We start from the raw sequence: 144,179 nt of genomic DNA on the forward strand, positions 1-144,179 counted from the left end.
TTTTAGATGTCTCAGAAGACATATATTATCTGCAAAAGGTTGACAGACTGACAAAGGACATTCATGCATTCTTCAGCAGCCATTGAAGATGAAATAACCAAGAGTCTTTAAAAGGAATCTAGCTGCCTGTGTTTAGGCAACTGCAAATGCAGTTTGCATATGTTTGCATATATGTGTCTGTGAAGGAGGTAACTCCTCATAAACTCTGGGAACTAAATTCTCCTGCTTTCTGCCCTCCAGCTGTTTCTCTAAAAATGATTGGGTCTCCCAGATAGATGTTATCTGAGATCTAGAAGTCTACCAGAGTGTACAGACATGCTGCCATACACAACTAAAACTTGCTCAAATTTGATACAGTGGCCAGAATATAGGGATCAGCATCTCGAGGTAATACTCACTTGTCTAAACATAAACATCAACAGTTTGATTGGCTTCTGATGACTTAGGGTATCTGAGACATCTGCATGAGTCTGGCAGGTATGACACAAAATCTGCATAATAGTTGTACTCTTCCGGACTGACATCAGTGAGATCACAGAATCACAGAGTCGTTCAGGTGGGAGTAGACCTCAGGAGGTCTCTAGTCCAACCAGGTTGCTTAGTCCAATGGCATCTTGAAAACTTAGAGACTGATTTACAGCATCTCAAAAGCCAGTAGATATGTACATATAAGCAAGTGTATGCAATACTTAACATTTACAACTTGTAGCCTTCTTCCTTGAGAGTGAGCATCTGTTTTGGTAAGTACTGATTACAGCTTTTATGCAAATTGCAAAGATAGTTACATTTTCTGGATCCTTAATGTTGCCTTAAAAATCCTTAACAAGCAATAGATTCAAAACTTGCATAAATAAGTTCTGTTGGTTTTGTTTGGGTTTTTTTTGTTCCTGTTGTTGGGATTTTTTTGTTTTGTTTCAGATTTAGAAATAAGAGATGTTCCTGGAAAGTATAACATGAAATACTGTAGAATCTTGTTATGTTATGTGACTGTGCCTTCAAGATTCTTGCAAAGAGGTGTCTTCTGGATCCTTTCACTGTTACGTTGGAAACTTATTAAACTTATTAAAGTTAAGTCATCCTGTAGCCTACGAGAGAATACTTAATTTTCTTGAATGTCTTCAGTAGTGCAATCATAGTCTTTAGGGATGGTGAAACAGTGAATCTAATTTTAAAAATCAACTAATTATTTACTTTCCTGTCCCTCCTCCATCAAAAATAGTCCTACAAATCCCTGTATTCTACAATGAAGTGATATAGTTATGACATCCGTTTCGTGATCTCTCATTGCATGGTATTGTTTTTCTAGGAATTTCTAGGATTTTTGATTCATGATCATGTCATTCACAGATATTGGCTGACCTAGAAAACCATGTGCTTTTTAAGGATGACCTAGAATGCCAGAAGCTTATTCTGGAAGCCATGAAATACCATCTTTTACCAGAGAGAAGAACTCTCATGCAAAGTCCGAGAACTAAGCCTAGAAAATCTACAGTTGGGACACTTTATGCTGTTGGAGGAATGGATAACAACAAAGGTATGAAAGGATATTTATTACTTTATAAATAAAGTTTTATTTTGCATTTGCTTTATTAGAAAATAGTGAAAATTTCTATTCCAAGACTGCCATGAGGGTGTCTAAATCAATCAAGAAACGCTGCCAAGACTTTTGGTCAAATGAAAATCTACTGTATTTAAGGAAGAATACAACACTGTTAGAGGAAAGAAACTGATTTTTGAGTTCATCCTTTGTTCAAAATTATTTCCAGAAAGAATTTTAACAGAAAATCTAGAGTGAGATTAATTTACCTTGTTTTTAGCTTTCTAGAAATTATGTTTCATTTATAATTCAGTAAAATATTCACACACCTTTTCTATCAATGTAAAATGGCAGTTTAATATGCAGTGTATTCCATCCTTAAGTAGTTGTCTGAAATATTATGGTTGATTCATGTTCTTCCAATGCAAAAAAATTATCAATCATCTAGAGAAAAAAACTAGACAATGAGTATAAACTACTTTGTTGGCAGTTAAAGGAAGGTGAAATTATCCCCATCCTCCTGTGAAGATAAGAAGGAAAATTAAAAAAAAAAAATTTAGTTGTTATTTATTGGGAATAAGGATTATGATGATGTGCTTTTATTTCTGATAAATCTAATCCACTGATTTCTTGAATGGAGTGAAATAAACTATTTGAACTAAGAGCTAGCGGTGTTATAAGCCTATATACTCAGAAAGTTTTATATTATTATTTTTTCTTGAAATTCACTAACAATTCCACAGTATCTTACATTTTCATGTCAATATTTAGAGTGAAGAATATGTCTTCAGAAACATTAGTTCTAGTATAAAATAAACTGTACTTATAAAAAGGTATAATATAAAACTAGCCCTTCAGTATTTTACAACTCTTTTTCTAGGTGTAGCCATTGCAGTTGTTTTACTAAACAGCTGTGGCAATATCATCTGTAAAAGAACGTTGCATGTTTCTCCCATAAAGTTACACCAATGAGAAAGATGTATGACATCCGTGCTTGTGTAAAAAAAATGTTGAGAGAATAGAAAAATGTTGAGGAAAGAACCAATACATATATTTTCTTATTACAGCTGCAGATGATTTTTGTCCTTTTAACATTTATAGATGTTTGTGTAGCTAAATGTTAAGGATGGATTTGCATAGAACATTGCCTTTGGATCATAAAATACCTGAAATACAAATTTTCTCTTACTTAGAACAAGTGGTGAGAACACTTTAAGTATTCAGGTAGTGGAAATGACCATAAACTCAGTTTAGGTGCAGCTATATTTGTTCCAGGTTACTATACAGATCTGTTCCTGGTTCATATAGCAAATAAAATACAGAAATATTTATGAAGACAGCACAGAGTGTAGCACCACTTGCAGCATCAACACGCAGCCTATTTTCCAGACTCAAGTCAGGCAGAAGCAGTTTATTTCTGTAGCAGCAGGAGAGGATGCAGCATGACAGAGGTTCAGCCCTCTGTCTATACAAACTCTGACCGAAAACAAAAGTACCAGGGCTTATATACATTTACAGCACATAAAAACTGCTTTGAGAGGGGACCTGGTACGGTAGTACAGCATCTGCATAGGAGACTTTGTTACAGCCAAGGTAACATGTGTTCCTGATAACTCGGGATCTGCAGCCATGCACGAAATATGAAACAATTGCATATAAGAACTAGATGAGCTAAGCAAATTAGTAGTTTATTAGCCAGCATATATAACAGTGGGTAAGTGGTAGTATTGTGAAAGTATTTAAAGGTTATGTGGCCCATCACATAAAAAGTAGCCTAGCATGCTAAATCAAATTTGTTTTGAAATCTCTTCTACAGTTATATTCTTTTTCATAAAAAAGAGGTGATAATTAAACTCCAGCAACAGGTGATTGGAATTATGCCTGTCATGAAAAGTTAATGCATCACAGTACTAACTGTATAGAATTAAAAGGAACAAAGTTAGATAATTTTGTACTTTTAATTTCCTAAATGTACAAAACCTCATTTAAAACTCTCTTTCTACACATCTTTGCTTATTTATTCATTTAATTTGAAAGGTACATATAAGAAACAGATTTTCTCTATAAGTTTACATTAATAGAATGAGATGTATTAATAGATTAGAGTTATATGCTTCTGACAATGTTCCATTCACCTTACCCGTCTATATTGTCACACTGACTTCCATATTCTGATTAGCAGGATTTAATCATCTAGTAGTATAGAAAGCTGTCTAGGTGCACATATAAAGGAGGATGCTATACTGAAATAAATGAGTAAATACAAGAAGTGGACATACACCAATTTGTAAGAACGGTAAAACACTGACTTCTTGCAGCCTTCTCGGAATCCCAAATGCAGAACAAAAGCCATGTGATAGAACATGATATATATGGTCTATGTTAGATAGTGCTATAAATAATTATGATGAGGAAACTATGCTTGCACAGCAAGAGCAGATTGGTATAAATAATGGAGCAGTGCTATATTGATGGCAGAATACCGATTGATCTCTCATGAGGTGTTCTAACTTGTCTCACTACCTAACAGGTAGGATAATAAGGAATAAAGAGAATCAGCAGAAAAAGAAAACTAAAGAAAACACTGTCAGGGTAACCATGATGCAAAAACACTGGTATATATCGTTTGTGGAGTAGCCCTAGATTAGTTCATCAAAGTCCTAGATTAGTTCATTATTTACTGAATCACAGTCTTTAAGTAAATACAAGGGAAAAAACAATGAAAATTACATGAGCAAGAAACTCTTCCATAAAAATATGACAGGTCATTAACAAAAAAAGGGAACAGTTGATTTACTGAAACACTGATATTAAATATCTGGTTTTCATTAATCTACTGATTAGATATAAAACCTATCACAAAAATTGCTCTGATGGTAAATAGGTGAGGTGCATCAGCAGTCTATATCAAGCAATATTAAAAGTCCTTTCATTGTTATTTAGATATTTTTAGAAAGATATTTGATATCACCACAGATATATTAAAAAATTAATCTTTTGAAATTTGAAATTGTGAGGTCTCCAGAAATTGTTCCTTAAACTCCATATTTTGCCTTTTCTTTAATGGTTTTCAATCATTTGTAATAATCCTTTTTTCTTTAAAAATATTGTTTGTTAAATGTGGTTAATTACTTATGTATCATTATTTCATAGGAATGACATCTAACGTGACTACATGAATTTAATCTTTTGCGCTAGTGAACTTCAAAGTCTTTGTTTTTCTGGGCCTTTTTTTAGTTTCTAGCAAGATATTTCTTAAAGCACACTTCACTTAAACCTTACTTATTTTAATTTTTTATTTTTCATTCACATATAAGCATATTTTTTAAATACAAGAAGAAATATTGGGCAACTTACTATAAATACTGTAAATCAAGGCAGAAATAGGGAAAAAAAAAGATAATGTTTTTCCTCTTAGGTAATTCTTACTTTCTAAGATATATGTCTGAGATGTCTATAACTTAAAAATCTATCTACCTATCTCCTCCATCTTCAGTTTAATGGGAATTTGTTAAAAAAAAAAACCAAAAACAAAATCCATCAAGATTCTTTCGTGGCATTTTGCAAGTTGTAGAAATTACTACAAACCACTTTGTCTTCATATATATAAAACATTTTACAACATTCATTAGGTATTCATTTGATATACATAACTATCTTGAGAAAACATCTTCATCTTACTTGCATTTTTAATTCAAAATGTACAATGTACAGTAACAGTTTAATTTTCAGAATGTGAGTGCTTGTAGTCCTTGTATTTGTATAATACACAAACAGCAAAACCTACTTAAGAAGGCAAAGTATATTCTTTTTAAAAAAAAGAAAAAAATTCTAATGTGTTTATTACAGAATATTTCTCCCTGGTATGCCTTTTGAAAACATTTATATAAATATGTATGTTTTGTAAGTAGACATAGATGTATGTGTATATATACTCATGTATATAAGTAATGTGAATTGCTGAGGTGTTCTCTTGAAAGTTTGAGGCTGTAGGATGGTAAAATACCCCACCCTATCTGTTGTGCTTAAGCCATTCCTTAATCCAACATGCAAATTAATTCATGTCAGAGTTTCCTGCATTTAATGATAGATTGTCTTCATAATATATTTTTGTTATGACTTTTTTTTTTAAATAACGACTTGGTACATTTTCTTATTCCTATTTAGGTATTAGAATACAAGTAAAATAATCTATTGCTTACAAAATGTTAAGGACAGTTAGGAATGGCCACTGGATCCAGCTGTCCCAGCCCAGGACCCTCTTGCCCTGCTACTGGAGCCCAGCATGGTGCCCCCGGCGACCTGGGGTGTCTGCTCAGGTTGAGGGATGCATTTGCCATTTTCCCATTAGCAGGTTCAACCAGTAGCAAAATTAAGCTTGGGCTGGCACAGGCAGAAGGTCACAAGTACAGCACACACACCACACTCCCCAGGTTCACAAGCACACACACATTTGCAGATCCCCCAAACACCGGCACAACCCTTCTGCCTTCCTCACTCACACTGGTCCCCCCCATAGCTGGTTTTTGGGATGCAGCCCCAGTGGCTGGAGGTTAATGACCCACTGGTTCCAGTAGCTGATATCACAGACCAGGGACATCCACAGCTGTGGTCTGACTCCAAGGAGCAGCTGGTGCAAAGCAGGAACATAAACATGCTGTTATTACTCATGAAATAAGTAGATGTTCACAAAAGATGAACTGCGAAGTGAGAAATGGACTGTCCCTTTTGCAATCCTACTCTTTTTATTGATGTCGTATAGCTGTCCTCACCAGTCCTCTGTATGAGTTTCTTCTGTCTTCAGTGCTAGATTTTTTTTTAACCTATATGTTTTCCATGAGGACATTTGTTATATTAAATTAAAGAATCATGTAGTCATAGCCTTAAAATACCTCAGGAGGATGATAAACCAAAATAAATTATGCCTCTGACATTCCAAGCAGCTGTCTGCCTACCACTTTTATTCAGATATCTGCAGCTGTTCTCCGAAATCTTGCCTGCTCTATTTAAGTAACAGTTCTGTCTCAGCCATGCAATTCCAGTGTTTTCAAATATCATGAGTGACTTTACTGAGACAGATGATTGTAATGTGATGTTTACTTGGCTCCATGTAATATATTTTAGTATTCTTTCTTATACATTCCGGAGTCCATTTTTTCAGAAAGAATAAACATTTTTTTAAAAAAAATACACATAAAAATATGTTGATATAATTCAGTGTTTTCCCACCCATTCTCTAGATAGCAATAGGAAACAATTATAGCACAATTTACCTTAATTGTAAAGTCCACTAATAAAAAAGTAATATTCCATTAGCTTTAGATCAACACTGTGTACCAATGATCACTTACTCTTTTCCTTTTTTTACCCTTTTTGGAAGATCCAACAGGAAAAGAATAATGGAATATATAAACAAGAACAACAACAACAAAGTATCTCTCATCAGAGTCATCAAACTAGAATAGTAATAAGGTTGTCATCATGGTGAATTTTCTTGAGAAAATTAGAATACTAAAGTAAGAGGTAGGCAGGCTGTGCAGTATGAATAACTGAATTTTTCAGTCTCTATATTGCAAATGTGCATCAAAACTTACTTTTCTTTTCCCTTTGGATTTCTTAAATGTAACAGAAGTTACCTGTTTGTAAAAAAAAAAAAATAAATCCACTACTTACTCCTTAAAACAAAAACAAGACAACAAGACAACAAGACAACTGGTTTTAGGAGACTTAGTTTATCTATTGCAGAAATTAATATTTTCAGTCAGTTTAATATATTCCAAGAGTTTATCATTAGATATATGTTTGAAAAACTGCAAAGAAAGTATAGTTATTTTGATTCACACAATAATAAACTGCAACAGAAATGTACTGTTTAAATTCCTAAGAAATATATACATGTTATATTTAGCTGGCAACACAACATTCTGGAGAGAGAAATCATAATTTATTAAATAACATTAAATAACCTCATGAAGTTGTACATGGGGAAGTGCAAAGTCCTGCACCTGGAGAGGAACGGCCCCACGCACCAGTATGTGCTGAGGGTCAACCAGCTGGAAAGCAGCATGGCAGAAAAGGACCTGGGGTCCTTTTGCCCCCTATACCAAAAATCTGCATAACAATTGTTCAGATATATGGAAATGCCCAAACTGCACATGCAGATGTGGTCCCTGGTAGCAGGCCAACAAGAGGAAGAGAGGAAGGAAGTTGTAGAGAGCAGCCACCCTCTCCGTCCCACTGTCTGCTACATGGCAGACCTTGCCTGGTGAATTTTAAAGCATCTACTGCATTTGCAGAGGGAGACATGAGGGGATTATTTTTCTCTGTTTTCATTTGCTTTTGGTTTCTCTTGAAGGCACTGAAAAGCATTTGCCTCGATACTCACTGTAGAGGTATTCCCAGTGGATTTTCCCCACGGTATGTGGAAGCCTGTGAGGTGACTACCTCCCTGTTAACACAATTCAATGCATCTCTTTGGTGGCTGGGGCTAAATCAAGACTAAATAAATTATCTTTTCCTGTGTAGTTTTCAGGAGAAATGTTGGGCAAGATACCTCTATTTGCAGAGCCATTGGGTGATGTTTGGCCTGTTCTACTGAGTGAAGTACATATTGGACATGTATTTGCATATTCTTGGAATTACTGACTTAAATTCTGCTATCAGAGAGTCAAAATAATAATGATGCATTCTGGCTTGAAACACCACGCTCAGGACCCATAGCTCGTGGACATTAGAGATGTAAGATCACAGAATATTCTCTGTGCAAGGCTTTTAAGATCATTCTTTATCACAGAATCATTAAGGTTGGAAAAGACCTTTAAGATCAAGTCCAACCATCAATTCAACAGCACCATGCCCACTAAACCATGTCCCAAAGTGCCATGTCTACATGTTTTTTGAACACCACCAGGGATGGGGACTCCAGTACGGCCCTGGGCAACCTGTTCCAATGTTTGGCCACTCTCTCAGTAAAGAAATTTTTCTTAGTATCTAGTCTTAACCTCCCCTGTTGCAACTTGAGGCCATTTCCTCTCATTCTGTCACTAGTTACTTGGCAGAAGAGACCAACACCCATTTCACCACAACCCCCTTTCAGGTAGTTGTAGACAGTGATAATGTGACCCCTCAGCCTCCTCTTATCCAGGCTAAACAATCCCAGGTCCCTCAGCCACTCCTCATAAGACTTGTGCTCTAGACCCTTCACCAGCTTCGTTGCCCTTCTCTGGACACGCTTGAGCACCTCAGCATCCTTCTTGTAGTGAGGGGTCCAAAACTGAACACAGTATTCAAGGTGCAGCCTCACCGAGTACGGGGGCACAATCCCTTCCCTACTCCTGCTGGCCACATTATTTCTGATACAGAAATACATTCTTTGTGTGGTTTTGCATCTTTATTCCGATTAAGTTGAAACGATCCCTCTATGCCTTCTCTTTTCAGTCACCAAAACACTTAAATCTTTTCCAGTCTGGTCAGATCTCACTAGAAATTCTTGTCAGTCCTTTAACAGATCTGACTTAATTTCAAGTCTTTAAGAAACCCCGCAAAGATGGTCATGGCCTTAGCTATCTTGCATGCATTTCATTACCTATTATGGAGAGGTTTGCGAGGGTCATTAGATACCTTTAGGATGAGCATTAGTACTGATTCAGGCATGCAGTTCTCATGGGATATTTAGAGGTATTTAACTGCATTTTTGGAGAACTGTTTATGTGTATCCCATATACTTCAAACCAAAGCAGGGTTCACCAGCTCTGGCCAACCTTTTTGCCCCTCTGAATTGTGTTCATGTGCTAAGAGCTGCAAGCCATCCACTGTATCAGACAGTTCAGGTGAATAGAAACTACAAAGGTGATTAAGCCCTTAAAGATGGAAGAGTCAGGACCTTCCCAAGGATCCCTGTGCACTGGTAAATTAAGGGCATGGGTTTGAGCACTGACAAGTAAGTGACTCTGCTTGAGTTGATAATTGGACAAGATGACCTCTGGGGGTCCCTTCCAAACTCAATCATTCTGTGATTTCTGTGGTTCCTGGTGGACAGCAGGATGAAGAGGAGACAGCAGTGTGCCCTTGCAACAAAGACAGCAAATTGTATCCTGGGCTGCATTAGACAAAGTATTGCCAGCAGGTCAAGGGATGTGATCCTTTCCCTCTGCTCAGCACTGATGAGGCCAAACCTGGAGTAATGTGTGGAGTTCTGGGCTTACCAGTATAAGAGAGATAGGGAGCTGTTAGAAACTCCAATGGGGCTGCAAATGTGATGAAGGGACTGGAGCAACTCTACTATGAGGAAAGGCTGAGATAGCTGGGACTGTTTGGCCCAGAGAAGAGAAGGCTCAGGGGACATCTCATCAATGTATATAAATACCTAAAAGGAGGATGCATAGAGAACAGAAACACATTCTTTTAGTGGTGCTCAGTGACAAGACCAGAGACAATGAGCACAAATTGAAAGAGAAGGTTTTTCCTCTGAACATCAGGAAACATTTTTGTACTCTGAGGGTGACTGGGCCAGTGACCCTGCACAGAGACATTGTTGAGTCTTTGTCCTTGGAGATATTAAAAAACTCTCTAGACAAGATCCTGGGCAACCGGCTGTAGGTGGGTGTTTGAGCAGGGGGTTGAACCAGGTGACGTCCAGAGGTCCCTTCGAACCTCAACTGTTCTGTGTTTCTGTAACATGATAGCATAATTGTAGAATAAAGGTGGAGCTTGGTTAATTATTTCACCAGAGGAATTTGAAATAAACTGACTAATGACTAATGAGATAATTAAATGTATAAAACACACTAGAAATCTCTTCTCATCCAGCTCTTATAAGTAATAACATTATTATTTACTTCTTTTCACTCCCGTGCGTTTCAATACGTTCCAGAACATTCAGTCTCATAGTCCAATTTGCAGTTACAGTACTTTGATTTACCTGTGCATTTCTGAATAGAAAAAAAATCCAGATTGTAATATCATCTGGCAGCTTTTCAGTACTTATTTTACATCACTTAATATCTGGCATTTTTTCAGCGTAGTTACCTTCTAAAATTGCTGATTCAGATACAGTTTGAAATGAAGAGAAAAACCTGAAGTGATATATTCTGAAACCTCCATGGTTTCAAATATAAGGGAAGAGCCAAAATCATCACAAAGAAGATAAATTTCATCATCCCATAAACACCTCAGTTTCCTAATCTGTTGCCCTGGTATTCACATCTGTTGGTACAATCTATGGGGTCAATAAGACAGCGCAAGAGGCTGCTGCCTTCATGGGAATATTTGAAGGATTATTCTCCCAAGAACACCCCTGTGTCCCTCCTCATTACTTTCCTGCGTCTCACTCTATTTTCTGACATTTTCAGTGCAGATATTTTATCAGTAATTAAAGTACATGGGAAACAAAGGAAATGTAGTATATGATCTAGAGAAGACATATGCGTGACAACTGGGCGATTTAGAGAATCTTTATACTGTCAGAAAGCTTAGCCTTTTCCATATACTAACCAATTTATGTTCCCTAATCACCCAAGTTCCATTAATGGTTGTAACTACTGGGACTGGCTTTGGAGTAAACCAAATAGCTTCTTTCAGCACAAATCCTGGATGTTCTGGAGACAGTTCACTGCTGGAACCACACTCAATAGTCAGTGTGGATAAGACTTCAAAAATGTTGGCATGTCCTGCCCTGTGCAGTCCTCCAGCTCTATCTTGCACCTTCTGCCACCTCATAAATCTTCATGCCAAATTCTAGGAAATGCTCCAAAAGGCTGTAATTTCAGGCATAAAGACATCCAAGTAAACTTCAGTACAGCTCTCACCTTATTTTTAGCACTCTGAATGGGAAACCCAAATAAACAAAAACATTGATCTCTTTGGACTACAGAAGGCACCATACAGTGCCCAGTGGATACTGGGGATTAGCTGGCTCCTATCCATGAAAGTCAGGGATAGCACTGTTTACAACAGGTTTACCTTAGAGGGAAGCAATTGCAGCAAAACAGAATCTCCCAGGAACTGGGCCAACAGCTAAGCAGTGTGGGTGAGCATCTGTACAGCTATAATGATAAATAATAAAAGAACATTTGGGATAATGGGAAATTGGTGCTATTGCAGCACCAAACTTCTCAGTTCACACCGTTTAAACCAAATCATGATCCAAGCAGCTTACTGGTTTACTTATGATACATAATTAACTGGCAATCAGACGAACTATGTGTTTAAGATCAGTATCGGTCATGCCGTAGATAAAATGCAATACTCCATGCTCCACTGCATGCACACTGCTCCTGCAGGAGGCAGTTGCCCCAACATTTGCTGCTGTACACACGTAGAACTTTTATTTTTAATGTTAACACCATATTTGCACAATTTTCAGTAGGAACAGAACTTTTAAAGAGGCATGTTTTGTTGATGAGCAAAGGTAGACTAGCATACTGCATGATATAAATTGTTAATAAAAGGGACTTTTGTAAGTTTTAGACTAGATAAAAACATAAAATAAAATTTAAATGTTTTATGTTATAAAACATAACACTACGTTATAAAACAAAATACTCAACACTAAAGGATTCACCTAAAATCACTGTCAAAAAGCTGTAATTTCTGATACTCTAAAATATAAACATTAGTGGAAAAAAACTTGTACTAGTTTTAGAGAATGCTGATCATGTTGAATAATCAAATACTCCCAAAGGTTTTCTGATATTTGTTCATGTCATTTTATGTCAAATCCTTATGAGATTTTAAATTTTTTTCATTCAAAAATGTAAGAATTATTGTGTACAAGTTGCAGATTTTTTGAATGCTTAAAGGAATTTCTAACAGTGTAACTAAAGAGAAGAGTAGTTAACTGCTACCCTGTTTTCTGTAAAGCTCTTTCTTTAGCAAGAGATTCTCCCTGAAGTATGCGTCAGTAACCTATTTAGGTCACATTCGTTCCACTTAAGTAACCATCTTTTCAGTTCAAAATATAATGTTGCAGATCACTAGATCAAGGTCATCATTTTGCACCTACTCATAGCAGCATCTCTAAATCTTGAACAAAATGGTGACAGTACCCCTCAGCAACAGCTTTATTAATAGTAGAAACAGCAGAAAACCTTACAGGGAAAAAAAAAAGTAGAAATTTTGTTACAATAAATGTAAAACTCCTACCCTTTCTCATGGGTTTAAATACTAAATCATCTAGCTATGAGAAAAAAAAAGTACCTTTACAGTGGAAATGCCTACATTGAATACAAAGGTGGGGTCTGGAGCAAGGGTTAAATTTTTAGGCATTTGTATCTGCTTCTGAAGCAATTTTCACTTTGATTATACCAAAATTCCTGCATTTATACTTAACTGAAATGAATACATTGCTCTCATAGTCTTAGACATTCATCATGAAATTTATCTGATTTCACGTAAGTTGTCCAAAAATACTTAACATCTTTGGAAGACATATTTCTGCATTTGACTTAAAACATTATGTTACAAACAATATTGCAATACATTCATTCTTTTTTATGCAGTGGCTTTGTTATATGATTAGTTTTCAGTCAACTGTGCAAAAAAATATGAGAATGACAATCAGCTTTATGCAAAATTCTTCATTCACAAGTCATTAGCAAGGAAATGTAATATGCTTAACTTCAGAAAAAGAGTAAATGTAACAGAAAGATAACTAAAAGATCATTTGAAAAGGTTACACCAAAACAATTTTGCAATTTCACAAGCTTACAAATGATAACTAAACCAAAAAGTAGATATTTGTGTTGTGCAGTGATGTACTGGTTTGTAGATGATGGTGAAATTGTGAGAGCTAGTACTTCATTGTTTCATCAGAAACACTGGATGAGAGAATCACATACAACCCTGCTCTGTACACAGAGGAGTTGTGAGCAGCAGTTGGACCTTCATGCAAAACTACCTTTATCACCAACAGTACTTTAATTTCTAAAGTTTTCTTTCACTGTAGACCTCTCATTATTTCATAAACCTTGATTAATTGGGGCTTATAATGCCCATGAAAGTATGCACAATACACAGAGCTCATCTCATCCAATACCCATCTGGATCATAAGTAGAATTTAAGTTAAAAAAAAAAAAAAAGCTAAAACAGAACATGAAGAAAAATCCTTTACTTCTTATTGGAAATCATTTGTGTTGTCACAGTCATGGTATGGGTTTTAAATTTACCACACATTGTTGTTTATCATGCAAATAGCTATTAAATGAATTCTGTTTCAGTTCTTTATGTCTTTTTCATACAGTTTGTCTTCAGTACTACTCACTGAAATAACTCAGGCTTTTTTAGAGATCTGTCCATCTAAGAAATAGGGGTTTGTGCATGTGTGTGTTTACAGAGGAATTGCCTGAGTGTGTAGTATGTTTATTATAAGATCCTCAATATTCTATGTATTTGCTTTTCTTTAATCTTTGCAGTTTCATATTCAATATCTTAAAGACAGTCTAATAAGTTGTGTTTTTCCTTTTTACTGTTAGACAACTAAAAAACCACTAGAGTGATACATGAGTGAAATAAACTGTAATAGAATATATTTTTAATGTAATTTAATGTAATTTTTTATATAGGTAGCAGTATTTTGATGTGGGCCTACGTGTATTTTACTTACACTGTGGTATTCCGTCTAGTTTGTTTTATAGGAAAATGTATCCGTCTCTGAATAATGAGCACATATGCTGCAGCCAAAAATAAATAATTATTTTTGTTTTATTAAGTTTATTCATATCTTCACATTAAACCTGTATCTCCCATTTCCCTAAGAAAATATACTATAGCACCTTCCCAACTGCTTCCTTTCATCCTCCTATTCTTGGGAAATTGGATTTTCTGGTTTTCTGAAACATTTAATCAAAATTATTTTGGTTTGCCCATGGGGCTTAGAAAAATGTAGCTGTCTACAGATTTCTAACATTGGTAAGACCCTGTCACAGGCTGTATAGACTGTGGTAGGCACTATTAACCAACATTACTCATTTCTTTGAGTTTGCACAGTTTGGAAGTTGCCTCAGTTAGGAGTTGGCTTTACTGACTGCCATCTACTAATAATAGCAGAAAGGAGAAGACTTTCTGATCTCAGCTGCCATGTGATGTTATCAACTTTTGCTTGTCACTGGAACCAGCATCTGGCTGTGACTGTTCCTCCGTTGTGCCACATCATAGTGGTTTAAATTAAGTTGTTTGACTCTAGATACTGATCTCACCTTAGAAGTGGCGAAAGGGAACAGGGAGAGGGTTCCCTCTTTCTGCTAGATGCATATGTCCAGGGGATGGTCCTTAGTCGCTCCAGATATGGTGGCAAAAAGTGACTCATGGTCCTGCAATGTAACTATTATGTACGCACTTGTTCAGAGTTAATGAAATGTGAGGCCTGTGTCACAAACAAACAGAATGGTGGTTTTATATCAGGGTTTGGATGCTTAAAATTGTGTAGAGGTGCCCTAGTTTAGAAAGCCTGCTAAAATCCTTTTCAAAATTACTGCAGGATGGAAGGAATCAATCATGCTGCGTTCTCAGTATGCCAGTCTCAGTCTGCCAATGAGGAGTGGACCCTGAAGTGAATGCTGCATCCAGGTGTTTCATCCATTTTTGTTTTATTGATCCCAGTAGAACCTAGTAAGGAACAAATATGTATGAAATATAAGCATTCAGGACCAGGGAGTGAGCTGGGAGCCATGCTATTTGGCAGTATAGATACATCCTGTTAATTTGGCTATGCTTAGCTCCTAGTTGAAAACTGACTGGATGGGCAATGCAACAGTCTTACCAGCCCAAAGTCTAGGAATTAAGTAGAGGTCAAGAACACAACTTTAAACAAGTCTTTTATGTTGTAAAACATTAACAATACATTACCTATCACAATGCTCCCAAGTTTCTCAGTCTTTAACATCTTACCCTTTTCGGTATGAAAATACTGTTATTTCTTTTATTTATAGGGAAACTCAAGCCCAGAGATGAGAAAAAAATCCCCCTATTGGATTTAGGTACCAAAATGTTAACTGTGAATATACTCTATCAGTAAGTGGCTACTTCCTAGAATGGATTCCTATGTGAAGTGCCTTGCTTTGTTTTACAGGGCACAGGGAGAGTAAGCTCAGTGAATGGGAACTCTGAACATAAGTGCATCTATCTAGCTGCTGTCTAGAGCTAGTCAAAAGGAAAATGCAGAAGTCAGAGGTGTCTTAAGTCAAATGCATTCTGTAACTTTTGGACTTTGCTTGTGTTTCCTATCCCTCACCTTCTCCTCTTCATTCTGCTAAAACTGAAAATAAAACACACAGCTGTTCTGCAGAAAAGATTGATTGTAAAAAGCATTCATATGGGAACCATAGGATGAACATTCTCCTCAAACAGATGATGTTTCTCCCTGCTCCAAAATATGTCAAATTCCTTTGTGAAATATATAAAGAAATTAGATATATAAAAGTGTCATTTCTAGAATATGTCCTGTAAGGTCATCTCTTCATAGACATGGTGGGATTCAAACCTTTCCAGCTCAGGAATAGACAAGAGAAAAATGTGTTAGGATAAGGCTAAGAACACTGCTATTTGTGTCTTATTCTATTCCCTGCAACGCTCTGTCTTTATGCCAGCGCAAAATTCCTTATTATCTCTTTAAATGATGTCAGTCTTAGATTTTAACACATTAAAATGTGTTTTCTTCATAGACTACCTACAATCTTTCCTCTCAGACTTGTGTCTTTTAATCTCATATGAATTATCTCACATCTCTTGTCCCTCAGTTACATCCTTGGCTCCATTTATTTACATGTTTCTCTCCTCTGACTTCTATTTCGCCCTCCAAACTGTTCTAAAAAATTATGGGTAATGTATGAGTAGTGTGAGGTGGTGCTGTTATTTTAGAGAGTGTAGGCAGAGAACTTCAGAAGAGAAATAATTGTCTGCAAAGTTCTTTTTTTTCCCTTCTTTTCCCAAGAGTCTTGGGCAATTGCAAAGGCTGCTGTAAAAGGCAAAATATGTAGAGCAGAGCATGTAAAGAAACAGATGGGAAAAGAGGTGACATGTACAGCATATGGCTATATAGTTTTGGGGCCAATAATTATTCATACCACAGGGATCTGCATAATTTAAAAATTACCATACAGCTGTGGGTCAGTAACTTATGAAAAATCCCTATGTGCAGTCTGTGATAATTTTACTGGGGGATAATTTTAAGTGGTGTTTAAACCAATGCTAAATTCAAGGCCATATTTACTTTATAGCAGGAGTAGAACCATCAATCAGCTGAAAGTAAAAGAATTGTGAAATATTAACAAATATATTATTTTAAAATATATTATGACTCATACTTTGCTAATTGTATATTAGTTTTACAGTTTAGGAGTTATTTTAACCACCAACCAGAGGACAGGGTTACTCTTTCAAGAATAACAGTTTTTCAGGACAGAAAGTCTATCTTCAAGTTCTTTGTAAAGCACCTTCCAAATGTTCTGTGAGTTATTGGGAATGAACAGTACCTTGGCCCCTGGATACCTTGGTGAATGAATCTGGAGAGGATACTATGATCCCTATATATAAAATATAGTCTAGAACATTTCAGTTCTTTAAAATGAATAAGTATTCCTCCTTAAAAATTGCATTTTTTGAACATACATCTTTATAGCTTCTTAATTTTTCAAGGGAAGTGCTCAACTATAGTAGCACAGGAAGAGGGAACAGGACACAACAGCATGCAGTTAAGAAGTTGAAAAAGAAACATTTTATTGTCACTGTATCTGTTTCAAACAAGAAAATGAAAATCTGCAAGAAGTGTTAATAATAAAATTATAATGAGTTATGAATACTGAAAAAATGTTAAGTTACATTAGGGAACATACAGCAGTGATACTGCATAAAAATGTTATCTAATAATTTGCACTTTGTGGACATTTAATCTGATCCTTCACATTAACTAAAATGAATCAGAATTGTAGAAAAACAAGCATTTGGACTACTTACTGAAATATGTTATGTATGTGAGCCAGGTTATGCCTGAAAGATGAAGACTGAAAATAGTTCTTGCCTGCTAAAACATTTATTTTCAAAGTACCTATTATTTAAAGTTATTTTTAAATGTCACTGTTCTTTAATCTAAATGCTCATAGAAAACAAAAGCAACAGAAAAATTGGCTGGGGTCCATTCCCCTGTCTTGAACTGCCATAGCCTACATTACCAAAACCTGTCTGGTCTTTCCCCTTTCACTCTAATATAATGTACTAACAACTGGCACTAGAACTAGAACATGGTTCACCTAAATTTTAGTGTTTACACTATACGTGTCTACACCTAAACTATACACTTAGTGCCCCTTGTATTCAATACAGATGGAGATAGTACAGCTCGTCTAGTCAAGACCGGCATTTGCTAGACCGGGTAACTGTACAGAATCCATTGGCAGCACTGACCAGGACTACCCTGGGAGCTTAAACAAATACCTCAAATTGCAGATAACTACATTTTCATGTTTCAAGCTGTATCCCTAGCCACTACTGGTAGGCTAAAATGAGTCCATCCTAGTTATCAAAAACAGCCAGGAAATTGAACAAAGGAAGAAACTGTGTCTGTTCAGAGAATATTATAGTGCTGTGGCTGTATTCTTATTGTTTAAATTACTCTTCTGTCTATCTCTGTGTGTCTTCATACCTGCTGTGCAAAGATATTTGTCTGTTTCTACCATCATCTTCTTCCTACCATCTCACCTTCATCTTCCTATCTGCTCTTATCCTTTTCCTTCGATTATTTTCCCAATTAATTTACCTCTACCTAATTAAATCTGCCAAATAAACATATGGCCATAGAATGAACCAATATTTGCTGCTGTCACATTATGTATTTTTGTATGCCTTACTTCTTCTGCCTATGTCTAGTTTTCAGTCTGTAATACATATAGTTGATTTTTTTACATTGATTTTTGCAGTGCCAAGCACAATGGGACGTATTTGTGAATAGTTCTTTACATACTACTACAGTAAACATGATTAATAATGTAGATTTTTCTGGCCCTAAAATCTACAGGCTGTTTAAAACCTGCATTTATTTGTTTTTATTTACTTAAATCAAAAGCAAAGATTTACAACTATTCACAGCTCTAAGTGCACCACCACATTGTTATTAACCCAATAAAATCACATCAATATTACAGTAAATTCAACAATAAGCTCTTCATTTATTATTTTGGTTTCCTGCAGCTGCAACACAGTTTAGGATCCCTCTTTTCTCTTACATGTAGTGTTGAATTTATTTATTTCTCTTTCTTCTCCTTTCTGCTCATTTTTTTCGTATACTTCTGATGGTTTTCTGTGGCATGTGAGAAAATCATAACTTTCTGAACTTGTGGAGCAGAGGCTTAATCTAACAACATGGGACCTCCAACAGGGCTATCACTAATATGTGTGCCTAAGTTATTTAACTGTACCATGAAAAGACTACTATGAGATCATATATACATATATATATATATACGTTACTGTGAAAAGCCTCAGGGGAAAAAGATTATAAAATTAGTTAGATAGTTATAGACCCTTTGTGACCTGTAGACAAGTTAGACCATTTATGATCTCTCTGTTTCAGTAATGTTTCCAGTTTCCGGCTTTGTTTCTGATATTACACTAGTTTAATAAGGGACATGTTTATTTCTTCTTTTTCCAGTCACGTAAGTATTTTATCAGTTTGTAGAGAACAAGTATGGTAGTTGATACGACAACCGAGAAAAGGACGTGATTTCTGCTAAAAACAAAAAAAGAAAGCAACATATTTAAAGTTGAGCTAGCAACTAAACTTACATCAACTTTCTACTGACAAGTAGAGAGATGGAACATCAATAAAAAAATGAAGTACATACAAAGGTTAAGTTTAATGTGACTCATAATTTACTCTTAATTACTTACTGATTACTTTCTGTAAAGATAGACATCCGTCGTAATCACTTTGACCTGCATAACCCTCTAATACTTATAACACCACTGACTGCCTCAAGTCAGTGGGTGTCCCTTATTGAGAAAAATGTCCCTCACAGTAAAATGATGCAATACCTGCCATATTTCATATTTGTCTAAAGTTTTTACATTGTTTTTACTCATATAAGTACGCTTGCAATCTGTAGTTATTGCCCTACTACTTATTCAGGTGAAAAATTAGTCTTTTATAATCATCCATTAGTTTATTATTATCTGAAGTGTTTTTGGAAAACAAGTTACACTTTTATCCATAATGGCAAAGACTATGACTTGGTATTTTATCATATGTTTAAGGATGTATTTATGACTCATATACTCTCCTAGAGCTTTGTGCAGTGAGCTTTTGTTGCATTTTCCTGCTGCATTTGGACAATCAGTTGAAGTGGTATGTTACTACATTTCTGTCTGTTCATCTTGTTTCAATAGCTCTAGTCACTCCAGTATCTCAGGAACTAGGCACCAACACCCACTATCAATTCTGGAATTAAAAAATTGTAATCAGGAATTTCTCTTATGACATTCTCTTTTAGGAACTCTTATACTCCCTGTTATTATATTATCTAATATATAGGTCTCCAAAATAGAGACATAAAGATAGACAAACACTCTGTTCTACTTTCCCTAGCTTATTTACAGTTGAAAAATGGATATGTATGCTTAAAAATATATGCATGTGTCTCTATACAGGATGTATGCATCATCTATAAACATATGTATATATAATACTAACTTGAACTCATGCTCATATTCAAGTTCAAGTTCTCATCTGCCTGCATGTCTACACCTGATAAGAAAATGCAGTGATGCTAACTGATGGATTGAAAAGGTATAACTTTATTTTCATCTTGCATTTCACCTCACCATCACTTTCATACTCTCAGACTCTGCCCTGACAAATGCCTGGTGACCTACTATAGTGGAGTGCATGCTGCAACTCACAAAGCAGCTCTCATTTCTTTGAAATCTTTTCCTGATAGTGACAAGTCTACTGCAGGGGCTTGCTGGGCACAAGAGGGATGTCTTTACAGCAGCTGGTGGATCCTGTGCCCACAGTCCAATGAAGCTGGTATTAGAAGCTTAGCTGGACAATCTCAGGGCTTTATTCCAGTTTGTAACCCAGATTTATTTCCTTTTAGAAAGAAAGGTTTGTGGAAAAAGTTGCAGATAAGGAAGAATCCTGCTGCTTATTCAATTCTTCTCCAAGTAGGGAACTGGGCTACAAAGAGAGGTGAGAGATATATCAATACGGATATGACAAAAGAAACAGTAGGTAATCAGCATCAGGAAGAAGATTTGCAGGACAGAGTTCAGGCTTATGCAGAAAATGAATGCTGATGTCTGGCAGTTGCCCAAAGTCAATGTTAACAAAGAGGCCAACTAGTATGAGAACAAGATGAAGATGAGAACCTATTTTAAGCCAAATGTGGCCTTCTGCAGCAATGAGGCAAAAACCTCTGTAACAGGATTTTTAAGAGGTCGTTGAAGTACAAACCTCTGGAAAAGCTCTGACTGTCACAGTGCAGTACAGCAAACTCCACAGCTTTTCTCGACCAAGAAACCTAATATGTACTCTGCTTAGGATGTGAATCTGGCAGCGAGCTCCTGGAGCCTTTTTGCATCTTAAGGTATCCTCTGAAGTCAAACATGCCTGTGTCAGGAATCAAAATGCGGTGAATATGTGTCTATCTATACTTTGAAAAGAGGACAATTATCTCTGCATAAATCTCCAACCATCTCTCCAGAAAACATGCCCCTTATTTCCCACTCTCCAGGGGACCATGTGGTGTCAGGTCCAAACTGCTGAGACTGATATGCAGAAGTCGATATAAAATGGAGTACAAGATCAAAAAGACTGCAAGAGTGCTGTGTATTGTGAAGTCAAAAAATGCTTGCTGACATACCCTTTCACTCCCACTACAGTTCTTCTGGGTTTTTGCTAGTCAAGCACCACTTACTCGTCAAATTCCAAGTCCCTGTAATTTTTGACACCTCATCAGCCTCATCCTCTTCTACAAGATTTGTTTCCAAAAGATAACCACGCTTCCCAAAGTAAAATAAATTTCTGAGAGGTTTCTTCATTATAGGGAGCTTAGTTTTTGACTTTCTAAAGTCAAATAACAGCCAACCACAACAGAAAATATGGAATGAATAGAGTTTTGAAGAAATTTTGGCTAATATTTATCCTTGATCTGGAGGCAAGGTATCATCAATTGGTAGTTATGTCATGTAGGACAGGTACTAGACAGGACTAGCAAAATAGCAGCAAGTGGAGACTTTGTTTCACAAAAATTTCTCACAAATCTGCAAATTTCTTAGTCCTGCTAAAACAGTCTTTTCATTACCCTTCAATCATAAAGATACTTGGAGTGCAAATATTGGCAAATTTCTTATACATTAAGTACTCAGAATAATCTAGACCCATTTGAATCACCTATAATGATGGAAACACCCCTATCAGTACACTAACCCAGTCAACTCCGAGATACATATAGTCCAGTCTATTTTTAGGTATGTAGGGAGCATTATTGTGTGAGATAATTTTTATCCAAACTCGCCCTCTTTTATCAAATGCCGGTTCCATTTCTCAGTAGGCTGCTCAAAGTAACAACCTGGCTCACTCCATTCCCCATTTGTGTCAGAATGGAAACAGACACTGATGAGACATTGACAGGTTGTCTTTCATACAGCAAAGGCCATGTAGCTCCTCCCCTTTTCCTATTGCTTTTCTATTACTACTTGATTACTGGGCGTGTAATATTCAGGTTTAAAAAGAGCAGAGTCACAACTCCTTACTCCCCAAAGCACATGAGGATCTTCAGGGCCCAGAGGACCAGCAAAGGGATTTGAGGTTTAAATGTGGTATAACTGAAACTAGCACTCTGTTGCTGAAGCAAGCAGCTGTGGTGCTGGCACGATCCGCAGCAGAGCACTCCAGCGCTATGCACAGGGGGGTTTCCTGAACCGGGGGAACCTCAGGGGGAGCCAAGTGTGCCTCCAGAAGCTCCCAACTTATGCGACAGCGGCTGATGAGACCTGCGCAGGACGAGGAGCAACAGTGGCCAAGCCCCTCGCTGCCCCGTACAAAAGAAGCCCTTGAGGGAGCACTAGGGACTAGGAGCACTGCAAACAGGGCTGGCAAACAGGGTTTGCTCTGTCAGCAAGGGCGTGATGTGGCAGTTTGTGCAGAAGGGTGCACAGGAAGGGTGCTGTACCTCTGCTGGCTGGACCAAGGAGCAATGGCATCCACCTGGCAGAAGGTAGTGACATATCCATGGCCTTTCTAAGCTCTGCAGCCACCACGACCGACACAGCTTCCCAGACAGAGTTCCAGTGGGAACATGCTGCCATCAGGTGTCAGGCTGCAGTATGTGCCCTACACTTATGCCAGTATCAGATGGCAGTAGTGAGCACACCTATCTCAAAGGGGGAAAGGATCTTTGCACGGAAGTTAACAGGACTCAATGAAAGAGCTTTAAACTAGATTTGAAGGGAGAAAGGGATAAAACCAGGCTCGTTAGAGATAAGTATGGGGGTGGCATGCCAATGTTTGAGGAACAGCGTGCTAGTGAGGTCTGCTAGCCATCTCAATGGAGGAGGGGATGGAGATCAATGCGGCAGCAAAGACACAAGGGTTATTGATGTGTTAGAAACCATGGAAGTGCCTGAGAATGGTCATGTAGGAATTAGGGCTTCTCCCCCCAAAAAAGTGCTGGGATCAATAGCCCAACTGAATTGCATCTAGACTAATGTACGCAGCATGGGCAACAAACAGGAGGAGTTGGAAGCCATTGTGCAGTGCGACAGCTATGACTTAGTCGCCATCACAGAAACATGGTGGGATGACTTGCACAACTGGAGTGCTGCAATGGATGGCTATAAACTCTTCAGAAGGGATAGGCAAAGAAGGAGAGGCAGTGGGGTAGCCCTGTATGTTAGGGAGTGTTTTGACTGTCTAGAGCTTGATAATGGTGATGGATAAGATCTACCCAAGGGTAATGAGGGAGCTGTCAGAAGTGCTCAACAAGCCACTTTCAGTCATTTATCAGCAGTCCTGGCTAACTGGGGAGATCCCAGCTGACAGGAATTTTGCACATGTGATGCCCATCTACAAGAAGGACTGGAATACCCAAGGGTAATGAGGGAGCTGTCAGAAGTGCTCAACAAGCCACTTTCAGTCATTTATCAGCAGTCCTGGCTAACTGGGGAGATCCCAGCTGACAGGAATTTTGCACATGTGATGCCCATCTACAAGAAGGACTGGAAGGAGGATCTGGGGACCTCCAGGTTGGTCAGTCTGACCTCGGTACTGGGGAAAGTTATGGTGCAGATCATCTTGAGTGCCATCATGCATCATGTACAGGGCAACAAGGTGATCAGGCCCAGTTAGCATGGATTTATGAAAGGCAGGTCCTGCTTGACTAACCTGATCTCCTTCTATGACAAGGTGACTGTGACGGTGAGAGACTTCACCGTGAGGTTCAAATTAGATTTCACTGTATGGTTCAAATTAACAATTTATTTGAACTTCACTTACAGATCTAATAACAATATATTTGAACTTCACTCACAGGTCCAAAACGCCACTGTTGCAGGTTTTTATGAATACAATGGAGGAATGCACTATTGCAATCCTAAATCACAGGAGCGCTAGATATTAATACCTTAAAAAGAGTGCACTAATCAAAATCTTAAAGCATGCCAAATACCATACGTATGTTTCTTAATCACTTACTCTCTCTCAGGTAAGGCCTCTTAATCCCTGGGAAGTTACCTTGTACAGCGTCCTGCACAAGGGGGGAGAGAATCTCCTACAGGCCAGCTGCATCATTGGAAAGACTGCCCCATTTCTGCCCAAACCTTAGGGGGTTTTATCTCCTGATTTGATGGGTGGGGGCAGGACTCCTCTGAGTGGATAATATTGTTTAGTCTGATGGTGTGATGGTCCATTAGTCTACATTGACACAAAGTTACTGAATAGTGGTGGAATGGTGCTCAGGGCATTTGTTAAGGGATTATTGAAGGCGCCATTCAGGTTTCGGTTCTTAGCATGATGCAGTGTTCAGGCAACCCTGGGCTGAGCTATTTTTGCAGCTCCTCCCAAGTCATCTTCTGCATAGATAAGGATCTGTTAAGGTGATATGAAGCTGAGTCGATTCCCAACTCCATGCATCTTGCCTTTGTACTCCGAAATCGGTCTAACCAGGTGATCCCTTACAGTTGGACTATTTTTGCAGCTCCTCCCAAGTCATCTTCTGCATAGATAAGGATCTGTTAAGGTGATATGAAGCTGAGTCGATTCCCAACTCCATGCATCTTGCCTTTGTACTCCGAAATCGGTCTAACCAGGTGATCCCTTACAGTTGGACATCCCTTACAATGACCTGCCTAGTGGATGAGCGAAAGGCTATGGATGTTGTCTGCCTAGACTTTAATAAAGCTTTTGACAGTTTCCAACAGGATATTCCTGGAGAAACTATCTGCTTATGGCTTAGATATGTGTACTCTTGGCTGGATGGCCAAGCCCAGAGAGATGTGGTGAATGGAGTTAAATCCATTTGGTCACAAGTGCTCCAGTTGGAGCACCAGGGCTCAGTATTGGGGCCAGTTCTTTTTAATATCTTTATCAATGATCTGGATGAGGGGAGAAAATACACCCTCGGTATGTTTGCTGATGACACCAAGCTGGGCAGGAATGTTGATCTGCTCGAGGATAGGAACGCTCTGCAGAGGGATTTGGACAGACTGGATCGATGGGCTGAGGTCAATTGTATGAGATTAAACAAGGACCAGTGGCGAGTCCTGCACTTACCACAACACCATGCAATGCTACATACTTGGGGAAGAGTGGCTGGAAAGCTGGCTGAGAAAGCTGGCTGACAGAAAAGTACGTGGGGGTGCTGGTTGCCAGCCAGCTGGACATGAGCCAGCAGTGTGCCCAGGTGGCCAAGAAGGCCAACAGCATCGTGGCCTGTATCAGAAATAGTGTGGCCAGCAGGAGTAGGGAGGTGATTGTGCCCCTGTACTCGGCACTGGTGAGGCCACGCCTTGAATACTGTGCTCAGTTTTTGCGCCCTCACTACAAGAAGGACATTGAGGTGCTGCAGTGTGTCCAAAGAAGGGCAACGAAGCTGGCGAAGAGTGTAGAGAACAACTCCTGTAAGGAGCAGCTGAGGGAACTGGGGTTGTTTAGCCTGGAGAATAGGAGACTGAGGGGAGACCTAATCACTCTCTACAACCACCTGAAAGGAGATTGTAATGAGGTGTGTGTTGGTCTCTTTCCCCAAGTAACAAGTGATAGGATGAGAGGAAATGGCCTCAAGTTGCACCAGGGGAGGTTTAGATTGGATCCTGGGAAAAATTCCTTCACTGAAAGGGTTATCAAACACTGGAACAGGGTGCCCAGGGAAGTGGTTGAGTAACTATCCCTGGAGGTATTTAATAGACATGTAGATGTGGTGCTTAGGGTCAAGGTTTAGTGATGGACTTGGCACTATTAGGTTAATGGCTTGACTTGATTATCTTAAAGGTCTTTTCCAACCTAAATGATTCAATGATTCTAAGATTCTATGATGCACTTCTTATGTCATAAAATGTAATTAGTTACTTAAATATATGTTAAAACAGAATTGCAAAATATTTACCAAAATACTTCATGTCTATGAATTATTTAGTTCCAGTAGTCTTACAATAAGACAAGTATTTAAGGTCATTACAGAATCAGCAGAAGAGGCTGTGAGAGAAAGTGACAATGACATTGCTCCCCACCTGAATTAAGATGCTTTATAATCTGGAAAACAGACATATTTTCAAAACACTCAGTGACAGCAAAACTAGCTCAAAGCTGTTGTCATCAAAATGAAACAATGCCCTTGTTGGTAAAGACATTAGTGTCATTCCTGTCAAAAATGATCCAGAAGAGGATACGATCAATAGGTTTTGGAAAATCAGCAATAAAGTAGAGAATATACCTAAATAAAGAGCTAGAAGAGATGATTTAAGCATTGTGTTGGATCTGTGCATTTTTTTTAAAGAGGTTATGCATTACTTATTTCTCTGTATTAACATCTTTAAATATTTAATATTAATAAAATCAATAAGGTCGCCAATCTTTAAAAGAAAATCTTTAAAATTCAAACAAATTTATGACATATATAGACAAGATGAAGAAGATTGCAATGGTCCTTTATTCACACTATTGAATAAAATAGTCTTAAATAAAACTGTATCATATATAAGTTTCTCTCTTACTGAAAGTTAATCATGCCTAGGAAAAGAAACTGCTGGCCACAGTCTCCATCCCAGATCATCAGAGTCACAGGATAATTCAGGTTGGAAGGGACCTCAGGAGGTCTCTCGCCCAACCTTCTTCTCAAAGCAGGGTCAGCTATGAGGTCAGACCCATGTCCATTTGGGTACTGAAAACCTTCAAGGATGAAGACTGCAGAATGTCTCTGTGCCTGGGAAGATCATGGAACAGATCCTCCTAGAAGCTATGCTAAGGCAGATGGAGGGCAGGGAGGTGATTTGAGACAGCCAGTACGGCTTCACCAAGGGCAAGTCCTGCCTGACCAACCTAGTGGCCTTCTGGGATGGAGTGACTACTTTAGTGGACAAGGGAAGAGCTACCAATGTCGTCTATCTGGACTTCTATAAGGCCGTTTACATGGTTCCCCACAACATCCTTCTCTCTAGATTGGAGAGGGATGGAATTGATGGGTGGACTGTTGAGTGGATGAGGAATTGTTTGGATGGTCTTATTCAAAGGGTAGTGGTCAATGGCTCAATGTCCAAATGGAGATCGGTGACGAGTCGTGTCCCACAGAGGGCTATGTTGGGACCAGTACTGTTTTATATCTTCATCAGTGACATAGACAGTGGGATCAAGTGCACCCTCAGCAAGTCTGCAGATTACATCAAGCTGAGTGGTGTGGCTGATGTGCCTGAGGGATGAGATGCCATCCAGAGGGACATGGACAAGCTTGAGGAATGGGCCCATGTGAACCTCCTGAAGTTCAATAGGGCCAAGTGCAGGGTCCTGCACCTGGGTCGGAGCAAATCCCAGTATCAGTACAGGCTGGGGTAATAAAGGGATTGAGAGCAGCCCTGCCGAGAAGGATGTGGGGGTACTGGTGGATGAAAAGCTGGAAACGAGCTGGCAATGTCCACTCATAGCCCAGAAGGCCAACTGTACCCTGGGCTGCATCCAAAGCAGTGCGGCCAGCAGGTTAAGGGAGGTGATTCTGCCCCTTTACTCTGCTGTGGTGAGGCCCCATCTGGAGTCTTCTGTCCACCTCTGGAGCTCTGAGCACAAGAAAGACATGGAGCTGTTGGAACAGGTCCAGAGGAGAGACACACAAATTATACAAGGGCTGGAACACCTCTCCTATGAGGACAGGCTGAGAGAGGTGGGGTTGTTCAGCCTGGAGGAGAGAAAGCTCTGGGGAGACCTTATTGCCAGCAGATTAAGGGAGGTGATTCTGCCCCTTTACTCTGCTGTGGTGAGGCCCCACCTGGAGTCTTCTGTCCACCTCTGGAGCTCTGAGCACAAGAAAGACATGGAGCTGTTGGAACAGGTCCAGAGGAGAGACACACAAATTATACAAGGGCTGGAACACCTCTCCTATGAGGACAGGCTGAGAGAGGTGGGGTTGTTCAGCCTGGAGGAGAGAAAGCTCTGGGGAGACCTTATTGCAGCCTTCCAGTACCTAAAGGGATCTTATAAGGAAGATGGGGACAGACTTCTTATCAGGGCCTGTAGCAACAGGTCAAGGGGTAATGGTTTTAAATTAAAAGAGGGCACATTTTGACTAGATCTAAGGAAGAAATTTTTCACAATGAGGGTGGTGAAACACTGGCACAGGTTTCCCGGAGAGGTGGTAGATGCCCCATCCCTGGAAACTTTCACGATCAGGTTAGACAGGGCTCTGAGCAACCTGATCTAGGTGAAGATGTCCCTGCTGCTTGCAGGGGGGTTGAACTAGATGACTTTTAAAGGTCCCTTCCAACCCAACGATTGTATGATTCTATGATTCTATGTCTATGGAGGAACTCTTCAATTTGCTTGACTCTCTTCATAGTGAGGAAATGGCATGGTTTTTAAAAAAATATTTGTTTGTTTATTAGTTTGTTTTAGACAAGCCATATCCAGCTGTATATTAAGACTGTTCCATGACAGGACTGATGTGTTAATAGAATAGGAGATGTTACTTCGTTTTGTGGTTGGAGGTAGAAACAGGTATCACAGCTGCTTCGCTATTTAGTGCAGGAATAGGCGAAACACTGTAGATGTTTTCAGCACAGCTATTTTCTGTTGAGGCTTTGTTGTGTACAGCTGCAGTTGGTGGATTTTTTGAGACGTTATGGTAAGTTTTACTCACTTTACAAGTACCAGGCTGATTGTCCATGCTGAGAGTCCCTACAGTAAAGGAATGAGATATTTAATTTGGCTCTGTGTTTTCTGAAAAGAGTCTAGAGAATGCAAGACTGGTATGAAATGATACAGCTGGCCTGAATGCAGTGATGACATGTACTAAAAACATGGAACACGTTGCCCAGGGAGGTGGTGGAGTCATCATCACTGGAAGTATTCAAAAAACGTGTAGATATGGCACTTCAGGACATGGTTTAGTGGGCATAGTAGTGTTGGGTTGGCAGTTGGACTTGATGATCTTGAAGGTCTTTTCCAACCTTAATGGTTCTGTGATTCTGTAAAAAAACCTGTAGTGATTAATGATTTCTAATAAGAAATTCTAGGCCTAGAGTTCTTCCTGTAGGAAGATTGTCATCAAATATAGTTAAAAAGGTGTCACTTCCACATTCTTCTTGTAATCTTAGCATCCATGGAGAGTCTATGGGTATTCCAGTGCTGGCAACTGAACTGACTGAGGTGCATGAAATTAAATTCATCCAAAAAAACTAAAAGTATGCTTTTCTGCCTATTGACAAGACATCTATAGTATTTTAGCTGATTCTGTCATCTCTTCTTCATCCATGAGCTGATTTCATCCAAGGACTAAGAGGTCTTCTGTTCTTGTCGGCATTGCAGTCTGGAGCATATTATATTCATGTTCCTGATATTAAAGACCATTTTATAGGACCGGTACCTATTATTATTGTTGTTGTTGTTGTTGTTATACATTAGCAAGTCACTCCAGGAACTCCTAGATCAGATGCTCAATGTGTATTTTAATAAAATATTGTGGCAAACTGACAATTAACAAATATTAGAAAATACATAGCTAAGCGTAATTCAAAAGCTGTATTTTTTACATTGAGTACGGTTTTCTGAAATCAGAATGACAATACTGTACTCTTTACCATTGAAGTGGACTACATTATGGAACTCATATATTACTGTTCTAGGTTTTAACAAAAATAGATTTTAACATAAATAGAAATTTAATGAAAATTTCAAGCGTTATAACAAAATGCTTTTTAATATGTATCATTATAATATGCTTTGCAGCACCACCAAACAACTGTATCAAATAATCAGTATTTTTTATTCTTTTGAACCTAAAGATTAATGCATTTACACAGTGCTCAGTTTTACATTTGGGGCAAAAAGATAAATAAATATGTCTCTTATTTGAATGCAAAAATTGCTTCATATATCTTATGGCTTCATAAAACTATCAGGAGATTTAATACATCCAATTGAATTGTACATTACTGCTGCTCTGCTACACTTAGATAAAAATTGAATTTAAATTATATCTTTTTTAGTTCAATTAACAAACATATTTCTTTCATGATGTTTGTTTCCACTTGGTTCATTGCTCTTCTGTTCCAAAGAATGAATGTTAAATGTATTATTGCCCATGGAATTCTAACCTTTTATTATAATCCATACTGTTAGTTGGGAAAGCCTAAAAATTTTGCTGAATCTTTCTGTAGGGATATCTACACTTTGGAAATGAAGCACTGTTATGTGTATGTAAAAATAAAATGTTGGTTACATTTCAGATGAATTATCTCTCTTACAGATTAATTTAAACTCTTTCATTTAAATATTTGTGCTTTTGCTTCAAATTAACTTTTCCTTCACTCATAATACAATTAATGGAATGCATTACTCTTTCACTTCCTTGAATCTAGTTAAGTTAATTTTGTAGCTCATCTTTATATATTACGTACAAGTTACTTTTAATAGCAGAGGCTTCTTAATGACTGTTTCATTAGTAACTGGTAAGTTGTTTTATACATTTTAATGCTCTTTATAACTTTGGAGTTCATCTATGAAAGTAATTAAAATTATTAAGTTCAGAAGGAAATGACTTTGACTATATGGAAACATTCTTTAAATATTTCTCTTGAGATTGTAAGTACAACATTCTGTACTTCCAGCAGAAACATGTCTGAAAAAAAAAATACATGAGTACCTTAAAATAAGAAAGAAAATATGAACCTAAATTGAAATACAACTTCTAATCTTTGATGAAAATACCATGTAATTTCACAGGCTTCTTTGACACCATATGGAAGATTGGAATCAAGTGTAACAAGATTAGTTATCTTAGATACTTATGCCACTGAACTGTAAAAAAAGATTGTAAAGTTAAAACATACTGTTATTCAGACTTGCAATACTTTGATTTTATAGGGGCCATTTAGGGTTTTTTTTCACTTGGGGAGGGAAAAAATGTTTTTTTATAAACATATATATACACATATATATATCTATATATTTATATAGATAGATATTCCGGGGACTACTTTATCTAAAGAAACAAAAAATATATGTCAAAATGTTAGATGTAATCAGAAAATAGTATTAAGCTTTTGACACTTTTAGGAAAAAAAGAAGAGCTAATTTTGTATGCATTTTGTATACATTATCCTGTTATTATGTCTCATCAGGTGCTACAACTATTGAAAAGTATGATCTCAGAACAAATATATGGATTCAGGCTGGAGTGATGAATGGAAGGAGGCTGCAGTTTGGTGTTGCTGTTATCGATGACAAACTATTTGTCATTGGAGGCCGGGATGGTTTAAAGACATTAAACACTGTTGAATGTTACAATCCAAAGACCAAAGCTTGGACTGTGTTACCACCAATGTCAACACATAGGCATGGCTTAGGTAAGGAAAAAAAAATGTTTTAAAAAGACACCACATTTTTCAGATATTCAATTGTTAATGGAAAACTCAGTACTTTTAAGCTATTGCAGCATTCTGAACAGTAGCGATAACCTATTGTTAGATCGCTAAGAATGTATAGAAGGTTTAAGTACATTTGTAATATTTACCAGAAGAACAGTGGGAAAAAGAAAAAAACAACAACAAATAAAAGGCAGAGGAGCAGGGAAAGATTTATTGAACTTACACCAGTTAGCGAGAAAATTCAAGCTTGTATGCACTGATTTTAAAAAAGGACATCTTTATTTATCAAATGATCAAGGTATTATTTATTTTTAATCAAATCATTATGTTTTAATTTATCTAGTATAATAGGAAATAAATGCTGTAAACACTGTGGCAGTGATGGAATGATGTACTTTACAAAGTATTTTTAGCAAGAGTTTCATGACTGAGAGCATATTTTCCCATAGCCTGTTTTCAGATAAGTTGTTTTCTGTTTCTGTTTGGTTTTTTGGTAGTATTATCCATTAATTGGTATATTAATGTGGTTAAACCGCAACACACTGTCAGGATTAATCAAGCCACATTGTATCCCTGTTCTCTACTCAAAGAAATATAGGTTTAGTGTGGTTTTTTATGATTTTTTAAATTAAGCAAAAACAAGTTATATTATTTCCTTGAAAAAAAAAGTGGTCTATTATGCATATCATATGTGTATATAGTAGAAAAAGTTCTAATTTATTCGATTACATAATTAATTTTGTGATATTTTAAGATTATCCTTTTTTATTCTTAGCCCACCAGAATATAACTTCTGTAAGGTATAGAAAACTGAACAGTTCATGATCTGTTCTGCTCAAGTCACTTGGTCAGACAGAATCATTACAATGTCATGAAAGATAGAAATGGAAAGACATGTTATGTTATCATTTCTATTCCCCTGAGTTACAATCAACAGCAAGTTCTTTAGTGTACTACTGTGTCAATATCTCACAAAATGAAAGTGCTTCCCCCCCAACTTTTGACAATTATATCGTAATATACGTTTGTACAGTGGCTGGCAGAACATATTTTTGCTGTTAAACAGGTCTTACAATAAAAACTAGTGATAGGAATCTATGTTAAATGGCATCATGACACTAAATAGCTCTGTGATTTAAAATTGTTTCCTAAGTTTAAATTTAATTATAATGCTGCAGAAACACATGTAATGTCTTCTTTTTACCAGTGTTCCAGAAATTTACAGAATCTCTTTTTAGTTTCAATGCTTTTCCCAAGGGTGGGAAAAATGCAACAACTTCAGCTATAACACAGGTCAGTATTAATAAAAAATTAGGGAATGTTTGATAGAAAAAAAAAATTCCTATTGACAAGAGACATGGAGCCATGATCAAAAACACTTTGTGTTCAGTTCAAGAATATATATAATTTTGGATTGATAATTCTACAGATGCTTTTGGTCAATAGATTTAAAAAATACGTTTATAATTTAAGTAAAGATGTTCAGGAATGTTGAGGTTATTACTGGAGAAAAACGGGTATGTTTTCGACAGGAGAAAAAAGGGAGCACTCAGGCATTTGACCACTTGAGGGTTCTTTGCTTTTGTATGGAGTCAATTTTGAACTTTTATATTGCAGAAATTGGGGCTTTCTGTAAACAACGTGTAAAATGATGAAGCAAGTATAAACTGGGATTTTATTAGTGATGATGAAAATTATTAAATGCAGTTGTTTGGGCAGCAGTAAATATGTGCTCTTTTTCTTCATTTGGAATTGCATATGAGTCATGATATATTATTTCCTGAGAAGCTTAGTCAATAGAATTAAATTGATTTTTTTCTTTCAATATTTTTTTTTTCCCCAGGACACCCTTAAAGTTATTCTTTTAGTAAATGTCCTTGTAGAGAGAAATTAATCTGCAGTAAGAAACCTTTTTTTTTATTTTCTAAAATATATGTTATGTAATATCCATGTAGTGATAGTGCTAGAGTTGTTTGAATTGGATTTTGTATACAAGATTAGAAATAGGCATCCATCCTTTAGACTGATGTTTTTTTGTTGACATCAGAAAAAAATTTCAGATGTACCTCATTGTAACTCAAGTCACAATCAGGCAATACAATTCACTTTATCCTGTCTTTTTAAAATCTTCAGTAGAACAATGTATGTAGAAGCTGATACACGTAGAAATGAGAAAATGAAAACTGACAGGTCTTGTGAAAGTACATAGTGTAAGAAGTCATCTGTTAGGCAGTTTCAATGCTGTCAATGGAAGATGAGTGGAAGCTATGTTAGTGGTAGTGTTTGGTGTAAGTGGTGCTAAAGAACAAAAAAAGATAAGGTAGACTGTGGGATCCAAAATTATTATTTCAGTTACCAGTGATTCTAGTATCCCTGTCAAGTAGGCCATAAAACAGTATGGAATATGAAACAGTAATAAGAAGACAGAAAGGCAGTGAAAAGCACAAATGAAATATGGGGAAGGTGAAACTTAAGAAACAGAAAGACCAAATCAAAACCCATATAGGGAAAGCAGAATAGGACTGAAAGAACAAAAAGGGAAAAAATGTAAACCAGATTGTGGGTTATAACGCCAGCAAATAAATGGGAAAGGTGTGTGCAGAATTGCTTCATAAAAAGACTTGATAGACTACATAGAAGAGAAGGAGAGAGAGGAAATAGGGAATCAACCATAGACTAATTTAAACCTCAGGTATCAAATCCAGTAGAACCATGGTTAAAAAAAAAAAAAAAGGAATCAAACAAAATATTGATACTCAACTTGTCTTTCCAAAGTAAACAATTTAAGTGCCTCAATTAGAGAACTAAATATCCAGTACAGTTAAGGGAGAAGTTAAAGGTCTTTTCAAGTAGGTGTCCTAAATTGTCTTGCCCTTTCTGTGAACTATGTAAAGAGTGTTTAAGCTCCTATTTTAGGCTAGATTTACACTGTTTGTTAAGCCTAGATTTGAGCTTTGGGTTTTGGCTTTGTCAATATACTGATTGCACAATCCACAGTCAAACAAGTATTTGCAAGATTATCAGCGTGGGAAGAATGATAACAGGGCACAGGTATTACTTAACAAACTCCTGTACAGCTTAGAGTGGAGGTAGGTTACATATTTTTCCTCCTCCCTTCTTGGAAGAGAGAATTTTGCCAGTTGGAATTGTCTGAGTGAAAATGCTATAAATGCTTTAAAAATATTCATTGCTGATGTGAAAACCTTAGATTTATTTATATACCATATAGGCCTAGGGTAGACAGAACTCACTTTATCCAGAATGAATGGTCCCAGAGGACCTAAAAAGTTTCCAAGTCTCAGTTTACACAGTGGGTTATGGATTCAACCCATTGTTCTGAACCAGCTAAATACATAATATAAATGTATAAATAAATATTCTTCAGGAGCTAAGGAGCATGCTTAAAGATAGACTGAGTCAATACCTGTATATAGTGTGATAGTCATGAAACTGGTATATGCAGCAATTAATATCTAAAAGACTAAGTTCAAAAATCAGAAATGGAAAGAAAATATGTGAAATTAGGGAGTTGTAGGATAAAATATCCCAGACTATCTTTGATGTTGACAAAAGTATCAAATGACATTATGTGTTTGCACAAAGGTCTATTTCTATATTTCACTAAAAGAGGATGACCCACCCTGTTTCTTAGACCCAGATAGATTTTCCACTTCCATGCTTACTGCTCTAGAACCCAACATACGAGAGAAGGAAGAAAAAAAAAAAGATTAGCTGGGAAAAAAATGAGGATAACTCTGTAATTTTTAAGTAATAATGAGAAATATTAATAGAGGAAAAGATTGTGGAGAAACTAAGGTATCAGTCAAAAAGTTGGTAAGTTACATAACAAAAGGAATAGGTAAAATCAGAGCTAACAAATAAAAATAAAATAGGACTCTTCATTTATTTTGGCCAAAATAAAAGACATGATTACTCTCCTTTTGGTCCATAAATAATAATGGTACAAAAATACATATATATGCATCCCAATTCAAATATATATAACATATGTGTTTATGTATATGTATACATGTATATATGTCTGTATATGTCATATATATCATGACATACCTGTGTGTATGTATACATATGCACACACATATCTGTTTAGTCTAAACTTATTGCATCTTTTTTCTGTGGACATTGTGATTTATAGCACTATCAGTGCTTTGGTCCATAATATAGAACTAGTAGCATTTTTCAGTTTCTAAGTTATAAGCTACCCCTGACTTCATCACAAAGTAAATTAGACCAGTTTACCTGCATTAGAAACATTAATTTATTGCCAAATCTGTGTGCCTGTAGAAAAGCTGTGGGTCCTTTCCTTGCATGGATGGGGCTCTGAGCAAGCTGATCTAGTTGAAGATGTCCCCCTGCTTGTTGCAGGGGCTTTGGACTATATGACCTTTAAAAGTCCTTTCCAACCCAAAATATTCTATGTTTTTATCATTGTCAACTGTTATAACTTAATGCAGTGTCCAAGCGTGAAGAAGTTTAACTGGTAACTGAATTCCAAATGTAGCTGCATACTTAAGCCATTATATTCCTGAAGCATAATAATAGGGAAGTTTGAATTTTTATTGAATATTTCATTTCTCTTAGTAATTTTACTTTGCATATAAGACCATTTTTTAAATAATACAAAAGCTTAAAGTCAATGCTTTTATTCATTTAAATTTTCTCCTCTGCACTTTAGAGTACAGGACACTGAATAAAGTAATATTTCTTAAATTATGAGGTGCAATTCCCTTTTCATGGATGTAAATTTGCATTAAATGCTAGTGACAAAAATGATAATCCAAAACACTGACACCAGTCAGGGTGGAAATTTGCAATACAGGCACAGAACTATAGATTTACTGACCTATTTTGATTATTTAAGAGGACTATACATATTAAAATTTAGAGAGAATATAAATTCAGTTAAATATTTTATGAGTTTAAGACTAATTAATGTTACATAAAGTTTAATAAAGTGAAGTACTTACCCAGAAAGATATTTTTGTTTGGTTGTCTTTTTGGGGGAAAGGAAGGTTATTTTGCATTGTGTTAACATAGAGAACTAACCACCATGAATTATCTAATAAAGGTAATTAAATCCTGCTTATTCAAAGACAAATTTTGAAACTTTCTTGAACTTTAAAGAAAATAGTTTTCTATTCATTCTGAAAATATTCCAGAAATGTTAAGTCAAATTTTCATCATTTCACTCAGATGATTATTTCTAGTGATTTTCTATATCCCACAGACATAACTGTACGATTCATCTGCAGACTTGCACACGACAGAGTTGTGTCATTAAATCACTGTCAATGGAATGGTAGTGAAAAATCTTAAGATCTTTTGATGACTTATGCCATTTAAAGTTCTTAAGATGAGACCTATTTTTAATAGAAAACTATTGTTTCATTTTCATTAAGATAATGCTTATTATATATCAATTCAAGTCTTTGCTAACTGTTAAGAATATTCTCACTTTTTCTATCTTTATTTTAATCAGTGTCCATAACTCTCTGAGAAAAAGTGTGTTAAATCATCATGTCACGGGAACACAGTGTAATAATTTCTTTATCGGAAACTTCTTAAAGGGTTCATTCACCAGGAGAAATGCATGATCCTTCTCGCTGTTGAGTTATGACCCTGGCTTACTGATGAGTCAACAGAAGAAGATTCTGACTATTAATAAAAAAAAACAGGACTGAAGTGCAAATTGATGTAAATTTAACTATGTATTAATTGATGTGAAATATCAGAAACATTTAGCTCCTGCATAATTAATTTATCTTTGCCTTGATTTTATTCTTACTACACAGTAAATCTCACGAGGAAAATACATATATAAATATAATGACATTAATCAATCTCAGCCTATCCATTTTTTAAATCATTAATGTTTTTTTAGTATTTTAACTACTTTTAAAATTATTTAATTTTTGTCTGTTTCAATGATTTAAATTGAATGAGAAGTTTTCCAAAGAATTTTTAGATTTTCAAAAAGTAATTATTGTTTATCAAATATTTTTAACGTGTATGATAGCTTAAGGTACATTTACAAACTCTACAGTATTTCAGAACTAAGAATTTAGGGCAGGATTCATCCCCCTAAATAGGAATATATACAGTGGAATAGAACAACTGAGGTGGCATATTCCCATTTCCATGAAAAATAAAAATAAATAGCATGTTTAGGATTAAAGAATTTGTGGTGTGGGAGCAGTTCCTGCCTCTCAAGGTGCAATGAAGATTACTGAGAAGACTGAAAACTGGAAATCTGTTTCCTGAATCTCTCCCATTTTTTCAACAAAAAGCCTATATCAGTTATATCCACAATGGAAGTTGATTGTAAATCTATTACCATGGTTTTTAATACTGAAAGGTAAAAGAAATTAAAAGCAAGCTAACTTTAATTTTTCATATTATATTTTATATATATCACTGAATTAATATATATAAAAACTTTTTACATTGGAAGGTACCTGTGTAATTAACAAAGAACATCTTGTCTGGGCTCCACAGTTCATTTTTGTAGTCATTTCAGTAATGGTGTGTCATGTTTGCCATACAAGCATGATTATACTGCTATTGTACAATTGAAAGATCTTTTTTCAATTTATGACATATTCATAAAGTCTTTGTTAGGTTAGAGAGAATCTGTTGCTGTTTGTTCACTACTTTTTGACTGAATATTAGATAACACTATTGCTTGTAACCACAGTTCACTCACTACACAAAATATCAGGAATGCAACTAAAAATAAAGAGTGAAATGTTAAGAAAGTTAACCTAGAACCAAGATGTTTTCCAGGACTTAATATAATCCTTTAACTTTTTATTTATTTATTAAAAAAAAAAAAAATCAAAGTCACTTCTGAAAAAAAAAAAAAAAAGTCTGAAATAATCTAGAAGTTAATTACATCTCAAACTGCAAAAATCAACTTGGGTGGTATTAGTTTAACCAAATGTAGGCATCTGCATCTGAGTAAACGCCCTTTATGGTAACAGAGAAACATAAATGACTCAAAGGTGGATGTAATTTTAATATAATATAGGCTAGGGTAAAAGGTCAAAAATTAAAGGATGAGCATAAACAAGGACCCACACAAGTCATATTCACACTTCAGATGGAGATAAGCTTTGCACAACAGAGGACTGCCCACTTACAAAGCTGGCTACTATCACTCAACAAAGTATTGAATTACATCAGTTATATTCCACTGAAGCCAAGTTAAACTCTGAAAATAGCACTATAAATCTTTTGGTTTAAAATTTTTGTGAAGCAGAACGTTATTGCCAATATAAATTTTTTTATCTACAAAGGAATTCCCAGAACCAGATCATCACAAAAGTGATGATACTGGAACAGCCTTCTTCCATTTAGATAGACGGAAGAGTCTAAATCCTTTCTTTATACAGAAATTTCAATCTAGAGCCTTACAGATATGATTTGGGTACCACAGCTTGAATTATTTTTTGTCAGCTGCACTTGGCAACAGACAGCTCTTTTTTCCATTTTGGTGATAATAGCTTGAGCTAGCTTTATTCAGTTATACAGAAGCTAAGAATCTGAATTTGTACAGAAGAAGACTCAAAGCAATGACAGTTTTCTATGGCTCAAATTTGGTCATGAATGCCATTGACTTTCAAATGTCATTTTACACTACTTGCTTTAGATGTGATTTTGACCTGTAACAATGTTGATGAACAGAGCAAATGCACCAAGTGTAGTTGCAGAATATTGACTGAATGTTTTCATTTTTTTTTAAAACACAGAAGAAAACACTCATAAATAACTCCTTCTTAGCCAAATGATTCAGAATATTCTCAACCAGTCCAGTAAAGCCCTGTGTAGTTGCAATAGTTTAGGTATGCCCTAAAGAAAAAAAAGAAAAGGTTTTACAAAAGAATTGCCAGATGTTGCTTTCCAATAAGTAATCCACTTCTAAGAAACAAGACTGAGAACTTTTTTCTAAATAAAGGTAGAATTTGGCAACTGCAGTTATGTAAGAACATATAGAATCAGCCTATTCCTAGCCTTATGTGGCTCTCTATTCACCCTTAAGTGTTAATTTGGACATAACGGTTTTTAGCCAAAAATTTTACAGAGAAATCATTACATTTAGTCCTGGACCAAAATGCTGTCTAGGTAAAATTTCATGGATAGATTCAGCCATTACATTGGTTGTGCAGTGAGGTTTTGGACTCAACATATTAAAATTCAGCTTCAGATGGATACAAGAGTTTTCTATCAAATATGACTAGGATAAAAGCTTCAGTGTTGGTCTGAAAAAAAAAGTGTTGGTTCTGAAAAAAATAAGTGTTCTTTTAAAACAAAAAAGGTCTGGGTTGTCTCCTTCATAGGAACTTTTTTTTACGTTGTTTTGTGTGCTAGCCAATTATAAGAAAAATTGAAAACTTGTAAGTAAGCATGAATAAAAACATTTTTCAGTGTGCACAGCAAAAAAACCCAAAACAAACCAACCAACCAACCAAAAAAACCTGCAAACCTATAAACACCTAAGCATTAAGTAGAGTGGAATAGTTCTTCAATAGACTAACTTAGCACAGCACAGCAATGCACTCACATAGCTCTATTGTTTACCCTTTCAGAAGCAGCTGCTCAGAGATTAATTTGAGAATCTTTCTTTTATGCAATATTGACTCATACTATGTACCTCTATGTAGTTAATTATTGTTATTTTCTAATGTGAAATCTCAGGGGGAATATGTCATTCTAACTTTCACTGTTTGTTGACAGAAGACCTGAGCCTTTTAAAGTATTTTCTCTGCAATATTGATTTGCATGTATATTAGATTTTTGCTTTGGATTTTTCTCCTAATCATTGGGAACATTACAGGGATTTTTTTTTCTGAATTATTAAGTACCTTGTTGTTGTACTTTGCACCCTTAGTAAGTAGCAGATCATGACCCAATCCACTAAAGAGCTACAAATCGTAATGGCAACACTTAAAATAATTTCTGAGTCATATTCTCAGGATAATAATGTGGCAGAGTTGAGAATCTGGTGTCTCATCTACAAAACTGAATGCAAATAAAGAGGTGTCAGGCAGATCTTTACTTCTATAAATTTACATTATATTAGCATGTCAGTATAATATCTTCTGGCCCAGGAGGGTAGGGGTATTTTTATAATTCTTTTAATCACCCTGATACCTGCCTGTGAATAAACATAGGAAGACATATTTTCAAGAATATGTCACTGAATATTCACTAAGGAAGGTAGGTCAGGTGTAATTCTCCAATTTATCGTATACTGAATTCCCAGCTTGGCCTATGGCAGTCCTATATGCAGCAACCAAAGAATGATCCTTGTGTTTCACACTCAGTTAAGATTATGGCTGTGAGAATTAAATACCAAGTTTAATTAATTGAGGCATAATTTAAAACAAATTGGACTTTACTATCATTACTTTTCTTTATGTTGACACCAGTAGCATGGAAGAAAAGTGGTTTAAGACTTAAAGAGGGCATGAACAGAGTAAGGAAAAGCAGCAATGCTAGTTATAATTAATACAGAATTGTCTATGCTTCTGTGCATGTGGGTGAGAAAGGAAATTGTTAGAAATTTATAGCTACCTGGAAACTAAATAAATGCAGAGCTTAAAATGGTGGAGTAAAGTCTGGGTGTTACTTAATAAAGTTTAATACTTGGAAAACAAGGCACTGATGTGTTTGTCTCATCACGTTCAATGTCATTATACAGCATATGTCTGCCCGCTTCTTAAAAGGTCATTTACTTATTTAAAAAATTAGTTGTTGGATACAAGTTTATCCTTCTAAGTTAAAATTCTGTGTGTCTATAAATATTTATTATAGTATTTATTATAATATTTATTATATTATTTATTATAATATTTATTTTGATACAGATATCAAAATGTAGAGACTACAGTGAAGCTAACACCATAGATAATACTTTCTTTGCCATTTTGTATCCAAAAGTGTCAGAATGTAACTATATTTCCTGTTAATTTGTTAAAATTTCACTGTGTGAAATTAGGTCTATCATGCAGATAAAGAAAGACAGAGTTAGAAATATGATAGGCAGTGTTCCATTATTTTGTAGCATCGCAGAAAAGCAATTTAAAAGTCCCATTCCAATCTCCAAGTATAAATAATTGAAACTGTACAGATCTCAGAACCTAATTAGACATAATAGGTTTTTTTGCTACAGAACTAGTTGAAGGCAATCACAAGGAAAATGCCTGCCATTGCAGGATAATATTCACTTTTAGATCTCATTTAGCTAAAATGTAACACTTTGCTTTCATAAATCCTTAAGTCTAAATGCTTAGGAGAAGTATGTTCCAGGTAGAAAAAACTGTTCTTCTCAGTATATAGTAACATGGTACTACAACTATATTATCCTACTTTCTTGTACTTTTTTCTTTTTGGTTTTTTTTTCCCCTGTATGTACAATTTGACTGCAAAATTTATGTTAATGTTTTTCGAGGTTTTTTTATGGTTCTGGAATCTGACAGTTTCAGATTGTACTGATGAACAGCACAATGTTGAAGCACAATTTAGCTAGGACACCAGCCAGCAACTAAGCACCACACAGCCACTTGTTCAATCCCCCACAGTGGGATGGGAGAGGGAATCAGAAGGGTAAAAATGAGAAAACTCGTGGGTTCAGATAAAGGCAGCTTAATAGTTAAAGCAAAAGCCACACCTGCAAGCAAAGCAAAACAAGGAATTCATTCACCACTTCCCATCGGCAACCATCTCCATATCACGTGCAACAGTTACTTGGGAAGACAAATGCCATAACTCTGAAAATCCCGCCCCCTTCCTCCTTCTTTCCCCAGCTTTACATGCTGAGCATGATGTCATATGGTATGGAATATCCCTTTGGCCATCTGGGGTCAGTTGTCCCCTCCCATTTTCTTGTGCACCCCCAGCCTTCTCACTGGTGGGTGATGTGAGAAGCAGAAAAGGCCTTGACTCTGTGTAAGAACTGCTCACCAATAATGAAAACGTCCCTGTATTATCAACTCTGTTTTCAGCACATGGCCAAAACATACCCTATACCTGGTACTATGAAGAAAATTAACTCTATCCCAAGCAAAGCCGGCACAGACACTTTTTGATCAAGACTATACATATTCCCCCCAAAAAATTATCTTTATTACAGGAAATAAAATTTAATAGGTACTGACTTCTGTGTCACTGAATAAATAACAAACATTGAGTTATTAAGCTTTTCATCATTTTCAGGGAAAAATTAAGATTTCTTTGTACTGTACATACTGCAGCTAACTACTCAATGTATTCCTGAAAAGATGTTTCCTCTTAAGAAAAATAGTAGTTTCCTTTCCTAAAAGAAATCCTCATAGTTAGGTTTCTAGTCTCAGCTGTCCAGTAACCATAAGAGAACTAGCAAAGCCAAACTGTTCAGAATGTCATGAAAATGAAAATAATTCATCAAAAGATGGATAGGATAAATCAGTCCCTCTATGACAGATTTTTTTTTCTACAAATTAAAAAAAAAAAAGGCCTGATTCCACCATTTTCCAGTTTGTTTATTCATATAAATAATAACCTTGATTATTTTGGATGTAATTACCTCACAATAAAAGCCTCCCTTTCTGGATGTATGATTGCTTTTCTCAGCTAACAACAACAGAGCACTAGTATCATGTGGAACATTAAGTTCAAGAGGATTTCTTCTTTTTTTGTGCCTTAAAATTTTTTTGTCAAATTGTTGAAAATGAGATGCAGAAAGCAAGCTGTGAGGGCCTTGTGTCCTTTTTTTTCTCTTAACAACAGTCCTAAAAGAGCTAATATTATTCTTGTTTGTATTTTGCTTAATGACAATAAGACTTCAAGTGTCAGCTGGAAATTGTTATTTTCTCTCTTAGGAACAGGAAAAGCCCATTCTACATAATATATTTTAATAAAAATATTATCTACATATTCTGAGTGTAAATATAGATGGATGTTTATAATCTAGTGGGCATAGAACACAGAAAACAACAAAATTATGTATTCTGATGTCATTTTAGTGTAGGATACTTATAATGAACATGAAAACCTGTTTCATGAAGTCAAGATGAACTCTGATCTTCTAACGCACTGTTCGGTATCTTGACTACAGAAAGATGAAAAATCTTATCTCAAGAGACCATGCAGAAATTGTCTGCAACATTTAAAAAAAATAAAATTTATATAGAGCTCAGTACCTTTGCTCTTTAAGCAAGAGGAATTCTACAGTGTGATAATAGGATTGGAACTCTGACATTTCAACACAGAGTACTTAAAAGAATTTTTTTTTTTTTCTATTAAAACAAATGACCTGGAACATTCAGAAAAGAGAATAGTCTTTTTTAATCAATTTTACTGGAAAATATTCTGCTTTGTGATCTTGGTAGAATGTATTCTTTAAGATTTCAGTTGCCATATTGCCATTTGTGGTTATCATGGGCTATTCAGTAACTTCAGTACAGGTTTTGATACAGAGGTGAGATGTACTGCACTCCATTCTGTGTGATGGGGAGGCTAAAATCAACACCTTTGGGACCACCTTTTAATCCATGCGTGTGATATGAAAATGTCATAGAAGTTCTGGCATCCAAGCTCTGAGAGCAAACCATAAGAACCAGTAATGCTTGAATATTGAATTCCTCATACTTGACACAATCTGCTCTGGAATTCTTCATATATGACAGAGTCCACTGTAATGTAAAGGTTGTATTTATATATTTTCTTGGAGGGTGGTTACTACCTTCTCACTACTACTCAATTTTTTGAAACATATGGTGCAAGCACTGCCTGATTGTAAAAGTAAATACTTCTGCATTACTTAGAACTTTTCCAGCTTGGGTTCTTAGAAAACATAACACAAAAATCAGACTGTGGGGTTTCATAGATAGGTGGATCTGAGTCCAGGTAATAGAGGCATCCAACAGATGCAACAGTTTGTGTAGCAGCTTCCACAAAAGCAGGCCAGAAACTCTGCTGAGGGCAGTATATGTGGGCTTTGTAATGGTGGCTCCAGGGAATATGGCCCTGGAGAAAAGAGGGACCCAGGAGAGCTGACAGATATTTCAAGGATCACCTCCCTTACGCTCAAAAAACTTCCATCTTGATGTGCAGGAGATCAAGCAAAGGCAGTAGGAGGCCTGTGTGGCTAGATTGAGAGGTCCTCATTGAAGTCAAACTAAAAAGGGAAGCATGGACAGGTGACCCAGTAGAAATACAAAGACAGTGTCTGAGCTTATAGGGATCAGGTTAGGAAAGCCAAAGCTCATTTTGAGTTGAATCTGATGAGTGACAACTCATTTCCCAGTTTCCCACTCACTGTTTCCCAGTGAGGGAAGAAAGGCTTTCTCAGGTCACTCAACAGCAAAAGGAAGACTAAGGAAACTGGGATCTCTGCAGACTGGGGCAGGAGACCTGGTGAGAAAGACAACAAAAAAGGCTCAGGTACTCAATGCCTTCTTTGTCTCAGTCTTTAAAACTGGCTTCAGGAGTCCCAGGTCCCTGAAACCAGAGGAGGAAGTCTGAAACACGGAAGATGTACCCTCAGTGGGTGAGGATCAAGTGAAGGAACTTTTAAGCAAGCTGGACATGTACGAGTCTGTGGAACCAGAAAACATACACCCACGAGTGCTGAGGGAGCTGTCTGATGTCATTGTGAGGCCACTCTCAATTATCTTTGAAAGGTCATGGTGACCAGAAGAGGTTCCTGAGGACTGGAAGAAAGCAAATGCCACTTGTATCTTCAAAAAGGTCAAGAAGGGTCTGGAAAGATACAGGTCAGTCAACTTCACCATGATCCCTGAGAAGGTGATGGAGCAAATAATACTGGAAGAGATTCAGTCCATATTAAGGATAAGAGGTTGACTAGGAATAGTCAAGATTAATTTATGAAAGAAAAATCATTCCTTACAATCCTGACTAGATGAATTGCCAGGGTCAAAGATCTGTAATCAGCAGTACGAAGTCCAGATGGAAGTCACGAGTGATATTTACCAGGGGCCACTGTGCTCATCATCTTCATTAATGACTGTCATGGTTTAACCCCAGCTGGCAACTAAGCACTACAAAGCCACTTACTCACTCCCTTCCCAGTGGATGGGGGAGAGAATCAGAAAAGTAAAAGTGAGAAAACTCATGGGTTGAGATAAAGACAGTTTAATAGGTAAAGCAAAAGTCGTGCACACAAGCAGAGCAAAACAACGAATTAATTCATTACTTCCCATTAGCAGGCAAGTGTTCAGCAACCTCCAGGAAAGCAGGGCTCCATCACATGTAATGATTACTTGGGAAGACAAAACACTGTAACTGCAAATGTCCCTCCCTTCTTCTTCCCCCAGCTCTATATGCTGAGAATGATGTCATATGAGGTTCAACAGGGCTAAATGACAGGTCCTGCACTTTGGTCACAACAACCCCATACAACTCTACAGGCTTGGAAAGTGGCTGGAAAGCTGCGCAGCAGAAAAGAACCTGTGGGTGCTGGTTGACAGCTGGCTGAACATGAGCCAGCAGTGTGCCCAGGGGGCCAAGGAGGCCAACAGCATCCTGGCCTGTATCAGCACTAGTGTGGCCAGCAGGAGCAGGGCAGGGATCATGCCCCTGTGCTCGGCACTGGTGAGGCCGCACCTCGAATCCTGTGTTCAGTTTTGGGCCCCTCACTGCAAGAAGGACGTTGAGGTGCTGGAGCGTCGAATACAGTGTTCAGTTTTGGGCCTCTCACTTCAAGGAAGACATTGAGTTGCTGTAGCATGTCCAAAGAAAGGCAATGAAGCTGGTGAAGGGCTAGAACACAAGTCTTATAAGGAGCAGCAGAAGGAACTGGAGTTGTTTAGCCTGGAGAAAAGGACACTCAAGGAAGACCTTATGAGCCTTATTACCTACAGCTACCTGAAAAGGAGGTTGTAGTGAGGTGGGTGTCAGTTTCTTCTTGCAAGTAGCAAGTGATAGGATGAGAGGAAATGGCCTCAAGTTGCGCCAGGGGAGGTTTAGATTGGATTTTAGGAAAAGTTTCTTCACTGAAAGGGTTGTCAAGCATTGGAACAGGCTGCCCAGGGAAGTGGTTGATTCACCTCCCCAGGGAAGCGATTGATTTACCATCTCTGGAGGTATTTAATAGACATGTAGGTGTGGTGCTTAGGGTCATGATTTAGTGGGGAACTTGGCAGTGTTAGGTTAACCGTTGGACTTGATTATCTTAAAGGTCTTTTCCAACCTAAATGATTCTATGATTCTATGCTTCTCTGATTCTATCTAGTATGAAATATCCATTTGGTCAGTTGGGGTCAGCTGTCCCAGCTATGTCCTCTCCCCACTTTTTGTGCACCCCCAGCCTACTCACTGGTGGTGTGGTGTGAGAAGCAGAAAAAGCCTTGACTCTGTGTAAGTACTGGTCACCAATAACGAAAACATCCCTGTATTATCAACTCTGTTTTCAGCACATATCCAAAACATACCCTATACTCAGTACTATGAAGAAAATTAACTGTATCCCAGCCAAAACCAGCACAATTACCTAGATGATGGGACAAAGTGCACTCTCAGCAAATTAGCAGATTACAAAAACAATGAGGAGTGGTTGATGGTTATGCTGCCATCAGAGACTTAAGCAGACTGGAAAATGAGCCAATAATGAGGTACAACAATCGCAAATGCCATGTCCTGCAACTGGAGAGGAATAAACCCATGCACCAGTACAGGCTGGCAGATGATTGGTGGGAAAACAGTCTGCAGAAAAGTTCCTGCTGGTCCTGGTGGCCAAGAAGTTAGACAAGAGGCACTAATGCGTGCTTGCAGCAAAGGAGGCCAACAATACCCTGCGTTTCATTAGGAAAAGTGTTGCCAACAGGATGAGCCAGATGATTTTTCCTGCTACTCAGCCCTGGTGAGACACACCTGCAGTACTGCATCCAGTTTTGGGCTCTCCATTGGATAAGAGACATTTACTTACTGGAGTGACTCCAGCAAAGGGCCACAAAGGTAATTAAGGGACTGGAGTATCTCACAGATGAGGACAATATGAGAGAGCTAGGACTGTTAGCGTGGATTAGAGAAGGCTCAGGGGGATCTTATCAATGTTCATAAATACCTGATGGGATGGAGTACAGAAATTTGATCCATGGTGTCCTCAGTGATATTGGGTGAAATACAGACTGATATGCACGAAATACCAACTAAATGTAAGAAAAGCCTTTTTTTCCTGTGAGGATGGTACGCTGTCATGGATTTCCCAGAAAGGCTATGGAGTCTCTATCCTAGGAGTTATTTAAAAGCCATCTGGACACTGTTCTAGGCAATTGGCTCTATGTGACCCTGCTTTTAGCAGTGCAGTTGGTTAGACATTCTCCAGAGGTGCCTGCCAACCTCAGCCACTCTGTGACAATCTAATGTAAGTGATTCTGAGAGTCTGAAACTACAATGGGAACAGAATTACAGCCCACTGAACACCTTGTTTCTCACGTTTCGATCAGTTTTCTTTTAAGCCTGATGCAAGATCAGATGACAGTAATGTACAGAATGTTGCCAAATCACTTTTTTGTCAATTTTAACACTGTATTTAAATAAATTCAGCCACTGCTTGTTGAAGACAATTGATTAACACATTTTATAAGTCCTCAGTGGATGTAACTCATGTTTATCAGCCATTTTGAAATAACCATTCCATTTCTAAGTATGTTGTTGAATCTACAGTCAGTTGCTGATGATGCAATGAATCAATTTGTTTTCTTAAATGAATGTCATCAGTAATATCAGGACTTCCATTTCTGCATTGCCTTATTTCACTGTTATTCTTTTATTTAAGCAGTTTTATACTTAGATTAAAAAAGCTCATCTCATTTAGTAGTTTTTAAAATGCATTTATTTATAATTTACATTTTGGTATAGTTACTATAAAGTATTAAACACAAACTAAAAAAATGTCTCACTAAATATGTGAAGCTGACTTTGTAAAATTTGAGGGGATTGTTGGTCTCATTTCATCATTTTAAATCAAAACTGATTCATCAATTTAAACAAAGGTTAGATGTTGATTTTTTTCAGTACTACATTTTCATTCTCCCAGAATGAATTTTGGATCTTGTCAAGTAATATATCATTATCCAAAAAATGTGAAAAACCCCTTAGTTGATATGTATGAGAGAAAGATGATAGAAGGGAGGTGAAATAAAAGGAGTGGAGAGGATGATGTTGGTAACAGAACAGGCAGAGATATTTACCAACAAAATAGAGCTTGCTTTCAGCAGCCTTTAGTGGTCTTTGAATTTGCAGTACACTTCTTCTTTTTAAGACTAATTGGTATCATTTTGGTATTCCCATATGATATTTGTATTGAAAAGTAAGCTGAAAGTGGTTGATAGTAAACAAGCTGCTGCTGCATATAGAAAAAAGGAAAATCCATCTAGTTAGTCCAATCTTTCAAAACATAACTGCCTAATCTGGAGATGTTTTACTTTCTTAACCAAAAAGATGAGCATGTTAAGGGATTACAGTCAATATTTCTCCTACTTCCTAACACCATCGTGCCAGGCAAGAGAATTAATGTCTCTTTCTGGGCATTCTTCCTTTTAGGAGAAATCATCAGCAAAACAGAATCAACATCATCATCTTCACTTTCAGAATGAATGAATGCCAAAGAGACTGTTGTGTCCTCTAAGAAAATATACAGTCTTCTGAGTAAATAGTAGTTGAAGAAATTAATGATACTTCATAGCATGTCTTACAAAAAATACAAATTTTTATATTTTCTAAGTCTAACCTTCCATGTCTCCACTTTTCAACATTTGTTTAAGGTTTTCATACTATTTTTAATAACTGTAAAACAAAACAAAGCTATATAGTATGAGTACCTAGAAAAATAAGAGAGAAAACACCCAGCATTTTTATAAAAACTGATTGATAGGAATTTGTCTGCTTGTACTTGCCTTGGGTTTTTGCTTTTGGCAAAACTCCTTTTGACTGCCTTTTCTGTTACACAGACATAGATGTCTCAAATATGTATTAAGTGATTTTTTTTTCCTTCTAAAACTATATCTACATCATAGTGTATTGTTATTAACAAATATTTAATATCATTTTAATAGTGAAGAGGGAATGAAAGCTTTTTATTGGCATTGCAGCACAGAAGTAACAGACTATTGATTTGATTTGATTAAAATCATCAAGTTATTTCATTAAATTACCTGTGGTTGAAGCCATGGATTTTATACATGCTTAATAAAGCAAATTATTGGTTGTTTAAAGTAATGAAGGCATATTAGGGAAGAAAAACTTCTCTTGAACACTCAACTCTACTTTCTTAAGTTCTAATTATACCTGTATATACCTATCCTGTTAATAACCAAAATCTGTATATATATTCAGCAAAATCTGCAACAGCTTTGCAGTAGCAATGACCTGAGAAGGCAATATTTTGAGAATGATTAGTTACAGTTTTCATGATCAAAAGGAATTATTCACAAAAAAGCATCTAAAAAAAATTGGAAAATTTATTGAAAACATGACTTTAGCTGCTCCCAGAATGTTGAAAAATACAATCAAAAGTACTTGATTTACCAGTATTGCAAGGTGCATACTCATTAATTTATTTATTTGACTCACATAAAGATGCTTGGGATTAAATTAGAATTTTTTTCTTCGGAAGCATTAGAGCTGCCACTGTGAGTCACTAAGTTTTCCTATATTAGTAATCAAGTTCATTACCTGGACAGTGAGATATTTAGGTTCCAAAGATTGACCAAGTCAGGAAATTATTACACTGAAAATGTGATATCCACCCTTTCAGGGGAGCCATGAAGCTCTGGGATAGATCTCCTTAGATCTTTCTGCAGGCACTATTCTTAGTATATGACATATTAATACAAAATGGAGGAGAGGAAAAGTAAGAGGAAGAATAAGGTGCTGATAATTGTGATAACTGAGTGCCAGCTCTCACTCCTTGAATGTGTTCCCACTGGAGTGGGAAGGAGAGTGCATGAATGAAGAGTAGAAGAGAAATGGTGGAGTTATTGTTAAGCAACAAGAAAGAAAAAAAAATATTATGCAATTATATTAACTATAGATGCCTAGCTGTTTTTCCCACAGACATGGCTGTTCCACAAAGCATCTCACTCTCTATGTCATGATATATTAAATTATGTGCTAAATCTTACATTTCTGTAGTTTCAACCTGTCATCAATGATAGACCTGCAATTGTCAGTTTGACAGGTTTGTCTAGCCCAGCCTTCAGAGCTGTTTATTTGGGAAGAGAAGAGAAGGGAGATTCCATCCACAACAAATACTCAGAGAGACAGAGTCTATACCAAAGCTGAAGAGACTGTGATATCCATGCCCAAATTTAGCAAATTTATATAGACTCATAGATTTTATGGCCTGAAGCTACTGCTGTGATCATGTAGACCGACTTTCTGTAAGAGGAACACAGAATTTCTCCCAATCATTTCTGCCTTGAGGACATGCCATTTGAAGGAGTCTGAGCATGTCTATCTAAAAATGTATCAGTGTAGATATACAAACTTCAAGCAACACTGAAACTAGCACGTTCCTAAATTCATAATTCCAATAAACCCTTGGTTAAAAAGATCATCATCGGTTAAAAAATGGGCTATTATTCTTAGGCTTAATTTAATAGGTTACTAATTCCAGTCATTGGATCTTTTTAGTCCTCCTACAGTTAGACTCTTAGCCACACAATCTTTATGCAAGTACTTATACACTATGATCAGCTTAACTCTTGGAAAAGATATGTTGATAAGCCCTAGATCTCTTATGGAATTTCCAGCAGGTTTTCCAGATTTTTAATAGTTCTTTTGTAATTCTTTCTGAAGATCCTATTTACGATGCTAACATTTACAACATCTGCATCCATTAGTTTTCATGGGTGTACCATTAGAGGAACTCATCACCAGCCACTACCATGACTACAGGTTTCTCTATCTCTTCCACTTTGCATTTATGCTTCTCAGATATCTACAAATATCAAAGCAAAATTAAAAAAATAAAAGGAGACAAAAACTTAAATTATACATAATATTACTTTCATGAATGCAGCACCTTATTTGGTTTTTTTTCTTATTTACTTATTAGAGAACTGGACTTTGAACATTAATATTTTGAATATACATAGTCCAAAATCATTATTTTCCTTCACATATATAGTCATAACTACACAAAAACAGAAAGAAATTCAATACTGCAGAATGTATTTGTCCAGTATTTTAAAATATAGTGGGCCAGAACTGGACCAGCTCTTAAGAAGTAAATGTAAGGTTGTCAATGCTTTTGTTATTCCATAAAGAAGAGACATTAAACTTGTAAAACCATAGCAAGCTAGTACGGGTGATAATCAGCAGGATGGAAGATTATTTTTGTACAGAATTCCTTCTGTCTTTGTCATGTATGGAAAGAATAATTTTCCTATTGCTTTGCCTGTAGATTTTCCTATTATAGAAAGAATGCAAACTGGATAACTCAAACAGGCAATCTTGTACTGAATCCCTTAAAGTTCTCCAAGCAAAATAAACTTCCGTATTTCTTCATTGGTGTAGCTGTAACCATATTCACACCTTTTGGCAGATGAACATGACATGAATCTCATACCAAACTAACATTTTTATTTTGTCAGTTTTCTAACTACAACATTTCCCTGTGTCAATGTAAGATTAATTTATATGGAAATGGAATTGGACATAATGGTAACAAAGGATGTAGAAGTTATTCAGCAAGGTTAGACAAGTTCAGAGTACACTCTGATGAACTTTAAAAGCCAGTTGAATTCACAACACAACAGCAGGTGGTAAATGCAATGTAAAAGACATTGGGGAAAAAATCTGATGGAATTGTGTATCTCACAGGTGTCGTGGTTTAGCCCCAGCCGGCAACTAAGCACCACGCAGCCGCTCGCTCACTCCCCCTCCCGCAGTGGGACGGGGAAGAGAATTGGGAACAAAACTCGTGGGTTGAGATAAACACGGTTTAATAGGACAGAAAGAAAGAAGGAAACAACGATGATAATACCAACAAAGGAATGTACAAGAACAAGTGATGCCCAATACAGCAATTGCTCACCACCCCGTGATCGACAGCCCGTCCCCGAGCAGCGATTTCCGCCCCCCGGCCAACTCCAGTTTATGTACTGGGCATGACGTCATATGGTAGGGAATATCTCTTTGGCCAGTCTGGGTCAGCTGTTCCGGCTGTGTCCCCTCCCAGCTCCCTGTGCACCCCCAGCCTGCTCGCTGGCAGGCCAGCACAAGAAGCTGGACTGTCCTTGACTGCTCAGCAACAACCCAAAACATCAACACATTATCAACAGTTTCTCATCCCAAATCCAAAACACAGTCTCGCACTAGCTTCTGTGAAGACAACCAGCTCTATCCTGGCTGAAACCAGGACAACAGGGTTCTACATTCATTGTATAAATCCATTATAGAAGAGTCAGTGAAGGCTATTTTCTGCATAAAGACCAGTTAAAAAGCATGACAGGAAATGCAGAGAGAAAATCCATTACATTAATGCAATGAACTTATCAGTTTTTACTGGCATTAAAAAAAAAAAAGCTTAAAGATCCATTAAAATGAAAGAAGAACCATATTTTGGTGAAGAGGAAAGCAAATTTTCTACAAAAAGTTACTTAATGTTTTATCCAAACAAGAATTTGATTTTCTATTCAACTTTGTAATAAGTGAAGAGTATATACATGAAAAGTTAGAGAGTACAGTGTTATTATAAGAAAATCTAGAAAATGCTTTTTTGACAATGTAAAACTGTTTGTTCAGGATTTAAGAGTGTTTATAACTACTAGATATTAGGGTAAAAAACCCAAACAAACAATCCCAAAACCAAAAAATATCACAACTACAACATATTATCTCCTGATTTTCTATGCAAACACTGACACATCTTCCCAAATGTTTGCTACTGGTTGCATTCTGAGATAAGATATTGAGCTATATGGATTATGAGTTCAATTTAATACTCACTTTATTATTCTGGAAAAATTATAGCTGAAACATGTGATTGAATAAAAAGCATTTATAAACAAGACTTCATACCAGAATAATTTGGAGAATGAGTTCGCAGAAGGTTCTACAGAAAAAGACAAGGCTCAGACTTTATAAGAGGAAAATTTCAGTAAGGTCTAGTAGGGGTTTTTAATTCTTTTCTTAAGTTTTAAAAAAAAAAAAACCACAGCACCCAAAGTGCAGGAACACTTTCTGTGAACACTGAGATGAGACTTGTTCCCACTCATTGATAATATGGTTTTAAAGTCAAATTAAGCTTTGAACAAATAACTTTTCTGAAATAGAATAAAACACAGTTTTACACAGAAAATGAAACTTTAAATTGTTTTAAATGAAAGACAGACTTTTCTGAAAGAAAAAAATAAACCTGTTCTCTGAAACTTTTATGATCTATTGTGTTCTGACTTTCTGATGAGTTCAAATCATGTGAAATGGAGTGGAAAAAAAAGACATCAATTTAGGAATAGGATTGGATTTAGCCTGAGATTTTTCAGAATGATGCTCATTTGGGATCATGGATTCATAGAATGAAATTACTGAGCTCACTGTATTGTAACAAATGGTGCTTAGCTATAACTTACGTTCCAGAACCTTCTAAGCTTAGCTGAACATACTGTGAGATAGAGGATCCATCAGTTCCTTTGAATGCGTGATTAAAAACAATCATAGTAAAAATGTATTTCTTATTTAAATATTTGATACCTCAAGTTCCATGTTTTATCTTTTGTTTTACTTTTCTTCACTAGCTAAAAGAATCCTTATATATCCAACATTATTTTCCTGTGAAGGTACCCACTCTTTTGTTTGGTTTTTTTTTAGAATGTAAATTAATGAATCAGTGTAAGTTTCTCACAGTAAGTTACTTATTTGAGCCTTTGAAAATATTTTTTGATTCTGTGCCAGCCCACCAAGCTTCCTGGTAGTGAAGAATTGTGTATTTTCTTCTACATAACTGACAAAAATACTGAAAACATCAGACTTCTATCCCTTCCCTCTGGAACCCTGGTTGAAGCAATTCCATTCAGTGAAATCCCCCTTAAATTGACAATAATTTGAGACCTATCAGATATCCAGTCTATAATTAATTTATTATGTGCTTTACTGATATTCTAAAGAGCTAATTCATGATCAGAATATTATGAGATACAATATACAGAAATCTAAGACTGTTACATCATCCACAGGTTATTCTATGAAGCAATCTTCTCAAGGAATAAAATTAGGTTTCTTTGACAAGACGTATTTTTCATAAAGCCATGTGGAATGGCATTAATTTTATTCCTGTTTGTTAATCCTAATTAATCAAATCTCAATTTTGTGTTTCCATTTTCACTTTGAGTATGCAAGTTTGTTTGTTAGCTGTGTTTTGGAAAACTTCTTTTTTTTACTATTGATAGAGAAAGAATACTTTTATCTTCTCTCACTCTCTCCTCCATTTTAGGAGTTACAGTGCTTGAAGGGCCTATTTATGCAGTGGGAGGACATGATGGTTGGAGTTATTTGAATACAGTTGAGAGGTGGGACCCTCAAAGTCAGCAGTGGACATTTGTGGCAAGTATGTCAATTGCCAGAAGCACTGTTGGAGTAGCAGCATTAAATGGCAAGTGAGTAGGGTATTCTTAAACGGTTGAAACACATTTCTTATAGGGATGAATAACTGTGACACACAGTAGTAAATAACTTTTAGCACATTGTAATAGAGAGTGTCCTTTAAAATAAATGTAGAAGCAGTTGTGCATACCCTCATATCTCATGGCTCTTACATTTATTTGAAATTTATATATTTTTTCTATATTATTTTTGTTTAATATTTACATCAAATGCTTAAGAATAGAGATGTGAAATTTCAGTGTATATGGTATAAACCAGTTCAGGACAAACTGTCAGCTGATTCATCTGACTTTTATATGCTGTATATGTCAGTTCTAGTTAACCAAGTTTATCCATCTAATATAGTCATGTACGCAGTGATATGATTTCTTGTATATGCATTTTGTACCTTGCTTCAGCCAAACATTAACCTATGAAACCTTATTTCTCTGAAGGCAACTATATTCACACAGCAAGTAAACAGAAATTTGATTCTCATTGAAACAGTCAGACTACAATAATTCTAATTGTGTTCAGATTCTAAGTTTCTCTTTTATAACTTTCACTTTTTATAATTTTAATGTGGTACTTATTAAAATTCATTTTCTAGTAATGTGTTATTATGTATTACTTGTTGCTTCTTTTTTTTTAAGTATTTGCTTTTAGCTATTGCTAAAAAGAATATGGTATGAACTGTAATAATTTAGAGGTGGGGGAAGAATCCATCACACCTAACTTCAGATATTTTTGTATAGACATCCCCAACTGAGACAATTGTACTAGGCTGACCTTATGGTCAATGGAAGAAATATGTACTTTAAGGATATAATTTGTCTTACTTATTTTAGACATTTATGTTAGGACAGCATGAATTGTGTTCTCCAAGTGCCCATTCTGTCTCAGATTCTGACTTCTGTGTTTTTGATATTTAAGAGGAGAAGATGAATTCCACTGTAGACAACTGAACATAAATAAAGGGCAGTCAGTAAAGAAACCCTTGGGAATAGTGGGAGCAATGGAGTAAGGCAAATTTCTGGAATATTATTTTCCTCATACTTTATTCCTACTGAACAAGAAAGAAGGATGAGAAACAGATGCAGATGTGGGATGGAATGAGAGAGTAAATGTTGAAGACATTAAAAAATAGTTAATAATAATTAGTATTATATATATAGGGAAAAAAATAACATATCAAGGCTATTTGGTTTCATTGTAGACTATGTTATTGTATAATTCAACAACACACTAAATTTTGCCCAACCCATTTCTTCCAGTTGCAAATCATTCAATTTTGATTAGACAGTTGGAAAAACTCTCAAAAATCCTTTATACGACATTGTGCTTATCACACCTAAGGTACAGGGTTGAGCTAAGTAGGCCAAATTGATTTCTGGGATTGTCAGACTCTTTCCATTGACTATAAAAGTCACTGAATATAAAAGTCAAATAATGAGCTTAATTTAACCCTGAAAAAACTATGTTACAAGACCTAGGAGATTATGTACCTTTCTGTAGCAGCAGGAGGCCTGACAGAGTACCCATAATCCCATCATTATGACAATATGCAGATTTCTTTTTTTTAATTGAATCTCAAATTAATTAAACTACAGGCTTTAGAAATGTTAACTAATTTTATAAGTTTGTGATATTACAGTTGTGTCCTATTTGCAGAGTAACTCTGGATTAAATAGGCTTTATTGGATACATTCATTATTAATATTAGATTATTTAATTAATGGTATCAGATATTCAGATGATCTACTTCTCATCTATGACATTAGGAGTTTGTTTTATGTTGTGAAATCATCTGCAAACCACTGAAGCTTAATTGTAATTTCTTTCTCTTACTAAGTCACAGTGGCATTGAAATGTTCCAGAGTAGATCAAATGGACAAAGCTGCTTTAATAACCCTGTTACTTTAAAAGAATCTGGTTTCAATAGTGTATGAGCCATGCTGCAAACTAGCAGAGACAAGATCTAGACAAATAACCCTGCAAATATAGATCTCAAATTAAGAAGAGCTGCATATGATTATGTATATATATATTCCATGTGTGTTTCTTTTGCACAGCTGAGAATGTATTTAATGCTTCTCAGTTACTAAATGCTCAACTGAATTTTGCATGACATATAGAACACTTTTAAATTAAAAGATATGTTATCTGTGTCTCGGAAAGGTGGAGTGGACACCACTAAAAACTGAAAAGCAGTGGTCTCACTGAAGCAAATAGCAAATATACTACCAATTTCTACTTTTTTTAATCCGAATAACCATCTTTAAAAAATATCCCATATGCCAAGAACTGAAACTTAAAAACATATGTAAGGACCAAAACTTTCAACTCTCTGGTGCTATTCTTACCACACTGCTGTTCCACACAACTGACATGTGCTGCATTCCTCTTCTGAGCTTTTTACTTTGAAATAGGCAAACTGTTACGGATTTACTTTTTAAAAAAAGAGATCGTAATGATATTAGAAATGGATGTCTCAATAAGAAACAAGATGTTGGCTTTAACATTCAACAAAGGAGATAATACTTTAGTTATGGAAGTTCTGAGGCATCTTTTCATGGTTATTCTTTATATTTCTTTTCTTCTGGACTGAATTAAGTAAATATATAAAATGCAGCAGGGTTAGACTATCTTTAAAATGAGAGACTTAGAAACTATTCTATGTGTGTATCTCCAACACTGCTTTGGACAATTTACGTAAAAGGGGTACTGTATGCCAAATACCCCAAATGTGAGCTTATTAAATACTTGAAAAAATACAATCCCTTTTTTTTTTTTTTTTTTTTAATGCTGGAAACTATTCCATTTGTGATCTTCCATACCTCTGTGGTCTGCTTCATTGGTTTTCCAGTTAAAGCCCTTTTAAGCAGAAAAAATGATAAATTTTACCATAAATTTGGATGAAAACTGTGTTTTCTATAAGCTTATGGTGGAAATAAAAATTAAAAACTTTTAGATTCTGATCTCCTTAGGCTCTGAGATGATTAATTTGTAAGTAACTTATTAGTTCTTAATATATTGAGCCTTTTTATACTGACTTATATTTTTGAAGCTCACTTGTATAGTCTTTGCAAGTAAATTATCAATTTTTTTGCTGCTCAAACAAATGGAAAGCAATACTATTTGAATTTGGCAAAACAGGGCAAACAAAACTGAATGTTATTTCATTGAAATATGTTTTTAAATTTAAACTGAGAGTGCTGTATTATACAAAAATCTTTCCTAAAACCTGAAAAGGATTATGTCAACATGTGCATTATAATCCAGTCTGGAAAAACTTTATATTATTGGAACCATAGAACCCTACTGAATTTGCTAGAAATTCAGAAAATGAAATAACTGAATAATTTTTGTTGTTGTTGTTGTTTTTAAACTTAGTCTTCTTGACAGGGTTCTTTTATATAATCAGGTTACATTATCATATTTTGAGGTCCGAGTACTGTTTCACCCATGAGGGCTTAATGGAACATTTTCCTCTCTAAGCATGAATGCTTATTACACTCAGATTTCCCACAGTAACAAGATACAGTAGATACTGTCCTTCAGTCAGGAACGCAAACAATAGTCCTTTCCTTAAGTGGCTTCCTAAACATGAGGCAACTAATAAAAGGGGTAGTTTTTTTTCTAGATAAAAGAAAGACACATAACAGATCTATTCTACCAGAATTTCAATAAAGCAGTTTATCTGGTGTCACACAGGAAATAATCAGTGAAGATGGAAAAAAAAGATGAATAGTATGGCGATTTTAAGAAGAAAAGTACTGTATGTGACAACTAGGTCATCATAAAGTTACTGCTGGAATTCTTTAAAGATCAGCCTTTGGATAAAGGAGTGTAACAGCAGGAGCATGATAGTTTAAATTATCAGATCATTCAAAGTGACATCAAAGGGAACATTATCATATGGGACATGATGGACCATTCTACAGAACTATTTGGATGACTCTAAGAAGCAACACAAATAGGATATTTAGTAGTATATAACGTGAATGGATAAGTCGTGTTTGAAGAAAGTTAATGTTAGAAAGTTGAAGAAGAGGGGAAAAAAAACTCTGTACCTTGTTAGTACAGAAAAACCAGTAGAAGGAATCTATGAAAAAAGGAAATGCAACTGAAGAGTACATAAAGTTTTCTTCATTGTGGAAATATTTATGCTATTTGGACTGCTGTGTTCAATTCTGGTCATGTATATGAAGAAAGTTTAACTGAAAGTGCAAAGCTTGAATATCGGGTACCATGACTATCAAGAATGCCTATCATACCAAAGAATAGCAACAGAAGTATTACAGTTGGCAAAGGAACAGATAGATACGAATAGATAAAATTCAGATGGGAAAGTAGAGGTAGAATAACAATGATAGGGAGACAACAAGAGGGTATACACAAAACTCTTACTGGGTTTGAATTGCATGTTTATCAGTTCATAGAAAGGGTAATATTATCTTTTTTCACACGACACCAAAGTTTGAAATCCAATAATTTTCCTTTGTCAGTAACATTTTGTTTTCCCAAATCAACAACTGGTGCTCCGTAGTAGTAACTATCTTTGTTGAGGCTTTGGAGATTCCATCTCTTTCATCCTCATATTGTTCTTATAGTTAAAGAGTAACGGAAATGTCAAGGGTGTTGGCCTTACTATTTACTTTTTTTAACTTGATGCCTTTATCAATTTTAACATACTTTGGTATCTACTGTAGCATTTGCCATGACAGTAGACTTTCATGGGATGAAACATGGACAGTGCTTCCTCCTGATCCAGAAACAGCATCGTCTTTTCTGCCTTGTTATTGTTAGCAACCCTGTTGCATAGACTGGAAGAGAAAGAGAGCATGAATTCATTTATGTCAGCAACAGGTGTGGGTGTTAAAACATTAAATGTGAAATGGAAATTTACACTTAAAAAAAATCAGGAAAAAGTGGTGCTTCTTATATGCAGATAACGGGGGAGGTCAGAAGTTGGAATGATTTATTGGAATTGTTCTTTGGGCGCTGACATAAGAGACTTGTAACTAGTATGCAATATATACTATATAAGACTAGCATTCTACAGTTTACAGGAAATAATGCTGAAGCCATAGTACTCTTCTACAGCATGAGTTAGAAGCACCAAGGTACCAAAAGAATGAAAAAAAATCTTATCTTTTCCAGAAACTTTTTTAAAATTGCCACTTATTTTTTCAAGATAACGATCTTAAGTTCTTAATTTTTAAAATTCAGAAGAAAAAAATCTAGTTGACAGTTTCAATCCAATAAATACCAATCTTCTCAGTAACTTAAAATGTAGTTGCCTCCAAGACTACAGTAGCTATATATTAGCTTTCTAGTAAAAGATCTCTAATATATGAAGCATGCATTTCCTAAGAACACTGAACATTTAAATTTTTTTCATGTAATTTGATTTCAGAACAAATTTTATTCTAATGGGAAAACTGTAAGTAAAAATGAAATTAATTTTACACACTTTCCTCTGGAATATATACCTAAAAAAGACTCTGTGTATCATACATATTTATATTATTCCAAGTAATTGTATGACATAACCATACCTGAAAATTTTCTTGATTTTTCTATTATATGGCCATAAAAATTACATTACCAAAACATACTCCTGAATTTTTACCTGTATGTTGGAAATTATCAACATTCTTTTTATGCACCTATAGCTTTCATGGCAAAAAGACTGGCCCTTTATTTTTGTTCTCTTTAACAGATATCAGAAAATCTGGAAAGAAAAAAATTCTCAGCTGTTAATATGATCTGCAGCTTTACTTTAAATGGTAGAACATCACAGCAATGCATTGAGTTAAGCACCAAAAGTCATGACTTTGGCACACACTAAGAAGCAGTTCATCTACACTGTAACATCTTGTGGAACCAAAGAGAAGGGAGTTCTGCCCAGTATTGATTGCCACATCCTCAAAGATGTGCTTTAGTGAACTTGATATTTCCACCTGCTGCTGCTGTTTATATCAAGGATCACACGCTATTATTGATCTGATAGATGACGAAAAGCAAGGAATTGGCTAATCCTAACTTGTAAAAATATAACTATTTTAAGTGCCCTTTCAAATAATCTTTTACTTTTCTTTCATTTGAGAAAATAAAGTTTTATAAATATTTGTTTTCTCTGAAGAAAAGAAAAAGAGCAATGAGAAATTCTGCAACAGAATATTATTCCACACCAATATCTATCTGACTTATATCTGATTCTTTCAACAAAGAAACTGCAAAGTATTTCTTATTATTGTCATAGATATTAGTAATTCTATTACAATCGCTTTTACAGTCTCTGCCTGTGTTTAGGCACCGTACACTGAGGAAAAAGGAAAGGGGATCCTGTGAACTGGGAATTACTTATGCATTACTGTGGTGGGTGAGCCTTGGCTAGCAGTCAAATGCCCACCCAGCTGCTCACCCACTCTCCTTCATTAGACAGGGGGAGAAAATAGGCTGAGAAAGCTCATGGGCTGAGAGAGAGACAGCAAGATCACTTACCAATTGCTGTCATAGGCAAAACAGACTCAACTTGGGGAAATTAATGTAATTTATTGCTAATAAAAATAGACTCTGGGCAGTGAGAAACAAAGACCAATTTTAAAACACCACCTTTCTTCCCTCTTTTCCCAGGTTCAGCTTATGTCTGTCATTCCCAATTCCTCTAACCCCAGTCCTGAGTGGTGCAGGGGAATGGGGAATGGGGGTTGTGATCAAATCCATAATTGCTCCTTCCTCCTGACACATTTTCCTTGCTTCATCGTGGGCTCTCCATAGCCTGCAGTCCTTCAGAAAATATCCTGCTGCTCCAGCATGGTGTCCTCCAGAGGCCACAGTGCATATATCTGCTTTGGTGCCATGGAGCACCTCTTCCTCCTTCTCTGATTTTGGTGTTCCTTCTGCTGTATCTCACTCTCTTTTTTCCCTCTTCACTCTGTGTGGGACTTTTTGCCCTTTCTTAAATGTGTTTTCCCTGAGGTACTACCATCTCGGCTGCGGGGCTCAGCCGTGCCCTGCTGTGGGTCGGTTGGAGCCGGCTGGAACCGGCTGTGTCTGGCATGGGGCAGCCCTGGCCTCTCCTCACAGAGGCCGCCCCTACAGCCCCCCTGCCAGCACCTGAGCAGTTACTGACAGTACAATTGCAATATTTATTTTTCCACACTTAATCGTGAAATAATCGCCACATACTGGACATTTTTGTGTTGAGTTAGGAGATCAGGTTTCTTATCAAATGTTGTCTAAATAGAGTTTGGAAAAGAAAGCATTATTAGAAACCAGTAAGGAAGCCATATAAATTAGGCAAAGGTGAAAGATGAAGAATGGGGATGGGCTTCAAGTACCCAAGCAGCAGGTCTATCTTGGGGCAAATGACCAGCTCTGTCCTTCTTTTTAAAGCAGTTTTGAGAAAAGTTAAGTTGAACATTTTAAAAATATTTGAGCTTTCAGGAGGTTGGTGCAAAAGCTCTAATTGTGGATCTTGTTTCATAAGTTTGGTGCCAAAGGCAGTAACTAAATGCTCAAACACTCTTGAGGACGTGCATCACAATTTATAATCTCAAGGAAGATGTCAACATCACGACTGGTGATTTTATAAAACAGGAAAATTAAATACAAATACTAAGGGCAAGATACTTACACTGACCCAGAGATGTTTTCTTCTATAGGAACAAGACTCTAAACATAGATTCTCTTAATGCAGTCCAACCTCTTTCACACTGGAATTATTTGGAAAGCCTCATCTTTCTGCATTAATTCTGTTTCCTTCCTTTTTCCCATTTATCTTATTCACTGATATTTGAGTGTATTTCTTTTTCATATTTTTATTGAAAGACAGTACAACATAGAAGTATATTTTGTGGTTGTGTCCTTTATGAAATTATTTATTATCAATTGGAATGTCAGATTTTTTCTATTGCTTTAATGTAGCAGATAGAATTTATAATGGCTTTCCACATTCTATTAATTCTACTTAAGTATTCATAGAAATAGAGCATACCAATTTTTTTTTTTAATACATATGTATTTACATATTTACCATTTTGTCCCTTCACACCCATCCAAATTAATTTGTTACATTTTCAATTCAATTTGTTAGGTGGAGAGACGTTAATAACATCTCGCTTTATTTAAAAAAAAAAAGTTTTGTGTTTATTTATATTCAGTTACATTCATTCAGTTTCTCCAGTTTTGCAATAGTTGGATTCGTTTAGTAATGGATTTCTGTAAATTGGATTATCGTCTTAGCAGTATGTTTCCAGCTATTCTCTTTTTCATTTTGAATGGGAAACAGAGAGCTGGACAATACAGATGTTGGTATATGTGCAGGGGAATGTTTTGTTTTCAGGTCATTTAATGAGACAAAGCTGGAATGAAACCTGTGTTATTTAGATCAATATTGTGCCTGTGGTAAATAGCAGTTTCTTTAGTTTAATATGTCCCTTATGACTGTTATGCATTATTGCAAAGTGAACATCAGGAAATTTAGCTTGCTGAATCTTCATCTTCAAGAAAATATCAAGATTCAAACCAAATCACTGTGTACAAGAAGGGTTCTCAGAATTGTCTTGCAGTTAGTCCCTCACAGGAATATATCCATTTTGTACTGACCTTGGAGAGGCATAGGTTAATAATTCCACAAAGTCGTTAATAGTAGTTCAGTGTTTGGCACAAGAGAATTAGCAATGTATTACATTCATATAACCACCTACAAAACTTGACTGCATGGCTGATTACAACCTCCTCCAGGAGTTCTGCTTCTTTGCCTTCCATGCATCATATAATAAACTATCTGTGGCATTTTGTCTTAGCAGAATTGTTAAAGCTCATTACTAATTCAGTGTCCTGGGCTGATCTTTTGGACTTTTGCACACAAAGTCGTATTTTTACATGAGGGTCCCATGCAGCTCAGTGAATGTGCAATTCAAGTCGATATGATTTAACTTGGTATTTTACAACCATCCTGTAAAAAAGGAGTCTCTGCACAGGCTTACTTCTTTTTACACGTCTAGGCTATCCTTAAAAAAGGCTAGAACAGATACAAGTTAGGTAAATATATGTGACTCTTAGAAAAGGACAATGAAAAATTATGAAATTTTACAGTAAAACCAGTATTTTTCCTACAGTCCAAGGAAGGCGTATATGCAGCTAGGATGTATAGCTCTTTAGAACCCAAGTTATTGTTAGGAAACGGCAGATGTTAAATACATTGCTGCATTGCAGGGTGGGAACTTGATGAGTCTCCTTTCTCTTGATAGACTATGGTCAGGCTCCTAGATGCTTAGGCCACGTTTCTATTTTACATGTCTACTGCGCATCTACATCTTTTTATGTGTACGCCCCACCATGCACTTCTCTTCATGCATCCACACAAACAAGATTTTTGGACTAGCTGACTGTTGATTGGTATACAGCTAGCATGACTGTCATTTGCTGTAAGGTCTGCCATTCAGTTTTTGTAATAAGAAACATTTTGTCTTTACTACATAGTTCTTTTTTTCTGTAAATTTTGTAATGAACAACAAATTCTACATAGATAATGAACATAACATAGTATGGTATGCATTAATTTGGGCATGTAAGGGTACTTGGGACAAAGCAGACATAGTGAGTTAACTTACTCAGTCCCAATACCTGACAGGAAAAGGCAATCGGGTAGCTCCACCTAACTTAAGCTTTTAAATATAACATATGTACAAATCTAGACAGCGGAAGGCTATGTGGATAATGCCTAGAAAGATTCATAGCCAATTATTTAATTGTGCAGCTTCCACAATTAAACACAGACTTTTAAAAAGCATTCAGCAATCACTGTCTTATCTCTCATCGTCAAAACTGCAAAAGATATTAGTATCCCACATTCCGGATTATTCTGAAGGTCTGGCTTTTAATTTTTACCTTTAGCAGGAGATGAAGTATGAGAATTCCAGTCTGTCTCAAAGAGTTCTCAGTGCCTATATGCTGGGACCTGAATGAAACCTTTGCTCAGTACAGTCAGAGAAGTCTAGCGATACTCCTCTGACCAAATGCAAGCATTTACTTGACTTACATACACGCCCGTATAAACACATGTATTTGTGTGTGTATATACATGTGTATACACGTTTTCTTATTTCTACATACGTTTGAATTTGGAAGGATATTTAAATATCTAAATCTTACTGAAATTAAAGAAAGCTAAATATCTAATTTGATACTCAACTAAATATCTTTATGGACAACAACCCTTGCAGCAGCTATCACATATCTACTACTGTCAGCAGAACAGAATACCATGCTGTCTCCACTGTTAACTGATATTTCTATTTTTCTAATTTGAAACTGGATTAACTCCTTAATAACTACTATTGGGGTAAAATGAAATGTCTTTTGACTCAGTAGACCAACTTCAGCTGAATCTTTCATTATTGCTTGGATTCATTGAATTGAGAAGGATTTGTTCATTGTGAAGGTCATAGACTAAATGATCTAAGACTTTTTTCAAGTCATCCGTATAATTGCAATGCACCGATAATTTTTATACTTCAGTAAAAACTAGGGAACTGGCTCAATATTATTAAATAAATGAAGTATTAATATGCTGTAACTGTGATTTTTAAAGCTGAAGTAACACTTCAAAATTTCATGCCAAGCTAACAAGGTAAGAAAGTATGACTGAAAGAATTATATTTCCCATCAGAGCTTTTTTTTCTCATGTTTTTTTTTTGCTTGAGGGTTTCTTTGCTCTTGTGTCTTATTGATGATTCAGTTATTTTTTTATTAATCCATTTGAACTAAGAAAAATACTATACTCAACATACATAATTACAGTCATAAAAAGAGAGAAAATATATTCCTTACTGCATGTTTTCTGCACACAATATTCTCACTGACTACAAATGAATGCTTTTAAATCAGTATGTTAAGAATGACATGGATATTTTGCTTGATACTGAAATACAGCAGTATTTTTCCTTGTAAAAAAAAAATCATGCTTTCACACATCTGTTTCCATAACAGATCTTACATTATATACCCAACTAGAGAGTAAAATAAAATTTGACTTAGGGTAATATTAATTACTTATTAGGTGTTTTATAAATGTAACCAATTTTATAAAACCCTTTTGCAATGGGAAGAATGAGAAACATATTTCAAAGACTAACTCACAAGTTATCAGCCTTAGAATTTTTTCATATAAGCTTTTTAAATCTTGTCTCTGTTCTTACTATATTTTACCCTGAATATACTTTGACTTATAAATAAATTTATATTTTAATTTAAATCCTGTAGAAGTTGTTTCAGGTTCTTTTATGACAGTTTTGACACTGCTGGTGTTTTATAAATGTGCTGTTTATTAACTGCTGCTTTTGATCAAACTCTTTTCACATAAAGGCAATTATTTTACCTCCTGCTATAGGGAATAAGGGACATGTGTTGAAAATATTCTTCCTTAACCGTAGAAACTACAAAAAAGTGTAGATATTCTAAAATATTTTATTTCAAAATCATGCAGTAAATGAATACTGGGACAGAACAAAATGGAACAACTGTATTGTCTAAAATTATTAAACTGACAAAGATGATGAATATTGTAAACACATTAGCTCAGTTTAGCACAAAGTAATTTTGTGAATTCAATAACAATTTCTTATTTAATGACAGATTCACTGTTTTTTTTTTTAATAAATAAGAGAGCAGATAAAGGTCCTTAAGCTCATGCTGTAGTAAATTATTAATTTACAAAGATTATTTTGCCTTAATTATTTTATAGCCTGATACAGTCAAGAAAATTTCCAACTGGTGGAATCTGCATTCAATCACTGGTCTTGCAGAGATAATGTAACCCATATAACTTTGATTAGAATTACATTTACTTGAAGCAGGTTCTTTCTATTAGGAAACTATGCTTTCTAGTGTAGGCAGTAGAATTTTGCCATGCAAACACCATGCAAAAGGTGTTTTTCCTCTCAATATTTTCTATCAGTGGTTACTATTCCTTTAAGTGCAGACACTTACTCTATGGCTTTTTTTTCTTCCCTTTTTTTTGGGTCAAACTGTATGTATTTTTAATTTACTCCACTAATGCATCACTGCACCAAATACATGAAATACCATTCCAAATTTACACACAGAAATGAGATTTCATTAATGCTTTCCATTCAGAAAATCATAATTTTTTTCTTTTTGCCAGTGAAGTACTGTTCATTGGCATAACCAAGGCAGCATGAATAGAAATCTTTCCTCTCCTACAGTCTGATTTCTAGATCAGGTATGGACTGATTGAGCAATACAGAAGTCCAGCACTGATGAAAATTATTACTTTCCTCTCACTTCGACTGGGCATATATCCTTTGTGCCAGAGTAATTCTCTGTTGCTCTTGCAGACACACTGAAAGGGCAGAAAAAGGTATAAAGGGGCCTAGGCAAGACTGGATATGGTCTTTGATAGTCACAGTGAAAGAATTTTGAAAGGCAAAACCTTGTTAAGAAAGGCAACAAAGGCATGATTCAACTGTTTTCACAAGCCATACTACCTCACATCAAAGGCAGTCTGTTTTTTTAAGGTTAGCTTGTCAAACTGAATTTAAAAATGGCTTTTCTGATTAGTTATCAAAGGTTTGTAATGATAACACTGAGATAAATGCTTTTGATCCAGCCGGTCACAATTTCTTTTAATGTATCCTACTTTGAAAGCTCTACTGCATTTTCTAGCCATTTTATACATATATATACACACACAAATGTTTAGGAATCTCTATCCATTTTAATACAAAAAGAAATGACCAAACTCCGAGAAGACAGATTTCCAGCTCAGAGGAGACTGTTTGGTCTAAAATCATATCTATGCACATTGTCTGATTAAGCTGAAATACTGATCATTGGGGAATAGAAATCTATAACATCTCCACAGGCAAACTTTCACTGAGATCAGTGGACACAAAAGTACTCAGTACTGGATGCTTTCTTTTCCTTGTCAATCTTCCCCTCTAAACAGTGATAGCTATAATAGAAATCCCAACAGTTTTGATGGTATACACAATGAGGTGCAATTCAGTTAACAGAATATTTCCCACCCAAAAATGAATGAAGATATGACTATTATGTGACTGTGTTTATGATTATTTCTCAAGCTTTATTTTTGATTATGCAATGTTGAAAATAGAAGTTTTACAATACTGCAGGTACTTAAAACCTGTTAAGGTTGAAATCTACAAGAAGCCTACAGACACCAGTAATCTGGGAGAAATAGAAAAAAAATGAGCTATGTGTTTGATGCTAGTTGAAGTAATATCTAAGATAAGGTAATATTACTAAGATAATATTGTAAATTAACACTGTGAAATTAACAAACAAATAAAAATTTGAGGAACTTGAAATTTCTAAATTCAGAGTTACTGGATTATCTTTACTCTCTGAATTCTTAAAGTACTTGCACATGGAAATGAAAGTCTACTTAGAAGTATTTTCAACAAATCATCCAGAGCAGAGGTGGTACCTGGTAACTGCAGTAATAAAATTAAATATAGTTAAGAGGCATAAGAGTAACCCTTGAAATTGCAGGACTGATATTTGATCATAGAAATGCCAGGTTTTCAGGCTTTTTTAGAGAAATACATTATACTTTTCCCTATAGAAAATTTTACTATAAATTGTTACCAAGAAAGACAGAGCTGCAAAAATGGATTCCTTTAAGACACCTAATAAAACAGGAATTGCTTCCAGTCTTCAGCCAAGTTGCCTAATCCATAGTCACAAAGGCCCAAAATGACTGCAGAAGCACTCTGCAACCAGTGATGAATATTCAGGATACTCTACAGCTAACTGAAACTTTTGAAATATTTATATCCAGAGACACTTAGTAGTCTTACTTCCTTCTTAGTGGTCAGGGTCTTATTTTGCATTTTTTAAAATTGTGTGAAGTGCTTAGATGTCCAAATATTTACTTAGAAATCTATTTGGAAATCTCAAGCTTCAGTTTTAGGGATCAATTCACTTATCTACATGTAATTGTCTACTGCCATTTGAATTGTCTCAGGACAGACTGCTTGACCTCCAGCAAACATCCATGTTTCTCCTGTGTAGTCTTTGTCATATCTGCCTGCCTGCAGGGAATGCCACCATACCCTAGATGTCACAAATGATGCTTGATCACTGTCTATGGGCAGCTGAATGAAGTCCTATCTCTGAAAATAAAGACAACATCCTTGCAGACACCTATGTGTAATGCTTAATTGACATTTATACTCATGCAAATGTATTTGGATCACACGTTTACAATTTTTTGGTGCTCTTCTGCAATCCTTATTCTCTGCTGAAGAAAAAGTATGTTTGTGGCTGGAGACTCAAGTTGTAGGCTCAACTGACCACCCTGAGCATAACAGCGACTTAGACATTATAGATACACACAGATTAACGCTCACATGTAGATGTCTTAATCTCGAATTGGATCCTACCTGTAGATATCTGATAACCATATAGAAAGGTAAACGTCTTAGGACTGAATCCACAGAAATAGTTGCAAAAAAGTGTATTTGCTTTAACATCTCTCATAGAGGAGTATGGATTTTCCTGACTACTTTAGTAAGAACACAAGTATGTCTGTCAGGCAGTTGTATGTCAAAATGTTCTATGGCTTCAGTGACATATTTAGTGGTAGTATGGCACTTCCTTATTCATCAGCATCCATGCCAATGAAACGTATCAGTAAATGCACATTTAAGTAGCTCTGAATTCATGGAGCGCTTAGGACAGTAAAAGCTTCCAAATGAATAGTTGCTTCACACAGACAGCTTTTGCATCCTAATTTGCTCAGTGGTTGGACTTTAAAATAGCCTGTGTTTCTATTAGTTAATCTCCAGGCATTGTAGAAAAGGCAACAGACCACAAAAGGAATATATGGAATGAATGCAGCATGGTAATAACAGGAAAGAACAATCAGAACTCTTTCCTCCTGGGAACCATTATAAATGGAGGAAGGAAACAAGTTTCTTGCCTGTAGATAGTTGCAAACACAACACATTTTTTGTTAAACAATGTTTTTGCCATTTCAAATTTAAAATTTCAGAAATTGTCCATGACTTCCCTACAGAATTCAATCTTTATAGTATATTCTGATGAAGAAAATCAACATACAGTGCCTGGGCATATCGTTTTCTTACTTTCTGGGTATACATGTTAATGTTAGTGTGGGCAAGACCTTTCTTCAATACAACCAAAATATTTGAAAATGAGGTAGTACTTTTTAAAATTCCATGTTTAAAACATAATGCAATATTCTTCTCTGCAATGTACTGCATATTTGATCCCTACTATATTGTATGTGTAAAAATCATTCTGGACATGAGTGTCCCATTAATAGTTTTGTATGTGGAATAGGCTGTATACTAGATCAAAATCTGACTACAGTTTTCCATATGGCTTGTATGTTAGCATACAGAGCTTATACAGTACTTTTTTTTTCTTCCTTTTTTTTTCCCCCCCAAGAAGGGAGAATTAGAAGCTTGTGAATCTATTCAGTATTAAAGAATTATACAAGATAAAATATTAAAATACAGGACAGCAGTTGTCAGACTAATTCCCACTTTGATGCATGATAAAAACACAGAGAAACTATAATAAATGGTTTGCATATTTCTTGTTTGTCTGGATTACCAATTATAAGTTAGCACTTTCACTTCCACCTCACAGATGATGAGAAGTAAGGCAGCAACCTTGCTTACATGATTTATAAATCTATAGAGACAAATCTGCATGTCATTTATGGCACTCTTGGCAGTATATGCTGTAATTAAAGAATAAAAATATCTATTGCCAGAAAGAAAATATCTTCCTTTGTATTCAACTGGTTAAAGGGCTAAGTAGTATGCAAATTTGGTAATAATATTAAAATCATCTATGTTTGCTGACCATATGAAATTTGTGTGATTTTGAAAGATTTTATTTTTTTCCTGTTTGTTCATGTCAGATTAAAAAAACCCAGATGCTCCTTCATTTTATTTCTACACTTCTGAGCTCTTGTTTTATTAATATCTTTATTTGTGTGGATTTTCTTAGGTTATATTCAGTTGGAGGTCGGGATGGAAGTTCATGTTTAAGTTCAATGGAATATTATGATCCTCACACAAATAAATGGAATATGTGTGCTCCTATGTGTAAGAGAAGAGGAGGTGTAGGAGTGACTACATGTGATGGCTTTCTTTATGCAGTTGGAGGTCATGATGCTCCTGCTTCTAATCATTGTTCCCGACTGCTGGACTATGTAGAAAGGTATCCAATTATACATGCATTTTTTGTGTACAAAATAATGTCCACTAACATAATTTTCTCAGCTCAGTGATGGTAAAATTAAACAGGTGTTTTTGCTCCAAGAAATGCCAAATTAATATTTACTTGAAAAATGTCAGAGAGGTTTGTAGAAACCAATTTCTTTGAAGGTTATTTTCTTTCCTTTTTTTTCCGCAGTACTATTATATATTATTGTGGACACAAAAATCCACTCTTCACATCTCATTTAAGAAACCTTTGGTTTTAAGGCACAATATTACACATTGCAGAGTCATATACTAAACTTCGCAGAAGTTTATTTCGCAAATTAAAATAATTTTCTAACATTATAAAAAAAATGCATAAATTGTGTTTAGAAGTATTTTGTACCTCTAAAAACATAGCTGAACAAAGAAGAAATATAGAACTGTTTAAGTGATGGATATTTACATGACACTGCTTCCTTTAGCAACACTGCTATTTCCTGTTGTGCTGATATAAGACTTATACACTGTATTTACAGTACCCTGAATTTTGCAAGTGGATATTCCCCAAATTCAAGAATATCTAGTAGGGCAGTAGGGCACAGTGATTACAGCATTCAGATTGAAGATACTCTTCAAATGTTTCATGAAAGTTTGACTTTTTTCTTTTTCTGTATGCTTTAAAATAGAACAAGGAAAATACACTCTCCAAATATGTACAGATTGCAAAGGTTAAAGTAAATATGTTTGAGTAGTTGATTTATCATATCATACGAGTAAAGACAGGTGCTGGGAGTGAGTCATCTATTTATTTTTTAAAGGGGTTAAACTTTTAATTAAATGTCAGTTATTGCTTCTGCTGAATCTGGCTTGGCATTTACTGATTACCCAATATGTAATCCAAAAGTTATAAGTTAAATCTTACTCCTTATGTTATCCAAATGATTTTGCTCAGTCTTAAACTCATTCCAATCTCTACTGTATGTAAGCAAAGATCACAGACTGCCAAATACTTTGTCTCCAGCAGATGGAAAGTTCATCAGAGAAATCCCATGATGCTTGTAATTACAAGGCCTGTCCTCATGCGCTTTTATTTATAAGGAACAATAACTCAATTTTTTAATGAAATATATTTATATTAAGACTACTAGTGACAATAGTAGTAAGTACGATATTCTTTCAGCTATTTCTGCTTATTGGTACTTGTAAGGGAGCTTTTCTTTCATTTTTCAATCTTTGAGAAGAAAACCTTTCTGGTGTTGAAGACAAACCACATCCCATCACATTTGTCTTTCTCAGGAGGGATTGTAACAATGAACTAAACCACAGATCCCTAAGCTATTTTATGTGCTGATATCTGAATGACATTATACAGAATACCTCGTCTAAGTATTTTTGCACTGGTAGCAAAAAATGTAGATAATGTGCTTCATGGGCAGTTAGCTTCCAGATTAAAAGTTGTGACTAACAAATCAAAACTTGTAAGTCTATTAGCCTGCATAGAGTGGATGTAAATTAACTGGTGGACTCCACTAAAACATGAAAAAACTCTCATGGCCCTCCCAGTCATCGATAAGTATATAAGGTGGCTGGGATGTGATTTAGTGTCTATTTTTACATTCAAAAATACTACATCATTTTAAAAAAATAAAAACATCTCAATAACTTGGGAAACCAAAGTAAATAATAATGAAGTCTATTACAGTAAGTTATTTTATATCTCTCTGAAAGTTTTAGTTTCTGTAAATATCTAAGGCATCTTTTTTAACTGTCACTTTTCTTCGGAAATGAGTGTCTGCTTCAGTCATCTTGTCATCCTGGATAAGATGTTTTTTATTCAAATACCAGTTTGCTCCTGGGAGACAGTCAAACCAGACATAATGTTTTAAAATTTATCTTTGAGATTATGTAAATCTAGTGAGAGCAGATACGTGTTTTTAAAATGTTACTGCTAAAAACCTGCTCAATAGTACTTAGGACTCACAGTTTGAACTCTTCTAAGGTTGATACAATTGTGAAGGATTTCCTATGAGTTCAAGCATTCTAAATTAAAATAATGTTTATGCTTTTCTGCTCTTCACAAGCTGGGAAAGTACAATGTTGTATTCCTTTTTAAATGTAAAATAACTAATTCCATTTTAAGAATTATAAAATTTTGGAGATACTTTGGCATATTTTATAAAGTAGCTTTCTTTTCTAGTTACTCTCAGCTTGACAGTTATTAAAAATATAAACCAGTGATCTATAGTTTTTCCCTTTCATCTCACCTTGATTTCAAATTGATTTCTTTCTACATTCAGGAACTTCTATCATAACCCTTCTCACCCTAGGACATACCTTGTTATTACAAAGATGAAAGTACAGTTGTTTTTGGCAGAAGAAAAGATATAAGAAATCTCAGACATTTTCCTGGCAATTACAAAAAACAAGTTCTTGTGCAGCTCTATTTTGTTGACAGAATTGACTTGTAAGAATTCTCTTTAACCTTGCACCCCTATTTTCTAAAGAAAAAAAAAGTCCAAAGATCATATTTAGTTTCCCTGCATTTGCACCTCCTCACCTTGGCCCTTGTAATTCAAGAGTAGTGATCAAAAAGTCTATAAAAAATTATTGCCTTTAAGCAGGTGAAGATACAATGGACCTTTGTGCATTTCACTGGTTGGGAAACTCTTTCAGTTAGAGGCATACGATACTGTTGAAAAAGTCACGCAATCCTGCAAAAAATCTATTAAAAACTAAAATTTTTTTTGGCTTGTTACGTGTGCATTCCACATATCCAAGCATTGTTTCAAAGTCTTTTCCTCTCAAGTTTTAGAAGACATTTATCCCAACCAATTTAATGACATTTTAGACATAAAAATTTGAACAACAAAAAAAAACACATTGTATTTTCTGAGAAGTGCCCATGAAGCCAGAAAAATTAGTAGCCAGTAGATGAGCAGAATTTTTTCACAAAATATATTTAGTTGTCAAGAACAATTTAATCAAGGTTAAAGACAATTCTTTTATTGTCCAATTTGAAGGTCATATTTATGAACCAAAACCCAGTTACAAGCAAAGTACTGTAACCCTGTTTTTGCAATATTTATATTAAAAAAGTTAAAATTTTTCCCTTGTTCAACTATAATGTGGGACTTCAAACTGTATTCGACTAGTTACTTGTTGAAAATATGTATGACTGAAATAGTTACAGGTGCTCCTATAGTCAGTCTTTGTAGTAAAAACCTAGAATCTTCCTTCCTGTAAAGCATATATATACAACTTTCTGTAGGATTATTAACTTCTAGTTAATAAAGTTTAGACTACAAGAAAATACATTGAAAGAACTTGACTCCCCCCAAAAAATGAACTTATAGCTAATACTGTCTCTTAAGGGTGTAGGAGAAAGTGGTTTTATGCCTAATTTTATATAACAATATAGTAGCTAGAGGACTTGTAAATAAATAACATCTTTAGTCATCATAGAGTTCCTTTATAATTATTTTAGAGAAATTATCATGCCTAAAGTGTGATCTACCTTACATTTAAGCAAATCACTAAAGTCAGTCAAAGGATTTTTATCCTTAAATTCTTTATTTTCTCCACTGATTCTCAAGTGATTCTACTACACAGTAGGCATGCTTAAGAACAGATTAAGTTAATTCTATCATCCTGTGATACAGTATTCTATTATAGTAATATTTGTCCACTAAATATGAGGTATCTAATTTAATTGAATACTCCAGACATCCTTAATAACAAACTGAGAGGTACTACCAAAAGGTGATTCATTTCTGTTTTACAGATGTCTAAAAAAGATACAATGGAATAGCTTCTGAAATTAACTATTTTTTTTACTTTGTTAACGAAAGTCTAAATGAATGGTTTAAGCTAAGTGTTGAATTTTTAAGTTACCCTCATTATACAAAAGGAATTTTGCCCTCTTTTAAAAAATCTGTGGTAATTATGTCTTAAAAACAGTACTACTCTCTTCACTTGAGCAAATATCAGGATGTAAATATAACTCTAATGCAGTTAAGCATATCCCCTGAATTTTTACGAAGGTTTTTTGGCTGTGAACATTGCATAGTATAATTTTAGAAATTAAAACATAGCATAATATAATTTTAGAAATAATATTTTAGTATGATACAACAAATATCCTCTTTAAAATACTTACATAAAAATATACATATAGCCAGCTATCACTTTTATATCCTTCTCAAATCTCTTTTTATGACACCTTATCCCACAAATACCTTAGTTTATTCCAAAAGATTAGCTGAGCAACCGTTCCTAATCAACATTTAGATGTTTGAATTGGGAACACAATAAATATGTATGTTTTCTTTTTGCTGTTAGGAAGAGTATTTTTGGATAGGATGCTAAAGGATTTTTTTTTTCCCAGAAAAAAAGTACTGTATCCAAGTGAAGAACATCATGAATTGACACTTATCTTCTCCCTGGACTTTCAGTTTCATTTCTCTTTCTTCAGGTATGATCCAAAAACTGATACATGGACAATGGTGGCTCCACTGAGTATGCCTCGAGATGCTGTTGGTGTCTGTCTCCTTGGTGACAAATTATATGCAGTAGGTGGCTATGATGGCCAAACATACCTGAACACCATGGAAGCATATGACCCTCAAACTAATGAATGGACACAGGTAATCATAAAGTCTTGATTTTTTTTGTCTGTAACATATTTTGATAGCTGTACATAAAAACATTACTATTTGAAAAGAATCTGTGGTAGCCATAGCTCTAAAATTAATCCTAGTATTTTATCAAGTGTTACGTCATGAGTTTTCTCTGAAGACAGAAAAGAAAGAATTATATCCTAAGAAACTGGAAAAAGACAAAATAAGCAGTCATTAGAAGTATTATCTTGTTACCTTTCAGACAAAATTATTGTTCTGATAAATTTCTACAGAAAATTTATTTTTTTCATCTTTCTTCATGCAGAAGAATTGTCATTAAAAGTATCAAAATGGATCTGGAATTTTAATTTGTAACCATCATGTCCTGAAGATCCTTCATATGAAAATTTGTTTATTTTATGCAGAGAGTGAAGTTTTCATTTCATTCTTCAATTCCATTTTCTTCTGTTTCATGGATATTTTGAAATGTTGAACTTTATTTGTGTTCCTAATGTTGAACCACATAAGAATTAATAGGTATAATACAAATAGTGGTATAATGTATGAAGCTGGGGACTAGTGATTTGGTTGTACAAGGAATGTATTTTATTATGTCACAGTAGTGCTTGGAAAGATTTGGATTCATACTAAAGACTTAAAATGAAACAAATGATTATTTCAACACTTCCTGTTGTTATGTTTTAAAACTCTCTGAAAAAGTAATTTGTTGCACCACTGTAGATATTTACATCTAAATTAGTCACCCTATGTTCCCTTTAAAGTTAGTGAAGAAAAGTACATATATTGAAAGCATGATCTTATTCTAAAATAAGCATTTATAATAGGCTAGATGTATTATAATCAAAAATTCTTATTCTACTAGATTATAGAAACCCCTTGCATATCAACAGTTGATGAAACCTTTAAAATAACCTATTTTATTTTCTGTTCTCACACTTTCAAATGAAAGACGTCAGGTTACAGTAAGTAACTTTAAAACTACAATACTAGGATATTGTGGGTTGTATTTATTTTTAGTTGTTTATACTCCCATTAGTTTTGACCATTTTAGAATAATGTTGACACAGCACTTTGACAACCTTTTGCAATGTCTTGTTCCTGTTCAGTTAATTTGTATCTTTTTTTCTGCAGATGGCTTCCCTAAATATTGGAAGAGCTGGTGCCTGTGTTGTAGTCATCAAACAACCATGACTTTGTCAGCACTGCTTAGGATTTTATTGACTGTGAAATGATTATTTTTCTATCAGACAATGGGAATGATAACTTCATGAGAACAAGGATTTAGACAGTGAATACTGTGTTGATCACAAACTTAAAGAAGTTTGGAAGTGAGAAAGATTAAGTACTTATGTCCTATAAAATCATAAAAACTGTTCACAGTCAATGAACAAGAAAAAAAATCAGGCTGTTGTAGGCGTAAATATGTGAATGTGGAGTAGTAAGTTCAGGTATTGCTCTCATGAATGTGTCCTGGAGAACTGGATAATTAAGGAATGGCTCTACACAAGGAGCAGGAGGGAATATGAGAACAGTTTTCATGGCCGCAAGAGTTTTAACTGCAGAAACATTAAAGTACTTTTAAACTGTGTTTTTTAAAAGAGAAAAGTAGATAGTAATATAAAATTTTTCTCTTCAGGTCTTGTCTGCAAATGGGTTATGGCCTTCTCATTTAAACAGGCAGTTTAGTTCTTACTGAAGGGAAGAAGTATAAAAGTCTGGATATTCAAGTTTCATTCACAATGACTGAGCTATGGCTCTACAGTAGGAAGAAAAACAAAACCAAAAGTAAACCTCCAAGATTACTCTTTTTTGTAACTTCAGCTTTTACCGCCTTGTCAGTGTTAATCCATCTTATAAGTGAGTCTATTGAAGGGGAAGCCTGTGCATTTAATCTAATTATACACCAAACAATCCTATGGCTGCACTGGGGCTTTATTGCAAATATAGGAGTCAAAAGAAGTTTCCTAATTCTTTCTTAATCTTATATTCAGTTTAAGCATGTGGGCTCTGATCTCATTGTTTAATGCATCTTCTGCATGTCGGAAGCTCATGAAAAGCTGTAAAATTGATACTGTTCCTTCACTGCATCATGTAACAGATGAACTGGAACAGCCTATAGATCCTCTTCTAACATTTCAAGAGCCATAAAAATACTACATTTTATTTCTTTCTGATGCTTGCAGATACACATCTTTGCCTGATTAGAACTGCCAATTTATGACTTTCCACTTATGACTGAGAATAGCTGCAAACACGGAATTCAGAATAAATGCAAGTGGAATAACGAAAATTAGACCATCGCAGCTAATAAAGTTCACACAGTAAATATACTAGCTTAATCTGTGCTTCCCTTTAGGTTTGATCTGGCAGTAATGATACTTTGAGCTTTTGCCGTGGCAGTAGATTTGACGTTGATGCTTTCTATCTGCTCAGCTGAAGCAGTTAGAATCCTAAAGCCACGAATTAAATATGAAATTCTGCTATTCAGGGAGGCGCAGGCTCTGGGAACAGGGCTACCTACCGTGTACACCTCTTCTTTAAAGCCTTGCTGATCCTTCAGGAAACATTTCATGGTCCAAAAACAGAAGTCTCACATTCCTCTGTAGCTAGCAATTTTGAGAAGGAATTCTGGTTGTAGTTAAAAGAGTTTTCCTAGTGGAAACCTTTGAAAACATTTGAGATGAAAAAATACATACAGCCTCCTACTTGGGATGTTTGATTTGAAGATGTGTCTTTCCTTCTAACAACATCAGCATGCATGGAGATTTTTGTTTCCTGAAACAAATTGAACAGTTCTGAAGCCTAAGTATACTAGTTTAAGCCTTTTGAATGCTTCTCTGTCCTAATTAGAAAACAATTTCACAATCTTCAATATTAGTTTTCCACAGTCAGTTGGCTTTTGAATTGTAATTAGTCTTCCACACACAAGCATGTCCATTTTTCCCCAACTATAACAAGTTATTGAATAAAAGTTGTTACCGCTCTACAAATTTTGCTTTGCTGGTTGTTTGAGTAAACATAAGCTTCTGATACCAAACGAAGAAAAAAATGAAAATTAATTCTATTCCCAGAACTTCCTTTTGATTACATTATATTAATAAAAATAGAAATATGATTACCCCACCTATATACTGACCTTCAAAAAAAGATTACTTCTATTAATTACAATCTATGGTGGATTTTTTTTCTGTATCTTCATAATTTTTTTCCTCAATTTTAATTTTAATTGTCAATTTCCTTTTACACATTTTAAATTTGCCCTTATTTATCCAAAATGAAACATTATTCTCATGTGAAATTTTTCAGACTACGTTACTTCTCTTATGCTGAAAGAATAAAATTATTCTTTTTTGTTCAGGTTATGTAAAATCTAGCCACAAAAAAAGCAAAATTTGTCTTTCAGGTTCTTTTTATACACCTACATCAGCATGTTCTGGAGTTTCTTCCAAACAGAATTTAAGGAGAATTTTGTAATTAAATTTTAAGTTTTTCTTATCATTGTGTTTACTCTGCTCTCATTAAAAACAATAATAGATTTACCCTTGACTTCAAAGGGAATGCATTTAAATCAAAATGACATATAATCTTAATCTTGGTTGCTGTGATCCAGTAAGATCTCATTGTTATGTGTAAGAGTTAAAATTGTTTCTGGTAGGCTTAGTTGTGCTAAACAATATTAAATTTACTGGAAAAACAGCTGTCTTTTCAAAAGCCAGATTATCTCATCATTGTTAACCTATCATGGTACCTTTTCTCTCACATAACTCCTTTGACTTCACAGTATGAAAATCACAATGGAATCAGATCTGCAACAAATATTAATTTCAGTGAAACCGATAATTAAATTCCTCAAAATGCTGCCTGTAAATTTTGTAGTTTAATATTCTAAGTATGTTCTAAAATGTTAGCATTTTTTCCATCTTTCCAATTTTTTTTATTCATTGTAGCATGCTTTTTTTTTCCAGAATGTTAACCACTTTGACTAAAAAGTGTTTGTTCCACATTAGCCTGTATTTATACGTGGGACTTATGCCTATTTTTTTCCTATTGTTGCCCATTCTTATGTATGAACATCTTTTGTATTAATCAAACATAAGGAACCTGATCTAGTTGAAGATGTCCCTTCTCATTGCAGGGGACTTGCACTAGATGGCCTTTAAAGGTGCATTCCAAACCAAACTATTCTATGATTCTCTGATAATTAAATCAAGGTTCTCTGGAGTAATTAAAATTAAGGTCTTCTGGGACTACAGAGAAACCTTATATTTCTCTGTTCTATGTGTCAAAAAGTCCTTTTCTTTTGTTTTTCTTGTTTATTAGAGATTTTATTAACTTCCTACTTTCTGTACTGGTTTTGAGATAGGAGGAAAGGCAAAGAGAAGAGTGCTAGAAAAGCTATTTTTAAGTGGATAAGTCTATACAGATTTTTACAGGAAGAGAGAGAAAACAATACTGGCAGAAAGTGGTCATTATTGTGCCTGAGGATTTATATTCAAGAGCTTGTGTGGACACAAAGAAATCAAGTCTATGTTCTTTCTGTTTTCCCTAACCAGCTCTTTTCAGATCTGTTGGGACATTATAGATCAGTGACAGCCAATTGTAAAGCAGAATTTTCTTTTCTCTTTCTCCTTTCATTGATTATTTCTCTAGTGAAGCTAAAGCATTTGTTTCTCAAAAAAAAAGGAAGAAAAAAGCACAAAAGATGATAGTTATCTTTGAAATGCTTATAGAAGCAATACTTAAAAGACAAAACATGTGGGTTCCCAGAAGAGGGAATAAACTTGCCAGTGTTATAATTGTGACAGTGTTGTGGTGCTGTTAATGTTTGTTAATATAATTATTAGAGAAATTATAGAAGAAATTACATTTTTTCCAGGGTTTTGATTGGTTGTTTAAGTAAAAAAAATCAAGAAAAATACCATAATATTGTCTCTGTTTTTCACATGGATTAGTCTTCCTCATTTAATTCCTCTCAAAATGCTAGATAGTTAGACTCCAAGAATATAGTGTTCTAGACAAATTTAGAGGTTTTATGAATATGGAATAATTCAAGATGAAATAAGTAAATCATTTCCTATGACTCTGAGGATGCAATTTTTAATTTATTTCTACCAATATAGCAGTGTTAAAAAATCCATTTTGGAAAAGAAAGACTAATCTTGTGATCCTCTGTTGTTTATGGAACTGTTGATTTCCTTGCAGTTTTGGATCTTTAAGTTATTTTTTACATTAACATTTTTTATTATTGACAGTGAGGGAAGCTAGAAATATAATCAATATTAGTAAAGATCTACATAGAAAAATGTTATTTAATAGTCATTATTTAGTGTTGATCTGCTGGAGGGTAGGAGGGCTCTGCAGAGGGATCTGGACAGGTTGGATCGATGGGCCGAGGTCAACTGTATGAGGTTTAATAAGGCCAAGTGCCGGGTCCTGCACTTCGGCCACAACAACCCCATGCAACGCTACCGGCTTGGGGAGGAGTGGCTGGAGAGCTGCCCAGTGGAAAGGGACCTGGTGGTGCTGGTTGACAGCCAGCTGAACATGAGCCGGCAGTGTGCCCAGGTGGCCAAGAAGGCCAACAGCATCCTGGCCTGTATCAGAACTAGTGTGGTCAGCAGGAGTAGGGAAGTGTTTGTGCCCCTGTACTCAGCACTGGTGAGGCCGCACCTTGAATCCTGTGTTCAGTTTTGGGCCCCTCACTACAAGAAGGACGTTGAGGTGCTGCAGTGTGTCCAGAGAAGGGCAACGAAGCTGGTGAGGGATCTGGAGCACAAGTCTTATAAGGAGCGTCTGAGGGAACTGGGGTTGTTTAGCCTGGAGAAGAGGAGGCTGAGAGGAGACCTTATCGCTCTCCAGAACTACCAGAAAGGGGGTTGTGGCGACGTGGGTGTTGGCCTCTTCTCCCACGTAACTAGCGATAAGACAAGAGGAAATGGCCTCAAGTTGCAAATGGGAAGGTTTAGCTTGGATATAAGGAAAAAATTATTCACTGAGAGGGTGGTCAAGCATTGGAACAGGCTGCCCAGGGAGGTGGTGGAGTCATCATCACTGGAAATATTAAAAAAAAGTGTGGATGTGACACTTCGGGGCATGGTTTAGGGGGCACGGGGGTGTTGGGTTGACAGTTGGGCTTGATGATCTCGAAGGTCCTTTCTGACCTTAATGACTCTGTGATTCTGTGATTCTGTAATGTTCCTCGTTAAGCTAACATTAATTGACTTAAGGGAACAATTTTGTTATAGGCAAAGGATGGTTTGCTTTGAGTATCATTCTCTTCTACAGAAAACTGCCACCAATTGACCACTATTTAAAAAGTATTCATGTTAAAATGTATCTAAAAAGTTCTATATGTTATTCAGATTGTTTTATATATTTAGAAGGCCCAAATAAATTATTTTGAATATATTTTTCAATGACTTAAACACTTTTCAATTACTTAAAAATTACTCACAAATGAGTTTGAAGGTATGCAAGTTTTAATGGCTCAGACCTTGATGTCCATGAGCAAATGGCAGAAACACTATGTATTGTGATTATGAATGGAATACAGGTTTTTTACAATAGAATTCACACTCTAGAAATCTTTCCTTATTACTGTGCTCATAATGGACTGGGCATAACAAAATGTATACTGTTATCTGATTTTGCATTAGTTATTTCACCAGGAATAAATAGAGAAGGCATTTCTACAAAGGCTTAAAAAAGCTCTTATAAATATTATCAAAAAGCAGTAATAAATTACATGAGTAATTTTGTAATATTGTTGGAAAGTTACACATTTGATTATGTGGATGTATGGAAATTGATGGTACAAAATCAAGTATAAGCTATGTACCTATATTGAATTCACAGCTTGGAACAGGACATGGTGCACTTTTTTGCCATTAACATCTCTCATACAGACACCTGAGTTTAGTTTTATATGCTCACAATCCCACTGCACATTGGCTCTTTGTGCAGTACTGCACCCTTATTTTTCTCCGCTCCCCACCCACAGTTTCTGTTTACATTACCGAGGCTTTCTACCATTAGGCACATTTTCCCACAGAATTGTTTCTGATGAAAACAGCAAGTAGAATATTGCACCATACTGGTAACCAATTCTTACCACTCTATATGCAAAGTGGATTTGCATGACATCAAAAAGAAAGCTTTATTTTTCTTTTCCAAAGTAAAACTTCTTTGATATGTCTTCAGTCTTTTAAAGATCTACATATTGAAAAAAGAAATGTAAACTTTAGGAAAAAGGTAAACATTTTTAATAGAGAACTTCCAGCTATTCATAGATTGCATCAACTTTAAAAAATTGTGTTTAGTCATGCACAATGTATCATGATCCCAGTGCTGACATCCAGATCTCTTATAGATGTTCACATTTGTGAATGCGTCTCATTGTCCACAGGTTTTTTCTGATCCAAAGGACATCTCCAGCTGAGTGAATAAAATATCAAATGCAATAATTACAACTCACATCTGAAAATTCTCTGTGGTATGCACAAATGAGAAATCAGGATCTCAGACTGCTCACAGAGGATGTTTCCAACCTCGGTAAAGTTTGATTCAAAGTTAGCTTTCCTACCAAATATAGCATCCAGTGTAATCAGTGTAATATTTATCAAAATATCAGAATAGAAAGTATTGTGGGAAGAACAATACAATAGAATAACAGTATCTCAGAAATGTAAAAGAATATTAGGGAAACAGATTTTTGTTACTTGCAGGAAGACGTTCCTCAAGAGTACTATATTTTATTACCAACAGAAGCAATTTGATTTTAGGGAAATAACTTTGCAACCAACCTACTGGCTTATAAATTAAAATACTATTTGAGTGTATTTGAAAGTAATTTCTTATATTCCTTCTTGTAAAATTGGGACTTGACTTTGTACATTCACCATAAAAGAAGAAAAATTGTTGTTTATCCCAAAGTTATACTCAACATCTCAATATCAAAAAACAGTAGCTCAAATATAACTTGGAAGTCAGTAACTAGTTACATACTTTAATTTCTGAGAATATCAAGTTCTTGGACATTTTTGCATCTACTGTACCAAGCAGATGTACATATACTAGGTAATACAGGCTTGCTACGAACTCAGAAGACAATCTCAATATGTAAAAGTAACTTCAGAAATATTTCTGTTTGAAAAAAGATTATCCATAGAATATATCTGTTCTAACATAAATGAGAATGTATAAAATATTCAGCAGAATAATTATTCTTCAGCCTTTTTCTAAATCCACTGTAAAGTTGTTCAAATTGACATAACCTTACATTTCATTTCAAATTCCCTCATTATAGTTCTCCTTCTTAGTACATAGGGACTTGGTACACTTAGGGGCAGAAAGACTATTCAAAATCCTTAAATCAGCAAAACTTTGATTTCCATGTGCAGGACTGTAACTGTTGGAAATTAAACCATACGGAAAATTACTAGCAAAGGTAAGATATGCAGTGGCAGGAAACAACACAGCCTGTAATCACTAGCTATCCACAGCTACCCCTTGGGGTTCTATGGAGCTGCCAGATCTGTCACTCTGTAAGGGTTTGAAGAGCAGTCAAAGCCGAGGTATAAGCAACTTACACTTCTGTCACCCTGTATTTTCTCAGATTTTCCATGATGACATGATGCTTTGAAAATACATAAAAATAAATAAATTAGTAAATAAAGAAATAATTCTATCTGCTTTTGCAGAAGTCTGGTACTCTTCAGAATTAGGTCTGAACGAGGTTCATATTCAGTCTTCTTCACTTAGATGGCTAGGTTGTGTGTAAAGTCTGGTATCCTTACTGAACAATACCTTATGTAGAGGCTGTCCCCACAAAAGTCGCTGGAGAGGTCTACCTTCAAAGGCCTCCAGGAAGAAATATTGTTCCAAAAGTCAGATATTTAAATGAAGTAGGTGAGCATTCAGTCTAGTTGCCCCCACATAAGTGTCTAATGCCATATGAGATGCCCAAAATTATCTAAGACATCCACACTGGCTTGGCAGGTGTGACAGAAATGAAGTTTTGGAGTGGTAACAGAAGTTCAAATGGGAAGCTCTAAAGTATCCTTGGTGATACTAGGTGCTTAAGTGTAGGCAAATAGAATGCATGATCTCTCATATACAGAGAGAGATATATATGCACCCAGTGCCATTTAGATATTTGAAGGTGCATCTTACAACCCACTTGGGTGATAAGAAAGGGAGGATTTAAAAGTTTTTTCCTTCAATTACTTAAGCTTGAAAATATTAACCTTGATGTCCAATGAATGAGACATATAGTGAACATAGGTGTGAGAGCACAGTCAATTAATACTCATTAATACTGACATGATATGGTTAAGTATGGGAAATGCTAACTCAGAGAGATGCTTTTTATCATAAAAATTTGCTTTTGTGAATCACTTCAGTCAGAAATTTGTTCTGTAAGCACCCTTACTCAGCAGAGTTGTTAAAAAAATCACCTTCAGTAGTTGTTATTGCCAGATATAGAGTTCTTTGGTTTATTTTTCTATTTAATGGTAAAATGTTTCTGAGTGCAATTCTGTAAAGACTTGGATGGCATATTTCACTCACATAGTGGAAAATCTCACGTGTATGCACAGTGTGGAAACAGAGTGTATCGGGGTTTAGTGGTTTAGTTGGTTGCTTGCTTTTTAATTTTCTTGGGTCTACATCTGTATATCTTCCAGGATATCAATGAATTGAAAATGGTCATTTGTCACATATGAAAGAAAAAAGAGAAAGAAGGCTGAATGAATAAATATCCAGTTCTTTATTTCTTTATTTCATTACTATAGTGTTCTCGAATATAGATATTTATTGTGTAAATGTCCACATCAGAATTACACATCCTAAGCTTTTTCATATAGCTAGGGTAGCAAAATCAGTATTTCTAGGACATGACTAATCTCATTCTAAGGGTGAAATAAATCACACTTTAAAAGTGTGTTTCTCCTCATTGACTGCAAAAGGTGCCTAAAATGACTAGTTCAGACGCAGACGTTCACACTATGGACACCTACATTTCTGAAGACAAATATTGAAGTTGGGTGAGATGAATCTCTAAAATCTGATAAATGCCTAGAAGGAATTTGTCACACAAACATTTACTTCAAATAACTATGACAGGAATTCCATTTAGAACATAACTGCAAGACTCAACTATGTACTGAATAAAAACAATTTCCCTGCTCTGAAATCAAACACAGCTATGATCTTCAAAGAGTGGATGATTTTGATCTGCCAAATGACATGCCAAAGAAGTAAAAGATATCTCTTCATTAACCTACAAGGAGAAAAGATGTTCAGAAAATTGTTACTCATGGTTACATGGTTACTCCATTGTTATCTCATGGTTACTTAAGGTTTAAATACCCATCTAGATTTCAGGAAGCAGTTTAATATAGTAAGCTGCAAAAACATATCCCTATGATTAAACTTTACAAACCTTCAGAACATAAAGTTATTTAAAAACATTAGATTAATTAGATTTCTGTAATCAATGGGTATTAGTTATTCCAGGCCCTTGTGTAGGAAGAGAAAAACTGGAGAAAAACAGACATCTCCCACCAGATGGTTCCTCTCATCTGAATACAGGCATACAAATAAACCACTCACTTGAGATGCATGGTTTTCCTCTTTGATTTATAAAGGTGCCAAATTTATTACCCAGATTTAGGCACCTAAATTAGTAGAAACCCCAGAAAGAAGTGTAGAAAAATACCAAATAGACTGATGTGTCCGAAATTGTAAGTCTGCTTGACTTTCTTATAGATTTATCCATGTTATCATTTACCTTACAAATAATTAACACCATACTACATATTCTTTAGCAACTTTATGCATATAGACATCATTTAAGAAATATATTTTTTGTGATTAAAAGCAACTTTTGAAATAATGGCTCCATTGTGCAACTGTTGTAGGTAAATTGCTTTGGTTTTTTTTCTGTGAGTTTATGACCTTTGTGCAGTTCTGAACAACCAATGGATTAATTGTTCATTTCAATGTAAATTGTAAATGTTTAGCACTTCTTAAAATCACAGATCATTTTCTTTGCTCTTTAAATTAAGATGTTTAATTTTTATTCCATTTTTCAAAATTGTGGTTATATTTTATTTAAGAAGCTTATGGAACACATGTTTATGTGTGTGGAACCTTGAAGAAAAATACATGGCAGGATTCTGCTGGAATGAGATTACACAACACGTAGTCTTTTAAAAACATATTTTTTAATGTCAGGAAAGTAAGATATCTCTGATTATGTTTAGTCAACATTAGGGAACTGGATTAGAGTCATTAAAAAAAAAAAGAAAAAGAAAAAGAAAAAGAAACCAAGGTCTTCAGTTAACTTTACTTTCTTGACTGCTGTCTTCCCTCCGAAAAAGCAACCATAAAAAAAAAAACCACCCACAACCAAAAAAACACTCCAAACAATAAGCAGATAATATCTATGTCCTTTTTAATTTCAGTATGTGTCCACTAATTTATATTGTCATATATTATAATTAATTGTAAAATTAGAATTGGACAGAGGAAGAACTGTAACTACAATGGCACAGAAATAACTCTTATGCACAGAATGGAGGACTTCATTAACTGAAAAAACAAAACAAAACAGAACACAAAATGAGTAATAATTATTCTAGAATGGTCAAATCAACATACATTGTCAGCAGATTCATACTAAAGATGACTTATTCTTTAACGAAAAAGCTTTTGCCTTCACTTTGCATAACAAAAGAGCTTGTAGCAGATTATGGCTGCTTGCTCTATGTAAGAGACTGTAAACCAAGGGCTGAGGCTACCTGCAAGTGGGACATAGTTGAAGTAGGAATGACATGGTTAGCAGTATGACATAAATATGAACTTTCCACTCCTGTCATGTAAGAGTGCAACTGTTTGCAAACGTATTATATGACTTTTGCATCAAACTGGTCCAGTCAGAAGTTTTGAAATTTTAGTTGAAAACAAAACTAGTATTTAAGAAGTATCTTGAGATGTTGAGGTATAAATATATTTAGTATGGTAAGGAACTACAGAGCAAAATAAGTGTACAATGATTTGGAATGTAAGAGAATAAATACATAATGAAAATGTACAAATATGGTTGTAAATACATTCAATTAAGCTGTCCTAAGTTTTGCAATATTTGCAGAGCAGTTTACTGGATATTATGCTTTTACCATGATTTCCTTATATCTTGGACACGTGTGTATAGAATGCAAGTGAAGACATAGAGCACAATGTTAAACTCATAACCTGGCTTTGTTTGACACAACTTGTTTTTAAGGAATTTGAATCCTAAATATGTCACTGTGCAAAATAAATATGCCTGTTTTTATGTGTTGCAGAGGTGATTCTTTTAAGTGGATATGGTAACACAATTAGGGTTTTAGCTTTTGTGTTCTAAACTTGCCCATAACCAGTTTCCCTTATGTAAACTCAAATGGCAAGAATCCTAAGACTCTGATAAACATTAATATTTAAGTAATTTATCTTTTTCTTAAGTCAGAATATCAAGACTATAATGGAATGACACATAATATCATCAACAATACAGACTTTCAACTTTTTTGATCTTTTATTGGAAACATGATGAAAGAACTTCCCCCCCAAAAAAGAAAAAAAAAGTATACATGCAGAGCTATGTAGTTCAGGATTTAACTACAGTAAGACACATGAACTGCAAGTGAGTCTGGATGCTGTTTAATGTGATGATCAATAAGAAAATAAATTCTCAGTGGCAAAAGATATACCTCTTCAGGCAAAACAGCTGGCTTGAATCACACATAGTTGGAATTGTTTAGTATCTAAACTGTTAACCTGAAATATAAAACAAATCTGTGTTATAGGATCTAGATGTATTTCTTATTTCTTGGGCCTACCTGTAAATTCCAGATTTATTCTGACTTCATCCTATGGTGAGATCCAACTGCACTCTCTGCTGTATGGGTGCATAGTTCAGATTGACCAAGATTCAATCTCTTTGTTTCCCAGTTTTCATGTATAACCTGGGAGAATCATGAATTCCCTGTTCTTAACCACCCTTGCTCCCCCTACACCCACCTCCGAAACATGGATCATACTATATACTTCACATACACAGAATTTACGAGATCGGGTACAATATGTTAATGAAAATATGAAAGGAATGCATGACAGATAGGTTAAAAGTTCTGTCAAAGTAAAATATGAGTAGAGACTCCTGAAGCATGAAGAATGCATATACTAGTATTTGCATTAAGCGATTTCAAACTCCTTGGAGAGACAAATACTTTAGACATGACTGCATCAATAAGCATGAATTTTGAATAACTGATATCAGACTTTCTAAGGTGGACAGTTTAAATGCAGAAACTTTGCTAAGAACATACTTCTCTAACATTTATCTTAATCTATTTTGGATGAGGGCTGAAGTGTTAATTTTTTTTTTATAAGAGATGTTGGAAAATATTTAAGTAAAAAATTCTCCGCATGTTCACTTCAGTTTAACTTTTGATACAATGAACCTTTGCCATAGAAGTCACTTTTCTCATGGTCTCAACATTTCTTTTCAGTAATATACAGTCAAACAATGGGTAATAGTTTATAATTAAAATTAATTAAAAGGAGGGGGTCAAAAGTGGCCATGAGCTACATTCTACATCTTGTTAATTCTGCCAATAAACTACATGGTCAAACCTGTCTGGTACGCTAACATAACTTTCCAAAAGCAATATGATGGGGTTTAGCCCTGAGCACTGTATTGCAGATCATAAGAAAGATCACATAACAGGGGTATTAGAATAAAAAATGATGCTGTTATAGCAGGAGAACTTTTATTTATTAAACACAAATATTAAATTATTTAACACTTTGTGGTTCAAGATGCAGTTTTGAATCCTTGCACGGAAATGTAAGACATGGAAAGAAACTACATTTATGCTCTCTTACAACTTACTCTTTTATGAATCTTTTCCTCCTTTATCGATGTTTCATCTGACTCTCAATTCCAGTTTTCTGTCCCATTCATATGATCAATTTCTTCTTTCTAATAAGTTACACCAGTTTCTATTTTCCTCCTTTTTCCAGTTTTCTTCTTATCGTTGCATTCTACCTAGCCTCCAGGAACCTAAATTTTTTTACTTCTTTTTGTAGTGGGTTGCAATGTCCCCTTCATGCCACACATTTAGCTGGAGTTCACAGTTTTCTTCTCCTCTCAGTACTTTTCCTTCACTTTCCTCTTTTTTGTGTACATATACTTCAAGAACTCATGCTTACGTTATGTTGGAAATGGATGTATTACAGCTATGTATTCTTTAAAAACCCTTCCTTTTGTCCTATTATAAGCATTGGAAAATGATATTTATTTTGATGAAGATGAATTATTAGTAGTCTTGACACCCCAAAAAATGAAAATAATTACTAATTATACCATAATAAAGACTTTTTTTTCCTGTACTGTCCAGAGATCAAAGACCCATACTGCATAACACATTGTATAATTTTCCTGTCAGAGAAACGTTATATGTGTAAAGAAAAAAGTTATTACTGTATCTGTGCATTTCCCTCTGATCGTTCATGTTCAATGAAGTATTATTTCATGCTGCATCAGTTGCAAGGGGATAGACAGGAGGATTCAGAATCTACTGTACAAGGGGTCATTATTGAGCACAGTGAAATTAAGAATGAGATAGACTATGACCGCTGAGTGCAAAGTGAAATTGGGAAAAACTGATAAACAACAAAGAGAAAATAATTATTCACAGGATCATATTGGACAGGGAAAAAATAGATTTGCAGTGGTTAAAAATAAACTGTAGACAGAAACTAAGATGTTTAAGTAGGAGAAGACTAAAGTTATGGAACTACCATTGGGACCAGTACTCTTTAATACTGAAGAAGAATTTAATATTGAAGACATCCATGACACAGACAGTGGGATCAAGTGCACCCTCAGCAAGTTTGCAGATGACACCAAGCTGAGTGGTGTGGTTGACATGTCTGAGGGATGGGAAGCCATCCAGATAAGCTTGAGGCATGGGCCCATGTAAACCTCATGAGGTTCAACGAGGCCAAGGGCAGGGTCCTGCACTGGCATCAGGGCAACCCCCAGTATCAATACAGGCTGAGGGATGAAGGGATTGAGAGCAGCCCTGCCGAGAAGGACTTGGGGGTACTAGTGGATGAAAAGCTGCACATGAGCCAGCAATGTGTGCTCATAGCCCAGAAGACCAAACATATCCTGGGCCGCATTCAAAGCACCGTGGACATCAGGTTGAAGAGGTTATTCTGCCCCTCTAATCCACTCCGGTGAGACTCCACCTGGAGTACTGTGTCCAGCTCTGGAGCCCTCAGCACAAGAAAGACATGGACCTGTTGGAACAGGTCCAGAGGAGGACCACAAAAATTATCTGAGGGATGGAACAGCTCTCCTATGAAGCCCTGCTGAGAGAGTTGGGGTTGTTCTTCCTGGAGAAGGCTCCAGGGAGACCTTCTTGCAGCCTTCCACTACTTAAAGGGGGCTTATAAGAAAGATGGGGACAGACTTTTTAGCTTTATCTCTTGTGATAGGACAAGATGTAATGGTTTTAAACTACAAGAGGGTAAATTCAGTCTAGGTAGAAGGAAGCAATTTTTCACGGTGAGGTTGGTTAAACACTGACACAGGTTTCCTAGAGAGGTGGTAGATGCCCTAACCCTGGAAACATTCAAGGTCAGGTTGGATGAGGCTCTGAGCAACCTGATCTAGTTGAAGGTGTCCCTGGTCGTTGCAGGGGAATTGGACTAGATGACCTTAAAAGGTCCCTTCCAACCCAAGGATTCTATGAGTCTATGATTCTATGCTGCCTTCTGACAGGAATGCTTAGAAGTTAACTGAAAAATTAATTCATAAATTCCAAAGGATATAAAATATACATTATTCTTGTCTCAGATCTCTTTACTCCTGATACCACTAAGCCCATTTTTTACCACGTTTTGGCCAGGTCCCTGATTGTCCTTAGAGGACTCATCACCTTGCAACTTTGAAAAGTAAATGATGAGAATGGGAGGTACCTCAAGCTGATGTAATTCTTCAGAAACTGTAAAATTAAATCCAGATTCTTGAATTAATGTAATAGCAGCATTTCTAGTATGTCCACAAAGTTCTCTGTTGTCGTCTTTTTTTTTTCCACAGCAACATATTAATTCTGCTTGAAAAAAGCAGAAAGTAATCACATTGGTATTTTGATCTACAATTTCCTTTGTCCCAAGGACTGAAAAATGTGTTACTCTGTAAATTCATGACATTATACTCTCTCTGTAACCTCATATTTAACTGTAATATTTGCTATACTGATCAACCTTGTAGCTGGTGCCCAAACTATGATTAGCGGATTTCATAGAACAGAATCTCCACATCGCTGCAAACATGTCATTAGACAGCAAAGAATGAAAGGTTTATTGGGCCAGAGTGAGAGAGCATGAGTACAACTGTGAGAAAGAATATGACTTTCTAATCTATTAATCTGGGTATTTATTATACAAAATTTCTGTGTTTTGTCTCTGCATAAGATGTTTTATAGATTACATTTTGCAGTTTAAGATCCTTTAACATTGAAAAGATATTAGGCAAAATAACCATCAATGAAATTAAGTCCTGGATCTTCCCATTTTCTGCATTTCCTTTCAGCTAATTTAGGTAGTTCTCAGTTGCATGCTGATTGATTTTGTACACTGCATTTTTAGTTTTGACTCCTGATCCTGAGTTTATGTTTACACATATCTGGACAGATATGTTCTTGCTTTACCTTCTCTACAAATTACTTCAAGCAAATTGATGAACCTAAAACGAAATATTTAACTTTCAGGAGATTTATTAGTAGAAGCTCTAAAGTATTCTAACACAATCCTACAGACCAGCACTTTTCAGAGGAAGTTCATGTATACCCAGTACATATTATATAAATCCATTCTTAACAACTGACAAAAAAAAATCTGTCTTTCACTGTAGATGTGAAGCTTAAAGTTGGCATATTATTAAGTAGCCTAAGAATTTCATAGATCAATGAGCACAGGGTAAAAATGGCAGCTTAGCAACAAGTAGTCCTGTCACAAGTGTAAAGAAATTTCCGAGAATTTTAAAGGCCTAAGGAAAGAAAACTGTGAGTAGATTTCTGAATGTAAAGATGCTAGCTTTGAAGTGATGGAAATAAATTTCCTTGACTTTATCCAAACTAGATGAAGATAGGCATGTATTTTGTTCTCTATATTGTAAATTGTATATTTTCAGGCATTTTCTAGTTTACATTACTGGGCCCAGGAAACTGGTAAATCTCTAAAGCAAGGTAAGATTGTTTGAACTATAAAACTGGGGTAGCAGGTAAAAAAAAAAAAGTTACAGAAATGGAAATTATTAATTTCTTTGTATAAAAAGCTATGATGTGTCTCATCTATAATGGCAGTCTGCAACCCTCAGTGAGTCAAAGGACTAAATGGCTGTAGGGGTTATTTTTCATTTTGTGTTGTGGTCTATATAGCTTAACCACTTATGTTCCTCACTTGTACAGGTGTTATTGGTGTTGGTTTTAAAATATACCCAGTTCTTCTAATTCACAGCATTAAATAACAGCAAATTGGTGTGGGTTTCTTCTCAGGTTTTGTAAGGTTTTTGTTATTATATCGCAAGCCAAGGACCTTCATCAAACAGGCAGGCATGAGAGAGAGGCTGTCTGACCACAGGCAAAGGAGTGCTATGGAGCCTGACAGATGCTTTCATCTGATGCCTGGTAACATCATGCCAAAATACATTTTCAGGATAAGTTACAAACACAGTCAAAGTTCAGGCTGCCTGAAACGGCTTTTGAAGGGTTTGGGGAATCACACAGTTGTATAGCATACTTGTATAACATAAACACAATAGTGACTGCTAAAATATGTCTAAAAAGAATTGCTCAGCATGAAGGTAGGAAGGTGTCTAGACCTTTACTAAGTAACAGGCCTGTGTTGAACAAACATTTTGCCATAAACATCTGAGAGCATCTGCGGCTGATACAACATCTGTATTACTGGTAAAACACAACAACAAAAATTCCTTTACAATGGCTCCAGTGTACAATGAAGAATGAAATGGAAGGCTTCCTGTTGTTTCAGAAGCAAAAATGTAGGTCACATGATGGAAATAAGTTGGAAACATACCATCACAGGCCTTCAGTTACTTTGAATGTCCCAAAAAAGAATAAAAACTGCCTGTAAGAACATAGAAATGGTTGCATCAGTTCTGATGAAAGATCCATTGACTCTCAAATTTTATCTTTCACTAGTAACCACCAACACCTTCAGAAAAAAGTTTATAGGGTTATATTCTCACCTACTCCTGCCTAACTTCTGCCAGTGGGCAGATAACTTCAGTGGGCAACCCAAATTCTTGGGTTGTCATAAAGAAAGCATTCCTGTGCTGTAATAAAGAAAGAATGAACAATCTTTCTTTTTGCTCTCAATCTCTTTTCATTTTACAGCACTCATTATTTTACATAATTCACTACCTTTCATCCCTTGTATCTTTTTCCTAGCTAAAGAGACATACTTTCTTTGCACTGTACAGTAGCTATTCTGTAACTTTAGCTATCTTTGTCAACATTTTTAAGGATGTTTTACTATATCATGTTAGATATCATAGTTCCTGAACTGTACCCAGTATTCAAAATTTAAGTATGTCCTGAAGGTTCACAGTGGCACCAGAATGTTTACTATTTTCTCCCTACAGTAGGAACTATAACATATTAGCTTCTTGCCTATGGCTGCACATTATGATGATGCTACTATAGAGTTATTTATAAAGAATACAAGATCTCTTCCCTAAGAACAGCTAATTTGGAAACTTTTATTGCCTGTGTGTAATTAAGGCCATTTTCTGCACATGCATTATATGTATTGACCGTTAATTTTATCTGTCAGTTTATGGATATATTAGAATTGTCAATAGTTAGGATTTGGTATTGTCCAGAATAATTTTTTAGCAGTTGTAAACACTTTTTTATCAGTTGCAAACACCATCATCATTCACTCATTTGTTGGAGTTTATCCCTGGCAGGATAAACATGGTTTTGTCCCATGATGACTTAGTTCCTTTAATAAGTTTTACAAGAATATCTTAAAAGTTTTGGAAATCTGAGTACACTTTATGAAATAAATTTTCTAATTTCTAATTGATTTGGCTGGTGTAACTTCCTTTAAAAAAAGCCATGTTGATTTTTCTTAATTTTTTATTAATCTAATAATTTGATTTTTTAGCACAATTCTAAACAATCATATTTATGTAAAACTCAGACCTAATGATGTGCAGATACTCACATGTCTCCAAATATTTTTATTAACTCATGTTTTATTTTCCACATATCATTCCCCAAGGTCAATTAAAGCCACACTTAATATTTCAACAATTTTGTATCTGGCTTCCTTTAACACTCTTGGGTGAAAACCACTTTCGTCTGGAAATCTGAGTATTATATTCTATTGATTGTCTATTCTGATGACACTTGTATTTAATGATCGTTCCTCTCAGTAAAGGATGAATTCAATGTGGCAAATTTCCAGAACTCCTCCACAACAAATGTAAAACACTGAAATAGTTCTGTTTTCTACAAATTTCCATTTTTTTCACACTTATTGTATGTTCTTTCATACCATGATCATCTCTGCACCCAATAAATTATTTTTAACACATTTGTAATTCTTCCTGATTCTAAGATGTTTGAATTGGTTTCAATTCAATTTGAATTGTTGAATAGTTTTAAATTTTCTCAAAATTTCTTTTGCTCACTTTCATTAAGGTTTTAGATTTAATTGTCTCTTCTGTTTTCTTTGTTCCACCATATCTTTTAGCGATTGAAGATTTATTTTACTTTGCATACATACTTTATTCTTTTGTTTCACTAGTTTAGAGTTTTGGAGTTGGTTTTGATGTGTGGTAAAGTTTTCCATTGAAATGCCAGTGTACTGTCTCTTAATAATATGTTTCACTTGCCAATATTTTATCCTTTTGGTGGCTCCATTGTATTTCCTTTTATCAAGTTTCATTCTTTTTTTTTTGTTTTTCTTCGTATTTGGTGTGTTTGAATTTTTGAGCAGAGAATTATTTTTTTTCTTTCAAGGATGTTGATTTTGAGTTCAAATTAGTTGTACTTACATAGCTGTTTCTCACTAATAATGTTATTAGGTCATTTCAAAGTCATTTATGAAAATATTTTTTCCTCATTCTGCCACAAAGGGCTGATAAAAGCCAAGACTAGTGGATGCTTCTTCATATGACCTATGAGACACTTAAGAAATGTCAACAGAAATTAAATAAAAAGGTGATTTGTGTATTCATTTAATGAGATTTACTCACCATAATGTAAATTGTGAAGTCATATAATAGAGTATTTATGTCCACGTTATTGTTTTTCTTTTTTCTTTACAATTGTGTGAAATTCTCCAGTAACACTAAGAAGATATTGCTTGGTTCAAATTGGTATGATACACATTTGAAAATCTTGTATAGCTTCTATTATGTCATTGTCCTGGTTTCAGCTGTTATAGAGTTAATTTTCTTCCTAGTAGTTGGTACAGTGCTGTGTTTTGGATTTAGTATGACAATAATGTTGATAATGCAGTTTTAGTTGTTGCTAAGTGGTGCTTAAAGTAGTCAAGGACTTTTCAGCTTCTAATGCTCTGCCAAAGGGAAGCTGGGAGGGGGCACAGCCAGGACAGCTGACCCAAACCAGCCAAAGGGGTATTCCATACCTTATGATGTCATGTTCAATATATAAACTGGGGGAACTGGCTGGGGCCACCACGGCTCTGGAACTAGCTGGGCATTAATTGTCAGGTGGTGAGCAATTGTATTGTGCCTCACTTATTTTGTATAGTATTAGTATTAATATTTTCTCTTCCCTTGCTGTTCTGTTAAAGTACCTTTATCTCAACCCACGAGTTTTACCTTTATTCTTCAATTCTCCTCCCCATCTCACGGGCTGGGTGGAGGAGTGAGCAAGTGGCTGGGTGGTGCTGAGTTGCTGGTTGGGGTTAAACCACGACAGTCATCTTTTACACTTCTATTACATCATCTTTTACACTTGTGCTTTACTTTCAAAAATGTGGTAAAGCATTTGTACCAATTTAACTGTAACGACATTAATGCTAACAATAACATTTAACATTTCAAAGGAAAAAATGAATTTTCAGTAGTAGTTCAAGTGCATGTTGATTTTAAGGGACAGAATACTGAAACGGTCCCAATGGTTTCATAAAAGATTGGATCAAAAGTAGAAAGTATTGCATTTCATTTAAGCAGAAATTATCAAAAATACACCAACAATTTAAGATTGGCTGCAGGCTTTTAAACACTAATATAAAACAAATATTATGGTATAGTTATGATAGCCTCTGCTACAAAAGTTAATAATGAATGTTGAAAAGCCTTCTGACGCATGAAATACACAATATATGGAATTTTTATCTCATTTCAGTCAGTTGATTTGAACCAATAAAAGAAAATTGTAACTTGAGTAAGACAAGCTCACTACTTATCCTATGCATGAATATGATCTGGGTATGATAAGTTTGATCAAAATCTTTTCAATAAATACACTTGTGTAGAAACTCGTAAGACCATAAAGATGAAATTGTATTTTCAGAACTTCAAGACCAGTTTCATAAAATGAATAGTAAACTACCATATAGGGTGGTATTACCACACTAGAAGAAGAGTCAAATGGCTCATACTTTTGGCCTGAGAATGCATCTGATGGATCAAATAGAAGTCTTAGCATTAGAACAGTTATTAGATACTCTCATGAAAACCATAGCAGATCTCAGAAAAACAAAATTCATTCTACATAACCTTTTTCTTAAAACTTTCTGAGTCTTCCTGAAATATTGGGTGAGGGGTCTGGAGCACAAGTCTTATGAGGAGCGGCTGAGGGAACTGGGGTTGTTTAGTTTGGAGAAGAGGAGGCTGAGAGGAGACCTTATCGCTCTCTACAACTACCTGAAAGGGGGTTGTGGCGACGAGGGTGTTGGCCTCTTCTCCCAAGTAACTAGTGATAGGACAAGAGGAAATGGCCTTAAGTTGTGCCAGGGGAGGTTTAGATTGGATATGGGGAAAAATTTCTTCACTGAGAGAGTGGTCAGACATTGGAACAGGCTGCCCAGGGAGATGGTGGAGTCGCCATCTCTGGAAGTGTTCAAGAAACGTGTGGATGTGGCGCTTCAGGACATGGTTTAGGGGACATGGTGGCACTGGACTAATGGTTGGACTTGATGATCTTGAAGGTCCTTTCCAACCTAGTGATTCTGTGATTCTGTGATTCTGTGATTGTATTGAGTACAGACAGAAGAGAAAGTATTGTAGGAGCTACAGTGGACTATCAGGAAATGTGCCTATTTTGAATAGTTAAATATTAAAGAAATTCATTCTTTATTTAGATCTTTTAGACATGGTGGCCATGGAGTTCTGTTTTTTATAGAAAAAAAAAAGAATAAATGAAGTATTTTAAAATGCTAATGAAGAGTTTAATTGCTATGTGTTCTTGCCATTTTTTAAATTCTATGGTGAGAGTCCTATTGAAGAAGGAAAAGAAAAACAAGTATACTAACAAATTAACTTAAACTGTTTTATGCAATGACTGTCTTTCTTTCCACTCCTTACACAACCCTCAACAGATCACCACTTTTCACAATCCTTGTCAGTCTTGTGCTCATCTCTGTCCTTCTTCCCTTAGGTCTTCGATCTTCCATTCCTTCAGTCCCTCTTTACCAGTAAAGGTAAAGTTCTTGTATTCAAATTCCTTTTACTTATATTCTTCTCTGACACTAGCTTTCCTTTCTTTTTCTGTTCCTTTCTCTAGTGTTTCACTTTAACTCTCTGCATCCATCTTTTAGTTTATTAATGTCAAGGCATGGAGGGAAACTGTATTCTTCAAAACAAACTACTGGTTTGGACTGAAAAGGAAGAAGCAATAAGACTATTTCATAGGATCTAACTATATCTGAAGGTTGTCTGAGAGTAGTTTATTGCATTAGGTGAATTAATTTAGACAATTATGGGAAGAGGAATAATACTAGTATTCTTTCTTCCTCTTTACTGTTCATAAAGGAAGCCTAATTAAACAGCTTAGATACACACAGCTGGGCTGTACACAACTAAACTTAAGTGAGATGAATATTGCATGAAATGTCAACTTTTACACTAAGGTTAAAATTTAAAAATAAAGTGGCTTTCTTTAATAATTTAATCCATTAAATTTCATAGCAAATCTCTTGACTCAGAGCAGCTTCTGATTTCAGAGTCATTGACAGTAATGAAAACTGACAGTCATAAAATTAGTCTCCAGAAATGTTCATACAGTAAGGTAATGACATCTGGAAATTTCTGTGCAATGATTTGTAAACTCATGTTTCTATGAGTTGTACCCAGTATTGCTCTGTCCTTGATGTTACTTTGTTTTTGAAGCAATGAAAGTCTCAGCTGCTCCACTTGCACGGAGTATTCACCCTGATGAAAAATTTTGCCATAACAAAAAATCTTATTACACGAAAATGGAGTATTTAAAATAATAGACATTTACCATAAAACTAGAATATAGTATTTTCATAACAGAGACATTTTGTTGTATCTCTTTGTTAAAGAAGGGATCAATCCAGTCCTTTTTTCTTGTTGTAAGAGATACAGAAAAAGTCAGACTCCTTTATGGAGAAACTCTGCATTGGTAGAGACAGTCATGCAATGAACAAAAATTAATCCCTTTGGGAAGAAAGAGGAAGGAAATTATGATGTCTAGGACTTGCAAGTGAAAACCTAGAAGATACAGAGGTGTGAGACCCACATAGGTTCTGAAGAATCAGGTTGTTATTATTATTTTACTCAAGAAAGGAGAGAGTATTTGGAAACTAAAAGTTTTCACTTTAAAAGCTTTGGACCTTTTCGGAGTTTTGGTTTAAGACTATGGTTACCACAGATTAAGTTTTCACTTGGAGATTTAAGATGGCAACCAGCAGGGGAGGGTTTAAAGCTTGGCTACTCACACATAATAGAGAGATTAGAAAGTTGTTACGTGAAGCTGTCTGAAAAGCAGGCATGTAACCTCTGTACTGCTCCTGTAATAGTCTTGGGCATTCTCCGCACTGCTGTAATACCACAGAGCCTCACAAGACCAGAACCCTGAAAAACTTCTGTAACGCAATACAGGTGCCTCTCCTTGCTATGCCTTAAGTCGCATCTTGAAGTATTGGTCAGATGAACACTCCCTGAAAATGCTAAAAGGTCAGATCTGATGTTACTTCAGATACTGGTCGGGAATTATTTGCTGTTTGCTAATATCCCTGAAACCCAGTCGAACAGCAAAATGTTAAAATAAAAGTAAGTAAAGAAGTAATTTATTTACAGAATACAGATCATAGAAATATTTGTTTTTAGAATGGGTGCAAGGGTATATAAGAAAAAACATGTTTATATTTGTCTATACTTTAGATCAATGCCAAGTAATACAGATTCCATAAATATTTTTGCTTAGTTAAATTTTGGTGAAATGAGTCTCACTTTTATTGTATAGATTTACAAAACATTTAAATATAATTTTTACAGATGAGTGTTTGTTTTGTATACAACTAGTCTTTATACATACCACATGATGACTATGGCCATAAAACTGTCCTATTTAATTTCTCATGACTCCTAATAAGAATTCTTATAAGATCTAGCCCAGAAAGTCATAAGTAATTAAAAATGCATGCGGTCTGTCTATTTCTTACATGAATTTCTTACACAGATTCCACCAAGTTACAGTCATCCTTTGTGTCATAAGGACTTTTTAAGGGAAATCTTCAATTTTGTTTTCTTTATTCCCAGAAATAACTGAACAAAATTCTTTGGAAGATATTCTGAGACCATCCACAAACACCAATTCTTGATTAGCTGAGAAAATCATTATTTCAATTCTATGATACCAGGTTTCATCTAAAGATAGCTTTTTTATTCTAGGCCTTTTGTTTGGTAAATAAACTGACAGATTAACATCTATTATGAAAAAACACATATTTACAATTCTATATTAATTTGAAGTGTCTTGGAAGCCTTTTAACTCCGATATATCATATAACTCCAAAACATCCTGTTCAGCAGGTACTTAATAACTGGAAATATTTTTATAATGCCACATTCAATCTTCTGTTTTCACATATACAGAACATACAGTAGTTTGATTAAGTTGACAACAGCTGTGCAAACTCCAGAGCCTCTGAACTCACAATTAAGAAAGTGAATAGAACTTGCAAACTTTTTTGGTTTTTTTTTTGTTGTTGTGTATCTTCTCTAACTGCCTGAGGTAAGATGTTGCATCTATATCTGAACTCAGGAGCAGGACATATGCACAAAATGAAAAATTTCACAATGTCAGGTAGGAATACTATAAAACCCTGTGTGACTCAGGGAAAACCAAATTGTGATAATTGCACTGAACACTGCCTACCTGTCATTCAAAAGTTGTATTGAATCAAGTAAGGCAACTGCTAGAGTAATATACTTGTCAACATGAATACTTGATCTTCAGTTTTGATGTTTATTTTGTACATTCCCCTCTCCATTCTGTATGTATTATGCTGAGCAAGTGCTCAGAAAGAACTACACTCCATAGGAGAGTAGCTCATAAATAGATCATATTTTCAAAGTAAAAAATAGTGAAACCAGTGCAACTGCAGTGGAAGAGTTCGCTGCAGCTGTGTCCTCATGTCCCTTCATTTGCTGCCAAATAAATTTTTGTAATTTTACATTTTATTACCTTTGTCCTTCAGACCCTTTATGTTTGTAGAGAAGTACATTCTCCTCTAATGAGGAGTAAAAATTGAATACAGTCCCTTTGAGTTCCTGATCATCCTGGGCATAGCCCTACATATAAATGTGGATTTAATACTGCTTCAGTTCACTTAACATCTGAAAAGAAAAGATAAATGTTCCCTGCAGAGACTACTGTGGTGACTTTGACATTGCCGGACATACATTTTCCCAGTAGTGACATCCACTGAGGAGACAAAAGAAGGATTAAACATTATAATTGTACTTTGACAAGAACATATGACTTCTGGGATGGATTAATACTCCTTGCAGAGGATTTTGCTACTATGTCTGATAATACTTCCTCATGAACTTTTATTCTGAGTGCCTTTTTTCTTTAGCAGTAAAATGACGCATGGAGTGCTCTGAACAAACATTTATCTCTATTCCAAGGAAAATATACTGTAAGTTCATGAAAGTTTATCCAGACTTTTACACTGCTCAGCAGAATTTGGTCATCTCAGCTGACCTTATAGGAGGTCATAGATTCTTACTTTTTAGCCTGGGTGACCTCTTCTTCTGACTATAATATCAGACAACTGAAACTTCGCTTTTTTTCCTACTGTGTAAGTCTGAGTTGCAGAAGTCCATGACAGGGTCCATGGTTGGCCAAGCTACAGATAAGCAAAGTCTTTCTGAGCATAATAATAATCTTTTTTCTGAAACTTTCCACGTGGCAAAATTCATATCTTCAGTATATGTACTATACATGCAAAGTAACAACACTGCCTTGAGTGATTTCAATGAGACCCTTATTTAGCTGGAGCTTTGAAATAGATCTGTTTAGATTTTTTTCTTAGACAATTACTCCAAAATTACCAAAAAGGCTTTTAAATTAAAAAAAAAAAAAGCCTTCCCCCCCAAAAAACAAACAAAAAAATCCACATCAGAAAGTTTAAAAACCATTTTCTTTTCACTATATCATGGCAAGGCAAATGTTTGTTTCCAGACTGACTTTGGGGTTAGGGTTAGTCTCTCAGTAGCTTCCTCAAAAAAAACTAACTCTACACAGTCCCAGTTGGTTCTCTTGAAACCATCTTCTGTTTGAGAACTATTCTCCAAAGCCCAGTTGTCTGCTCTCTTCCCCCTCACTGGTGTCTCAGTTTGTGCATGATGGGTGAACTTTGTTCTATACTAAAATCTCCCCATTTCTTCTTTCACTGCCCAAGGAAACACCATTTGGCGAAATGCCAAACATACTAAAATGGCTATAGAAGCACATCAGGTTCCCTTGGAAACCCAGGAGGTCTACCTGACCTTGTTATTCTTTCCTTAAGGGAACACAACACAATATGAGGAGTGCAAATAATCTGTCATATTGATTGCAAGAGTACTGTTCTCTCAAAAGAGATGCATATAGGAGTAGCACTAAGAAATCTGATTGACATTTTCTGAATTTCATGGAAGCAGCTAATACATATTTTATCTCAGTAAAAAAGTGTTATCAACACTTTGTATATTTTCATATATTAAATTGTACCTGCAGGTAATATGAATTGGAATCACAGTGCAGATCTTGAAAGATGCATCTCTGTCTCCAATTAGCTTGAGTTTGACCTCACCCATGTTGCATAAAGGAGAATTTTTCTCATTTATATCTTGCTCTGAATTTCAACTGAATTTGTGTGAGTGCTAAGAAAGGGACCTGGTTGTATTGTTTAAGCACTGAATTTAATTCTGATTAATTTGAAGTTTATTTTGGCTATTCAGCTCTAATCCCATGCATTTCTTGTGCAATCATACAACTATGTCCCATTGGAGAGGTCATACTGCAGCGTTTCATAAACTTTGTTGTAGCTTTAATAGCATATCAGGATAAAACAAACAAACAAACAAACAAACAAACCCCACAATTGTCCAGTAAATTTAATTTACTGGTAAAATTGCTAGAAATGAACTCTTACAAATAACAAATTTGCCAGTAAAGCACCTTACAGTGTTTACTGATATGTTTATGTGATTTTTGCCTTCTGCATACGTATGCAGTATTACGTTTAAACTGTCACTTCAAAAATTTCTGCTTTTAACAATAGAAGAGTTTCAAACTATCGTAGGTTGGGGCAACTCTTAAAACATCAGACTGATATTTGCTCAGAAAACACTGACTTTACATCAGAAGTTCTAAGTAATAAATGTTTGGCTAAAGCTTCCCATCCACTCTAACACACCACACAAAGGAATGGTCTTACTAAATGATGCACTAAATGGACCTAGTCAATATCAGAACCCATCTGTGCTTCCAGAAGCTTCCAAAAATCTGAGTGTCCTGACTCACCCTCAAATCAGTTATCTAATGTTAAAACTATTCATTTGTATATTCTTTCAGTGTTACCCCTTAAACTCATCTACTTTTTATAACAACATACTATTGATACAGGGATCTGGGTTTTTTAATTCATCATTATGAGTAAAACAGAAATCTGATCCAGCCTTGCTTGCTTCTGCATTTCTCTGAGAATAACATAATTCCTTCTCACCACCCACCGCCTTTTGCCAAGAGAGAGAAAATGAACTGGGCTATATTGTGCAGTGGCAGTAAGGCGTAATGGGCCAGGCTAGAACACAGTTCATTTTTGTTCACAGCAGCTTATATGGTGCTGTGTTTTAGATTTTGCTAGCTTTTGCTGAAGTGCTTGCACAGCATCAAGTCCTTCTTTGTTTCCTACTCTGCCCCCTCAGTAAATAAATTGGGGGCTGCACAATAGGCTGTCAGGGGACACAACTAGATGGATGACCCAAACTAACCGAAGAGGTTATATAAAGACATGCTCAGCAATAAAAGTGAAAAGAGGGGATTTTAAGAGGGTTAGCCACCTTTGCTCTGGAACTGGCTGGGCATTGGTATACCCGTGGGAGCTGTCGAGTGATTGCATTTGCATAATTTGTTTCATTATTTTTCCTTTTCTCCAACTTACACTTCACATAATAACAACTTTTTTTTGTTGTTTTATTTTATCTTGGTCCCCAACTATTCTTGCTTTTATTCTTACTTACCTCTTCCCCTGTCCCGCTGGGAGTTAGGGAGGGAAGTGAGCAAGTGGCTATGTGGTGCCTAGCTGCTCACTGGGGTTAACCCACAACATAAGACTATAAGAAGTACTTATCAGAGCATTTCAGGTCTGATAAACAGGTACACTCTGGGGGCACTTATTAGTCTATTAGGGATGCTTGTGAACTCCTAATTTACACTGATGCTTCAGTTTTGTGTCAGATATGGCTTATGATTCAATATTTTTTTCCCCCTTTAATAGTGTGACCTGACTTAGATTAATAAAATTGGGATAAAAGATCTTAGCTTTTGCCAGCAACCACCACAATTAAAATTAAAGTAGCAGTTCTGTCCTGTCAGGGGGATGGCCAGGATGATGGACTGTCAATGAAATGATGTCCACTTTCCTTGATTCAATGGGAGGGTAAAATTGACTCAATTTGTAATCTATGGTTTAATTTTCACTGGTGGTGTTTGATAACCTGCACAGTGTCAATACATCTGGTCCCTTCATGGATCTCTAGTTTTCATTATATTCTGTTGCTGAGGATACAAATCAATATCTATTGAAAGGTCTGTATGGTTTAATGCAGTGAATCTATAACAAAGTCACATAGGTCTGATCTTATTTGAGTTTAATACCAGCTCCTCCACTGGCAGTGGAATGAGACAGATTATTTTTTGTCTAAACTGTTATAAAAGTTTTCATTATAATACTGCCATGATGATTTAGATATATGTTAATCACACAGAATAGTGAGTGTAATACTTAAATAAGAATTTGTTACAAATTTCTTTAAAAGGAAAATTAACAAAGTATAAGTTGTAATTACATAAATTTTGTTTCATCTTTTTTGACAGTGATCCAGTGAAAAGAGTATGGCCAGCTGTTGCTAGTAATGTAATCATAAGCCGTACACCGTGTCTTAACTTTGCAAAGTGCCAAGAATCCAGTCCTGGCCTATTAGGTTTGCTATGAGCTTGTTATGATAATATGCTACTGAGTCAGAGCTTGATATTAGGTTTTTTTTGCTACGATATTGAGTTGAATTGTGCAAGGGTAGCTGCATCGTTCTCTTATCATCTCTCCTGTCTCCTTTCTTTGCTGATAAAAACCACCAGGAGACTAGTTTTGTCTTGATTTCTGTTTATATGGCTAAAGTTTAGTGAGACTCCCACCTATACTCTGTATAGGTTAGATTATTCATGGAGCCACAGAAAATATTTCATGTTTCCTGCTCTTATTGGGTACTGTAGGCATGATCGGAGACTGTGTATCATTGAAACCCAAATAAATTCAGAAATACTGGTGCAAATTTTAAGAATTCTTTACAAAAACCTGTAAAAATCATAAGCGTCTTAGATGGATATCAATATTCATATAGAAACTATTTATAGTATCATAGAGTCATAGAATCGTAAAGTTTGGAAAGGACCTTCAAGATCATCAAGTCCAACCATCAAGCCAACATCACCACGCCCACTAAACCATGTCCTGAAGTGCCACATCTACGTGGTTTTTCAACACCTCCAGTGATGGTAACTCCACCACTTCCCTGGGTAGCCTGTTTCAATGCTTGACAGCCCTTTCAGTAAAGAAATTTGTCCTATATCCAATCTAAACCTCCCCTGGCACAACTTAAGGCCATTTTCTCTCATCCTATCACTAGTTATTTGGGAAAAGACACCAACACCCACGTCACCACAATCCCCTTTCAGGTAGTTGTAGAGAGCGATAAGGTCTCTCCTCAGCCTCCTCTTCTCCAGACTAAAGAACCCCAGTTCCCTCAGACACTCCTCGTAAGACTTGTTTCCCAGATGCCTCCAATTTAATTCCCCCCAAAATTTCTACAATTTATTAAAAACTCCCTACAATGGGAAACTCTTTTTCATGTTTTTCACATGATCCCACATGAAATATGGATGCAGGAGTGGAATGCAACATTAACAGTTTGCTGATGATACCAAACTGGGAGGTGCTGCTTACTCTCTTGAAGGACAGGAGGCCTTACAGAGATATTTGGACAGATTGGAGCATTGGGCAATGATTAATAGGATGAAAATTAACAAGTCGAAGTGCCAGAGTCTGCACCTAAGATGGAGTAACACTGAACACAAGTATAAACTGGGAGACAAGCCCTGCAGAAAGGTATCAGGGAGTGCTGGTCAACAGCAGGTTCATTATGAGTCAGCAGTGTGCTCTGGTAACCAAGAGGGCAAACCGCATCCTAGGGAGCCCCAAACACAGTATAACCAGCCAGTCAAAAGAGGTGATTATCCTGCTCTATTCAGATTTGGTGCAGCCTCACCTTCAGTACTGTGGGCAGTTCTGGGCCCCACAGTTTAAGAAGGATGTGGAAGTCCTTGAATGTGTCCAAAGGAGGGCAACAAAGCTGGTGAAAGGGCTGGAAGGCATGTCCTATGAGGAGTGGATAAGGACTTGGCTTGTCTAGTTTGGACAAAAGGGGGCTGAGGGTTGACCTCATTGCTCTCTACAGCTTCCTGAGGAGGGGAAATGGAGAGGGAGGTGCTGATCTCTTCTTCTTGGTACCCAGTGATAGGATGCATGGTCTCAGAGATGTACCAGGGGAGGTTTAGACTGGACATTAGGAAACATTTCTTTACTGGAAGGGTGGTCAAACACTGGAACAGTCTTCCTAGAGAGGTGTTCGATGCCCCAAGCCTGTCAGTGTTTAAGAGGCATTTGGACAATGCCCTTAATAATATGCTTTAACGTTTGGTCAGCTCTGAAATGGTCAGGAAGTTGGACTAGATTATCATTGTAGGTCCCTTCCAACTGAAATTATTCTATGCTTCTATTCTTCTACTGTTCTATTCTATTCAATTCAATTTGATTTGATTTGATTTGATTTCATTTGATTTGATTCTAAATAGAAACTGGCACTAGATTTCTCACATTTGATTTAATTCTAAATAGAAACTGGCACTAGATTTCTCAACTACTTTTCTTCATTCATCAGTGGACTGATGTTTTGTTTTTTTCTTGAAGGTTGTCCTCACAGAATAAAGGAGGTTGTTGTCCATGAAATCCTTACGTTAATTTTTACCAGGGCCTGTAGTGATAGGAAAAGGGGCAATGATTTTAACCTGAAAGAGGGTAGATTTAGATTGGACATAAGGAAGAAACTCTTTTCTATGAGGGTGGTAAGACACTGGAAAAGGTTGCCTAGAGAAGTTGTAGATGCTCCATCATCAGAAGTGTTCAAGGTCAGGCTGGATAAGGCTTTGAGCAACCTGATCTGGTGAAAGATGTCTTTAAAGATCCCTCCCAACCCAAACCATTCTATGATTCTATGATTCCATGATTCTATGATCACTTATCTTTGAGTCATGCTGGAATGAACCATTGATGCTTATTTACAAACAGAATTGTAGATAAATGTTTGCATACAAATTTCTCATTTTATGTTCCTGTGATTTTGTGGCTGGTATTTACTAAGAAAAAGATATTTTTTGGGATTTTCAGATTTTTATTGATTTTCCTCTTCTTTATAGTATTATAAGTATTACAAAATCTTTTTAAAGAATCTTGAAATTTTTAACAAGGTTAATTTGGTAAGAATTTTCTTAATTACATTTCTGAAATCATCACTTTTCTTTCGCTATTAAAGTTATTCATAGAATAATAAAGGTTGAAAAAGACCTCTAAGATCATCAAGTCCATTCAAACTGTTATTAAACAAACACACAAAAAGAAGTCAGCATTCCAGAGTGCAGTTTGATTAGCCTGAGGATTTCCCCATAGATGGTGCATCAAAGCTTTCAGACATAGCAACTGGAAAAGAAATCTTAGATCACAGAGGAATACACCCACGCACATGCCTCAGGTCTATTTGAAGGAAATACTTTGAGAGTCATACACTAAAAGAAAAAAAATCGTTTCAACTGTACAACTTCAAAGTTTCTCTAATATAAATCAGATCTTCACAAATACTATAATCCCAAAAGGCAGAAAATACCCATTTAAAAGCAAAACTGTATCTCCACCTTGACAGATGCAACTAAATATAATAAAGTTTCATTTGTTAAGCAGAAATATTTTGGCAGTGCCCCCCCTATACACAGACTGATACTATATTAAAAAAGAAATAATCTATTTAGAATAAATCAGTATTCACAGCAGTGTTTTTTTCTGGGGGGTGGTATATCTGAAAATTTGACTAAATGGTTAACGTATATGTGTAAACACTCACCATATACATCTGTCAGACCACAATTAGCTCTTAGGAGTTAATTATATCATTATGTTATTATGTACATGGATGCTACTCATTGTTATCTAGCAATCCTATAATGAACTATTTTTCTGGAGTATTGTTAAAATTCAAACCCATTTCTAGCATGTTCAAAGCCCACTTAAAACATTGAAAAATTGCTGCATAGTTCAATGTGTGCTAGATAATTCATATTTAAACATCTTATTTTTTCATCCATGGGGACAGAAGGAAATGGGAAAGCCAGCAAGATGCTAAACCTTTTTTGAAGCAAAGATAAATGAGATTGAGAATAATATATCTGTGTTTTGTCCATGCTAGAAAGGGAGCAACTGAATTGTAAAGAAATTAGTTATTTTCTGAAGGTGGTATAAAGATGTAAGTCACCAGAAATGCCCCTGCAACACAAAAAACCAACAGCATCCTGTGCTGCATAAGGAAAAACATTACCAGCAGGATGAGAGAGGTGACCCTTCTGCCCTGGTGAGACACATCTGGAGTTCTGGGTCCAGGTCTGGGCTCCCCAGTGCAAGGGAGACATGGACATACTGGAGCAGATACAGCAAAGGGACACTAAGATCATTAGGAACTGGAATATTTGTCACATGAGGAGAGGCTGAGAGCTGGAACTGTTTATCCTGAAGAGAAGGCTCAGAGGGGTCTTATCAATGTGTATGAATAGTTGATGGGAAGGACCGAAGACCAAAGAACCACGCTCTTCTCAGTGCTGACCAGTGACAGGACAAAACACAAGGGACCTAAACTGGAATATAAAAGATTCCACTTGAACATAAGAAAAAACTTTTTGACTGCAAGGATGGTCAAACATTGCAACAGTGAAGTTGTGTATGTCCCTGAGTTGTGATGGGTAATATTTTGCGGCCTTAGTAATTTTTATTCTCTCTTTATTTGCCCACATATGAAACAAGCCACTCCAGACTTTTCTTAATCGATTGTCTCTAGTTTAGTGTTCTTTCTTTTCTGGAAGAGTCTTTCAGATCTGAATGCCAACCATTCACTGATATAACTGCTGAAAGCTGCAGTATTGATGCATTCTCTACTAAATAATCATTAATGTGCTGAAACAGGACATTACTTATGTCCTGTTTGTATCAAATCTCACCCGAAGTGAGTGAACACTCAGGAATGTAATCTTTCTGCACTCAGTTTCCACTCTGTAAAATAAGAATAATGCTGTTATAAGAAGATACATGAGTATTGTTAAGATATGTTAATAGATTCTAATCCTATGGTGATGAAGGCCACAGAAAAACTCAAAGTACAATTTACAATTTAGTTTTTTAGCAATTTCTATGAGAAATTGAGACTGGAAAAATTTCTATGAAATTATGTTAAATAATCAATGTGACAAAAATAAAATAATTAATTGCTAATTTTTAAGCCAATACTACACTTTCATCTACTCTGAATGTGTTGGGATCTGTCTGAAGAAATATAGTGAATTAAGTAAGCAAAGACTGCATTTGAATGCAAAACCAAAAGGATAGTAAACCAGTGAATTAAAGTTTCACAGGCTTTCACATTTTACATTAATTTTGGTATTACATGTCTATTAAGTATTTGACTCTAGAAAGTAATTCAATGTTCATTTAATGTGCTTCTAAAACCTTGTATAAAATCCACAACAAACCTACATCCTTATGTTACTTCCGGTATTTTGTAACCATTTCAAAACTGGAGAATGCTCTTATTTCTTGCTTTAATATCAGCCTGATTATTTTTTCTTTATCTCTTGTTTCTTTAGTTGGTTTGGATAGGCAAATTTTTTTTTTTGTTTCGGCTTTTTCCTGAAATGTATACCATGTATGTATGTGAGGATGGTTCTTGGCTAGTCTATACATCTTCTTTGCATCTGCAGTGAATTGGAAATGCACATAAGAGGCTATCTTATATAAAAATAAGGCTTTATTTTCTCAAATACTACAAATTTATAAAATAATTGGGGAAAAAAAACCCTAATACTTTTAAGATTTATTCCTAGCTTTGGAAACCTACTGTTCAAATTCACAAATTTTTTTTTGCTATTGTTAGAATTAATTTCCATGGCTATATACATCTGATTAGGATTTGATCTTCATTTAATAATGGTGTTCTTAATTTTTTGAAATAATAGTAATAATAGATGTTATTATTACCATTCTTAAAATACAAAGAGTAGCCATAGAAATTGTAGGTATATCTTATTTATAAATGTATAAAGATACAGATACATATATCACATTTTTAAGAAATGCTTAGTAAATTGTAAATCTCCAATATTTTTTCCTTCATTGTTTGTGTGGAAATCAACAGTCTTTCCCTGAAAGACAGTGATGCATGCAGTAAGAAAGGCTGAGGATGGAAGAGATTTGCTGTACTAGCCGATATTAAAGTGTGGTGTAAAAGGATATGCTATCTCGTTTCATACCTCTGTGCAGTGGCTTACAAACCTGGGACTGTGGACTAGCAGGGGTTTATCAATGACTTATGAAGGGCCTGGGGTCAGTATTTAGAGAGGCAAGCCTACCACAGGCAGGCTTAAGTTCAGTAAGGTCTGAATTGACACTGTTTTTTTTCCTAGAGATTTGTAAAATAAGGTTATTCTGAAGTGAAGTATTCTGGATTTCCACTCCCCCCCCCCCCCCCCCCACCCCCCGATTCTGATCTTTCTGGATTTCTTTTTTTTTTCCCATCTCATTGCTATATATTTATTGATAGAATTTTAATTAAATAGTCACTAAGATAATGAAGCCCATAAAAGCTCAGCAGGTTTCACTGTCATGATTACAAGCTTTTTCCTTCATCTCTTCATCAAATTTTACCTGTAAAAGTAGTGAGTGAAAATCCTTAACAAGATATATCGCAATCCAAGTCCCAGAAGGCTAGGCTTTTATTTCTAATATCACTTAAGCTTACTATTTCTATGCAAACATTCTGTAAAACATTCCCACTAAATATAATAATGTAGATTTCACAATATTTTTTTAGATTATATTGCTTTAAATATCATATTGCATAAGGTATTATCTTGCAAAACTATAATTTCTTGTAACACTTCAAACTAAAACAGAATATAACATCCTATCTTGTATATTCTATAAGAGTATTTTTAATTCACCAGTTGTATCACATCGTTTCAGTAAACACATGGTTCCGTTTACATGATGCAAGTGACCTATGGTGAGGCTGATACACCATGCGCATCAGTAAGGCAAAAGGTGCTAGGAAAATAGTTATTGCCTCCTACAGTAATGATCAGAAACAGCTGCTACAAAAGGAATGGTAAAAATACCAAGCCAAAATGCCTGTCATATGAAGATTTTTATATGAAGATTTTTCTGATTACATGTTAAATGAAGTTGTGGTATGAACAACATGGAGAAAAAGCATGATAAGCAGGCACAGTGTGGGCAGTCAAGAAGAGCAGTACCTCCTCACAAGTATGCTCTCTGTAGCAGCTGAGGCTGGTATGCAGAAGATTAAGTGTCTCTCTTCTGTGAAAATAGACGGATGCTGTATGAAGTCCCAACTGGGGGAAAATCTGAAGGCTTAATGTAGTCTTCTAGCCTCTGTGGCACGAATTTGAACTTTCCATTCTTTGAATTGTCAAGAAGACTGAAGTACCCTTCGACTCGGTTAAAGACAATAACAAGTGACAAAAGAATTGTTACTATATGTGCATTCCTGTCTGTGTCACAGTCACTGCAGAGCATTTTGATATGATCATGTACCTTTTTTTTGCAAGCCTGATGGACCATTAAACTTATGTTTCATAGTACTTCCCTTTCCAGTACAAAAACACACCTTGGAGGATTACCCCAAAAGAGCATAGTTTGGAAAATCTTTCAGTCAAAAAGCCTTGCTTTTTGTATACCTCAAGAAATAGGAAAATGTAGCTATCTTCTTCTCTTACCTGTTTAATAAAAGAGAGACTCTCAAGCTCTTGTTACTGCTTTTTATTGGTTTTTATCCTGTACTGGTTTCAGCCAGGATAGCGTTAATTTTTTTCATAGAAGCTAGCGTGAGGCTATGTTTTAGATTTGGGATGAGAAAATGTTGATAATGTGCTGATGTTTTGAGTTGTGCTAAGTAGTCAAGAACAGTCCAGCTTCTCATGCTGGCCTGCTAGCAAGAAGGATGAGGGTGCACGGGAAGCTGGGAGGGGATACAGCCAGGACAGCTGATCCAAACTGGCCAAAGGGATATTCCATACCATATGATATCATGCTTGATACATAAGGTTGGGATGAAGAAGAAGGAAGAGGTGGGTGGACACTCGGAGTGATGGCGTCTGTCTTCCCAAGAAACCATTATGCATGATGGAGCCCTGCTTCCCTGGACATGGCTGAACACCTGCCTGCCCATGGGGAGTGGTGAATGAATTCCTTAGTTCGGTCTGCTTGCATTCCCGGCTTTTGCTTTCCCTATTAAACCGTTCTTATCTCAAACCATGAATTTTCTCACCTTCACTCTTCTGATTCTCTCCCGTGTCCCACCGTGGGGGAGTGAGCGAGCGGCTGCGTGGTGCTTAGTTGCCAGCTGGGGCTAAACCATGACAGTCCTTTTTGGTGTTCAATGTGGGGCATGAAGGGTTTGAGATAATGACAGATTTGATTGGAATGCACTAGATTGAGTTTATAGCTGTTATTGCTATTTAGCTATTAATTGCCAGGCCCCTGTGCTTGCCATGGATTTGCTTTCCTTATGTATATTAGAGTCCAGTGCTTGTTAGTGGCTGCTTTTGCTTTTGCTGCTTGCTGTACTGCTGATCGTCTGACTCTACTGTGTCTGGGAAGATTTTGGTAACAGCAATGGCCTTGCACCTGGGCTGGCAGGTGGCCAGGGCCTTACTGCTTTTTCTGTGCTGCTGTACTGGACAGGCTGGAACCCCACTGTGAACTCGAGTTGAAGGGACTGTGACCTGTGAACAAGTCCATGTGGGAGCAGGACACCCCAAAGCATCTGTGTCCATGAATAAGCCCATGCCAGAGCAGGTATATCTTGAAGCATCTGTGGCCATGGTTATGTCTGTGCCGCAGCAGGTATACCTCTGATGAGACTGTGGCACAAGTCCACGCTGGAGAAGGTACACCTCCAAGCATCTGTGGTTGTGGATAAATCCATGTTGCAGCAGGTAAACCTTGAAGTATCAGTGGCTGTGCATGAGGTCATGCTGGAGTACCTCAAACTGTGTGGCCATGGAGAAGCCCTTGGCAGCGGAGGCACATTCTTGGAGGGACTGGAACTATGGGCAAGGACATGCTGGAGCAGTTTTACTTTTGAAGGGACTGTGGCTGTGGATGAGGCCACACTGGAGGTATTGTGGCCCATGGAGGAGGAGGCCAATTTGGAGCAGGTGCACCTCGAAGTGACTGCAACTGTGGATAAATCTATGCTGCAGCAGATAGACCCCTGGAGAGGCTGTGGCTCATGGAAGGGACAGCAGTCTCTGGATAAGTCCAAGCTGGAACAGGGGCAAGGGCAGGAGTTCATCGCAATGTTAAACCCTATGGCCCAGTCCAAAGGGCCCAGGCGTGGAGATTGTAATGGAAATACCTTTAAATTGTTGTAGCCCATGATTTGAGTTGCATGTTACAGGAAGTACTATAGCAGGAACTATGAACAATGGAGGACAAAGCCTTACATGCAACGGTGCAAGTGCAGCAGTGACCTGACCTGAGCTGGCTTTGGTGCCCAATAACTCCATGCAACACACTACCTCTCCTGTCCTGCATGACGACCATAAGAGATGGAGCTCAAAGTCATGGACTAAAGGAACACATTGGACATTTCATGGACATTTGTGGACATTTCACAGACATTTTACAGGGATGATCTATGGACTAAGGGGACGATAATCTGTGTATTATATCAAAGGATGGGAAAGGAGGGTAGTGGTTAATGAGGTTGTATTGGATAGTGTGGTACCTGAGCATAACGCAAATGGTATGGAATAAGGGGTGGATAATGTCCTGGTTTCAGCCAGGATAGATAATTTCCTCACAGAAGCTAGCGTGAGGCTATGTTCTGGATTTGGGATGAGAAAATGTTGATAACATGTTGATGTTTTGAGTTGTTGCTAAGTAGTCAAGGACAGTCCAGCTTCTCGTGCTGGCCTGCTAGCAAGAAGGTTGGGGGTGCTCAGGAAGCTGGGAGGGGACACAGCCAGGACAGCTGACCCAGGCTGGCCAAAGGGATATTCCATATCATATGATGTCATGCTCACTATATAAATCTGGTATGAAGAAGAAGGAAGCGGTGGAGGGACGTTCGGAGTGATGGCGTCTGTCTTCATTACGCGTGATGCAGCCCTGCTTCCCTGGAGATGGATGAACACCTGCCTGCCCATGGGGAGTAATGAATGAATTCCTTGTTTTGCTTTGCTTGTGTGCACGGATTTTGCTTTCCCTATTAAACTGTCTTTATCTCAAACCATGCATTTTCTCACTTTTACTCTTCTGATTCTCTCCCTGGTCCCACCATCGGGGAGTGAGTGAGTGGCTGCATGGTGCTTATTTGCTGGCTGGGTCTAAACCACGATGCACCCCCAGGATTCAGTTTTGCAAATTCTTCTTCCTTACTATGTTGCTTCTGAATTTCATAATGCACAATGAGGAGAAACTTGAAAATGATTTTGAATAATCTGGGAGGAAATATGGTTTCCAGGTGTAAACCGCTATCAGTTGCATTGAAGTGGTTGGCAGAATGAGAGGAATGCTGCCCTGCAGAGTCCAAACTAAAGAACACTACTCACTTTTTTCAGTCTTAGGACAAGATAATGACAATCATTGTCCTGCACCAACAATTATTAATGCTGTGTATCTTAATGGTTCTCTGCATACTTGTGCATTTTGAGTGTAACATGGAAAGGTATGAGGTTTTAAGATTACTGATGAGGTGAATAAGCAACTTGAAATTATATATATACACAGAGATAGTCACAGAATGTTTCTTCCCTCAGAAACAATTTGATTCTTCCTCAATGCTAAATGTTATTTGAGAGTTTTATTGTAATAGAAAATTGCTTCCATGCTGAAAAATTGTTTCCAATAAGAAGGTGTTGATCCCAGTGAAATGTTACCTTAGGTCAATAATAATTTATTTCATGAATAAAAATCACAATTTTGAAATCTAGTACTTATGCTGCTTGTTAAATATTAGGGACCAGAGCTCTGAAGATAAACTACTGTTAGTGTCAATCTTTAGTAAGCCTTGAGATAGCTCTAAAAACAAATTATTTTTATTTTGAAAAGCTATTGTGTCTTTTTGGATTTCCTTCATAGTTTTACCAGTTAGGGCCCACTGTCCTGAGTGTTAAAACTGTTGTCATAACTGGACATCTACCTCTTTTCAGTGATGGAAGATTATGTGAAATTTTTTCAATTTCAAAACTAAGTAAACAGTTGCTAAAATAGAGACGCAGACATAGAAGACATTTACAGAATACAGGACCAGCATCTATTTTTAGTCATATATTTAACCACCCAATAGAGATAAACTCTACTATTACCGGATACACTTCAATGGTAAAGCCTTATCATTTAAAGAAATATCCTATCATTCTTTTGAGTTCATTTGGTTAAAAACATGAGCTATTCTTTGTGGGACATACTTAATGTATAAAATACAGTTTCAGCAGATCTATACTAATTATCCCCCAATGTTAGGATATAAATTAATAATATACAGTAAAATCATAAGGGCTAAAATGTGCTGCATGAATTCACCAAGTCATTTGTTAAATTAAAGCAAGTCAGACAATTCAGTGAGCTTCCCTTACTTACTCAAAGAGTTGAAAGCAATTGGATCAGTATGAATATAACTATGCAGAAAAATGGTTCATTCTCGTTTTGCTTTATTTATGCTTTCCAGAAAATACCAAAAATTAGGTGGAAAAATACTCTCGCTTCACAGTTTCCAGTGGTCTAATTCTGCAGTCACTCATATAATCTGTCATAATTGTTAATTAATTCTGGGAATGTTAATTCTAAATGACTTCAGGGTATATTATTATTTTGTTATTTATTATATATATTTCTAATACTTTCACTGAGATTGCTGAGCATTTTTGGAGATTAAAAAAACAAGTCAGAAGATGCTGTTGAAATCACAACAGTGGAAAAGTAAAACAATTAACACTATTTTACTGTACAGTACTGTACTGTACACACCTATTTTTAGATTCTCTCTATATAGTGTTTAGAATAAATATTTTTTACATAATTACAATATAGTTCTATGAAAAAATATATGGAAATAGTTATTTTATCTTAAGACACAAATGTTAATCTTAAACTGAACACAAACCAATCATTTTTAAACTTCATCTATTAAAGGAAAATAAAAACATAAAATTGTAGAAACATAGAAACATTTAAGTTGGAAAATACTTTTAAGATCATCAGGTTCAGCCATAAACTTAACACTGCCAAGTCCACCACCAAGATCCACATCTATGCATCTTTTAAATACCTCCAGGAATGGTCACTCAACTGCTATGACTCTTCACCTTGCAAAAAAATCCCTGAGAACAAAGCAAAAAACCCGTTGGTGATCAATGTTCTAGGTTTTCAGCAACATCAGTTAATTAAAACAACATTCCTAGATCAACATGCATTGGAAATTAAGCTGAAAAAATAGCCAGGTTAAGCCCTTTAAAAGATATCTTGCATTACATACAAGGGTGAGGATTTACTACACATTTAAAATATTTGGTGTAAACTTTGGTGCAAAGAAACTTAAGCTCTAGACAGCTCTTCTGTACCAAAGCGAAAAATTTAAACTGTATAATGACATGATAATTAATATGGATTTTTTTCCTGCTACTTAAGTAGAATTATTAGAGTCTAAACGTTAACTGACTGAATGCAAAATAAATTATTTCTATGTTTGAGTTGACATTTTTTCTTTGAAGCACACCCTCATCATTTCTTTCAAGAACATGCGGTTTTGTGTAGTCGTGCTGTATCGTTTTGTTGAAAAGAATAGGTTCAGAGGGGACCACTACGGAAGCTGACAGTTACCTGGAGAAGGGAACCTAGGCTTATTTTGAAGAATTATCAAATCCAAATAGAAGACAAAATAAGCTGCAAAAACAGTGGAGCTGTGTTCATAAGCTTGCCCCAGGCAAACCAAATGTTCAGTTCACATTTACTCTTTACCACAGAAAGGAACTATAAAAGCTAGAAAAAAAATCTTTGATCATATTTTATTGCCATGGGACCTCACTGTATCTAAAGTAATACGATCTCTACTATTTGTGGTGGTAAGAGTGATCTCTGGAAAACATTAAGTCCATTCAATCCTCCTGAAGTGAAATTTTGGGATACAGTACTTTGAAGATACAGGTATGTTGTAAATACTGATTCCTTAGGGTACAGCTAAGATTTAGGATCACTTTTTTTAGGTAGCTGGATTTAATATCCTTCAGATCCTACTGGAGGGCAGCAAAACATGTTTTTTATTACCAGTGTGTCTTCAGAAGGGCTCTCCCTGATTCTTGGGGGGAGTTAGAAACAACTAACCCCTTACCAGGGTTCTGTTATGTTGATTGAAGTACAGAGCAGTTAGAAAAACAACAACAAGAACAATAACAGCTCTTTTTTTACAAGCTCACTCAAAACCAAGTCACAAAATAACAAAGTTGCATGATTTGAAATATGCAATAAATGGACATGGATTATTTGCACAATCAAACTTACTATGATTTTCCCCATCGTGTTTTGCAGTACAAACAGCCGGAGAAGGAGCTCATGTGCACAGTCTGCATTTAACCTCTTCTGCTATCCATTCTGCCAGCGAGACAGCTGATTATAACAGGCAGCAAGTGAAATCGAAAAGGAAGGTAAAAGGATATGGCAGGTGAAGATAATATTGTTAGAGGCAGCATGACTGCATAGCTGTTAAATGAAAGCATGCCCTGTAAGTGAGAGGACATTTTGAAAGAAGTGTGATAAAATTGCAATATTGCCACAGACAAGGACTCCTACAGTCCTAGAGCCTCTAGTAACCTTGTGTACAAGCCAGGCTGTAGCTGGCCAGCTCAGAGAGTATGCCTAAATTTCACCATCTGGAGCAATGCTGACAGAAGAGTATATGGTAATGAAGTCTGAATAGCCAATAGGGCAGCCAAGTGGATTTCTAGTGAGATACTTGTATCTACAGTGCGATCCTTCTGATGGGCCTGGCTATATTTATGGACCTGGCTGATTTATGGGATGACAATAGGTAGCAGAGGATTAGTAGAATTGTGATCCATTTGAGGAACTTTCTGAGATCAAATTTTTCTTCTTGCGTTTAAACTTGGTCTATCCCAAATATTGATAAACGAGCCACTGTCTCCTTTATCAGAAGTATAAATTGATGCCCCATGTTTGCTAGACATAGAAGAGAGGACTAATTTTCCTGAAGCTGAGGTGTCTGAGTTATCAGAGAGGCTATAGCTGTGTGGTCTGGAGACCAGGGGTCTGAGGACTGGATACTGGAGGGACAAACCAGAGGTCCCAACAAGACAGTGGCAGGACCTATGTTTGTGTATGTGCCTTGGAAGGTGCTGAGATCTGCTAGTAGGCTTTGACCAGTCAGCAAGTAAAAGTAGGATCAGGCCATTTCTGTTGTTCACACTTATGTCAGTGGTGTTTGAGTGTGACGTACTGTCAGTAAAGGCACTGCTATTTGCTAATCTATATGTAGTTGACCATGTCTATAGAAAGACTATGTGTGTGAATGTATGTCCATGGTAGCATAACAGGAGGGACAACTCCCTCAGGTCCTACAGTCCATTGGATTCAGTCAGACTTTAAGGGTTACACAAACACTGATCTCTGCATCTGCATAATTAGGCCAAGGAGTCATAAGTGATGCCAAACTAGTTAGCAACAGCTACTGCAGTCCACAGAGACAAGTAGGGCATTTAGACTGTATGACAGTATTTGGAAAGAATTTTAATAGAGTAAAAGAGCCATAAATTGAAGATAATTATTTTTTTTAGTTAATGTACTAATTTAGTTAAGGTAATGTATTTCCTGCAACAGATACAGACTCTTATATCCCCAAATGTAGCAATGCAAATGAAATCTTGTGACAAAACACTTTCATTGAATTAATACACAATGCAGTAAATAGAAATGTTAGCACTTCCATTGGACGTTCATTTTTCATTTACAGTAATCAAATATAGAGGTATATTATGTAGAAATATAATCTGGAAAACCAAATATTCCTGTGAAAATAGTGTGTTCAATTGCTATCATAGCTTTTATATTTTCAGTGTTTTAATAACATCATGTGTCAAGATTTTTTACAATTATTCTTCAGGTTTTCAAGCGTAGAAGTTATTTTAGTCTAGGCTCACTAGTGATAAATCCTAAGTCAAACATATTAAATGTTTTGCTTTGTTACTAAGGAAGGTAATATGAGTCTCATTTACTAGATGTATTTGGAGAAGGAATGTATTACTATAGGTTGTTCCTGTCAAGCATAATTAATTCTCTGAAACAAATAATCAGTTATTTCTATTTCTGTAGCGATGTCACACGTAGAATGCACTCGGCTCATTTTAATTCAGTAGTCACTATATTTCAAGAAGTCTCTCAAATGAAGATAACAGAATATCTTAGCAGACAAAATTCATTTGTGGCAAAATGTATTTGAGAATAATATATTTTAACATTGCAATATTCCTTCTAGACTACAAAAGAGCTGTCACTGGTGGTAGCACCTGGATTTTTATTTTCTTTAATTGTGGTAATGATTAAGAGGTAAAATGGCAGATCCAGATGAGGTACGTATAGCTCAATGTCAAATATATACCTGCAAATTTGTATTATTTATTGTAAAAGATGTTTTTTATGTCCAGAGAATAGAATGCCATAAAAAATATAATAGTTTTAAAACACAGACCTTTAACAGCTGTCAATGTTAAATATGTCAGAAAAATAAAAAAAAGATATTTTCTTTAAAATCAGATGCTTACAATCTTAGCAGCTGAATCAGATGTTTCTTCAGACAATACCTATCAAAACTTAGTAAATACACTTTTTCCACCACTAACATAACTAATTCAGGAGTCTTTTGTATAAGTTTTATTTTGCTTGCTAGGTTGCTTTCTTGCTTCTAAGAGCATACTTTAATAGTCTGCTTTATGTTTTGGAGTGATAGGTGTCATCAAACCAGGTTTGCTCAGTAAATGAAGAAAAATCTTGCATTTCTATTTCATTCAAATTCACTTCCTTTATACTTTGAGAAATGACAAACCTGGAGCAATTTGAGGATTTTGGATATATAACTTGTAATACCACAAACTTGTAAAATATGAGAGTTTGACTGCAATTCAGATGTCAGCTATTTCACAGCTAAGTTTTTACTGACATAGGGTTAGGCACTAAATTTCCAAAGCAATTCAAGGGGATTTATTGGTATTATTACTGGATTTGAAGGTAAGTCAGAAGCTTAATCCCTATGTTCTTCTCTGTTAAAAAAAAAAAAAAAATTCTATAGAATTCTGAACAAAGAACAGGATGTGTATGTAACAAAATTTAACCTTGAAAGAAAATAGAACAGTCCTAGAACAGTCCTGTCATCTTGTGTGTGTGTTATTTTAACAGTATATCTTGTTTTGTCTGTTCACCAGAATATGAGCTGAACACAGCTGGCAGTTTTTAAGGACATTATTCTTGGACCGCAAGAGCTCTTGATTCCTACATGTAAGAAATTGGGTAAGGAAGGCAGGAGGCCAACAGGTAAGAACCTCTTGGTCAAACTAAAACATAAGAAGGAAATGCACAGGGACATGTATCCTGTGAAGAATAAAGGTGCATTTCCCACATGTGTATGAATGGGATTGAGAAAGCTAAGGCACAGTTTGCAAGGGATACAAAGAATAATAGTAAGGGCTTCTACAGGTACGTTGGCCAGGAAAAGAAGATTAAAGAAAATGTACTACCCCTTGGCAAATAAAACAGCAGAACTAGTGACAACCAACATGGAGAAGGCTGAAGTACTCTTTTTTTTTGCCACAGTTTTCAATGGTAATCCCTCTTCCCACATCTCTCAAGCTGCTGAATCTCAAGGCAAGGATTGTAGGAATGAAGTCTCTCCCATCATAAGTGAATATCAGATTTGAGATGACACGGGGTACCTGAACACACACAAGTCCATGGGACACAATGAGATACTTCCCAGGGTCCTGAGGGAACTAGCTAATGCAGTCGCTAAGCCACTTCTCCATCGTATTTGAAAAGTCATGGCAGTCAAAGTCCTCAGTAAGTGAAAAAAAGGAAACATCACACACATTTTTAAAAATGGTAGCAAGAAGGACCCTGGGAACTACTGATCAGTCAACCTCCTTTCAGTATTTAAAGGGGCTTATAAGAAAGATGGGGACAGACTTCTTAGCAGGGCCTGTTACAATAGGACAAGGGGTAATGGTTTTAAACTAAAAGAGGGTAGATTTCGACTAGATCTAAGGAAGACATTTTTTACAATGAACATGATGAAACACTGTATCAGGTTGCCCAGCAAGGTAGTAGATGCCCCATCCCTGGAAACATTCAAGGTCAGGCTGGATGGGGCTCTGAGCAGCTTGATCTAGTTGAAGATGTCCCTGCTCACTGAAGGAAAGGTTGGTCTAGATGACCTTTAAATGTCCCTTCCAACCTAAACGATTCTATGATTCTATTCTATGGTTCTATGAACCACACCTCTGTGCCTGGGAAGATCATGGAACAGACCCTCCTAGAAGCTATGCTAAGGCACATGGAAGATAGGGAGGTGATCTGAGACAGCCAGTATGGCTTCATCAAGGACAAAATGTGCTTGACTAATCTACTGGCCTTCTATGATGGATTGACTGCATCAGTGGACAAGGGAAAAACTAGTGATGTCATCTACCTGGACTTCTGTAAGGCCTGTGATACGATCTCCCAAGATATTCTTGCCAATAAGTTGGAGAGATATGGGTTTGATGGATGGACTGTTAAACGAATAAGAAACTAGATAGGTGGCTGTGTCCAAAATGTTATAGTCAATGGCTCAATGTCCAAATGGAAAACAGTAATGAGTGATGTTCCTCGAGGGTCCATGCTGGGACAAATACTGTTTAATATCTTCATCAATGGCATAGGGGGATTGAGTGGACCATTGGCAAGTTTGTAGATGACACAAAGCTGAGTAATGCAGTTGACTCGCTAGTGGGAAGGGATGCCATCTAGAGGGATCTTGAACGGCTTGCAGAGTGGGCCCGTGCAAACCTTATGACGTTCAACAAGGCTAAGTGCCAAGTCCTGCACCTGGGTCAGGGCAATCCCGAATATCAGTGTATACTGGGGGATGAATTTATTGAGGATAAACTTGTGGAGAAGGACCTGGGGATACTGGTGGGTGAAAATTTGGACATTAACCAGCAATGTGTGTTTGAAGCCCAGAAAACCAATCATACCCTGGGCTGTGTAAAAAAAGGTGTGGCCAGCAGGTCAAAGGAGGTGATTCTTCCCTCTTTGCTCTTGTGAGAACCCATCTGAAGTACTGCATCCTGTTTTGGGGTCCCCACTACTATAAAGAAATGGGCCTGTTAGAGTGGGTTCAGAGGAGGGCCACAAAAATTATCTGAGGGCTGGAACACCTTTCCTATTGAGAAAAACTGAGATAGTCAGGGTTTTTCAGCCTGGGGAAGGAAGACTCCAGGGAGACCTGATCATGGCTTTTCAATATATAAAAAAGGCTTATAAGAAAGATGGAGAGAGGCTTTTTACCAAGGCTTGTAGTGACAGGACAAGGGGCAATGGTTTATAACTGAAAGAAGGTAGGTTTATATTCTACATAAGGAAGAAATTTTATATGACAAGTGTGATGAGACATTGGAACAGGTTGCCCAGAGGAGTTGTGGATGCCCCATCATTGAAAGTGTTCAAGGTGATGTTAGCTGAGGCTTTGAGCAACCTGATCTATTGGAAGATGTCCCTGCCCATGGCAGGGGGGTAGACTAGATGATCTTTAAGAGTTCCTTCCAACACAAACCATGCTATGATTCTATGGTATAATAATAATAGTTATGGACCCTAAAATTAAAATTTTAAGGATAGTTTTTTCTTCAGTTGTTGAGAAAAAAGCCCCATAACAAATGTATTGCAAGATATTTGGAAATGGAAACACTTCTATTTTACTCTTTGTTTTGGCAACATATTTTCAACCACTATAAGAAGGTTATATATATATGGTTCCATGGCACAATTTTCCTGTGGGACATGAGTGTGCTCTGTCTTTCAGTGCACCTCTGCCACTCCTAACAACTTACTGATACACACACTGTTGATAAAGCACCCCATGGGCTCATCCTTGTACAACTAAGGTGTGGTCCCTGCACAGTCATCCTGAGCGTTGCACCCTGCGGTGCCACCCCACTCACCAGAGTGCAGCTGCTCACAGTGCCCCACACCTGCTCTGTCTTGCATGGACAAGGATTGGGGCACTGCGGGGTGTCTTCCATCAATGTCAAGCCAGGCTTGACTGCCGCTGCTTCCTTTGCAAGGCTTCCAACTTCTGATTTCTTTTCAAGTTGCTTCCTTCTCTGTTTGAAAAGTCTGTTGGTAATTCCCTGTTTACTGTTTAATTCAATGGACTGGTTGTCTTTTTTTTTCACATGTAAAAGCTTGGTTTTGGGCAGAAACTCTCCAGAGTATTTTGTGTGCTTCATTCACACCTATTTTTTACCCTCATTTCTACCTTAACAACTGTTTTCGCCAATTATAGGCTGTATGAACAGCCCTAGAAGAGCTGTCCTATAAATACTGCAGCAACGTCAGTGACATTGTATAAAAAAAATATTTTTCAGCTTTGTTAAATGGTCATTTAACATTTTGTCAATTCTTTCCATAAGATCACTGTACCATGGATAGACTTGCTGTGAAGTAATATTCTTAGAAGCAATATTTCAGGAATGCTTGTAAGAAGTATTTTTGGGAAATTATTTAAACTTAGAACACAATCAAATTGTGGTTTGTATTTTCTCATTTTCACTGTGGGTTGACAGTGAAAAGACACCTTTAGTAAAGAAAATAACATTTCTAGTAGCTGTGCTTCATAAAGACATTTTTGACAACTGAAAAAACTAATTAAAAATAAAAAAGGTTCTCTTATTTCACTTCTTCATAAGTCCCAGATGATTTAGCAGTCTTTTGTCCCTCCTAGGACTCTCCTCCTCGATCATAAGTTTTCCTGATATGTAGGAAATCTTAAAAATGTTTTAAAGAACTCCAAGAATCAATTTATTTATGAGTTACAGGACTAATTCTGAAACATATATTCAAATCACTCAACAAGTGAAAAAGTGTTGGATGATAATTCCACACAGCCAATGTGGCTCTCAGTGCTCGAAAGGGATGTGATCATATTTTACTGTGGTATTGTAATCTTTCCCAGGATAAAATTAGGATCTTCCTAAACCTCTGAGTGACCAACATAAAATGAGAGGGAAAGTGTTGCCATTTCTTATCCTATAATCCTATTCCAGAAGAGAATAAGCACACAGAAATTCCCTGTGTTTCAATACAATAAAATACATTAAGTTTAATTATAGTTTAGTTCTCTATGGTTTTTCTTAGATGTCATGTGTTTACTCCTGATGTAGTTCCACCTGATATCCCCCTTCCTCAGCAAAAGCAAAGGTGCAAAAGCTGTAGGGTTTTGGCTAGCATTACTAAATTAAAAATCACCTGCATTACCCTCACTCCAATTTTTTTTTTCACTCTCCCTTGAATACACCCATGCAACAGGCATCAGTACTTTCAGTCTGAATAAATACCTTTTCTCATTATTCACATCTCTCTTACTCACTCCTTTTGTACAAGTTGTCAGTACCAAATCTGTTTTACAAGCAAACACATATTTTAAGTAATTAGGATTACTAATATAACGAGTGATGTATTTAAAATTTGATAGGAAATATTTTCCTATTCATACTGAGTTTAGAAGTTGGTGAATTTTTCTAACTTTTGTAAGGGATTATAAGGTTCATACCATGTAATTTTAATAATCCAGTTGTAGTATTCTGACATCCCTTGTTGGTAATTCTCTTCCAGTCTTAACTACGTTAACTACGTTAACTCCCATTAACTATGTAGGGAATTAAGAACTGATTTCCAAATATCAATATCTCAGATACATGTTTAAAGTAGTCCAAAGCAGTCAGTGTAAATAACCCTTTCAGTTTTCTGTTTCTGCTGAGTTATCATAGGTTGATATTGGGTGGGAGTGTTGATCTGCTGGAGGGTAGGAGGGTTCTACAGAGGGATCTGGACAGGCTGGATCGATGGGCCGACGTCAACTGTATGAAGTTTAATAAGGCCAAGTGCCGGGTCCTGCACTTCAGTCACAACAACCCCATACAACATTACAGGCTTGGGGAGGAGTGGCTGGAGAGCTGCCCGGCAGAAAGGGACCTGGGGGTGCTGGTTGACAGCCGGCTGAATATGAGCCGGCAGTGTGCCCAGGTGGCCAAGAAGGCCAACAGCCTCCTGGCCTGTACCAGAAATAGTGTGGCCAGCAGGAGTAGGGCAGTGATTGTGCCCCTGTATTCGGCACTGGTGAGGCCGCACCTTGAATACTGTGTTCAGTTTTGGACCCCTCACTACAAGAAGGATGCTGAGATGTTTGAGTGTGTCCAAAGAAGTGCAACGAAGCTAGTGAGGGATCTGGAGCACAAGTCTTATGAGGAGCGGCTGAGGGAACTGGGCTTGTTTAGTCTAGAGAAAAGGAGGCTGAGGGGAGAACTTATCGCTCTCTACAACTACCAGAAAGGGGGTTGTGGTGACGTGGGTGTTGGTCTCTTCTCCCAACTAACTAGTGATAGGATGAGAGGAAATGGCCTCAAGTTGCGCCACGGGAGGTTTAGATTGGATATTAGGAAAAATTACTTCACTAAGAGAGTGGTCAGGCATTGGAACAGGCTGCCCAGGGAGGTGGTGGAGTCACCATCTCTGGAAGTGTTCAAAAAACGTGTGGATGTGGTGCTTCAGGACACGGTGGTGCTGGATTAATGGTTGGACTTGATGATCTTGAAGGTCCTTTCCAACCTTAATGATTGTGTGATTCTGTGTGATTCTGTGATATTTGCCACTCTTCTCAATGCATTAATAACAATATTGATGCTCAGAGACAGGGAGGAATTACTAACATTTTCTTTCAGCTGGTGCTTTCAGAACAGACTTTCCAAATTCTGGGATCATTTGGGATAATACTACATGATGATATAATACTGGTATTGTGGGGGAAATAATGTACTCAGATAACTAACGGAAATTAGTTACATATTCTGCTTTTAAAGGACTAATCACAAATAGGTAATAATCCTTTTATTTGAAGAAAAATATCCTTTCCCCCATTTTGCCCCCTACGTGCATGCCAATGAACAAGCTTTTGCATGTTGCCATCCATGGCATCCATCCAACTATCTGGACTCTGGTTGTCAGTGTCTCCCAAGAAAGCAAACAAACAATAAAACATAAATCTATTATTTCAGGTTTAGAACTGCTAAGTTAGCATATTAGGAGAGTAGAGGAATATTTCTGAGGTATGTTATTCAGTCACCTATATTTTGGGGAAAAAAAGGAACAAACCTTAGCATGGTTTTGGACTGGAACAATGAACACTCACTGACAATTCCTGGGCAGAGCTCAGGAGCTACTATGGGCCAGGATCATCTTCCATACTCAATGTGGATGTTGCCAAATTGTTTCTGAGGTGAAGGCATTTTAATAGTATGGATATGGGCTGTTGGCCTCAGTGCCAGAAGATAGTTCTGGGCATGTTTAACTTACTGACAGCTGAAGTACTTATTTAGGTGGATTAAATCAGCGTCTGGAGGCCTTCAAATTTATATATCTCTCTCATAACCTCACTATAGATCACAGAATCATATAATCATATAATCATAGAATCTTTGCGTTGGAAGGGACATTTTAAGGTTATCTTGTCCAACACCCCTGCAATGATCAAGGACATCTTCAATTAGATCAGGGTGTTCAGAGCCCAGTCCAACCTGATGTTGAATGTTTCCAGGGATGGGGCGTCTATCACCTCTCTGGGCAACCTGTGCCAGTGTTTCACCACCCTCATTGTGAAAAATTGCTTCCTTAGATCTTGTCAAGATCTACCCTCTTGTAGTTTAAAACCATTACCCCTTGTCCTATTGCAATAGGTCCTCTTAAAATATCTATCCCCACCTTTCTATTAGGCCCCCTTCAAGTACTGGAAGGGTGCAACAAGATCGTCCTGGAGCCTTCTCTTCTCTAGGCTGAACAACCCCTAACTCAGCCTGTCCTCATAAGAGAGGTATTCCATGGCCCTCCTCTGGACCTGCTTCCACAGGTCCATGTCTTTCCTGTGTTGAGGGTTCCAGAGCTGGACACAGGGCTCCAGGTGGGGTCTCAGCAGAGCAGAGTAGAGGGGTGGAATCACTTCTGTCAACTTGCTGGCCACGCTGCTTTGGATGCAGCCCAGGACATGGTTGGCCTTCTGGCTGCGAGTGCACATTGCCGGCTCATGTCCAACTTTTTATCTACCGGTACCTCCAAGTCTTTCTCTGCAGGGCTGCTCTCAATCCCTTCATCCCCCAGCCTGTATCAATAACAGGGGTTGCCCCGATGCCAGTGCAGGACCTTGCACTTTGCCTCGCTGGACCTCAGGTTCACACGGGCCCATGTCTCAAGCTTGTCCAGGTCCCTCCAGATGACATCCGGTCCCTCAGGCATGTCAATCAAAGTACTCAGCTTGGTCTTGTCTGCAAACTTGTTGAGGGTGCACTCGATTCCACTATGTCATTGATGAATACATTAAAGACTACTGGTCCCAATACCACTCATCACCAATCTTCATCTGGACATTGAACCATTGACCGCTATGCTCTGGATGTGCCCATCCAACCAATTCCTCATCCATCCAACAATCCACCCATCAAATCCATCTCTCTCCAATTTAGAGAGAAGGATGTTGTGGGAAACCATGCCAAAGGCCTCACAGAAGTCCAGATAGATGACATCAGTAGCTCTTCTCTTGTGCTCTGATGTAGGCACTCCATCCTAGAAGGCCACTATGTTGGTCAGGCAGGGCTTGCTTGTGGTGAAGCCATGCTGGATGTTTTGAATCACCTCCCTGTCCTCCATGTGCCTTAGTATACTTTCCAGGTGGACCTGTTCAGTGACCTGTTCCCAGGCACAGAGCTGAGGCTGACAAGTCAGTAGTTCCCAGGGTTCTGCTTTCTACCCTTTTTAAAATGAGTGCATTATTAGATGTATATAAAGAACATAGCTGAAGAATACCAGAAAATCAAATCAGAAGTTGCATAGTTATAAGCAGATTGTATGTAGAAAAGAGAGGGAAAATTTTCTTGAAGGTCAAAGATACAGAGACCAGAAACAGTAGAACAGTTAGTATAGATCTCCTGTAATTGTACAAATCACTTCAGGACTACCCTATATCTTACTGAACAGAAGGTACAAGAATCTTACTGTTCAGAAACTGATAAACTATATCAATTCTTCTGGGGAAGAAATTGGGACTTGAAGGTTGTATTATACTCATCCAGGGGCACTTCAGAGTGAAGAATCATGAGGTAATGAGCACTTTGAAACTCTTTAACTTTAATAAAATTAAGGGATATTTATGGAGAACTAGCTTAACATAAATGCTTAGAAGTAGAGATATGTTAATTTCTTAACTTCTTAATTTCCAGTTTTCACTAGAAAAGTACAAATATAAAGCACCATGTAGGATCCAGACCATGTCACAGAAGTCTCATCAGGTAACAAACCTCTGCATTTTTTATTTTAGCCAGTGTAGGTTCCATATAAAAGTCAAAAAGTCAGAGATAAAATGAAATTATTTTTTAAAGAATCATATTATAGCTTTATTATTAATTTTCTTATTGGTATCTGCAATGTTATTGCTAAAATTTTTGGGGTTTTGTTTTCTAATGCTCCATTTTAAGCCACGCTGACATTACAAGGACTTTGTTCATTGATTACAACAAGCTTTAGATGACATTCCTACAAAAGAGAGATCAGCTTGTTTGACTATGATTAGGATAGGCACTACTTAAATACATTAATATATCATTTCACAAGCAAAATAATTAAAAAAAATGGTATGCAGAATTTATTATCAAGACCTCTAAAACAAGAAATTAAAACAAATAAATCTGTGTTCAATAAGTATCTATAAACTGCATTTTAGCTCATTTCTTATTTTCCAACACAGATACAATGAAAAAAACTCAAGCTTCTCTGAAAGAATATTTGTAAATTCCCACTGTTAGCTATTTATGAGAGAAGACTTTTTCAAAATAATTCAGTATCTCTAGCTTTAGTCTTCATTATAAATAATATTTCTTACTTTAGTCAAATGATAATAACCTGTATTTTTTTATTTCAATATATTATTTCTTTCTCATTTATACAGAAATTATTTATTACTTTTCCATTCTAAAAGCAGGTAGTAAGGTCCTATTTTTAAATAAATTCTTGGGTTGGTGCAATTTTTATGGGACATTAATATTTTCATACCATTGCAGTCTTCTGACTTTCAGAATGTATTTCCTATTGCTCCTACTTGGCACTATGTAGACAGCAAACCTGATTGCTGTTCTTTTTCATTGTACACATTCCTCATATTTATTGCTATTTTCTTTAATGAGCCACTGGGTCTTTTCGAGCCTTAAGGCAGATCAAATGACACTCTAGTATTTAAACATAGAATTTTCTTAGAAGTATTTTCATATGAAAATATACTACTGAGTTGCAAAATATTTTGTGTCCATGCAATCTGCATATTTGCAACTAATTATGCAGTTCTGCTCACACTCTAGTTAAGACTGGTAATTAGGTCCAAAGTCAGACATGAAGATGTCCCCCCAGCTTAGGGCAACCCTCAGTATCAATACAGGCTGGGGGATGAAGGGATTGAGAGCAACCCTGCGTGAAGGACTTGGAGGTACTTGGGGATGAAAAACTGGACTTGAGCTGGCAGTGTTAGCCTGCAGCTCAGAAGGCCAGCCATGTCCTGGGCTGCATCCAAAGCAGCGTGGCCAGCAGGTCAAGGGAGGTGATTCTGCCCCTCTATTCTGCTCTGGTGAGACCCTTTCGGGAGTACTGTGTCCAGCTCTGGAGCCCTCAGCACAGGGAAGACATAAGCCTGTTGGAGCAGGTCCAGAAGAGATCCACAAAAATGATCTGAGGGAAAGAACATCTCTCCTCTGAGGACAGGCTGAGAGAGTTGGGATTGTTCAGCCTGGAGAAGAAAAAGCTCTGGGGAGACTTTATTGCAGCCTTCCAGTACTTGAAGGGGGCCTGTAAGAAAGATGGATACAGACTTTTTATCAGGGCCTGTTGTGCTAGGGCGAGGGGTATTGGTTTTAAAATAAAAGATAGTAAGTTTAGACTAGATCTAAGGAAGAAATTTTTACAATGAAGGTGGTGAAACACTGGCACAGGTTGCCCAGAGAAGTTGTGGATGTCCCATCATTGGAAGTGTTCAAGGTCAGGCTGGATGGGGCTCAGAGCAACTGGATTGAGTTGAAGATGTCCCTGCTCATTGCAGGGGAGTTGGACTAGATGACTTTTAAATGTCTCTTCCAACCCAAAGTATTCTATGATGCGATGATCCTATGATTTTATGATGCATTTGTCCATGAAGTCTAAAATGAGGAGGGCTCCATTATCGATGATAGAGATCTATTTGATACAGCAAGAGGAAACTGGAATACTATTCAATTCATAATAGTCATGTACATTTGGTCATCTGAGACCAAATCTGTAAATTTGGACATCTTGTACCGCCATTTCATACGTCTTGTTAGAGAAACTATCATTCCACAGAGTACAGAACTTCTCTAGGATGTGTCATATCTCCAGTCCTATGTGATAATCTCCTATGTCATCTTAGATGACACTAAATATCCATGTTTATGCAGCTGAAATGGGGCTCATATCTCTACTGCCTACAGACACTACCTCATACACTTAGGCAACTTGTCAGCCTCGGTTTGAATTGATCCCTCTCTCAATTAGCAATAAATACCATGAACAAGTGTCAGTTTCTCTGGTGCTATTTTACATGTTTATATTTATCAAAGGAACAGCTACACAAAATAATAAACACACTTTCTTTTTTCATCCTTTTGCAGAATGATTGTTAACAAGAATATTGCCTATGGTCCCAAGAGATTTAGACTTTCTTTTCAATCAGAAACAAGATGGAAAAGCACTTATGGTATACATCTTACGTGTAGAAGCTACACCTTATATATGTTTACTGACTATGTACATGATCATACTCCTTATGAATGCAAAGTCAAATAAAGATCATGTCAGTACTGAAGTCAGTTTAAACTAACCTTATTCTAAAAGAGGATACTCAAATAGCTGTCTGCTGCTGATATACAATTTAAGCAATAGTTCCTTTCTGTTTTCAGCTGCTTATTTACAATATGTGAGACCATGATATTTCTAGCACTTCATCCGCCTGACCAAACTATATAAGGAAGCTTAAGGTTATTGAGGGTGGCTTGCTCTTACAAGGTTTCTAAGCATGATCAAAAATGTGTCATACAAGGACCAGAAAGCCTAGGAGTTGCAATCATCTGAAAGGGAAAGGTATTTGAAACTATTGGTATACTGAGAGGGAAGGTTGTAACACAGAGAGATAAAGTATTTCCAGAGGCAGAAAGAGATGGCACCTGAATGTCAACTAGATGGTTTAAAATTATTTCATTGTGTAGCAAACCTACAAGCAATTATGGACTGCCAGGCAATATTTGGTCAGGTAGCTGAACACATGTGAGTGGGTATCAGTGCTTCCTTAAGACACAAGAATGAGTCATCATCTTAGCTTACTCAGTTGGCACTGCCTGAGTAACAAGGCTGACATAAGGTGCCCACAGTGTGACCTTCAATACGTTGGTATGTAGTTGTTAGAGATATAACTTCTGTTAGATAAAGCACAACTAAGCAGATGTTATGGGGAAAAAAAATAATTGGTAGATGTTGAAGAACCAAAATTATACAAGAATATTTGCCTAGCAACTTGCAGCAACCCGTCAGTGAGCAACAACTTGGAGTTGTCCACCAACTAGCAAAGATCAACCTACCTGGAAGATGCTCCCAACCTCATAAAACTCTTTAGTCCCAAGCCAAAGAGTAACATCATGACTCTACCTTCGGGGACACTTGACTGTGGAGGACCTCCGAGAGTTCCCAGGACCAAGTTCTCATGGCTGGAGCTGCCTGACATTCTTATGTTCAGCTGCCTGCTTCTCCTGTCCTCTCACATCCACTGCTTCTGTCAGCAAGGAAAGTTGAAGTAGAGACAGCCTGTTTTCGGTAACTTTGCAGTGTCTTTTGCATTATTAATCACTCTGTTATAGTGGCAATAAATATCCAAACTCTTTCGCACAGATTCAGTTATTGCATAGCAGTTAATGTGTGTTTAGTTTGTTCTGACCAACACCACAAAGGTGGAGCATATGTTATAAATTATCACTGAAAGATAATTGTATGATTAATATATGGTCATACCTTCTAACCATTACAGTTGTGTATATATAGCCTCCATATTTTACTTTTGTTCTTAAATAACACATTACACATAACAAAAATGGGCTGAGGTCAACTGTATGAGGTTTAATAAGGCCAAGTGCAGGGTCCTGCACTTTGGCCACAACAACCCCATGCAACGCTACAGGCTTGGGGAGGAGTGGCTAGAGAGCAGCCCGGCGGAAAGGGACCTGGGGGTGCTGGTTGACAGCCGGCTGAAAATGAGCCGACAGTGTGCCCAGATGGCCAAGAAGGCCAACAGCGTCCTGGCCTCTATCAGGAATAGTGTGGCCAGCAGGAGTAGGGAAGTGATTGTGCCCCTGTACTCGGCACTGGTGAGGCTGCAGCTTGAATCCTGTGTTCAGTTCTGGGCCCCTCACAAGAAGGATGTTGAGGTGCTGGAGCGTGTCCAGAGAAGGGCAACAAAGCTGGTGAGGGGTCTGGAGCACAAGTTTTACGAGGAGCGGTTGAGGGAACTGGGGTTGTTTAGTCTGGAGAAGAGGAGGCTGAGGGGAGAACTCATCGCTCTCTACAAGTACCTGAAAGGGGGTTATGGTGACATGGGTGTTGGTCTCTTCTCCCAAGCAACCAGCGATAGGCATAGAGGAAATGGCCTCAAGTTGCGCCACGGGAGGTTTAGATTGGATATCAGGAAAAATTTCTTCACTGAGAGAGTGGTCAGGCATTGGAACAGGCTGCCCAGGGAGATGGTGGAGTCGCCATCTCTGGAAGTGTTCAAGAAACGTGTGCATGTGGCGCTTCAAGACATGGTTTAGGGGACATGGTGGCGCTGGATTAATGGTTGGACTTGATGATCTTGAAGGTCCTTTCCAACCTAGTGATTCTGTGATTCTGTGAAATACTTAGTCTCTTGATCTATTTATATTTATTCCCACTCCTCAAGGAAAAAATGTTCTTTGGGTAATTTTTTGTTACTGATACTGTAAAAATTGATGAAATATAATCTCAAGATCCTTGGTTATGGTTATATTATCTAAAACTTGAACTTCAACATTTGTACAAGCTTAAACTATTTTGCATACAAGTTACTTAAATTTGCTCTTTTTGTCTCATTTATATGATTTTGCCCTAAAAAATAAGAAATTAGACCAGTGCTACTTATCAAATATCTAATCAAGTATGAATATTCTAATCGCATTTTTGAGTGGATGAAATTATTATTCACAATAAGATGGCAATTATAATCAAACACAGGTTTTCACCACACAAGCGAAAGGTCTTGGTAGTGTTAAGGATCAATTCAAATAGAAATAATGTTATGTTAAATGTATTATACTTCATGGACACTTGATTCTTCACCTTTAGAAATAATAGAATAATAGAAAATTCAAATATACCTGGAGAGCACTCAGGGTATATAAACTCTGAAATGTTTTAACATTCAAGAGGAAAAATTACTTAGATAAAGATGTCATTTCACTCATCTAAATGTATTTAGCAAAAAAATTAGTTCTGTCTCAGAATAGGAAAAAAGAACTACTAAGGATTCCTGTCCCTGCTTAAAGAGACATTGCATTTCCAGTTTTGAAGTCAATACCTAACCTTTAAACAGTGTCTAAATGAATCCCTTTTTAAGGATATACAAGAAACTTCCAAAGCTTTTGTAATAACCCAGGACTTCTTTAAAGACAAACATCTAGTAAACATCAAGACTAAACATAAAATTTGTCAGAGTGACACTACATGGCAACCGTTCTTGGAAAGAGAATTGTGACTGAGGTGACCTCCTGAGGACGCTTCAACCCTCTTGTACAACCCCCAGTACTGAGAGCACTGGGGATATGCCACTCTGTAAAAGTACTTGAAATGCTCCTGTGCAAAATGGTTTCCATATAACTGAGATATTCAAAACCATTACCTTCTATATTGATTCAAAAAATATAAACTCAATAACTTTAAAGTGTTATTAAGCAGACAATCTTTATTGCAGCGCCGGACGCATGGGGGATATCTCCTCTTAACATGTGTGTGCTGAAACAAAAGTTCATTCTTTATATACCTGAGACATGAATATTCACACATTTTTCAAGAAATCTCCACCTCCCTGCCTATCTACTACATTTACATAATTCTGGTGTTGCAAAGCTACATTATGCATGCATGGGGTCTTGGGTGGTCATCGGCGGTCATTTGGGGAGTTAGCCCTCTACTCCTTTTTCCCTTTTATGGTCACAGGTCTCCTGAGGATAGTTTCTTCTCTTTGGATGTTTGCCCCTTCTGTTGTACAGCCAAGCGATTCTCTCTTATCATCCTTGTTTGAGCACTCCTGCCAGGATGTCTCTATGCTCAAGGTTAAGACATCTTCTCTGTACTCATTAATCTCTCAGTCCTTGGTCTTAACTCTTCTTTGTTTTAATATCATGAGACTTGCTTTCCTTGTGATTAACTGTTTACACATAATTGAAATGTTAGCATTGAGGCAAATACAGCCTAAGGTCTATTGGAATAGGCCGTTAAACATAATCACACAGTTATTAGGCTGAAGAAATCTATATAAAAGTTAAACTAATCATGTAATAAATAACTTTCCAAAGAGTATATATATTGAGGAATTTACAAAACTTGCAGCTGATTAGTTACACATGCTAAGACTTTATAATTGTTTTAGATCTTGTTTCATGCCCCCCTTTTCTATTATTCTTGTAAATTCTTTCACAGTCCTTTATAATGTAGCATTGTCATTTGTCCATCAATTAAAATACCTCCCTGTTGCTATTTCATGTCTGATCTTATTCTTTTTCCAAGTAACATAATCATCCACATTCTTCTGACAGCACCATATTGAACATCTAATTATACAACAAATACATGAAACAAATAAGCTACCAACTAATATGAATACAAATGTCTCTTTGATCCTTTTGAAATTTGGTAACCAAGAGTTTAATTTCTTCCAAACTTCTTCAGATCCCCAAGAGGTGTCATCTAAAGCTATTCTATGTAACACTTTAGTTTGTTTCCAAATCTCCTCTAAGTCTGTTGATATTCAACCACTTTGATCAACGTACATACAACAGCTAGTGTTTATGATGATACAAACACTTCTCTGTGAGGCCAATAATAAATCTAATGCCATTCAGTTTTGACATATCCTCTGTGATAGGCTGGAAACCTCTTTCTGTAGGGCTTGAATTGCGTCTTTTGTCCTGTTCTCTATTATTTCTATTATTGCTGAAATGTTCACTAAAGTCTTTTTCAGTTCACTCCTGACAAGCCATGGGAGGAACCATGTTACAAAACCATGAAATCTTGTGGGTCTGTCTGCAATTGCATTGTGAGTCCTGGTTGTTCTCCTTGTAAAAGTTCTAATCCATCCTTTTTGTTGATGTAATTTATCTCCTATGGTCATATTAGGAACCAAGACCCCTAAAGTACACGCTCCCTGCCGGTCTGGGGGTAGAATTTTCCTAGCTGTATCATTACATAGCCAAAACCACCCTGTTCCTTCAGGAACTGGCAGTCTGAAAAAATTAGGTACATGGGGTGTTGTTGGTCTCCAGTATGATGCCGTTCTATTACAACCACGAAAACAGTCTATAAACCTAGTGGTTCGTTTATATGTATAATTACCACATCCATCATCTCCTGACTTTAAATCGTGCGAGGAGATGGAATGGTTTCCTGGACCATATATACAAACAGAAGAATTGGAGTAAAGATTTGTGATTGAGACTGATAATTCAATCTGTTCCCATTTTTTGGAAAAATTTGACCACCAGGTACTCTTATCATGACCTACTCTGTAGTGGGGGTTATCAAATAAAGAGATGTAACCGGGACTGGAACTCCTATTAGAGGTAGTGTTTGTCTAAAATCTCTAGGCATTTTGGTACATATCCAACAATCACTTTTGTTTTGAATTTGAGTAACACGCTGGGACAGTGTCAGATGTGTATTCTGATCCCAGTAAATCATTTCAGAAATTGGACTCATGATTATCCAATTTACAATAAACACAACGTATTTATACATTTTGTTGTTTTATCTTTAGCTTCAAAGAATACAGTTGTTCTATCACCCATGGAGGTGAAGCCTTCTTAATCCTTGAATAGTGAATCCATGCTGATTGGTCCCTAATCTTGATAGCAGTGAAGGTTGTTAGCAGTACTTGCAAGGGTCCATTCCACTTCTCTTCCAAGGGTTCATCTGATACAGTTGTTCTATCACCCATGGAGGTGAAGCCTTCTTAATCCTTGAATAGTGAATCCATGCTGATTGGTCCCTAATCTTGATAGCAGTGAAGGTTGTTAGCAGTACTTGCAAGGGTCCATTCCACTTCTCTTCCAAGGGTTCATCTGTAAAAGCCTTAATATAAAGGATGAATAGGATAATCCAGACCTCTAGATCTGGTTCCTAAAACTCTCTTGTTTACCTCATTAAGGTGTTTTCCTAATATTTTTATATGTTTCTGTAGATTATTTTCGCCTAACTGGGTGAGATCTTCCCCTTGGTATTAAGATTGGTACTGCCTCCCAAACAAAATTTCAAATGGACTTAAATTCTCTTTAGTTCTTGGTTTCACCCTGATTTGTAATAGGGCTAGTGGGAGCGCTTGCTACCAATGTAGATTTGCTTCTTGACTAATTTTAGCTAGCTGTTGTTTAAGTAAGTGATTCATTTTCTCAACTTGCCCACTTGCCTGAGGTTGGTATGGAGTATGTAGTTGACTGTCAATCCCTAAAAACTTACTAACTCGTTGCACTATCTGCACAAAAAGATGAGTACCCCTATCTGAGGACATCACAGCTGGTACCCCGAACCTAGGAATAATTTCATTTACAAGTATTCATGTCACTTCCCTAGCCTTATTAGTCTTACAAGGGAAAGCTTCTGGCCAGCCTGAAAAGGTATCTGTTAATACTAATAAATACTGAAACCCCCCTTTTTTTGGGAGTTCAGAAAGTCTATTTGCCATTGTTGCCCAGGCACATTTCCCTTTCCAGTACTCCCAATTTCATGTCACTTCCCTAGCCTTATTAGTCTTACAAGGGAAAGCTTCTGGCCAGCCTGAAAAGGTATCTGTTAATACTAATAAATACTGAAACCCCCCTTTTTTTGGGAGTTCAGAAAGTCTATTTGCCATTGTTGCCCAGGCACATTTCCCTTTCCAGTACTCCCAATTTTAATCTTATGCATGGTATTCAGATTGTTTTTCAAACATATTTTACACCTTTGGGTGACTTATTTCACTCTAGTATATAAATTTAAACTCATTAGTTTTTGATTTAAATATTTATACAATGCATCTGCTCCCCAATGAGTTTTATTATGTTCTTCCCGTAGGAGTTTCCATAATATATTATAAGGTACTATTATTCTACCATCTGGCATTGAATACCTTCCTGTTTGCTGGTCTTTCCTTCCTCCTAGATCATTTACCATAATTTTATCTTCTTTAGAATATTCTAATTTTTCATTCTCTATTATACTGAATTTACAGTCTGGGATCAAAGAAAGAGTTTTTACAATTTCTGTTTGTTCCACTGCCAGCTTAGCCTCATAATCAACCAATTTGTTCCCAACCTCTGGATCAGTGTTACCTTTTTGGTGTCCTCTACAATGCATAACTGCAACTTTCTGCAGTAGTTGCACGGCATCCAGCAATTGTAAGATCTCTCTAGCATGTTTCACTTGCTTTCCTTGAGCAGTCAGCAGCCCTCTTTCTCTCCAAATAGCTCCATGAGCATGTACCACTCCAAAGGCATATTTGGAGTCTGTCCATATGTTGACCCTTTTTCCTTTTGAAATATCCAGTGCTCAGATTAAGGCAATAATTTCCGCCTTTTGAACCGATGTTCCTGCAGGTAAAAGATTAGCTTCAATTACCTTACAAGTAGTGGTTACCACGTAACTGGCCTTATGAAGTCCTTGCTTCACAAAACTGCTTCCATCAGTGAACAGATTATCTTCATCATCCTCTAGCGGTTCTTCCTTTAAGTCAGGTTGACTGGAGTAAACTGCTTCCATTGTCTCCAGACAGTCATGGACTACTGGTTCGGTGAGTTCACCACTGAGAAAATATGCTGGATTCACAATTTTAGTTGTTACTATATTGACATCGTCCTGTTCAGCTAAAAGGACCTGGTATTTCAGGAACCGGGAAGGTGATAAACAATGCGCTCCCTTCTATTCCAGCACTGCTGAAACTGTGTGTGACACCAACACAGTTATCTTCTGGCCCATGGTAGATTTGGGGTCTTCTTCAATGTTAAGCACTACCGCTGCTACGGCTCTCAAACAACTGGGCCAACCTTTTCTTACTTCATCTAACTGTTTAGAGGAGCATGCAACTGCCCACTTGTATGTCCCCGATCGCTGTGCCAATATGCCCAAAGCGATGCCTTGTTTTTCATGTGAAAAGAGCCAAAATGGTTTGAACACATCGGGAAGTCCGAGGGCTGGTGCTTTCATTAATTCAGTTTTTAATAATTTAAAGGCCATTTCTGCTTCCCCAGTCCAAGCTAACAGTGAAGGCCTTCCTTTTAACAAATCATACAAGGGTTTCACCAATATCTCATGATTATAAATCCATAATCTGCACCAACCTGTCATTCCAAGGAAGGTCCACAATTCTTTTACCATAGTTGGCTTTGGTGTCTGGCAGGTGGCTTCCTTTCGTTCTGTCCCTAGTTCTTGTTGTCCGTTTGAAATTCTGTATCCAAGGTAGGTTACCTATGTCTGGATAAACTGAGCTTTCTGCTGAGATACTCTGTAACCACTCAGTCCCAGGAAATTCAGCAAACTAACAGTCCATTGAATACATTCTTCTTTAGTTGTTATAACAACTAATAAATCATCTACATATTGTAATAATGTCCCATTTGGAGATGGTGGAATCCATCCTTCAAGTTCCCGAGCTAACTGGTTCCCAAAAATTGTCAGGCTATTTTTGAACCCCTGTGGTAACACTGTCCAAGTTAACTGGGTTCTTCTCCTGGTATTGGGATTTTCCCACTCAAAGGCAAAAAATTTCTGTCTCTCTTTGGCAAGTGGCAAACAGAAAAAGGCATCTTTTAAATCCAAACAGGTAAACCAGTTTTGGTTTTCCTTCAGCTTTGTTAATAGCGTATATGGATTTGCCACACAGGATGTAAATCCTCAACTATATTATTTATGGCTCTTAAATCTTGTACTGAATGGTTATTGTTCCTGTCTGGCTTTTTTATTGGCAAGAGAGGAGTATTATACTTGGATTCACACTCTACCAATAACCCGAATTGCAAAAAATCATTAATTATCCCTTTTATTCCTTATCTGTCTTCCCTTTTTAGGGGATGCTTTTTTATTTGAACTGGTCTTGCCTCGGGCTTTAGTTTAACTTCTACTGGAGCGGCATTTTCAGCCCTTCTGGAGACTCCAGATGCCCATACCCCTGGAAAAATCTGATACAAAATTTCTTGGGGTATCTGGTTCTTTTCTTCTATTTGAATCAAAGCTAGGCTCAATATTTCTATCAACTGGTCTTCTTTAATTTTAAAATTGATTTTTCCTTTCTCAAAAATAATCTTGGCTTCCAATTGTTCTAGCAAATCCCTTTCTAAAAGCGGCTTAGGAGATCCAGACATATACAAAAATCTGTGTGTTCCAATATGCTTTCCTAATTTATACTTAAGTAGTTGTAGGAAAAAGCCTTTTTCTTCTGATCTGTGGCACTTACTACACTTACAAATTCCTCATCTACCGGTATTAGTTGTTGATTTAGAACAGAATACGAGGGTCCCGTATCTACTAAAAATTCTGCCTCATTTTCCTGTTCCCCTAGCTTCAGTCTAACCAGTGGATCCGCTAGAGTAGATTCCCTTGGTCCCCGTCACTCCACCTCTGCTATCATAATGGACAGCTGTGGAATAATTGCTGAGGGACAATTTAGAAATTCACAGTCTAAGAACAGCATTGAAACAGAGTGGAACGTAGCTAATGTACAACAAGTCTGTACCATGGCAGTTCCCTAGATAACCCTAGATGTTGGCAACATTAGGGGAACTTGGTGTGCTAACCCTGGGAGAAATTGCATGGAGGGTGGCGTGGAGTGGAGACGTCGTGGCCATGCTCTGTGAACAAGGGAATTTAAAGGTACACAGTGTGTACATTAATAAGCTGCACATGTGATGCGCTGGGTCAGTGACCTCTCAACTTTGAAGAAATGCTGCACTTGGAGTGAACTTTGGTTATTATAATATTGTTATAATACTAAAATGCACACCCCTCTCAAAAGTTACCCACCTACCAAGGTGGAGCAGGGGTGCGAGCACCCCTCAATGAGCGTGCACACTGAATTTTTCCTAGTCTGTGCCTTTAAACATGAAGTGAGAGAATTTTAAACCAATCCTGATAAAGGTATGTATGACTAGAGTCACTCAAGCTCTACCTGCAAAGTAAAACACTATAAAATAGTTTGAAAAGTTCTGGATGTCAGCGAAGATACCATCATTCCTGACTTTTGGGATCCCCATGCGGACGCCTTTGGGTAAGATTCGAACACTTGACTATCCCGAGTGGATCCCCGGGAACTTTAAGAATCTCTATATAGAGTTGTTTCATCACCCCACACGTGTGTAACCCAACTGTAATTAATTTATTGCACGTGCTTTGCAGACAGTGAATTTATCACCGTCAATCCAAAGAACTTGTGCATCTGTTGCTTCAATAAATCGCACTATTGATTGACTCAGCCGTGTATGTTGTCCCTGAATGCGACCGTACCTCTGAGTGCAGCCGTGTGAATTCAGTAGGTGTCCGGTTGAGCAGGTAGTGCGATGTTAGTAGTGCATCTGGACCTATGAGAGTCCAATGAAGGTGTTGGGCGTGACCGGAATACTAACACTGACTTTGGGCATCACTCAGAACCTAAGCTCAGCCGCCCCCAGTCCCTCTGATATCTGAGGAATGACTGGAACACAAAGGGGGTTTAGTTTCTGCCAAATTGCTCTGCCTCTTAACACAGCAACAGCCTATTTCCTGGCAATTTGGGACACTCTCCTTTCCAATGTCCCTGTTCCTTGTAATAAGCACACTGATCCTTTCCCAAAGGTGGTCAGAAACAGGCAGTATCTTCATCCGTATGTCCAAAAAAAAGGACAGAATTCTGACCTATCAACAGCCTACAGCAAGATCATCTGACCTATACCTAAGTTAAAGAACCGGGAATTATTTTAATGTTTGTGTGTTACATGTAGACTAGAGGGGCAGAATCACCTCCCTTGACCTGCAGGCCACTCTTCTTTGGATGCAGCCCAGGACATGGTTGGCCTTCTGGGCTGCGAGCACACATTGCTTTTCATCCACCAGTACCCCCAAGTCTTTCTCGGCAGGGCTGCTCTTGATCTCTTCATCCCCCAGCCTGGACTGATACTGGGGGTTGCCCCAACCCAGGTGCAAGTCCTGCACTTGGACTTGCTGAATCTCCTAAGGTTCACACAGGCCCATTCCTGAGGGGAATTGTCTGGGTCCCTCTGCATGGCATCCTGTCCCTCAGGTGTGTCAACTGCAGCACTCAGCTTGGTGTCGTCTGCAAACTTGCTGAGGATGCACTTGATCCCACTGTCAATGTCACTGATGAAGATTTCATTAGAGAGTACTGGTCCCAGTACAGACCCCTGAGGGAAATGACTCAACTTTTCTCATTAGTGAGGAGAGAGATCAACAAATCTACAGCACAAAACTAGCACTTTTACAAACGTACCTGACAGAAACTGCATTCATGCACTTTTGAAGCACAAAATAAAAGAAAAAAAAGGAGTTTTGGCTTTTTTCCTCTTTTCTTTCATTTTTCATTGATATGCTTTTCTAATTTGTCAGCTTCTCTGTTAAGTGTAGCTATTTCTGCATTTGTTTCTATATGCATTTTCCCAATAACTACAAATGTGTTGTGCCTCCAGATCTTTAAGAAGCCTACAGTACATACAGCCTACAGCTTAAAATAACTTTTAATAGCTGTTTCATCGGTAGGGTCCTTGAGTTCCAAAATGTGTTAAATTACCGTAGTCTTCAGGGTTTGAAGAATTCCCTGTAGTGCTTATTTAACTTAAGAGTTTTTGGTTACCTTTTTGTAAATAGCTTTAGCTTACTTCTATAAAACATGCAGGGGAGCTGTCTTTTCTGGGTGATTTGCCACAGTTCATGTTTCTTTAAAATAAATTCAGTCAATTCTTTCTCTCGTACCTTTGTAGGATATTATTTCCCTTTTTTGAAAACTTTAGAAAAGTAGTGGCAAACAGTGACAAAAATGCAAACACATCTTCAGTAGATTCATCTATGTAGAATTTTATTAAAATAAACAGAACAAATCATGTGTATTTTAACCTTGATGAATTATTAGTACAAACAATTAAATAAAAAGAAAATATTGCATGCCCATACCGACCTAATTTTTCTTCCATGAGAAAACTAGTACTTTACTATACTGTTTCTGCTATGACATACAGCAAATATTTTAATTGGAACATTTAAGACTTGAT

General features: G+C 36.5%; 1 protein-coding gene across 1 annotated transcript; it reads left to right on the forward strand.

The window, feature by feature from the left end:
• Positions 1-1,347: 1,347 nt before the first annotated feature.
• Positions 1,348-77,579, forward strand: LOC104619803 (kelch-like protein 1; the record flags this gene model as incomplete). The annotated part of the gene is made up of 6 exons (XM_010285815.1): positions 1,348-1,534; positions 31,344-31,568; positions 55,048-55,210; positions 71,238-71,450; positions 75,906-76,077; positions 77,203-77,579. Coding segments are annotated over 6 exons (1,020 nt in total), but the record flags the coding sequence as incomplete, so codon positions are not given.
• Positions 77,580-144,179: the final 66,600 nt, after the last annotated feature.

The sequence above is a fragment of the Phaethon lepturus genome, unplaced genomic scaffold, assembly GCF_000687285.1.
Source record: "Phaethon lepturus isolate BGI_N335 unplaced genomic scaffold, ASM68728v1 scaffold4934, whole genome shotgun sequence".
Lineage (NCBI taxonomy): Eukaryota > Metazoa > Chordata > Aves > Phaethontiformes > Phaethontidae > Phaethon > Phaethon lepturus.